This window comes from Littorina saxatilis, linkage group LG1 (assembly GCF_037325665.1).
Source record: "Littorina saxatilis isolate snail1 linkage group LG1, US_GU_Lsax_2.0, whole genome shotgun sequence".
NCBI lineage: Eukaryota > Metazoa > Mollusca > Gastropoda > Littorinimorpha > Littorinidae > Littorina > Littorina saxatilis.
The window spans coordinates 90,774,845-90,919,023 of NC_090245.1; the positions used below are offsets into that span (position 1 = coordinate 90,774,845).

Here is a 144,179-nt window from a genome sequence, read left to right on the forward strand (position 1 = left end):
ATTGTAAAAAAAAATTTGTTTTTATAAAACGATCCAAATTTACATTCATCTTATTTGTCATCATTTCTTAATTCCAAAAACATATAAATATGTTATATTTGGATTAAAAACAAGCTCTGAAAATTAAAAATATAAAAATTATGATCAAAATTAGATTTTCGAAATCAATTTAAAAACACTTTCATCTTATTCCTTGTCGGTTCCTGATTCCAAAAACATATAGATATGATATGTTTGGATTAAAAACACGCTCAGAAAGTTAAAACGAAGAGAGGTACAGTAAAGCGTGCTATGAAGCACAGCGCAACCGCTACCGCGCCAAACAGGCTCGTCACTTTCACTGCCTTTTGCACTAGCGGCGGACTACGTTCAGTTTCATTCTGTGAGTTCCACAGCTTGACTAAATGTAGTAATTTCGCCTAACGCAACTTGTTTTTCATTTGCCGAATGCTTGGGTATGCAGGTTGTTCAAGGTATGGGGTTAGAGTTGACGCTTGTTTTGAGGTTCGACATGTTTTGACGTATGACAGCGATAAACAGCATAATAATAGCTAATTACCATGAAGATCGAAAAGTTCATCATTTTGTTTGTAGCCGAGTTAGTAAACGAAATTTTGAAACCTTTGTTGTTTTTGTTTTTACATTCAGTCAAGTTTTGACTAATTTTTGTTAACGCGGACAGGAAATCGAGACGAGGGTGGTGGTGGTGGTGGTGGTGGTGGTGTGTGTGTGTGTGTGTGTCTGTAGTACGATTTCGAGAAAACTACTGGATCGATCTTCATGACACTTCACATGAGAGTTCCTGGGTATGCCATCTCCCGATTGTTCTCTTCATATTCGACGTTTTGTGAAAGTTGAGGCAGCACTGTCACGCCCTCATGTTTTTGATAAAACTGATTGAAATTTTAGTGAGGAAATCTTCAATGAAGCCCAGACTTTAGGATTGCATTTCAGCGTCAAAGCTTAATAATTGGTTGATCTTCTTCTTAAGCTTGGCGTTCGCATTTTCTGTGCTGGTTGATAGTGTCATCATTTGCGTAAGCGCGTGTACCCGTGGTTTGTTAGAATGCGCCGTGCGGCCCGGGTCCTCCGTCTTCAGCATTCGGGGTTTTCTGTCGGGATTACCTCACCCTTAGCTCATGGCCCGTACGTCATACCCTGAGAGCACAGGGGGGAGGATTTGCCGGGATCCCACCCGGAGCTAGGGTTTTAATGCGCCCTTAATCGCATTAGATGAGTCCCGTCAATGGACGATGGAGCATTTCAAAGGGGGTAGCAGTGCCGCCTGCTACTCCACTCCGCCCTGGTAAGAAACACCACCAGTTTGGTCCGCGGCCGCAAGCAAGTCAAGTCAAGTCAATATTTATTTAAAAAAAAACCTAGGGTTACATGAATAAAATAAATAAAAATTGCAATAAACACGACAAAAAAGATACATGTAATAATGAGACACAACACTTCTAATTAACCGAAAATAAATCATAACAAAATAATTGTAATCATACTTTTTTTTTTTTACAGGAATGTATATGTTTCTGTGTTTGTTTTTGTTTTAATAAAAAAAAAACGTGATCAAATAATCAGAACTCTTTCAAAATACTCGTAATAAAATATATTAAATGCAATAACTTTCGTTTCTTTGTTAATTCAAATAAATGTTTAAATTTGACTGCATTTGAATTTCTACGAAAATACAATGGTAACAACCTTTTCCTCACATTTTCAAAAAAATGACACTGAAATATATAGGGGAAAGTCGCTAAACCTGGAACAGTTAAGGAGAAACAGCCGTACCAGACAAAAAAAATGGATATTGCAAAGCGTTCTTTATATTGTCACATACTAGACTCTATCAGTAAATAAACGAACCACATAAAATAAAATAAAAGTCACGCAACTCATCAGACTGATCATAATAAAAATATCTGCATTTGTTCCAGGTTGGACGCATGGGTGTGTAAAGTGGAACACTGTGTTGTCAAACTCGGAACACATACAAACACACCCAGACTCTCTTTCTAGCTCTGTCTGTATCTCACACACACACATATACACCCACACACTCTCATTCACACACAAACAAGTACACTTTGCCACACACACAAGATAAATAAGTACGTCATAACATTTTGATTAAGCCAATTTATGTAAATGTCTTTATTTCAACATCATATTTTGATTTTTACCAAGGAAATAACAAATCGGATAACAATTTTAGCCTTAAATGTAAAACAAAAAGATAAATAAGGGCTAGGTCTAAAAAGGACTGAAAAACAAAACTTAGTTTTTTATTTTTTAAATAGGCAAAGAACCGATTTCGCAGACAATGTCCTTTGTCTTCTACTGTCAGCGCAGTCATCGTGTGATTACTGTGTGCACTTCTGGCACTATAACATATCATCAGGGGAGTTGGTGCCACACATGAAGCAGTACCATGAAATTTCGCAGCTTCATTTGTACCCCTCTTCTGTTGACAAACCTGCCTAATTGACTAAATGTAAAAATCATTACGCATAAAGTCTCAAAGCAAATAACTAAGAACAGATTTAAGAACTGATTTTGCAGACACACAAAAATTGCTAAGTACAGATTTCGAAGTCCTTTTGTCCGCTGCTGTCAGTGCAGTCCTCGTGTGCCCACTGTGTGCAACTCTGGCACTGTATCATGTTCTCAGGGGAGTTGGTGCCACACATGAAGCAGTACCAAGTGTTTTCCCCCGGGATAGAACGCATCGTCGAGAATGTTCTTCTTTTTTCCCTCTGATCAGAAGATATTCCCCTCTTGTTTCTCTGAGCAGAAGCTTTTGTAGCTTCATTCTTTCCTCTTTTCTGTTGACCTGCACGCCTTTTTGCAAGTGAAATCTCCAGCTTTTGCTTGTATAGGAGAAGATTGTTTTTTTCGTGATGATCTCTTCGACGAGCTTGTGGTTGTGCGTTGCAGGACATCAGTAGCAGGTAAGCTTACATTTGCTGCTGACACCAAGCAATCATAATGACCAGAATCTCCATGTACAGTGTACACAAGGAACTTAGTCGATAAATATCGACAGGGGGCGGACAAATGGTTTACATGTGAAATGTGTGTATATGGGTGTGGGTCTGAAACAAACAAACAAACAAACAAACCATGTGAACCCCCCCCCCCTCCCACCGCTCGCGGGCTGAACGACTGACGTCACATGTCGCTTCGGTCTTTTCCAGAAGAACACCGCGTGTACATAATACACAATTCGATCGCGTAGCACTGCCAATGAAAACCGTGCTGCTGTTTCTTGTGTGTAAAATCTGAAAGCAATATAAGTGAACGAACAATTGAAAACTGATATCACGTTACTAAACTCCCAAAAGTAATAAATTACTTCTGACTGCGGTACACAATACATTTTCAAAGCAATTTTTATTATTTTCAAGACATAAAAAATACAACGGAAGAAAAATGCAAGCAATAACAATTTTTTTAAAGTACAGACTAAATACTGAAGCTCTCTATTTCTCTTTAGTATGTTGGATTCAGGTGTACTTACTCACAGTTGCAGACAGATACAGATTCAAACACGTGTCGAGCGTAAAACAAAACTGAGTGAAACTAGAGAATAACATGAACCTGAAAACTTTTAAAATATTTGTACCCAGCACCAAATGAGATTATTGTAAAAAAAAAAATGTAATACAAAGTGTGTGTGTTCTACATAAGACAGGAGAATTTACATAGCAACAGAAAACATGCTTGTAAATCACTGAGCACCAATGTAGCTAACTTTGCCCGTCTCACACCTTGTTAATGTTAGTGTCACTGGTACGCAACCTGTTCTTCATGCTCTACTCTTTCCACCCGCGCTGCACTTTGTCCATCATTGACATTGTCCTCAGCTTGTGGTGAACTCGGATTAAAAAAAAAAAGCAGGACAGCATTTTCGAAAACATCTTCTCGCACTTTCAAAGAAATGTCAAATGCATAAACTGTGTCATAAAAAAGCACAGGCACTGTATCATTGGTTTGGCACTGTTGCAGAAAGTCCTTCTCATCAGCTTTCATTTTGGCAGAGCAAGCGACACCCACAGTCCGACGAAAAATGTCCTGCATGTCAAGGAACATTTGCACAATGTTGTCCTTGACAAATGTCAGTCCTCCTCGGTTAAGCACCGTTGTCACGTCAGTTGAAGAATCACAATCACTTTCTGACAGCTCACTGAACCTCAGTGCTTCTAAACAGCGCAGTTTCTCGTATCTGTATGCACCTTTCTTGAGGCCCCAAACTTTCTTTTTTAGTTTCTTCACCACACTCCCAGCAACATACCTGATCACATCCTTCCTCACACACTGGCACCGGTCGGTCATTCGCGTTGTCTTCCTGTTTGCACCCATAGGTTGCTTCGACCAGCCTTTCAAACATCCTGAGGCAAATGGAAGCTGATGCATGAGTCGACTTGGTGACCTCTGTAATGCTTGCATGGCTTGCATAGTACAATGAGTGAGCCTTTTCCTTGGCCGCGTTCCGGAACTTCCCTCGTAGACCAAGGCATGACTCAAACACCTGAAGTTTGTCCCGAAGAACAGCACCTGTCAAACAGACCACAAAGTCTTACACTTGAACACATACAATAGAACCACCTTTGTATTACCTCAAACAATCTGAGAAAGCGGGTCTTTAAAAGGAGGCAGTCTTAAAATGAAGGAAAATTTACAGAAGTTATGCACAGACAAACTGACAAAATAAGGTCTTAAAAGGGAGGGATTATCAAATTGGGGGGGGGGGGGGGAGGGGGGGTGGTCCACTGTATATATATATATACAATGATAGATTTTTATTAGTCCATATCTTGGGATAATTCCCTGCCTCGTATAACTTTAAAAGAAAGGCAAACACACACACCATTGTATTCAAAAAGAACACTTGCACATTGACAAGCTTCATATTGATTGATTGAAGTCTGGAATGTGTACGCGAATGATCAATAATAATTACACGTATGCCATACAGGGAGCACTGCTTACTATATGACAGCTTATTCTCAGCGTAACTGAATAACTTGAAATTTAAACTTGAAATTGTTTTACATTATAAGCAAAAGTGAAAACACTACTCCAACAAAATTGTATTCATTCATACAGTCACTGTGTTTCTCTAAACACTTACAGTCCAAGGTTTTAACATGGCTTCACAGATCAGCTGACAGGCATTCATTTTCTGCAATCTCACTGCACACCTCTTCCAAAAGTGGAACTGTCACCTGTTGACATTTAAAAACACATATAAATGTACACACAGTGACACAATAAAAAATCATGCGTAATGAGAATTATCCAAAAATATTATATGATGCACTGGTGTCAAATGTGTTATGGTATTTTATGTTATCACAGAATCTAAGTCTTGAAAAATACACATGTTCACACAAAAATATGGCAAATACCACATGAGACTGAAATATACACAAATCTGCAGTAACTTGACTGAGAAATCACAAGCGGGTGTAGTTGTAGGCATCACAATCACAAGACAAACAAATTCTGCCTTTATGTTTAATATTTTTTAACAATAAATGTTGCAAATGTAACGAATAACTTCTCACCTTTTGTGAAATAGTACTTTGAGCTTGATACACTTCTGACAAAAGTGGTGCTTGCTTCCTGAAACAAAATTATTCAATGATGAAAAGAACTGAATGTGGCAGTGTTCAAAGTGATATTCAAACTTGTATGTAACTATCAGTACCTATACTGTAAAACGAGAAGGCTATTGGCATGCTCGTCAATCAGTATGTGTCATTCAGTGTTTTGTGCTGTAACAATGAAATGCAATCAATGCAAGTTTGTGCAGTCTAGAAATAAATACAACAATAATTTCAATTGAAACCACAAACTAGTCAAATAAATTGTGTAAATAGTTGGACAAAGAGATGCTTATTAACCCAGGGAAATAACAGGATTTCTTAGCAAAACTTTCCCAACCCATTTACCTGATTCAGTCCGGCTTTTCTGCTTTTAACACTTAATTTCAGTTTCACTAGAATATATCACAACTACAAGAATAACAATGGAACAGGAATGAGATTTTGTTTTGTTTTTGTAAACTACATCAGGATTTAACTAGTTTGGAAGCTCTGCTTACATACAAAATACAGACAGTGACATTCAATCGTGGTGGCTGATCAGTGCACTGACTGAGACGGACGATTCGATTTGATCGCTTCACCACGCCTTTCCAACTATGTGCTCCCATACAGTTTTGGTAGATACATGCTTGTGCAAGTATGTTATTAGTATTACCAATATGAATCTTATTTTCCTTTCGATGGTCAGTTTTACTCACCTCTGTAACGGCAGTCACCTCTGCGAATGCTGTCGAAGAATCTAACCGAAAGTAAACATTCTGGGAATCTACGCGCATCGGCCTTGACGCAAGTTCAATACTGAGCCAATGAGCGCGGCGCGAGAATCTTCCCGCACCGTAGACCAGATCAGTAGGTGCTTGATTTTGGTATTTTGATTTTACGTAACATTAAACCTTTCTTGGGGTTCATGGTCATGGCAACAGCCATAATAATATTATATCATGTATAATATTACATTTCAGCATATTTGAATTGCATGTCATCATACCAAACTGTCATACATTTTTATTCCCACATCATTCTGATTGATCACAACCAAACCTACTATCAGTGGACACATCCAAATGTAAGCGCCTGTTCTTGACAACTTTTAATCGATCTAAAAATATCAACTTGCTGGGTCCTTCGCCGCCAACAGACACTGTTTGGCCTGTAGGTAAAATGTACAATGTATTTTCTGTTTTGTGCACAAAAGCTTTTTTCTTTTTTCTTTTTTTTTAACATAACAATGTTTAATGTCACTGTATGTTTAAAAGACCATGGTCATATTTGTAAAAAAAATGTTAAATTAGAAAATAAATAACATTTTGGTTCATGAATTTTCCTACACCTGTGCTGAAAATAAGAAATAAAAATGTCGGTATATAAGTCGCTCAAATATAGCTAGGTATGAATGGCTCGGTTTGAGTTTGTTGCAGTTGACCCTGCACATTGCGACCTATCATGTTTTTGCGATTTTGCCGTCACCCCTCCCATAGGGTGACGTATTTCACAACTTCCTGTGTTACACATGACCAATGATTTTGCCTTCACTCCTCCCATAGGGTGACGGATTTCACAACTTTCTACAGGTGAACAATGTTGCCTCCACCCCTCCCATAGGGTGACGGATGTCACAACTTCCTGTGTACACAAACTGATGACGTATTTCACAACAAAATGGCGCTGCCCATGGTCAACCTCGAAACTATCCGTATAGAATGGGGGCGTCCTCGCCCCCATAAAAACAACGATGGGGGTGACGTTGGCAAATTTATTTCAGCTTCAAAAATGCTATTGATTAGTTCTTGTTCTATCTCTGGTGTTAATGTAGAAGGTCTTCCTGTGAACTTTACTTCTTCTTTTGCAAATTTGTTCGTTTCCTTCTAAATGACTTTTAAGAGTTGTGAGAGTAACACCATGTGCTCTTGATGCGCAGCGCAAACCCATATCTCCGTTTTTCACTGCCGACAAAGCGCAGCCCATTTCTTCTGGTAACCACCGCCGTTCGGGTCTCATAATACTGTCAAACAAATCAATCAATCATTCAATAAAACTTATAGAAAGGAAAAACACAACAAAACCGAAAAGAGAATTGAATACGTAAATAAAAGAGCAGTGTTCTGTTTATTGTTTGATGAGGGTAAGATGGAACAGAATGCGGCAAAGCTGGAACAAAGAAACGGCAACAGTTTCGGACAAGAGTTCTTTAACATTCCAGCACAAACGCCATCGTACCCGAGTGACTTGTTAAATTTCAATTTCTTGATACCAATCTCTATCTCATCAGCCGAGATGGGCTCGTCTAGGTAGTCAATGCCGGGTGTGTCCTCGGTCACTTCAGAGTGGTCGCTAGCCGGGTTGCCTTCACCACCTAAAATGCACCTGAAGTGGTCCAACCATTCCCTACTACTTATGTTGAACATCCTGCAAAGTATGTACAAAGGAGTGAAGTCTTGTGTTTGCACCGACGATGGCCCATCGGAGTTTTTTCCGTTGTCCATGTGGAGTCCCACAAGGTTCTGTGCTTTCACCAACATTGTTTTCATTCCTGATTAATGAACTGGCACTTGAAATGTTTCAAAACGGTAAACATGGAATACAGTTAACACCTGACGTGATGCAGATTCTCATATTGCTGTTTGCCGACGATGTACTCTTGATATCCTATAGCGCAGCCGGGTTACAGAAACAGATTGATGTGTTAAAACAGTTTACGGATAAGTTTTCCATGACAGTCAACCTGGATAAGACAAAGGTAATCGTTTTTAAAAAGGAGGATTTTTGGCAGCAAATGAAGCCTGGAAGTACGGAAACGAGGACATAGAGGTTGTGAACAGTTACAAGTACTTGGGGCTAAATTTCACCACAAAATTGTCATTGACGCAAATGGTCAGCGATCTGGCCTCAAAGGCAAAGATAAGGACTGGCCAAATCCTAAGATGTTTGTGGAGGCTAGGCAACATCCCCTAACATGGACCACCTTCAACAAATCGAAGAAAATAAAAGCTAAAGCCTATTTTCATTAATTCATTAAGAAGCTTGCTGGAAATAACCCATAACTCGCCCTCGAGATTTAAAAAAAATATAACAAAGAGTTTTCTTTTCGTGGAAGTTGATAATTTCACTTAATTTCACTCTGTTTTTGATAAGCTTCCTTAGTTTCCTGGTGTGCTTCAAATAATGCTCTCATCAACCCGAAACAGCTAAATCTAAAGCATATTTGAATTAGTCTGACTTGCACACTAAGTTGTATCATGTTATTTTGAAGTATAGGGGGCTTTTTACAGTGATTCGTGAAGGCCGCTTCACTGGTCCATATTAGGCGCCCAGGCTCCTAATATGGACCCTTTGTAATTTTTTCTGTATTTAATTTTTGCTGAATATCTATCAAAGCTATTTTACTCTAATTAGGCCTAACGGTTAACCTAAGAGAGAAGGACTACCAAACACAAAATTAAACTTCTTCGCAAGAAAACAAGCAAGTTATCAGCATGAAACAAAAAGTGGTCCATATTAGGAGCCCTTCCCCTACAAAGGGGATACTGAACTCGCCAAAGTTTTGCTGGACACGTGAGTACATAGGCCTATTAGAAAATTAGATGTACTTGTAGCTTGTCAGCTGAAGCCTGTGGCCTTATTCTTGCGAATATGTGCTGTGAGAGATCGTATATTTCCGCCTGCGCAATTTCCGGAAACCATCCACTTTCACTTTGAGACTTTTCTGTTTACATTCGACACTATCAACACCACTTTGCAATACTGAAATAATTTGTTCTGTGTTCGAAAGCTACAGCCAATCGTTATTATATCCCCTTAGGTACAGTTTTATAACATTATTAGCACATGTAAACAATATGAATTAATTAATGAACGCTACGAATATGGCAGCCTTTAAATTATTATAAATTCGACTGTAGTCTTTTGTCAAAACATCGTTCAATATGATCGTAGATAAAAGTCATGTGTTTCTTTGTGTCAAATATATCATGCATTTCTTACTATGTCGCTGTAAAACCGTTTCCTAAAAATCCAATATGGCGGCTGTTTCCATAGCAACGGCAATCTGTGTCCATTAACATTCACAATTTTTTGTATTAATGTTCATAAGTCACTTCATTAACTACTCAGGAAACTAAGTTATTTAATGTATTCTCCAAGTTTAATTTTAGTGCCGCACATTGCCTTAAACTGGCAAACCAGGTGCTACCGCATACCACCGACGAGGCCCTTCCATACCCAGCCGAGGGTTCTAAAATGGCAGTCCACCAAATGAAAAAAAATAAATCAACCCTTTTACTAATTTCACTGATGTGATAAACTTCTTATCCTTAAACCAACTTTAGATGTCTGTATTTACGTGCACCTAGTGCTACCACTGCACAACCGATGAGGCCTTATCCCCCCCCCTCCCCCCCTCCATACACAGCCAAGGGTTCTAAAATGGCAGTCCACCAAATTTTAAAATTAAATCAACCCCTAAACCAACTTTAGATGTCTGTATTACGTGTACTTGATGCTTCACCAGGCTTTTACCCTTCATTGCTGCGATTGCGCCGGGTAAGGGCCAAACCCCATTGGCTGACGGTCGGGTTGCAGTTGGAGTGCCTGTGTGTGTCAGAGAATGTAATGTATAGAGGTTACAACACGAGTGTTTTTTTTTATATGGCTTGTATTTCAGTCAAGACCCAGCGGATGAATATCAAATTCATTTTAGATATTTGCCTATATATATATATCTGTGTGAGTGAATGTGTTCGGTGTGTCACTGTGGCATAACTCTTTAAAAAATGTAAATGTAACAAGACTTACGTGCTGTGTATATATCTGCTTTTATTCTCTCTCTCTCTGTACAAATCTAAATCATCTTGTTTAACCTTTGGTTTTAATAAGTGGCTCTAAAATTGTATCCCTTTTTATAAAGAATGTTTTTCGAAAATAAACGTATTCTTTTAAAATCCCATACCCCCAACGCTTTTGGATCGAGACACTGGGTACTAACCCAAACCAACAAAAATTATATTGCGTAGGAAAAGAACTGACACTTTTTAACAAACTTTAATCATCATCACTCTTACCCACCCCGTCATCCTCCCCTCGTCCTCACTGTTACCAGCCTTTTAGCGTATCATCAACTCATGTCCCTAAAAGGAAAATTTTCTGTGAGGACGTTAAGGACCCCTAGTTAGTTTGGCGACGCCTATAGCGCCACTAAAGAGGTCTGTCTTGCTTCTCTGACCATCCGCGGGCAATAAACCTGCAGTGAATGCTCCTTTCTACAAGCACACACACACATACACACACGCTCTCTCTCTCTTTCTCTCTCTCTCCGTCTCTCTCTTTCTCTCTCTGCTCTCACGCTGGAACAAAATAGATAAAACACTGTATCTATGACTGACGTAGGAATGCTTTAATCTTTAAAGACAACCCCTTTAGCAACAATTGTTCGATGCGGGAAAACCCCGACACAGTCCAACCTGGATGACACAGACGTTACGCCATGAAATGCACGAGTTTGACCTCGATTTGGCAGAACTGGTCCAGGGGCCCGGACAAGGGCTTACCTTTTATTATCTGGTAGAGGAAATTATGAAGACCTAATTAATACCAATCTGCCTACACTCTATTAGGTATACTTCAAGGGAACATATTTTCTTCTTCTAATATAAAAATGTGTGTAGCTTGCAAGATAAAACCGAAAAACCTCCCGCAGTGGGGCACTGCGGTTATGAAATTAAAGGCCCCTCCTGTTTTTGGAACCGCAGGAGCTTTCTAGTTTGCTGTTAGGTAGATTTTTGGTTCCTCTTTCCTGTCATGCTCTCTTTTTCTTCATGAATTCTTTTCTTTTTTCTGCCTTCTTGCTCATTCACCTGTATTTTTTCCAAAAATCTCTTCTCTTGCTGCTTGTCTCGCGATTCATGTATAGTTTAATCTGTTAGTGTTCTGATGTAAGTCCAGCAGTAGATAGGTTAAGCCTATTTTAACATACTGGAAACTGGTAATCTTCCAGTAGGTATTAATTTAGTTTTACTAAAGCCTGCTGGGACACAAGTAATGGGTTAGTGCATTTGTAAACAGGAATCGCTTGACAAGTGGCCCCCTTCATCCCCCCCTTCCTCGTCCTGATATGGCTCTGCGTAGTCGGCTGGACGTTAAGCAACAAATAAACAAACAAACAATAAACCGAAAAACCGGGTCTCAGGCTGATCGCAAACGAGCAATACCAGTGTGTGACTTTGTTCTTTGTCATTTTTCTGAGGATCAAGTCGTCTGTCTCACAAACCAATATACTTGCTTTCGAGACATAGACAATATACTAATAACCAATCTGATTCTACAATGGCCCCCTTACTCCTCTGTCCGCTTGTTTTGGTTCGTGAATAATCAAATCTGTAGTTCTTCTTTCTGTTCTTTCGTATGTCTTCTTCTTTTATCTGCTTTATTCGTATTCTGTGTCCCCGAGGAAGACCCAAAGGGTAAACCGAGAGAGATCGAGAGATACAGATACAAAGAGGCATGCAAATATACTGCATAATTTTCATGTAGATTTAGACATCACGAGACAATGGGGTGAGGGGTTGATGAGAGATACGAAAACAAATCAGACATAATAATTAAAATATGATCAGTTTTATTTTCCATTATAATGGAGTAAGCATACTAAAGTATTGTTTTCATCCAGCCTGCATCCGAGGTGAGAGAGAGAGAGAGAGAGAGAGAGAGAGAGAGAGAGAGAGAGAGAGAGAGAGAGAGTGTGTGTATGGGTGTGTATGTGTGTGTGTGTGTATGTGTGTGCGTGTGTGTGTGTGCGTGAGAGATAGACAGACAGACAGCCAGGGAGTTTTGTTTGAGCATTTGCAAAAGAGTTTGGGAAGCACAAAAGCAGATCTACGCTGACATATTGAAAGGGATTTTGAGCAACACAGGGATTGCAGCCAACACCGAAGCGTCTTTGCCTAAGCCTCGTAAAAGAAAAGTTTGTATTTATAACATACCCCAATAAACATGCCAGAACTGGGCCATTGCTGGCTTTTTGCTGGCAAGTTTGGTAAAGCTGGCCATAAAAAAAACCAACACTGGGCAGTGATGTTCCTAGGACTGGAGGGCAACAGGACAAAATGTCCTGAATCAAAAAACTAATAGGACATCATGTCCTGACTACAAAAAAAAACAATAGGACATTCAGATCAAGCGAACCAATCATGGCACCTAACCTTTTTAGATGACTCAGAATATATATGAATAAAGGCAAATAAAAAGTGAACAGTTCCAAATTTATTTTATTATTTTAAATGCAAGTGTTCAGTAGGGTTACTTTCACACACACAGACTCATGCTTCAGAATGTCATAAGTGATCTTTCACACACACACACACACACACACACACACACACACACACACACACACACACACTATGCTTCAGAATTAATGTCATACGTGATCATTTTCAGTGAGCTTGAACAGCTTTCTATCCTTCTTTAACTTCCATGGCGGGGTAAAAACGGTATGCAACTTGACTGTCCGTGTCGTCCTTTTTTTAACAAAGCCACTAAAAAGTGTCTGCCCTTTTCCCACGCAAACCTTTTTCTTCGGCGGCATCTTTGCAGAAATGTGGCGGCGGAAGTGTGTCGCTGTCAAAAGTAGCGAGAGTTGTGGCTCTTGTAATATTGTTCGGTCGAGAGTTGCGTCCCTTGTGTTATTGTTCGACCGAGAGTGAAAATTGAAGTTCAAGTAGGCCCCGATTCGAACTCGTTTTAACGGGGTTTGATACTTCAGTTTGTACAGATTCTTCTTGCAGTGACCGCTCTAGACGTAATACTATCGGACAATGACCGCTGACTTCGCGATCGGATCGGACATTTGACGGGACAGAGGTGTTTGCAATCGGTCATTTTACAACCTAAATCGGTCTATGACCGATGACCGACGCCTCGGAACATCACTGACTGGGCCAATTATGGTTTGCCAACAAAGGCCCAGTTATGGCTTGCCATCACTGGCCCATCTCTGGCATTCCAGTAATATTGTCGGCCAGTAAAATGCCTTAATTGGCCCACTGTTGGCACGCCATTGATGGCCCAGTGCTTGTTTGCCAGCATTGGGCCATAGGTGGCGATTTGCTGGCAATTATAGGTGGGTTTTTGCTGGCACGCCAGCAGTGGGCCAATGCTGGATTATTGCTGGCAAGAAGATCTGCGACAGCACAGCGGTATGACTTTCTCTCTTGGAGTGACGTAATGTACAAACAAATGTCGAAATATCTTGACGTCACTCGTGATGATGACGCATTGTCAACTAAATCCGGCCCGCGGTGGTTCTGCAGATGTCCGGTTATTTGTTTTGCATTCAACTTCAAGGAATTTCCAAAGCACCTTCTTCGATTTCAGTACGCGTCCGACCTCCTCCGGCTAGAAGCAAGCGTGGTGAGTTTCACAAACAGTTGTGTGAGCAGGTCGTCGCAACGGCGTTAGATCTAGTATCTTCTTGTTCTTTTCCTCCGTTGTCGGTCTTTTTTTCAACTTTCTTCTGCTGGACGTTTGAGTCAGTTCGCAAAATATAATAGACTTTAAGAAGTCGTCCTCTCTGTAAGAAAGAATCTGCACGCGCGCGCGTGTGTGTGTGTGTGTGTGTGTGTGTGTGTGTGTGTGTGTGTGTGTGTGTGTGCCCTCGCGCACGGTTGTGTGTGTGTGTGTGTGTGCGCCCGCGCGCGCGGTTGTGTGTGTGTGTGTGTGTGTGTGTGTGTGTGTGTGTGTGTGTGTGTGTGTGTGTGTGTGTGTGCCTTTTTCCTTTCTTTGTGTGATTGAGTTTGTTTTGTCTAGAGCTGTCAAAAGAAAAGCACCATAGGCATTACCATAAGCTTACTTGTAACCAAACAAATTGCATCTTGTGAATGTTGACATTGAGTATGTGTCTATTCACTCCAGGACAAAGATTTGTGCAAGTGTCTGACTGCCCAACTGGATAAGATGCAGCTCGCCTGGGTCTCAGTTCCTGAGAGAAACGCAAGAGAGCTGTCCGAGACAACGTAAGCTTCGCAGGTTAGATCAAAATACATATTCCTGTTGACCCCTTACTTCTGCTTGGCATTTTAGTCAGTTCAGAAAATATGATAGATTACAAGAAGTCGTCCTCTCTGTGAGAATGCCTCTGTGTGTGTATGTGTGTGTGTGTGTGTGTGTGTGTGTGTGTGTGTGTGTGTGTGTATGTGTGTGTGTGTGTGCGCGTGTGTGTGTGAGCGCGCGCGCGTGCGTGCGTGCGTGTGCTGCCGTTTGCTTGCATGCCTGCGTGTATGCTTGCGTTTGTTTGGTTGTGTGTGTGTGTGTGTGTGTGTGTGTGTGTGTGTGTGTGTGTGTGTGTGTGTGTGTGTGTGTGTGTGTGTGTGTGTGTGTGTGTGATATGGAATAATGAATTAAAACCAACAAAACTCGTTTGCTTTCATGTTTCAAGAGGTGAACGGCAGGAGGACTTGAGAGTTTCAATGGCTTACCGTAGGCTACGACGTCAGGACAAAGAAAAGAAGCGTTATCTCAACGTTGCGGATGCGAACAGAGAAATGACAGAATCAAGACAATCCTACGGAGGTTTACTGGGAAGTGAACAAGAAGTTAACATTCCTGCCTTTGGTCATCATGTCTCGAGTGTGAAATTTAGAACGCTGTACAAATAAAATAAAACAGTGAGCAACTGAAAACAAAGCGTACGTTTCAGTAATGTTTCGGTAATGAGTCGTTGCTGTTTGGAAGCTTTACATTTGTTTTGTTTTTAATCTATATTACTGTATTGTTGTTGTGCCCGCTATAACTGCGTTGATGACGATATTCTGTCAAAACCACTGCCTTTACTTGCCAGATAAGTTACACGACAAATGTGATTAGCATTTCAATTGCATTTTACTGATGAATTTGATAATTACGCATATGCATATTGCTAATGTACAGCTTGACAGCATTGCCCTTTGCTTTATTTGCGCACGTCTTGCCGCCAGCATGGGTTGAAAAGTCCATTGATGTGCTGTGTTTTGTTATTGTTATTACATTCACAGTAAAAAATGACAAAACAAAGCATATTTATAGACTTCTAACAACCATCTATGGGCTAACAAGACTGTGCAGATCGAGTACATGAATAGAGCCGTCATTCTATCCGAATCAGTGGTATTGGTATATTTCCTGCAACTTATTGGCATTTTGCTGGCAATGGTAAAGACAGAAATATGGCATTTTGCCGGGCCACAACTGGCCCGGTAATTTCAGCAGGTAAAGGGCCATTAACGGAAAATATATGGAAAAAAGTTTTTTTTATATGGAACTAAAAACCTGCAAAATGCTGGCAAAATGCTGGCGAAATGCTGGCAAAATGCTGGGTTTTTGATGGCAAGCCATCAATAAGCCATCAAATAAATGATGGGTTTTTGCTGGCAAAATTCTGGCAAAATGATGGCAAGCCATCAAAAAGCCATCAAATAAATGATGGGTTTTTGCTGGCAAAATTCTGGCAAAATGATGGCAAGCCATCAAAAAGCCATCAAATAAATGATGGGTTTTTGCTGGAAAATTGCTGGCAAATTGCTGGCAAAATGATGGCAAGCCATCAAAAAGCCAGCAAATAAATGATGGGTTTTTGCTGGCAAAGTGCTGGCTTGCCAGTGATGGCCCATCAATTTGCCAATGTGCATACGGGTAATATGCCAGCATTGGGCCATAAGTGGGCCTTTGATGGCAGTAGTTCTGGCAACTGGCATTGCCATCAAAACGCCAGCAATGGCCCAGTTCTGCCATGTTTATTGGGTACACTACATTCACTACAATGAAAATCAAACATTAAGAGGTTTAGCGTTTTTTTGCGCTATAGATTGAATACCAGATACTTTGATTGGTGCAAGTTTGAAACAAGGGAGACCCCAAGGGGAAAACGAGAGAGATCGAGAGATACAGATACAATGAGGCATGCAAATATACTGCATAATTGTCATGTAAATGTAGACATCACACGACAATGGGGTGAGGGATTGATGAGAAATACGAAAATAACTCAGACATAACAATGAAGATATGATCCGTTTTATTTTCCATTGTAATGGAGTAAGCATACAAAAGTATTGTCTTCATCCAGTCCGAGCGGGGAAATGGCTCAGCCGGTCGGTAGAGGCGCTGGTTTTAAAACCAGATGTCGCTATCAGCGTGGGTTCGATTCCCACGTTCGGCGAGGGATTTGTTTCCCATAGTAAACTCTGTGCAGACTCTACTCGGTGTTCGAACACCCCCATGTGCACGCATGCGCACGATAAAGAACCCAAGTTCACAGCAAAAGTGAAGCAGACCAACTTGCTGATGCTTTTTCGGATTTATATGACACATTACATATTCTAAGTGGAGAGATAAAGGAAGCACTGGTCGTTTCAAAGGCAAGTGCGTGAGGTTTACAACCTGTGTCAGCAGCTTTGGCCCACGATGTCACATGCACGCCGGTGTAATACCAAATTTGTACTCCACAAAAAATGGACTCCTGATGTGGTGAATACGCTGTGTAGTACATGTGTACTTTGAGGGTATTTCAAGCTAGTTTCAGATATTTTCCAACGAACGAAAATTGAGGGGCTTATTGTCCGTAAGGGCTTAAAATGTCTATATTGGACATAACATTTTATACGATGAAAACAAAAAAGAAAAAAAAAAGAAAAAAAGGGGCAGGCTGGTAAACGGGAAGATGACGGGGGTGGGTGAGATAAATGGTTAAAAGTTACAATTAAGACTTCGTAAAATAAGTGTCATGTATCACCATGTTTTTCATGAGTTTCTTGGGGTCCACATACGTATTTTGGGGGGAAGGAGTGCGATAACAGTTTTAAGCGCATTGCCATTGGCCAATCAACTGTTTCACATCAGTCATGTGACACCAGTACTTACTGACAATTGTAATTATGTCATTGTGGTTTCTGTCATTTTGAGCGATAATAGTCAATATCAGTGATAAATATTAACTTTTGTTGTTGTTGTTGTTCCAAACAATTTTATTCAAATAAATAACAACAATTAACAATATCTCATACAATGAATTAAATACAACTTATCGAGTACAACAAGCTAACTTTTTTAACGTTTTGTCCTTCGAACATTCACACAAAAATGCTTCTTATCTGTAACTGCCTATTAAAAATACTTTCCAACGGTAAAAACGAATTTGTTTTTTTTATATATACTAACGCACATCTTTCCGATTAAGATAATGTGGTTCAATTTATACATAGTTGCCTTTTTCACCATTACAAAATGCATACCAAATAAAACATCACTAACTTTTAAAACAATCTTAGTTTCTAAAGTACGAAAAATAAATTCTTCAATAAACTTCCAGAATTTGTATACAACCGGGCATTCAAAAAAGAAGTGTTCAATGAAATCAGTTACATCACAACAGTAATTACATTTATTAGTTTCCGTTACTTTCATTTTACACAGGAGATTGTTGGTCGGATAAATGTTGTGCATAAGTTTCCAGTGTAAAACTCTTAATCTAGTCTCTTGTGTTGACTGATAGGCAACTATCCAAGATCGTTCATCAATTTCTACATTAAACTTTCTCTTCCAAAATCCTCCGGAACATGGTACATCTGTTTTTATATTAATAATCTCTTTCCTATATTCTCTGGCACTTAACACATTTTTGCCGTTAAACAGTGGTAATTAGGTAATACAAACATCATCAGTCATATTTACAACATTTTTCCTCATAAATAATGGCACAGCAGCTTTTACAACATTATATTCAAGAATTCGGTTTGGCGAATATCCAATCAAATCACATATATCTTGATATGATAATATGTCTCCCGAAAGTACAATGTCAGTTTATACCAATACACCTCGTTGTATCCAACTTTCAAAAAATAAAACTGTGCCACTATACGTTATGCATGCATTATTCCATAATAAAGTCGGCCCGACTGTCCCACGATCGTAGTGGTTATTATCCAGCCAATATTTGTGATTTCACTAGGTCTAACCCTTTAAATCTTGCTCTGTTTACATTCGATAAGAAACATTCAAAATGCTTTCCAAAACGCAAATACATCATCTTTGGAGTGAAACTCCAATTATCATTTTCATTTGATGTAGTCAGTTGTGAAACCCATTGTAATAAAAAAGAAATTTGCATTTGCCTTATATCGATCATTTTTAAACCACCTTTTTCAATTTCAAAACATTAACGCTTCTTTTCACCTTTCAAAGGCCTTCCGATTACAATCTCTTTTTCGCCACAAAAATCTAAACAATAAAGTATTGACTTCATTCAAAACACAGTCAGGTATCACAAACGCTTGCATAATATACACAAATTTTGAAATTAAAAACGTTTTCACAATACATATTTTCCCTACAATGCTCAAATTTCGCTTCTCCCATGCACAAATCAATCGCTTAATATTCCTTATTCTTCCAGTCCAGTTATCTTCTACCAAAGAAGCACTCTTATCATTACAAAAATATACACCCAAAATCTTCAACTTTTTCTTCCAAACAAAATCATAAAATGTTTCATCACAATGTTTCCTACTACCCAACCACATCGCCTCAGACTTTCTCTTATGTATCCTTAAGCCTGAAAAGCTAGAAAAGTCATTCATTATTTCAAGTGCATAATACATATCAATCTCATCCTTCAAAAAAAGGGTGATATCGTCTGCATACAGAGCAATTTTAATAACGGTTGCAATATCAACATTATTCCATAACGAAATTCCTTTAATACGTCTACACTGTCTTATTTTTGATGCCAACAATTCAATGGCCAGTACAAAGGCCAAACATGAAAAAGGGCACCCTTGACGAATCCCGGCTTTCACATAAAAAAAATCAGACAACCATCCACAATACTGCACTGAGCTAACCGTGTCGTTCATTAACATAGTCACCCAATGAACAAATTCTGGCCCAAACCCGAATTTTTGAAAGGCTTTAATAATAAACTCTTTTGAAATACTATCGTACGCTTGAACACAGTCAATTGCGACCAGCAGACCAGGTTGATTTAACTCGTGTGACTGTTCGATTACATCATCAATTAACCTTAATATTGTAGATACTTTTCTGCCTTTAATATAACCGACTTGATCTTTCTGAACAATATCACCAATAACTCTTCCTAACCTTTTTGCCAAACACTTGGCTATCAGTTTATAATCGCTGTTTGTAAGGGAGATGGGTCTCCAGTTCTTTAATTCATTTTTAGGCAAATCCTTTCCCTTGTGTATTAGGGTAATGACAGCTTTGCGCTGCGTGGAAGACAATTTTCCATCGTCAAAACTTGCATTAAAAGACGCAATTAACAATGTTCTGATGCGGGTCCAAAACACTTTCCAAAATTCTACAGTAATACCATCAACCCCAGGGGCCGACCCAGATTTCATTTGTTTAAGTGCAGCGAGAGCTTCGTTTTCAGTTATTAACCCTTCACACTCATTTCTCTGAAAATCTTAAATCTGTAATGTTGTCACATCAGATAAAAACTGATCCACCTTCTCGTCCATGTTTTGAACGTTTACTTTTTTTCTGTACAAATCAGCATAGTAATTCTTTTGAGCGTTCAAGATTTCACGCTGGTCAGTTATCACTTCCCCAGATTCACACTGTATACATGTACTGTCCATTATCTTCGCATTTGCTCTGGCTTTTTCAGGTTGAGAAAATACTTTGTGTTCTTTTCTCCCTGTTCTACCCACTTCGCACGGGCGCGTACTTGGGCTGCGCGAGCTTTACACTGCTCAACTAATTCTATTTTTAACGCATTGCATTCCACAGTTATCTGGGTCATTCGCTAACCTTGCATCCAAATCATTTAATTCAGCATACAACAAAACAATACCGTTTCTTCTTTCAACGCTTTTCTTCTGCGCGTACTGCATTGCATAATCTCTTATTTCACATTTTAACAGCTCCCATACGGTTTGATAATCAGTATCGTTTATAAAATCATATGCGTGATTTTCAATCATTCTATTCATACCATCAATGAAATCTTTATCCTGGAGGAGAGAATTATTGAATTTCCAGTAACTCGGGCCTCTGTTAATCTCAGATAATTTGAGTTGCACAGAACAACATCTGTGGTCGGAAAAGGGAACAGACAATAAACAACATTCCGTAGTTCTATCAAAAAGTGTTGCACATGTAAATTTATACATAGTCAATTCTCCTAGCAATAAACGGATTCTTCTTTGACCAAGAAAATTCTTTAATACCAGGGTTAAATAATCTCCACACATCAAACAAATCACATGCGATAAACATTTCATTCAGTTGTGACACTGCTCTTTCAGCGTGCCTTTCTCCGCTCACTATGTCTAACTCATTATCAAGAACACAATTAAAATCACCACACAAAATGACGTTACTCAAACGGGAATCTTTAATAATTGACACAACCTTCTGATAAAAAACACATTTGGAGTTTACATCGTTTGGCGCATAAGCATTCAAAATCCACAAATCCTTTCCTTCACAAATTATATTTACCCCTTGGATTCTATCACAATGGGTCTCCATTACTTTATAATCAAAATTACATCCTTTTTTAAGCAAAATCGTTTGACCACCACTGTGTGATGTTCGTTCGGTAGAAATCATATCCCCTCCCCATTCCTTTTTCCACACATCAGCTACCTGTTTCGTGATATACGTTTCTTGCAAACATACTACATCAAACTTTTGTCTTCTTAAAAACTGGAACAGTTGTTTCCGTTTGTTTGGGGATCGAATCCCTCTAACGTTAAGTGAGAACACACTTAAATCGTCAGGCATGATCATCGTCTTAGAGACAGTATCAGTCCGTCACCGTGTTGTCATCAACAAACCACAGTGAAACCTACCCCATGCCAGGTGTAGTAGCGCAGTCACGTGCATCACGGACACCCGTGTCAGCCGATGATAAATAATGATAAAATCGTTTATTTAACGTCACTCTGTAAAAACATTGGCGACATTTGTCTTAGATTAAGAACACACACAGGCACGCACACAAACTTTCCCTTTATGTACAGTGGTTCACCACCCTCCCGCCCCCCGCACACTCTCGCTCATCTAATTAAAAATGGTGTTAAAGATACTTGGATATAAAATGGTATTTTTAAAAGTTCTGATAAAAATATATAGTATAGCTGTATGAGAAGCAATGGCGTCAGCCGCAGCAATGTCTCTTCATATCCAGGGACCAAGTGGGTGCGTGTGCATAAGTCCAGCGATACGTTTGGGACCTTGCCACCCAAGGTCTTTATTAAAACTTAAAAGATAGCTTAATTTTTCCTTTGAGGTATTTGGCAGAATATTTCTATTTGAGTTTATAAACTGAGTCAGGGGTTGAAAGTGGCATGAGTTCAAATCACACTCCAAAGTCAAATGAGCAATGGTGAGGTCGGATTGACAGGTGCATTTAAGCTCTAGAAATTGGTAATTCCCAGCTTCTGCCCTTAGGCGGTTAATCCTTTTTATTACACGTGGGCATGCATTATAGGTGTTCATCTGTTTTGATGGGGCTTCCCGAATGAGCCAGCCAGAGCTTATAGCCTTGTGCATATATTTGTTCCTCCATTCTCTCCAGAGAAGAGAGTCTGTAAGGCTACTGATCTCAGAAGCAGACAATGGCAGGTCTACCTCGGAGGCGCCTATGCCTTGGGCAGCTTCTTTAGCGGCTTTGTCCGCTTTCTCGTTGCCAGGCACGTTCACGTGTGCTGGACACCAGACCAGGTTAATCTCGCTTCCTTTTTTTATAATTTTATTTGCCAGCTCCTTTATGGCAATGACAAGATCATGTCTTTCTGATCTTTTGTTAGATCTTAATGCTTCAATGGCTGCTTTGGAGTCAGAGAATATAGCTATCTTTTGAGGAGGAGTGTTCTTGAGATTGAGATGAACAAGCGACATGCAGATGGCAAGGAGCTCAGCTGAGAAGATCGAGTTTCTGTTGCACAGTTTAAATTTCCCAGTCATGTCATTGCTGGGGATTACAAAAGCTGCGCCAGCTTTCTTGTCATCCAACACTGACCCGTCTGTGTAAACATGAACATGGCCTTTGTATACAATATCAATGTGCTCAAGGGCTTGTATCCTGAGAAATAACTGATCATCCTTTGTAGCTGTGCAATATTCTGTGTCAAAATTCATTTCTTTCATTGTCCATGAGGGATCACGAGATATGGGGTTTTGGGCCACATCATTTGGGTCGACACTGATTTCACTAAAGAGTGAAGCATTGAATTGAGCCAGTGAGGTGAAAGTAGTGCCAAAGTGGGCCTTTTTGTTTTGGACATGGTTGTAATGCGGTTGTAGCTCCTCTTTTGTTGAGTTTTGCACTGTGTTGGCTCGAACATTGTAATCTGCGCAGCACTTACGTCGCCACATGTCAAGAGGGAGGAATCCTGCTTGGTGGTATACAATGGCCTGCTTTGAATGCCTTGGGTGTCCAAGGGCAAGCCGAAGGGCACGACATTCCGCTGACTGTAGCTTATCAAGCCATTTTCGAGCCGACGAGAAGTAGGCCTCCTGTCCATATGATAGTCTTGATCTTATAAGAGCTCTAGTGATGTTTGTTAGAATAACTGGGCACTTTGCCCATGGTTGGGCAGCCAGTATTTTAAGAAGGTTGATGGTCTTATTTGCTTTGCTTAAAAGATACTTTAAGTGAGCAGTCCATAGTCCATTTGAGGTGAAAAGTACGCCCAGATATTTCACCTGCTGACTGGGTGAAACAACAGATTTATCTAGTGAGAACTGTATCTTTTCTCGATCTTCCAGTTTTCGGTTTGTAAAGACAACGAATACAGTTTTCTCGGCAGAGAGAGTGAAGCCATTCTCCCGCATATAATTCGCAATGTTATCTATAGCTGTTTGCCACTCTTTAGAGAATTTGTGTTCTGTTTTATAGGTTTTGTTTTGATACTCTTTGCATAGAGCAATATCATCCGCATAAAGCGTCAGTTCGGCTCCATGTGTTTTAATTGTCGATATGTCATGCAGCATAATGCTAAAAAGCAGTGGTGCTATTACTGAGCCCTGTGGCACTCCCATGTCAACTTTGCGAGTGGATGATTTGGCACCTTTATAATCAGTTTGAAAGGATCTGTTCAGTAGAAAGCTTTTTATGTATTGAAACATATTACCACTGATGCCTAATTGCTTCAATTTGAACAACAATCGTTGGTGCCATACAGTATCGTAGGCTTTTTTGATGTCAAAAAAGACAGCAAAGAGAGACTTCTTGCGTGAGAGAGCTTTCTTAATTTTGGAGGACAGTTTTACAATGTGATCCGAGACACCCCTGCCTCGACGGAAACCGGCTTGGCACAGGGTTATTACCTTTTTTCTTTCCATTTCATCTTCTAGTCTGGATTTTAGTATTCTTTCATAGATTTTGCTCAGGTGGGAGGTCAGAGATATAGGGCGCCAGTTGGAAGGGTCAGCTCTTGGTTTTCCAGGCTTTAAAATGGGGATCACAACAGCCTCTTTCCAAGCTGTGGGAATCAGGCCAGACTTCCAGCATGTTGAATAAAAATCCAGTAAAAGATTTAATCCTTGGTTTGGTAAATGTTGTATGACCTGATAGTTTATTGGATCAGAACCACAGGCGGATCGGACTTTTGTCACCGATGCTATAGCCGTTTTCAGTTCTTGAATGGATAAGGGAGCATTTATTTTTAAGGAAGGGTTGAGTTCTGGGTCGTTTAAGTCCTGTTTATCCTCCCACTTCTTACGGAAGAGTTCCTGCTCACATAACAGTTTATCTGTTTGGCTTGCTGCTGCAAAAATATCTGCAAACAGTAGTAGTAGAGACAAGTATGCCTGAGACCTTTTATTTTTTTGCGCAGCGCGCAACCGCGCAAGGGTAGGGACCAGCATAAGGTGATAGGTTAAGGTGCCTTTGTTTAAAGGCAGAGTAAGTCTCCCGTAAACCATCACAGATACGGTCAGGCTTTTACACACAGTACAAACACCCTTTCATTTAAACACTCACCAATTGAGAACATCCTAGGTGCCCTCCGTAAAGAGCGAACAATTTTCAAAGAATTTATTTTTGCGTGGTTTATCTTACCCCTGAGCCATCGTGAACCCGTGTGATCCAGTTTTCCTTTTTCACAATGCAGTCGTCAGTTAGTCATGAATGCGACTCGATGTGAGCTTATCTACAATAGCACGTTTTTTTATGCACGAAACAACGGCTGTGGTTCACAAGAACTCTAGCGATGGCTTTTGACTGTTGAGAGGAACGGCGATTTGCACTGATAAACCGTCTGCTACGACCCTTGCGTGACCCTGCTTCCGGGCTTTTCTTTTTTTTAAACTTTCACAACTTCGAATTGTTCTGATCTTGTCTTGATGAAAAACGAATTCTTTTATGATTAAAGAATGTTTGTGTAACAAGCTGTCAATTTATTATTTAGATTTTAAAAGTTAGGTCTAGCGCAAAAACGAGGCGCCGTTGTTGTTAACGAACAAGTCTACGAAAATAAATTCTTTGAAAATGTCTCACGCTCGACAGAAAGCAGCCAGGATGTTCCCGTTCGGTGAGCGTTCAAATGGAAGTATGCTTGTACTGTATTTAGACGCTCGGGGAGCTCTGTGATGGTTTACGGGAGGCTTACTGTGCCTTTAAGTAGTGATAAAGAGATATTGCGGATAAACGGTTTATTGCGTTTTATATTTTGTCATGTGATTTCATGTGCCTGTACCTGTTGCTCGGTACTAATGACCACCCCAGCTGGGGTAAGCACCAATAAAAAGCAGTAATTGCCCCCATTTTCTCTGCGCTTCGCGGAGCACTCTCTCTTTAATAGTGTTAATAACTAGCAGAGTAAGGCAATTAAACGGTACCGCTGCGCTTCGCGGAGGCCCCTCGCCGATAAACCACCAGAGGTGGTCAGTGGTTAGAGAAGTTTAATAGGACGTGCTTTGCCTACCGAGGGTTGATTAGGGTTTAATGCTTAGATTAGTGCTAGACAAATGGTGTGGGGTGTTTGATTGCCGGCAGCGGGGTTTACGTACAAGGTTTTGATAGGTACACCAGATAAGATAGGTATTATTTTGTTTTTGTTATTTATTTTCTTCGTTGTTTACTTTTTTTGTTTTGTTGTTGTTGCTAGACTATGTAAGAGGTAGGGTTATATGTGTGGTGGAAATAAAATATAAGCGCAAACACACACACACACACACACACACACACACACACACACACACCTCCGATCACACACACACATACACACACACACACACACACACACACACACACACACACACACACACACACACACACACACACACACACACATACGCACCTTTACACAAGTACTTCCAAACAAGAAGGTAAAAAGTCAGACGTAAAGAGTAACAAAACACATAAAACTGCTCACGGTAGCATTCAAGAATTATACAGACACATAGTTATTAACTTTTCAATATAATCATTTTATTATAAAAGTGACAACAGTCTTTTGAATATTAAAAACCAAAAAAATTAACATTTTGCATACACATACATTAAAACAAAAAGCCAAAACATGATTGTCAATGTTAATTTTTTTTGGTATTCAACACCGTCTTGTTTGTTTTACACTTGTCTACTTTAGATGTTTTTTAAAAAGCCAGGTCCTAGTTTGGTTGTTTGTCTTAAGGACTCACATAACTTGATGTGGGGTGACTTTTGTATTTTACAATGTTGGGTTATAGTAACCGAGGTCGTTGAAGGTAGACATACCAACCGGTTCCTGGTAGCAGTTTTCAAACAGATGGCTGCTCTCCGAGTGTTTGACAGGTGTGTGAGGTAGTTCGTCTGTTGCCAGTTGGTGTTTCTTCTTTTTATATTTAGTCAAGTTTTGACTAAATATTTTAACATCGAGGGGGAATCGAAACGAGGGTCGTGGTGTATGTGCGTGCGTGCGTGCGTGTGTGTGTGTGTGTGTGTGTGTGTGTGTGTGTGTGTGTGTAGAGCGATTCAGACTAAACTACTGGACCGATCTTTATGAAATTTGACATGAGAGTTCCTGGGTATGAAATCCCCGAACGTTTTTTTCTTTTTTTTGATAAATGTCTTTGATGACGTCATATCCGGCTTTTCGTGAAAGTTGAGGCGGCACTGTCACGCCCTCATTTTTCAACCAAATTGGTTGAAATTTTGGTCAAGTACTCTTCGACGAAGCCCGGGGTTCGGTATTGCATTTCAGCTTGGTGGCTTAAAAATTAATTGATGACTTTGGTCATTAAAAATCGGAAAATTGTAAAAAAAAATAAAAATTTATAAAACGATCCAAATTTACGTTTATCTTATTCTCCATCATTTGCTGATTCCAAAAACATATAAATATGTTATATTTGGATTAAAAACAAGCTCTGAAAATTAAATATATAAAAATTATTATCAAAATTAAATTGTCCAAATCAATTTAAAAACACTTTCATCTTATTCCTTGTCGGTTCCTGATTCCAAAAACATATAGATATGATATGTTTGGATTAAAAACACGCTCAGAAAGTTAAAACAAAGAGAGGTACAGAAAAGCGTGCTATCCTTCTTAGCGCAACTACTACCCCGCTCTTCTTGTCAATTTCACTGCCTTTGCCATGAGCGGTGGCCTGACGATGCTACGAGTAAAATGGCATTGCGTTTCATTCTGTGAGTTCGACAGCTACTTGACTAAATATTGTATTTTCGCCTTACGCGACTTGTTTGTTCTGGGTTCTTCTGACACGTCTGCTTCTCTAGCTACAACTTCTGTTTGTGTTTTAAGTCGCTTCAACAGCCTTTCTCGGACTTTGATCAGGTGAGTAAATTCTTTACTGTCCAAGGCCACCCCTCTTTGACTTGGTCGCGCACGTCTGTTTTTATTGTTTGTTTGTTTGTTTGTTTATTTGTTGCTTAACGTCCAGCCGACTACGCAGAGCCATATCAGGACGAGGAAGGGGGGGGATGAAGGGGGCCACTTGTCAAGCGATTCCTGTTTACAAATGCACTAACCCATTACTTGTGTCCCAGCAGGCTTTAGTAAAACTAAATTAATACCTACTGGAAGATTACCAGTTTCCAGTATGTTAAAATAGGCTTAACCTATCTACTGCTGGACTTACATCAGAACACTAACAGATTAAACTATACATGAATCGCGAGACAAGCGGCAAGAGAAGAGATTTTTGGAAAAAATACAGGTGAATGAGCAAGAAGGCAGAAAAAAGAAAAGAATTCATGAAGAAAAAGAGAGCATGACAGGAAAGAGGAACCAAAAATCTACCTAACAGCAAACTAGAAAGCTCCTGTGGTTCCAAAAACAGGAGGGGCTTTTAATTTCATAACCGCAGTGCCCCACTGCGGGAGTCTGTTTTTATATTTAGTCAAGTTTTGACTAAATATTTTAACGTAGAGGGGGGAATCGAGACGAGGGTCGTGGTGTATGTGTGTGTGTGTGTGTCTGTCTGTCTGTCTGTCTGTGTGTGTGTGTGTGTAGAGCGATTCAGACCAAACTACTGGACCGATCTTTATGAAATTTTACATGAGAGTTCCTGGGTATGAAATCCCCATACGTTTTTTTCATTTTTTTGATAAATGTATTTGATGACGTCATATCCGGCTTTTCGTGAAAGTTGAGGCGGCACTGTCACGCTCTCATTTTTCAACCAAATTGGTTGAAATTTTGGTCAAGTAATCTTCGACAAAGCCCAGACTTCGGTATTGCATTTCAGCTTGGTGGCTTAAAAATTAATTAATGACTTTGGTCATTAAAAATCTGAAAATTGTAAAAAACAAAATAAATTATAAAACGATCCAAATTTACGTTCATCTTATTCTCCATCATTTTCTGATTCCAAAAACATATAAATATGTTATATTTGGATTAAAAACAAGCTCTGAAAATTAAATATATAAAAATTATTATCAAAATTAAATTGTCCAAATCAATTTAAAAACACTTTCATCTTATTCCTTGTCGGTTCCTGATTCCAAAAACATATAGATATGATATGTTTGGATTAAAAACACGCTCAGAAAGTTAAAACAAAGAGAGGTACAGAAAAGCATGCTATCCTTCTTAGCGCAACTACTACCCCGCTCTTCTTGTCAATTTCACTGCCTTAATTGCCAAGAGCGGTGGACTGACGATGCTACGAGTATACGGTCTTGCTGAAAAATAGCATTGCGTTCAGTTTCATTCTGTGAGTTCGACAGCTACTTGACTAAATGTTGTATTTTCGCCTTACGCGACTTGTTTTCTGTTTCCTTGGGTGATGTAGTGTCTGATGTGAATTTTCACAAGTTTTCGACCCAAAGGAAACATATCAGGTTCGGGTAGCGGTGAACTAAACAGAGGCTCTTCCTCGTCAACCATCTCTTTTGTCGTTCTCAGCAACATCAACAACAAAAGTGAAAAACAACTTTTACTTCTAGGAGACTGTCTTTATAGACTGTAGTGTAGAGTAGGCGGTGTTGTCTTGTGACTCGATCAGGGTATTTAGTAAAAAAAATTAAAAAAATTAGTCAACACCACCTTCCCAATAAACATGCCAGAACTGGGCCACTGCTGGCTTTTTGCTGGCAAGTTTGGTAAAGCTGGCCATAAAAAAACCAACACTGGGCCAATTATGGTTTGCCAACAAAGGCCCAGTTATGGCTTGCCATCACTGGCCCATCTCTGGCATTCCAGTAATATTGTCGGCCAGTAAAATGCCTTAATTGGCCCACTGTTGGCACGCCATTGGTGGCCCAGTGCTTGTTTGCCAGCATTGGGCCATAGGTGGCGATTTGCTGGCAATTATAGGTGGGTTTTTGCTGGCACGCCAGCAGTGGGCCAATGCTGGATAATTGCTGGCAAGAAGATCTGCGACAGCACAGCGGTATGACTTTCTCACTTGGAGTGACGTAATGTACAAACAAATGTCGAAATATCTTGACGTCACTCGTGATGATGACGCATTGTCAACTAAATCCGGCCCGCGGTGGTTCTGCAGATGTCCGGTTATTTGTTTGGCATTCAACTTCAAGGAATTTCCAAAGCACCTTCTTCGATTTCAGTACGCGTCCGATCTCCTCCGGCTAGAAGCAAGCGTGGTGAGTTTCACAAACAGTTGTGTGAGCAGGTCGTCGCAACGGCGTTAGATCTAGTATCTTCTTGTTCTTTTCCTCCGTTGTCGGTCTTTTTTTCAACTTTCTTCTGCTGGACGTTTGAGTCAGTTCGCAAAATATAATAGACTTTAAGAAGTCGTCCTCTCTGTAAGAAAGAATCTGCGCGCGCACGCGCGCGTGTGTGTGTGTGTGTGTGTGTGTGTGTGTGTGTGTGTGTGTGTGTGCGCCCGCGCGCGCGGTTGTGTGTGTGTGTGTGTGTGTGTGCGCCCGCGCGCGCGGTTGTGTGTGTGTGTGTGTGTGTGTGTGTGTGTGTGTGTGTGTGTGTGTGCCTTTTTCCTTTCTTTGTGTGATTGAGTTTGTTTTGTCTCTGTCAAAAGAAAAGCACCATAGGCATTACCATAAGCTTACTTGTAACCAAACAAATTGCATCTTGTGAATGTTGACATTGAGTATGTGTCTATTCACTCCAGGACAAAGATTTGTGCAAGTGTCTGACTGCCCAACTGGATAAGATGCAGCTCGCCTGGGTCTCAGTTCCTGAGAGAAACGCAAGAGAGCTGTCCGAGACAACGTAAGCTTCGCAGGTTAGATCTTCTTCTTCTTCTGCGTTCGACGGTTGTGTCTAGGGTCGTAGTTCCGCTGCTGTCGTGAACTGGAACGTCGCTTTCAGGTCTTCTGACGTTCCCCAGAGCTTGGTCTCCAGTGTAGCTCCTTCTGGCCAGATCTGGTTCCGCAGCAGAGTGAAGTTTGTGCATGTATTCAATACATGTTCTACTGTCTGGTCGGCCGCCCCACAATCGCACAATGCCGACTCTGCTACGCCGATCCTTTTCAGGTGCGCTTTAAAGCCGCAGTGCCCTGTACGCAGCCGGAAGATGGCAGTCTGCTCTGCACGGCTGAGGCGGTGGATAGGGTCTTGGTCTGGCTTGTAGCCTCCGTTTCTTTCTTTGAATGCTGTCTTCCAGCGATGCTTGATGAGGGTTTTGGTCTCTCGGAAGGACAGGCTGGTTTCTGGTTGTTCCTGTCTTCCTGCATCTTTGGCCAGACCATCCGCCTTCTCATTTCCAGCGATGCCGCAGTGCGCTGGAATCCACTGCAGAACTACGGAGGCTTTCTGGGACAAGTCGTTCAGGGACTTCTTCAGCTCTTCCACGAGGTGTTCTGCAGGGGCTGTGAGGACTTGTAGTGCGGACAGGCAGTCAGAGAGGAAGACAACCTTGGGTGGGGTTTCCTCAAGAGAGGTGAGGAAGTCTGCAGCTGTATGGAGGGCAACAACTTCTGCTTTGAAGTTGGAGCAGAGAACACCGCATGGTGTGGTCAGTGTCTCTGGGGGTCTTCCTGGAATTTGAATGAAGACGCCACTTCCTCCGTTCTTGGTTGCGCACTCTGCCGAACCATCTGTATAAGCGTGGGTCCACTTGCTGGCTGGGTACCTCCTGTGTATTTCTTCCAGGGCAAGGGAGCGGAGGGCTGCATCACTCTGTTGCTGTTTTCCAGAGATGCCAGGAATGGACATCCTTACATGGAATCTCTGACTCTGGGGAGACCACGGCTTTGGATTGAGCCTCTCGCACTGGTCAGGGCTGGGTTGAAGGATGTCAGCATTCTCCCTCTGCTGTGCTTTCAGCTGATGGTTGGGGCTCTGGCGCTTCAAGCGGTTCTTGGTGAGAGCTTGGAACTTGTTGTGGAGCGGATGGCTCTCGAGTCTCTTGTGCTTCTCTCCTTGTATCAGAAGCTTTGCCTGTCGTCTGTCTTCCAACGGTTCGATGTTGGCCACCTTCTGCATCTCAGAGATGGGAGTGGTTTTCATCGCTCCAAGGACAGTCCTCAAGCCGAGGTTTTGGACTCGGTCCAGTCGTGCCTTGTTGGTCCTGGCTGCTGTGTTCCAGGAGCTTGATGCATACTCCAACACAGGCCTCACCGCCCCAGTGTACACTGTCTTCAGGATTTGGGAGTTGGCGCCCCATGTTGTTCCTGAGAGCTTTCTCATGATTGCGAGTCGTCGTATGCCTCTCGCCTCGATCTCCTCAAGGTGTGGTTTCCAGGTGAGGCGGGAGTCCAGCTTGACGCCGAGAAAGGTAGGCGTTTCGACCTGTGGTAGAGCCGACTCTCCCAACTTGAGGTTGACCTTTTCTTTGGATGTGGACAGGGAGAAGATGGTCGCAACGGACTTGACTCTGTTGAGCTGTAGTCCCCAGTCTTCGGTCCACTGGTGGATGCGCTTCACACCGTCCTGGATTCGGTGAGCGGCTGAGGTGGTGTGTTCAGCGCTGCTCCAGATGGCTAGATCGTCTGCGTGAAGCGTGTTGGAGACATGGCGAGGGATGGCGCTGGTGATGTCATTTATGTAGATGAGGAAGAGCGTGGGTGAAATTACTCCGCCTTGAGGCACACCTTCCCTCATCTTGACGCTCACACTGTGGTAGCCATCCAGGACAACTCTTGCCGACCTTTCGTGAAGGAAGGATTTGACCCATGTGTACATCCTCCCTGTGACGCCGCTCTGGCGCACTTTCAGGAGCAGGGCTTCCCTCCACACTCTGTCGAAGGCTTTCGAGAGATCGAAGAAGACGCCGACCACTTTGTGCTTCTGCTGAAACGCATCTTCTATGTCTTGCGCCAGGAGCGTCAGCTGGTCCTCGGTGTTTCTTTGGCCTCTGTAGCCTGTCTGAGTGGCGCCAAGGATGTTGTTGGACTCCAGATGCCATATGAGTCTGCGGTTCAGGATCCTCTCCATCAGCTTTCCTAGGCAGCTAAGTAGGCTGATGGGTCTGTAGCTTGCTGGGCTCTTTCGGTCTTTTCCTTTCTTGAGGATTGGAATGACGTGTGCCCTTTTCCATGATGAAGGAACTGCACCAGATCTCCAAGAGTGGTTGAAGAGTTTCAGCAGGGCGTGCTTGGCGTTGTTTCCAAAGTGCTTTATCATGTCGTTGCTGATGCCGTCTGGACCCGGAGCTTTCTTGCATTTCAAGGCTCTGATGGCTTCCTCGAGCTCATCCATACGGAGTGCAGAAGACATGCAACTGTTGGCCTTGTCGTGAATGAGAGTCTGTTGAAGCTGCTCTCGTACTGCTCTGGTTCGTTCTCTGGGCAAAGTTACTGTGCTGTCTTGTTGGTACATCCTGGCAAGGGTGTTGGCTGCTATTTTGCCCGTCTGAAACTCTCCGTTGGCTTCTAAGACTGTCTGTCTCTTCTCTGGTCGGTCGTTGTTCAGAGTTTTGGTGAGCTGCCACAGTTTGAAGGTGTCTTTATCCATGCTAAGGGACTGTGTTTTCTCATGCCAGCTGTTTCTGAGTTGCTGTAGTTTCACCTTGGTGAATTCGGCTTTGGCTTTGTTGTGGGCTGTCACAAGTTCATCAGTTGGGTTTTCCTCCATGGCTTCTCTGGCTGTGCAGACAGCATCATGAAGTTGTTGAAGATGGTCATTCCATCCAGGCTTGTAGTCGCGGCGTCGTCCCCTAGGTATGGTCTTTTTTGCTGCTTTCAGGACAGCTGCTGTGAAGTGTTCCGCTTGGTCGTTCAGGTTTTCGTCTTGGAGATCTAGTTTCCTGCAGTTCTCATCCAGTTTTCGTTCAAAATCGTTCCATCTGGCTTTCTTATAGTTCCAGCTTGGTTTCAGTTTCTGCCTGGTGGTTCTCACTTGTTCTTGAAGTTGGATGATGACTGGTTTGTGGTCGCTTCCTCCGAGCTGCTGGTTCACCTCTCGCTGTGCGATGCTGGCAATATCGTCTGTAGCGATGGCCAAGTCTGGGGTGCTAGTGGTGCGCCAGGACCTGGAGTAGTAGGTGGGAGGGTCATCCGGTCTATTCAGGAGGATCAGGTTGTTTTCAAACATCCAGTCTTCAAGGTCTTCACCCTTCCTGTCCAGTTCAGCATAGCCCCAACTAGGAGAGTGGCTGTTAAAATCTCCTGCAATGAGCCAATGTTCGGAGGCAGGCTGAAGATGCTGAAGATGCAGAGGTTTGGTCGGAGGGGAGTAGAGGTTGAAAAAGGTCATTGCTTTGTCCTCGGTGAAAACTTTGATCCCCAGGAGTTCCGAGGAGTCATCGTTCGACCTGTAGACTTCAGCTGCTGGGATGGTGTTTTTAACAAGCGTAAGAACGCCGCCTTTGGGTCCACCGGCTCTGTCCAAACGGAAGCTTTCATACCCTCTCATTGTGAAGCGGTGGTTCTCAGAGAATCTGCGCGCGCACGCGCGCGTGTGTGTGTGTGTGTGTGTGTGTGTGTGTGTGTGTGTGTGTGCGCCCGCGCGCGCGGTTGTGTGTGTGTGTGTGTGTGCGCCCGCGCGCGCGGTTGTGTGTGTGTGTGTGTGTGTGTGTGTGTGTGTGTGTGTGCCTTTTTCCTTTCTTTGTGTGATTGAGTTTGTTTTGTCTCTGTCAAAAGAAAAGCACCATAGGCATTACCATAAGCTTACTTGTAACCAAACAAATTGCATCTTGTGAATGTTGACATTGAGTATGTGTCTATTCACTCCAGGACAAAGATTTGTGCAAGTGTCTGACTGCCCAACTGGATAAGATGCAGCTCGCCTGGGTCTCAGTTCCTGAGAGAAACGCAAGAGAGCTGTCCGAGACAACGTAAGCTTCGCAGGTTAGATCAAAATACATATTCCTGTTGACCCCTTACTTCTGCTTGGCATTTTAGTCAGTTCAGAAAATATGATAGATTACAAGAAGTCGTCCTCTCTGTGAGAATGCCTCTGTGTGTGTATGTGTGTGTGTGTGTGTGTGTGTGTGTGTGTGTGTGTGTGTGTGTGCGCGTGTGTGTGTGCGCGTGTGTGTGTGTGAGCGCGCGCGCGTGCGTGCGTGCGTGTGCTGTTTGCTTGCATGCCTGCGTGTATGCTTGCGTTTGTTTGGTTGTTTGGTTGTGTGTGTGTGTGTGTGTGTGTGTGTGTGTGTGTGTGTGTGTGTGTGTGTGTGTGTGTGTACCCCCGTTTCCACAGGTTTGGTTGCCTAAATCACCATAAGGCAACCATCCACACGTGGATGGCAACCTAAACTCTGGATGACAACCTAATTGTGTGGATGGTCGCTTCATTTAACACCGTTAAATTGACTTTTTTGACGGAAAGAATGTCATAACAATGTTCAAAATGACATTCTTTCCGTCCTCTATAGGCGACGAAATAGGTCAAATTTTGTGCATTTTTTAGTGCAAAATTCTTCGATGCCGGAGCGAGTACTGCACCCAGTGCTGTTGTAGTGCAAGTGCACTAGAAAGGCACTACACCCAGTGCCGCCTCTTAGGTAACCATCCACACTTTAGGTATGTGTGTGTGTGTGTGTGTGTGTGTGTGTGTGTGATATGGAATAATGAATTAAAACCAACAAAACTCGTTTGCTTTCATGTTTCAAGAGGTGAACGGCAGGAGGACTTGAGAGTTTCAATGGCTTACCGTAGGCTACGACGTCAGGACAAAGAAAAGAAGCGTTATCTCAACGTTGCGGATGCGAACAGAGAAATGACAGAATCAAGACAATCCTACGGAGGTTTACTGGGAAGTGAACAAGAAGTTAACATTCCTGCCTTTGGTCATCATGTCTCGAGTGTGAAATTTAGAACGCTGTACAAATAAAATAAAACAGTGAGCAACTGAAAACAAAGCGTACGTTTCAGTAATGTTTCGGTAATGAGTCGTTGCTGTTTGGAAGCTTTACATTTGTTTTGTTTTTAATCTATATTACTGTATTGTTGTTGTGCCCGCTATAACTGCGTTGATGACGATATTCTGTCAAAACCACTGCCTTTACTTGCCAGATAAGTTACACGACAAATGTGATTAGCATTTCAATTGCATTTTACTGATGAATTTGATAATTACGCATATGCATATTGCTAATGTACAGCTTGACAGCATTGCCCTTTGCTTTATTTGCGCACGTCTTGCCGCCAGCATGGGTTGAAAAGTCCATTGATGTGCTGTGTTTTGTTATTGTTATTACATTCACAGTAAAAAATGACAAAACAAAGCATATTTATAGACTTCTAACAACCATCTATGGGCTAACAAGACTGTGCAGATCGAGTACATGAATAGAGCCGTCATTCTATCCGAATCAGTGGTATTGGTATATTTCCTGCAACTTATTGGCATTTTGCTGGCAATGGTAAAGACAGAAATATGGCATTTTGCCGGGCCACAACTGGCCCGGTAATTTCAGCAGGTAAAGGGCCATTAACGGAAAATATATGGAAAAAAGTTTTTTTTTATATGGAACTAAAAACCTGCAAAATGCTGGCAAAATGCTGGCGAAATGCTGGCAAAATGCTGGGTTTTTGATGGCAAGCCATCAATAAGCCATCAAATAAATGATGGGTTTTTGCTGGCAAAATGATGGCAAAATGATGGCAAGCCATCAAAAAGCCATCAAATAAATGATGGGTTTTTGCTGGCAAAATTCTGGCAAAATGATGGCAAGCCATCAAAAAGCCATCAAATAAATGATGGGTTTTTGCTGGCAAATTGCTGGCAAATTGCTGGAAAAATGATGGCAAGCCATCAAAAAGCCAGCAAATAAATGATGGGTTTTTGCTGGCAAAGTGCTGGCTTGCCAGTGATGGCCCATCAATTTGCCAATGTGCATACGGGTAATATGCCAGCATTGGGCCATAGGTGGGCCTTTGATGGCAGTAGTTCTGGCAACTGGCATTGCCATCAAAACGCCAGCAGTGGCCCAGTTCTGGCATGTTTATTGGGTTTATACATAACCTCCTTACACTATGACAGCAGTTACTATTTGTACAACAACAGGTTTAGACTTGCATTAACGCGTCTCTGAAAAAGTGCTATGAGCTTACGAGCATTTACAGTAGGGTTTTTGGGGGTTAAAAATAGAAATGCTGTGACGGAGCCTTGTACCTTGACTCTTTTTGATGCTGCAATACATTGCAATCAAATCACAAGTAGAACTTAACATCCCTTGTAATACCTGTTCGTTGGTTTTATAACTACAACAATGACGCAACATCAAAAAAACCTTCAATGTCTTTGTGATTCGGTTTTAAAACAAAACTATCAAAATATTCAATATTCCCCAGACCATCATAATACACACCAACCCAATGAGACCCAACCTTATGCGCTGGGTCTGTGTTTATGACGTAAGACGAGGGGTGGAGTAAATTTATCAAAATAAGGCATTTGAGAAAGTTAAAAGAAAAGTGATGTGTCAAGAGTTTCCTGATGGGGGTTTAAAAATGATTGATGTCACTGATATGCAGTCCTCTTGTTTGTTGTCCTGGGCGGCAAATTTATTGAACGAAAAGCAGGAAAGTTGGAAACAAATACCGATACATATGTTCTCGAAGCTTGGTGAAAGGTTGTGTTGCTTCCAATCTAACACCACGGTAAAAAATTTAAAGGATTGGGATTAATTAAAAATGTATTTTGGAAACAAGTTTTAATTTGTTGGTTGAAAAATAAGGACATGATTCAGAGAGCAGTAGGTGGGGACATGTTATTAAGAGATACGTGTTTATGGAACAGCAAGGATATAATCTATTGCGGCCAAACCCTGTTTTTTAGCGACTGGATTAAAGCAGGCGTTTGTCGAATAAAGGATGTATATGTTGGTAATGAGATTGTGCCCTTTAATATTATGCAGCAGAAGGTTGGATGTAAGCCCACAAGATTCTTTGAATATAGGGTGATTTGTACAGCAGTTAAAGCAGCAACACTACGCTCTGCAAATGGAAATGTATGTGGATTCAACGATTTAAAGAACCTGAGTAAGCCTTGTCAATTTCGCAAATTAATTATAAAGGAAAAATATGTGGAGCCGGTTGTAGTTAAATTTTGGGAACATAAATTTGATTTCAGGCCGGGAAAAGAGCAATGGTTAATGGTAAACAAAGTAACCACTGAAACAAGATTGCGAATGTTGCATTGGAAAATATTGCACAATATTTACCCCACAAATATTTTATTGTATAAAATAGGCATTTCCGTGAGTAATTGCTGTACTCACTGTGAGAACGAAATTGATTATATTGAACATTTTTTTTACTTTTGCCCGAAAATTATGTCCATTTGGAAATGCGTTGAGGATAAAGTGAATTGTAAATATAATATGATTATTAAAATTACCGTAAAGGAAGTTTTTTTGGGCGTATTTGAAAATTCACAAAGTTCCAAGGCACTAATAAGTTATGTGAATTATTTGATTGTGATAGCCAAAATGTGTGTTGGTATTTATAGATATGGCTCCCCTCTGGATATTGTATGCATTTTTGAGAGGGAATTGTTATATAGAAAAGTTGCTTAAAATACATTTAGATATAGTAATGTTAATGTTATAGTAAAAACATTACTAAAAAAAAAAAATAAAAAAAATAAAAAAAAATTAATGAAGAAGGATGCTCCCCGCCAACAACAACAACAACAACAACAAAAAAAAAGCAAAAAAGAAAGGGTTGAAGCAGCCTGCATGCAACTGAGATTTAAAAAAAAAAAAAAAAAAAAAAAAAAAAAAAAAACCTATCAAAATATTCAATATTCCCCAGACCATCATAATACACACCAACCCAATGAGACCCAACCTTATGCGCTGGGTCTGTGTTTATGACGTAAGACGAGGGGTGGAGTAAATTTATCTCAGAAGGAAGTTGGTCTCTGGTGTAAACACCCATAAACGGCCGTCTTACCACGGGGTGTCTTAACAGTAGGCGAGAGATCTCTAACCCATTCATGATTGAAAATCAGTGATAACCTGCCTACTCCGAGCAATTTCTAGCAACGAGTCCATTTCTGTATACACAATAACGTGAACAGGTTCTGCCAGGGGTACACTAAACTTTAGTTCCAGACGCAAACCCCCATAGCGCACCAACTCAAGCTGATCTCCATCCAACATTAGCGAGATTTAAGAAACAGCACGTTTCGTTTTGCAGCTCGTTTCGTTTGGTGAATGAGTCACCCCGCGAAACGGAACGTGTAACGAGACGGCATAGGCCGCAGACAAGATTTAGATGTAATTCACGTTTCGTTTCGGAATGAAAGGCCGGGCATGGCAGGATATGATCCGCTGACTGGGCATGGCATAATTTCAACTCCACGAGTCAATAAAGGATTGACATACTCGCATTGCACGCACAAGAGCTTCACATTTTTCAATTCATGCACCTGATCACATACGAAGCCAGAATAAAAATTCGATGCGATGACCTACTTCTGCTTCGCCATTTGCTTTCTCACCATGAAGTTGGATAAATGTACCAGGATCAGCACCCTTCAAAATATTTCAGTTCACAACAGTTGTCTACCTCCAATGAACACATTCTCAGCGCTGAAAGACTGTGAAAGGGTTGATGAATCTAGCAATGCATAAAATGGCCAACAAATAAAACTGTTAGTGTGCAAAAATACTCACAAAAGTTGACGAAATATTGTTCGTTTTTTGGGGGTGGAAAACGTGACTGCGTTTTGACGTTCCACGTTCCGTTTCAGTTGACCTTCACCTTTCCAGCGAGAGACCCCCGAAATAATGACGTTTACCACAACTTCAAAACGAAACGTCCCAACGTTTCGTTTCTTAAATCTCCGTATTGACGGTGACAAGTCGAATACATACAGCGTACAGCCTCCGAGGTAGTCTTTGTCACACACACACATGCATCACACACGTGCGCAGCCAGTCAACCACCGACTCAATAAGAATCTTACACAATAAAGTTCCACAAACACGAATTGTAGTATAAGAGGAAATATTATTGTTCACTTATAAACATATTTATCACACACACGCACACACACACACGTTTAAGTTAATGACCTGCTGGAGTAAATGGCTTATTTATCGAGCTAGGTAATAAGGGTAATACTCAAGTAACCAACTGAGTCCAGCAGTAGATAGAAATCCCGACGATGTAGACGTAGACGATAGAATGACGGTAGTAGGACGACACTGAGTTAAAGGTGAAGCAGAAGACTGCGCAGACGTAGATGTAGATGTGAGTGAAATGTCATCTTCCGGTTAAAGTTGACACCAGAACTTGATTGTTTCAGCCTTCAGGTTAACAACAGGACGACCGCATCTCGGCCGCATGTACAAGACAAATCATTATGCCCTTCCCCAGTCCGGTCTCTGAAACCGAACCTACAGCTGCTGTAGCTGGATTCGCTGCTTGGAACGCAAGCCTTCTCCGAATGAAGTATTATTCCCCAGTTTCTAAATTCATATATCAAATAAACACAGTTCACAAACATCATAACGTAAATTACGAAAAGCACGAGAAAAACCATATAGCGCACCACCAGGCAGTAACGCCCAAACACCAAACACAGGCGCTTTCTGTCGGTCTTTTCCATACAACAGGCGCTTGTGACAGTCTTCATAGACAATTCTGTTACCGACGTCACCAACACCCACCCCTGTTCCTATGGTCAAACTAAAGAAACTTCTCACATAATGTCTGTTTTCAAAGTCTAGTGTTAGTGGTTTTGCAGGGACTTGTTTTTCCATCAACATAGGGGCAGAGAAAATGCAAGTTGTGGGTTTTAAAGTTGAATGGATTTTTTTTGTTTTGTTTTTTGTTGTAGCTACCGTTAAACGCAGCGCTCTCTACTAGTCCTACTACAACGCGTGTTGGTGGCTGCCTGAGAAACAAATTGTCTAAAACAGCACTAAGGTTTTCACGCGGATCCCGTAAGATTTCATAACTACTCTTTTTAGAGGGTATTTGGCTGTGGACCTCTCCAGGGCTTTTGCGTGAACAAGACTTACAGCTGGATTTAGTTTTGCTTTTCTGACAAACAAAGAGGCGTGTGTAACCACCGTTAGGTAAGCAGGGTTAATCCGTGGCTCATCACATTAAAACTGTTTTTGTTGTTGTTGGTAGAATGAGTCGAAGTTTTACATCTACACCATTAAGCAAAAAACGACCCTGGTTCATAACAGACACATGTAGTCGACCCATCATACCAGAGTTTTGATTAAAAGACACTTCCACCTGAGAAAAAAGAGAATACACCCACAGCTTTACTGGAGCCACGTCGATGTCGGTGGGTAGTGGGACACCGTTACCTTGAGTCACTTTAGCTCGAATATGCAAAAAATGTCTTTGTCAAATCTAGATATTCACTTCCCCCCCACCACTTATGTTAAATTCAATAGGGGCCGATGCGGCAGGCGATGCGAGAGGAATAAAATCTTTATGTAAATCCAACATAACCTTTTCCACCAAAGTGACCAGGTCCTGTGATGGGTTGTTGGGTGACATCTGTTTTCAAAAATTCTTATCAACTCGGGGCTCATCCACAGCGAGATATTTTTGAGTAAATTAACACTTACTTTTTTCTTTTTTTGTGCTACTTTTGGTGTAATAAAACCTTACATAGTGAGTAAGACTTACAGCAACCAAGAGCTGGTTTAGTGAGTTTATAAAAAAAGCAGTGAATCATACAGGCAACCAAAAAACACACCACAAGCAAGAGAAGCTCTTGGTATCAGTAGTTGGCTCTTCTAAGACGTTAGTATCAACAGTCGTAGCTTCACCAGACAAGGCAGCCTCACACATAACTACTCTGAATACTGTCTAAGGCTATCAGCTGAGATCCATGTGTCAAATGACGTTGGGTACCCAAACAAAAGTACTAAATACTCTCTTTTTTCTCCCTTATCAAGTCGTTCTTTTTAGTACTTTGTCAATACGATACATTTTTTTTCTCGCCTATTTTTTGTATGTCTTCTTTGTAAAAAAAAAACTACCTTGTAGTTCTTCTGCGTGAGCGTCTTTCAGCTTATAGATCACTGGAGTTGTTTTCAACACACTGCTAACTGTAAATAAATCTTCTGGCCACGTAGGTAAATAACCTTTTTTTAAAGAGTCGCCGTGTTTTACTTAGTCTCACACGATCACCAAACTGTAACCTACCTTTGGGTGTTTTCTTTTGGGGTTGTTCGTACAAAACTTGCCAAACTTCTTCGTTGTTTCTTTGTTAGCGAGGCAAACTTTAACAGGTGCTGTTTTTATACTTCTGTGAAACGAATGGTTATACTTTTTATTATTGATGGCATCGTTCTCCGTCGTAAAAAAAACCCAACTGTATACCCTTGTTTTAAAAAAAAACAACGCTGAAAAAACTAAACAGGAGCGATGTTGTTGTTAGCTTTTAAAAGTATTATGGATTTAGGACACAAAACCTTTTAAAGTGCAAACTGACAAGGGAACAGAGTTTTTGAACACCCCTGTACCAACATTGCCAAGCACACGGATGTAGCTTTCACAGACAAGAAAAGGACACACAAAAAACAACTTCTAAATGACTCTTTGTTTTTGAAAAGTTGACCCTGCTGACAGAGAAACTGTTTGAAGTGGAAATGATCAAACCCACCCTCAACTAGAAGCTCCCTCCAACCCCTTCTCATGTAACTGACTGGTGTTGTTTTGTTTTTTCTTTTTGTAAATAATCATGACCTATCATTCAAGAACCAAGTCCCTAATGTGGTTTTGACAGAGATGTCATAACGGTCCCAAACCCGTGTAAACACAGAGGGAGGAATTGGAAACAAAGGTAAGGCTCGACCAAGATTTCAAAAAAACCCCGTGATACTAAAAAAAGGAAACCGGGTTGAAGATGTCATATTTCTATTTATTTTGTATGAACAACTCGAATAATGGTTCATGTAACCTCCAAACAAAGTGGACAACCTTCGACATATCAAAACCTTGACATTGTTTTTTTTTCTTTAAAACAAAATATGTATCAGATGAATTAAAATATAAAAAACTTTTGTCAGTGTCATTTTTTTGTCTTCAGCACCTTTATCTTAGCTGATGTGGTTTTTTCATGGTCATATAAAGAAACTGATTTGAAGACAGTATCAAGAAGGTCCGACGTAGACTGTTACCGTTCTAAATCAACACCCTCGGTCTACAACAACTTAGACCTTCTTTTTGTGTGTCTGCAGATTGGTTTTTTTCGTCTACCAGTAGAACAAGCTGCGAATGTTGCGGTTCCACTTTAACTTGGTAGACAAGTTTTTGTCTCAGGACGATTACCAACTTTGTGAAATGGACACGGCCTCCCTGTACATGGTTCTCTCTACCCCATCCTTTGAAGAAGCTATCAAACCAGACTTAAAAAAAAGACTTCTACCAAGAGTGGTCCAAATGGTTTCCTTCACAAGTCTGTGAGGACATTTACACACACACACACACACACACACACACACACACACATTCACACACACTTTCTCTGCGCTTCGCGGAACCCTCTCTCTTTTACGGTGGCAATAACTATCAGAGTAAGGCAATTAAACGGTACCTCTGCGCTTCGCGGAGCCCCCCTCTCCAATAAACCACCAGAGGTGGTCAGTGGGTAGAGAAGTTTAATAGGATGTGGTTTCCCTATCGAGGGTTGCTTAGGGTTTAATGCTTAGATTAGTACTAGACAAATGGTGTGGGGTGGGGGTGGAAGTTAGCTCGACTGATGAGAGGGCTGGGAGCTGATGTACAAATATAAAAGCTGTATCAACTAGACTCAGATAGCTACCCCACAACCATTTTGCTAAACATAAGAAAAAAACATGGATGTTTGGACCTGTCGTCTGGTACAACAGTTGTTCGATTTGTGCAAGAACTTTGCAAAAACTGAGTGTCCTGTCCTTCTACTGTCTGCCCCTGGTACACGAGCTGCCCTTGATCATTCCATTTGATGTCAGAACTGTCCTTGGTTATATCCAAAAGCAACTGAGCCTTCTTCTTTAAGGTTTTCGGGACACTCTCCAACACTCGTTTTTCTACCCTAGATAGGTCCTGAGCTTTCTGGACCTCATTTAGTTCTGTCAAAGGTTGTTTTGTGGGTTGTGATATCTCCACTCTTCCAAGAGGTTTGTTTTTATATTCTTCAACACGCTTAAGAAACCGCCACAAGACTTGTTGGTAGGAGTCTGCTTTTTCATGTTTGTCCACATCCTTATCGTCTAAAATACCTCGCATCACTTGATCCATGTCCTTCAAACTTTGTGATGTTGCATCAGGTACTGGAGGTCCACCTGCAGAGTCCCGCAAAGAAGCCAACACACGTGGCTCAATCAAAAGCATCTTTTTTGTATGTTCCATCGCATCAGAGACCCAGGGTCCCGAGCAAGCCAGACACAATTCCTAGCACAGGGTTCAAAAGAGCCTGAAGAAATCCGCCTTTCTGTAGGATTTGTTTTCGATGTTTGACAGATGTTTGTTTTTTGGCTAAGACCCGTAGGTTCTGTTTGTGTCGAGACAACCGTTTCTTCTGTGCGGGCGTCAGCTGCACATGGCCTTTTAAGATGTTTAGGGAGCACTCGCACAACGCATGGATCAAATCTGGAGAAGCTCCTTTCAATACGGCCTTCATCACGGCAGGCTTAGCCCCACACAGCATCCGTAACATGGGTACATTTCTCTTCAGGCGTGCAGACATAGTTATTTTTGAAGGTACACCACGGGGTGCTCTGGCGGGAAAAGTTTTGTCCTCAGACGAAGATGATCGGGTGTCTCTTGTCGCAAGTCAAACAGCAAATAACCGTGAGGCATAGAAGTCGCATCTTTAAATGCCTCTTGGACATACTTTAGCTTCCCAGGGTACATCTGCTTGGCCAGATGGGTGATCTGTGAAGCATCTCGTGGGTTTTTAAACACCACCAGGTAGTGACTGTTCAAACTGATCGTCCTCTGCTCTTTGTTTTTTCCAAACAGGTTCTGTACAATATACATTACACTCAGATTCCGATGATGACTTTCTTTGGTGAATAGTTGTGTGACCTTGTCGTTGGTCTCACTCATCAAATCATCAAGGATGACCAGTCGCCTTTTGGTCCCTGTCCACTGTTCCACGTCGGGTAAACCCTCCACAAACGTCACATGTCTCATCTCATTGTAACCAGACTGCCACGCTCCATAACACCAAATCAATTCCTCTGGAGGGGGTGTCATCATATCTTGTAAGTGCTTCAAATATTGTTTGACAAAATGAGTCTTCCCACTCCCTGTGGGACCGGCAATCACACAGGTAAAAGGATGTTTCCACCTTGGATCCATTTTCACATACTAAACTAAGATCCTAGTCTTATCTTTATTTATTAATTCAAAAAAAAAAAAAAAAACACACACACACACATCTACCTTAAGTTTTATATTCAAAACTAACTAGTTATGTTAGTCTTTTTTTCTACCATCCAAAACACACACACACACACACACACACACACACACACAAACACACACACACACACACACACACACACACACACACACACACACACACACACACTCATTCACACACACACTTCTCTGCGCTTCGCGGAGCACTCTCTCTTTAATAGGGTTAATAACTATCAGGTGTCAGGATAAGGTAATAAAAATGGTACCGCTGCGCTTCGCGGAGGGTCCTTTCCGGTAAACCTCCAGAGGGGGGGTCATTGGGTGCTTACGCCTGAGTATTGCACCACAGAGACGCAAGACCTAAACATGTTAGAACTTGTTGATTGGTCAGCACTAAAAATAGAAACGCGTAGTTAGAATACGGCGGTGACGCGGGCAAAGAGGGGTATAAATAAGCTTCTTCTGGGGCTAAGTCTTGAGTGTCTCTTCGACTTTACAAGTGGGTGGTGGTGAACAAAAACAACTATGGCGACCAGCAGCATCAGCAGTGACGCTAAACGCCACAACCGGCCTCAACAGATTTGGTAAGTTGCTTTTGTTTTTATAGCTTGTAAAGATAAAAAAAATAAAGGTAGCGTGTTACTTTTTTCTCAGACATAGCTTTTTAGAAAAATAAATGTTTTTATGTAAGATGTTTTTTGATATTGTTTTTGTAGCTCAGACATAGTTCTTTTTTTTATTACAGCGTAACCAATGCTCGCACTGTGGACAGGTTTTTACACAGACAAAAAACCTCAAAGCTCACATCAAAGAAGTCCATACCAAAGCCAGACCTTTTCTCTGTGCTATGTGTGGCAAGTCGTTCAGCAGAAAATACGACCTTGCTCGGCATGAAAAAACCAAAAACTGTCAAGATGCCGCGAGTCGGACACCACCACCACCAGTGCCAACAGTCGCTGGGTCCAAAAGAAAAAGTTCGCCTTCACAGGAAGCCCCTTCCCCCCAAAAAGGGTTAAACATTCGAAGTCTAGAAAAAGAAAAAATCAAAAAGTTACCTTCTGAAGAAAGACAAATGTACGAAAAGCATTGGAATTCTGTTAAAACTCATAAGCGGCCTGGTAAGCTTCAGTCAACCTATACCATTATCTGGAACCCTTGTTCTGATTTCCCTGACTGGGACGAGTCGCTTCTTGATCTGTTCCATGAACAAAACAAACGCTTCAAAATCAATTTTTCTCACTCTTTTCTTCTCAAAAACAAAGAGTCGGGTGACTTGTCTTTCTTTCATGCCTCAGTCAATAACCACTCTGTCTTACAACGGCCGCGTCTGATCAACTCAAAACAGGACTTTCTTTCTTTTCTCGGTGAAATCAGTGACCATGACATTCTAGAACAAGTTAGACTCGAACGCCCAAACTCTCGGTATTCTGTTCACAGCATCATGTCTTCCAGTTTCTATGTCACGCCTTTGTCTGACTTTCCTATCGGATGTGCCTGTGGTAGTCTACCTGACTACATCACAAACACACCGTTCTTGCACAAGTTGCAAAAAGACGCGAATAATCATTTTCCTTATACTGACGGTCTGTGTCTCTTTCGCTGTTTTGCTTTGTACAAAGGAGCCTCGCGTCATTCTTTACAAAAACCCACAAAAACCTTGTTCAAACAGTGGGCCGGACATTCCCCCCCTGTCCACTTTCCGGGGGTCACTTTGTTTCAACTTGAGTCGATTGAATCTGAGTTTAAGGTGAACATAGATGTGTTTGAGTTTGATGAGAGCCAAACACCTGTCTGTCTCGTTCCTCTGCGTCGTAGCGCTTACAAACATACTGGCGTTATGCGTCTCTTGCGTTACAAAGACCATTTCATGTACATTTTAGACATTGATAAACTCGGTCATGCGTTGGCTTGTTCCAAATGCGGAAAACTCTGGTCGTCTTTGTTTAAAATGAATCGACATGAGCAGACTTGTCAGGGTGAGGGTTCAAAGGAAACGTTCAAAGGCGGGGTTTACTCACCACCCCAAAACATTTTTCAACAGCTACAAAACCACGGTGTTCAGGTAGCTACAGATTTTGTTTTTCCCTACAGAGCGACTTTTGATTTTGAGGTGTTTTTTGACACAGATAACCTGCCACAGAGAAAATCAGTTGAGTCAAACTGTACACAGTATACAGCAAAACATATTCCTCTTTCTGTTTCTGTATGCAGTAATGTTCCCCATTTCACAGAACCAACCTGTTTTGTGAGTAAAGGTGACTCTCAAGAACTAGTGGATAGCATGGTTAACTACCTAGAACGTATCTCCGAGACCGCCTGCGCTCTTCTTTGTGAAGAATTTAAAGATGTGTTTGATCAGTTGACTGAGATCGAAGAGACACAACAACAAGAGGCAGATAGCCTCAACATCCCCGTAGAAAGACTCAGACAGTATATGAGTATTTACAAGAACTACCTGTCGTAGGTTTCAATTCTTCTCGCTACGATCTGAATGTGATCAAACCTTTTCTCATTGAAAAGTTTGTCAAAGACAAAACAGCCCATAACGATCTTCCAAAAGACGAAAGTCAAACAGACCCTGTTTTTGAACCAGATGGTTTTGATACCGTGGGTGAAGAAGAAGAAGAGGAAGAAGAAAAAGAAGAAGAAGAAGAAGTCAAAGAAGTCAAAACAGAGGGAAAAAAGAAGGCCCCTAAAAGACCCCCTTTCAAGTTTGTTGTTAAACGTAAAAATCAGTATATGTGTCTTTGTACAGATAAACTTCGGTTTCTCGACATCAACAATTTTCTTGCGCCAGGTTTTAGTTATTCCAAGTACCTCAAGGCGTTCGGTGTCGAAGAGGAAAAGGGTTTTTTCTGCTATGAACACGTCACTAGTCTAAGTACACTAGATGAAAGAGAACTCCCACCCCATGCAGCTTTTTTTAGTAAGCTCAAAAACTCAAATATTTCTGATACAGAGTACGCTTTTTGTCAGCGTGTGTGGACTGAAAACAAAATGACGACTTTGAAGGATTTTTCGGTGTGGTACAACAACCTAGACACAGGGCCGTTTCTGGTTGCTTTGCAGCATCAGATTAGTATGTACGCTAGTCTGCGAGTTGATTTGCTGAAAGACGGTATTTCTGTCCCCGGTGTGACACTGAAATATCTGTTTGACACGTTGTCTTCAGATACCTACTTTTCACTTTTTAACGAAAAACAAAAAGACGTTCACGCACTTTTGCGAAAGAACATTGTCGGGGGTCCGTCTATTGTCTTTCACAGATACCACGAAAAAGACAAAACATACATTCGTGGTAATCCAGACAAACCGGTACAGTCTGTTCAGGGATTTGATGCAAATGCGCTGTATTTAGCTGCACTCATGCAAGACATGCCCACAGAGCACCCTGTCATTCGTAGAAAAGAAAACGCTTTTAAAGCGGAAAAAACAGATCCCTACGGTCAGCTAGCTCGGGAATGGTTGGAGTGGGTCATGACATCAAAACAGATCCATCTCCAACATAAGTTTAACGCGAAAGAGAAGGCCCTTGGTCGAAAAAAGATTAGGGTTGATGGTTGGGATGCCGCAAATCAAATTTGCTATCAGTTTCACGGATGTTTGTTCCACGGGCATGACTGTTCTGTGACCGCCGGTAAAACGACTAACCCTGTCACCGGAAAAACACTAGTTGAACTCAGAGAACATACAAACAACATTACCAAATACTTGCGTGAGGATGTGGGTGTGACTGTCGTCGAAAAATGGGAGTGTGAATGGCACGCAGACAAAAAACAAAACACCCACATTCAGACTTTTCTACAAGGTCGTTTTCCGACACTTAAACCCTTCCGACATCCTTCTACCATCACAGATCAAACTGTCTTAGACGCGGTGCAAAACAAAACTTTGTTCGGCTGGTGCAGTGTGATATTTATGTACCTGATCATCTAAAAAACATTTCAGTGAAATGCAGCCTATTTTCAAAAATGAGTCTGTCAGCCGAGAACAGATCGGGGTTTTTATGAAAGACTACGCTGAAAAACACAAGCTCTTATCCCAACCACGCCGTACACTTGTAGGGAGTTACCACGGTGAACAAATTCTGCTAGCTACACCCCTCTTGTTTTGGTACGTGCAGCACGGGTTGGTTGTTGAAAACATCACGCTGATCGTAGAGTATCAACCCAAAACCTGTTTCCGTCAGTTTGGTGACAGCGTTTCAAACGCAAGACGAGCAGGAGACCAAGACCCGTCAAAAGCTATCTTAGCTGAAACTTTCAAACTGCTCGGTAACTCAGCCTACGGGAAAACCTTAACTAACGTGGCCAACCATCGTGATATTCATTACGTTTTGTCTGATGAGGCCTCAAAACTGATCAACAATGGTCGTTTTCAAAAACTAACAGAAGTAACAGAAGTTGTCACTGAAGTAGAGATGGCTAAAAAAAAAATCAACTGGTCACTCCCCTCTCAGATTGGTTACTTTGTTTACCAGTACGCTAAACTACGCATGTTGGAGTTTCATTTTGATTTTCTAGATAAGTTTGTGTCCAGAGCCGACTACCAGCTTTTGGAAATGGATACAGATTCTCTATACATGGCGCTTAGCGCTTCAATGTTAGAAGAGGTGGTTCGTCCTGAACTGCGAGAGCAGTTTTACCAAGTGTATAACCAATGGTTCCCTGCACAAGCCTGTGACCAACACGAGGCAGCCTTCCAAAACACCCGTTTAGCTAACGCCCCATGGGACGCGACTCTCTGTCAGGCCTGTACAGCGCGTGTCCAGTACGATAAACGAACACCCGGTCTCTTTAAAACCGAATACCAAGGAAAGGCGTTCATTGGTTTGTGTTCTAAAACCTACTTTTGTGAGGGGGACAGTGGGAACAAATTTAGTTCAAAAGGTTTAAACAAAAACCAAAACAAACTGACAAAAGAGTCTTACCAACAGGTGCTTCTAACGCAAGAAAGTGGTGGCGGTACAAACACTGGTTTCAAGACAGACGGAAAGTCTATGTTCACCTATTCCCAAACCAGAAAGTCACTCTCGTTTTTCTACATCAAGCGTGTGATCGCCTCTGATGGGGTTTCAACCCTGCCTACACCCGTCTAACGGGTCTCTTTCTTTCTTGACTGTGATACCGCCGCCTGTGATATGGTTAACATTCCAATGCCAAACAACTTTGTCGTTTTTGTAAATAAATTTGATAAGACATGTTTTGCTTCTGTAAATAAGGCTCGTATTGTTTAACCCCCAAAACCCCGAATGTGGCTTTGACATATCCTGTCAAAACGGTCCCAAGCCCGTGAAAACACAGAGGGAGGGTCAATTACTGTCAGTACTCCAGCCGCGATAAGCATCCAACTGTAATAAGCACCAATTAAAAAAGACGTGGGAGTAGTAACCCTGTCATTACCCCAGCTGGGGTGGTCATTAGTACCGAGCAACAGGTACAGGCACATGAAATCACATGACAAAATATAAAACGCAATAAACCGTTTATACGCAATATCTCTTTATCACTACTTAAACACAGGCACCTTAACCTATCACCTTATGCTGGTCCCTACCCTTGCGCGTCTGCGCGCTGCGCAAATAAAAAAGGTCTCAGGCATACTTGATTATACTACTAACAGTTCTGCTTTTTCAGGAAGGCTTTCATATTTTTTTCCTTCGTGCATAAGAGGACGTTCAGCCTGCTTGTGTCTGCATTTGAATTTCCTTATTTTGGTCCAAATTTTTCCAGCATCTCTGTAATCGCTCACTTTGCTGGACATGTTTTCAAAATTTTCTTTTTTTGCTTTGTCTATAATTTTGTCACATTGTTCTTCAGTTGATTTCATATTGTTGTGGTTTTGTGCAGACCTGAAGCGATCATACTTCTCTTTTGCAGTTCTTTTTAACCTGATGGCTGTTCTGCATTCTTCTGTCCACCATGGGCTCTGATCAGTTCTACTGGGTCCGATAAAAGGTTTTGTTTTGGGGATTGACAATTCCATTGCATTCAGCAGGTTTGATCTTAGCTGTTTATATTTGTTGTCGATACTTTCTTGGGACTCTGGATTGCCATCCAAGAGGGTATGTGCATCGGCAGACTTAGTGACAGCGTCCTTGAAAACTGCCCAGTCCGCCTTTTTATAATTGTATTTTAAGGCTTTTGGACCTGGCTCTGTGTGTGGTGATTTCCCAATAATGGATATCATGATTGGTAAGTGGTAGCTTTTTAATTTATCTGACACAACGCACCAGTCCGTTGTTAATCCGAGAGTGGGACTAACCAAGGTTATGTCAATGGCGGAGGGGTGTTGGTTTGAGATATCGGGTATTCTGGTTGCTGATCCGTCATTTAGTAAGTACACATTTGATTGCGTTATATTGGTGGCAAGGCTCTTTCCCACGGCACATGTCTGATCGGGGAAGTTGGCATCCCACAGGGGGTTTCGGCCATTAACATCTCCTCCGATCACCCAGGTGCGTCTTCCGTCGAGCTCTGGGAGCCAGCTGAAAATCGGGCCTTTGGTAATGTTTCTGTTATATATGTTTAATAAGAAGATGGATGGGCCATCATTCAGCTGAAGTTCAACTAGGTTTGAATGTATTTTTGTGTCGGCCGGAACAGGGGTTGGGTGAACATTGTACTTCAGATTGTCTCTGACATAGGTTACTGTGTACTTGATAGTTTGTGCTCCGCTCGTATCATCAACCTGACGGGTGGGTAAAAGAAACCAGATATGAAGGGGAGTTTTCCCGCATGACAGAGTGGGGACTGTATCAATAATACATTGAACATGTTGTTTTGGTTAAGATAATTAATAAGGTACGGTAGAGCAGTGTTAAGGGAACGACAGTTCCACTGCAGTATATTTATTCTTGAATCCATTTCAATCACAGAAGACCTAAAGTCTGTTGTGACGGTTTGATCTGCCCCTCAACTCTCTATGTCATTGTGTTGTCAAGGGGTTGAGACTGTTACAGATCTGCCTCCCTGAATGCCGAGAAGAGCGCATTGAGTGGTAAGTATCTTATTTAAGGCTGGTGGAGTTGGATTTTTCTTTGGCTTAAATATTTCAGTATATAGCCCTGTCAGAAGTGTCAGAACATTTTCGGGGCTTTCATTCGTTTTTGCTTCAATAAGTGCAGCTAGGATGCCAGTGACGAATTTGAACATGTCAGCCAGTGTCAACTTGGGGAGCTTTGGCCCACGATGTCACATGCACGCCGGTGTAATACCAAATTTGTACTCCACAAAAAATGGACTCCTGATGTGGTGAATACGCTGTGTAGTACATGTGTACTTTGACGGTATTTCAAGCTAGTTTTAGATATTTTCCAACGAACGAAAATTAAGGGGCTTATTGTCCGCCAGGGCTTAAAATGCCTATATTGGACATAAAATTTTATACGATGAAAAAAAAAAGAAAAAAAGGGCAGGCTGGTAAACGGGAAGATGACGGGGGTGGGTGAGATAAATGGTTAAAAGTTACAATTAAGACTTCGTAAAATAAGTGTCATGTATCACCATGTTTTTCATGAGTTTCTTGGGGTCCACATACGTATTTTGGGGGAGGGAGTGCGATAACAGTTTTAAGCGCATTGCCATTAGCCAATCAACAGTTTCACATCAGTCATGTGACACCAGTATTTACTGACAATTGTAATTATGTCATTGTGGTTTCTGTCATTTTGAGCGATAATAGTCAATATCAGTGCTAAATATTAACTTTCACATTGATAACAGTAATTATTACTGTTGGCGCTAATATGACGTAAAGGTCATTGCAAAGTGAGGGTAAGAAATTCTTCGTAATAAGGGGAATAATTTGTTGTAAGGGGAATAATAATTTCCTGCAATATGTGTAAGGGAGGTAACATTTTCGTACGAAATGTTTACTCGGGAGTACACCTGTCATGACTGGTTGGTCCGGTGTCAGAATAATGTGACTAGGTGAGACATGAAGCCTGTGCTGCGACTTCTGTCTTGTGTGTGGCGCACGTTAAAGCAGCACTGCCCTGATATCACCCTTCGTGGTGGACTGGGCGTTAAGCAAACAAACAAACAAACACCTGTCATCATGGGGACTAATTTCCTCGTGTTAGGGGGGAGTAATGTTTTCGTGAATAGGGAGTACAATTTTCCTACGAAAATTTTACTCGGAGTACACCAGTCGTGGGGAGTAATTTTCTCGTGTTATGGGGGAGTACATTTTTTTGTAAGGGGAGTAAAACTTTCGAACGAAATTTTTACTCGGGAGTAATTTTCTCGTGCTACACCGGGTTTATCATCGCCTGTCAGAAAAAAAGTACAATCATAATAGAGATCTATGCTATAAATGCGTATGCAACTTCAGAAAAAAATGTCATTACCACCCTACACGCGTGCCTACTTTACATAAAATCTACACACGAGCCCTTGAGTGTAGATTATAATAACAAATAAAACTGGGATTGAGCCGACAGAAGGATCATATAGTGGCGGTACATTTCAGCAAGGAACGGACCCATTGAGAGAGGAACTACAATGAGTCGTGTGAGGTTCAAGAGGCTGTTGGCGATAGTGCTTGTCATCTGTGTTGGCGGCCTGGCAATGACAGTCTGGAACGCTGCCTTGTTCACCGAAAACAGTTGTATGAATGGTCTGGTGAGTACAGACAAGATACTGTTGGAGGGGGTTGGTGCTTTGGATGGGGGTTGGGGTGGATGGGATGGGACAGAATGGGATGAGTTGTGATTCTTCTTACACTTCAAAATATCTACATCAGGCCAAACTTCATCTTCAGGGAAAAGTGGATCTGCGTTGGTTGATGCTCTGTTACAGCCAAAGTTTTAGAGCATTACAACCCCCCCCCCCCCCCCCCCCAATCACAAAAAAACACGCCCAAAGAGGTACACAGTTTGATTTGTGTGTTGGAATAACGACATCAGTTTAGTTACTATAGGAGTTCCTTAAATGGCGTTTTTCTGTGTACGCCGCGTTTACTTTTTCTTTTTTCTTCTTTTTCGACCCTGAAAGCAGCGGAACGTGCTTCCATACATACAGACCGGTTCCATCATTTACATTATTTTGATCAGTATAAGCATAGTTACGCATCATTTTTGATCCAACCATTGCGGCTACGTATCACTTAAAGTAGAGTTTATTTCCCTTAGACTTCATATCCATGAGAAAATTCGCCAGAAAACGTCTCCAAAATTGAGACGTGGACAGTTATGTCCCAAATGGTTTAGCTTCAACTGACTAAAATCACCATAATCTGGCACTGGTGTATAGCTGTTTTAACAAAATCTGTGAGTGTTCCATATTTGTCTCTTGTCCATATATGTTGCTTAGTCATCCGCTTACTCAGAGCGACGACAGTCCAAGCTAAGAAGGCCTCTTAAAAACAGTTTAAAGATGCCATGAATCCGACAGATATGTGAACACAAAGATGTTGTATTACAGGTAACAGGTTGTGTCCCAGAGAAACTCCAGCGAGCAGCAGCATACGAGTTCACTTCTGGACCCCAAATGAAAGTGCACAAGAAATCTGTCAGGAAGGTATCGAATGCCATACACATTGACACACATGTATTCATTTATACGCAGCAATGCACTCCAAACGTCATTACGCCTGTACCACGGGGGATAACCTGTCAAAGGCCGAACAGAAGCCGAAGGCCGCTCATGACACGTGTGAAGGCAAGTTTTGTCTGTTTTCTAGGTATTGTTTGATTTATGTCGGGATTTAAGGTAAGCTACTGATTCAGCGATGACTAAATTTGTTTCTCGATGCATAAAAAGTCAGGGAGCGATTGATATTTGCCCGTAAATAGCTTCAAAGCTGAAAATGTCGGCGATCGAGCACCGGAAATGGCTGTTCGATGGGTTTTGCAAGTAGAAATGTGCTTTATTTCACCAAATCAGCTCGTATTTGATATGGGTACGGGATTCTAGAGGACGAAGGAGTCATAAGAGGTGCAAAGAAGTGCTATTTGGGAGTAGAATAAATCTTCCGAGACAGTAGACAAGAGAAGGTCATATTTGAGAGATGCGCGTAGGCCGATCTTTCCGACAAGCGAATGATACAGCAGATTAATCATTCTATTCGTTTTGATCAGAAACATAGTCTTTAGTTTTTATGAATGAGTTTTTTTAATTAAAACCGAATCACGAGAACTCTCTCGCTTAGCCTAATGGCTGTTCGATGGGTTTCGCAAGTAGAAATGTGCTTTATTTCACCAAATCAGCTCGTATTTGACATCGGTTTGGTATATATATATATATATTCTAATCCTACCGCGAACTGGATAGCAGACGCGGCAAGTGTGAACGAAATTTCAGAAAAGCGTACATCTGTACAGTGCAGCAAAACGGTTCTGTGCATCATTGTCAATGTAAATAGTGATCAACTTAGAAGCACACGTACCCTGTTGCCCTTAGATAACGGCACACCAACTAAGCCAAATAGCTGTCTCTCGTATACACCCACACACACACGCACGCACGCACGCACGCACATACACACCCATACATACACACCCACACACACTCATTCTAATTGGTTTGGAGCATCTGTTTATACAGATGCAGTCTGAAGACGAACAAATGGTTCTTGTGGCAGAGGAGGTGGAGGAAGAAGAAGATGGACCTGTGCCAGGTCCATCCGGATCCGCTGCTCCGGCCATAATCATGCCACCATTGTGGCAAATCGTTTGCCTATGGCAAAAATCTGTACTAAGACTCACAGGTATATTACAATTGCTTGTCTTAACATGTGCTTGTATAAGACATCATGCAATGAAATGAGTAATTTTACTTTTGGTGCTACTATGCTGCCATACATCACTTTGGAGAGTTTCCTCTTTAGTCGGCTGGCCGGCAAAGTTACCAGCGGCAGAGTCCGCGGCTGCCCTCTCACCCTTTCTTTCAAGGCGTACAATTCCTTGCCGTGGCACACCCCTCCCCCTCCCCGGTGAGTAGACATGGAGGGCAGGGAGGCAACCGTTAATAGCCACCCCCCCCCACCCCCACCCCCTCCCCAAACCCGGGCAGAGACACAGAGTGCAAAACGACGCTTCCAGGCAACATCTTGACTAAATGTAAAAACTACGGCCGATGCATCCCCGCGATCGAATCAGACATCAAATGGCACCGCCATCAGCTGCCCTTGCGCTAACTTACCCCCCCCCCCCCCCACTCCCCCCGGGTACCATGTGTTATCAACAGTTTTCTATTATTTCAACGAGTGAGAGAAGACTTGCCAACAGGCCAAAAAGAAACTATGAGAGAGAGATAACTTTATTTTACAATGATAAAGATCTAAGGGTAAGCGAGAGATTGTTTTAATTATAAAACTCATTCATAAACAAGTCGCGTAAGGCGAAAATACAATATTTAGTCAAGTAGCTGCCATTTTTCAGCAAGACCGTATACTCGTAGCATCGTCAGTCCACCGCTCATGGCAAAGGCAGTGAAATTGACAAGAAGAGCGGGGTAGTAGTTGCGCTAAGAAGGATAGCAGGCTTTTCTGTACCTCTCTTTGTTTTAACTTTCTGAGCGTGTTTTTAATCCAAACATATCATATCTATATGTTTTTGGAATCAGGAACCGACAAGGAATAAGATGAAAGTGTTTTTAAATTGATTTGGAAAATTTAATATTGATAATAATTTTTATATATTTAATTTTCAGAGCTTGTTTTTAATCCCAATATAACATATTTATATGTTTTTGGAATCAGCAAATGATGGAGAATAAGATAAACGTAAATTTGGATCGTTTTATAAATGTTTATTTTTTTTTACAATTTTCCGATTTTTAATGACCAAAGTCATTAATTAATTTTTAAGCCACCAAGCTGAAATGCAATACCGAACCCCGGGCTTCGTCGAAGAATACTTGACCAAAATTTCAACCAATTTGGTTGAAAAATGAGGGCGTGACAGTGCCGCCTCAACTTTCACGAAAAGCCGGATATGACGTCATCAAAGACATTTATCAAAAAAATGAAAAAAACGTTCGGGGATTTCATACCCAGGAACTCTCATGTCAAATTTCATAAAGATCGGTCCAGTAGTTTAGTCTGAATCGCTCTACACACACACACACACACACACACGCACGCACACACACACGCACGCACGCACATACACCACGACCCTCGTTTCGATTCCCCCTCGATGTTAAAATATTTAGTCAAAACTTGACTAAATATAAAAACTAGAGACTAGGTTTCTGGTCAAAACGAATGATTAATCTGCTGTATCATTCGCTTGTCGGAAAGATCGGCCTACGCGCATCTCTCAAATATGACCTTCTCTTGTCTACTGTCTCGGAAGATTTATTCTACTCCCAAATAGCACTTCTTTGCACCTCTTATGACTCCTTCGTCCTCTAGAATCCCGTACCCATACCAAATACGAGCTGATTTGGTGAAATAAAGCACATTTCTACTTGCAAAACCCATCGAACAGCCATTTCCGGTGCTCGATCGCCGACATTTTCAGCTTTGAAGGCTATTTACGGGCAAATATCAATCGCTCCCTGACTTTTTATGCATCGAGAAACAAATTTAGTCATCGCTGAATCAGTAGCTTACCTTAAATCCCGACATAAATCAAACAATACCTAGAAAACAGACAAAACTTGCCTTCACACGTGTCATGAGCGGCCTTCGGCTTCTGTTCGGCCTTTGACCGGTTATCCCCCGTGCTGTACGCAATTGCTTTTGGGGACCAGTGCAGATACCTCCTTGAATCAAGGCTGCTAAGCATTCTGACGATATTTTCTCAGATAAAAAAAGCATTGCCACTTGTTTTTACATTTAGTCAAGTTTTGACTAAATGTTTTAACGTAGAGGGGGGAATCGAGACGAGGGTTGTGGTGTATGTGTGTGTGTCTGTCTGTGTGTGTGTAGAGCGATTCAGACCAAACTACTGGACCGATCTTTTTGAAATTTGACATGAGAGTTTCTGGGAATGATATCCCCGGACGTTGTTTTTCTTTTTTTCGATAAATACCTTTGATGACGTCATATCCGGCTTTTTGTAAAAGTTGAGGCGGCACTGTCACACCCTCATTTTTCAATCAAATTGATTGAAATTTTGGCCAAGCAATCTTCGACAAAGGTCGGACTTCGGTATTGCATTTCAGCTTGGTGGCTTAAAAATTAATTAATGACTTTGGTCATTAAAAATCTGAAAATTGTAAAAAAAATAAAATTATTATAAAACGATCCAAATTTACGTTCATCTTATTCTTCATCATTCCCTGATTCCAAAAACATATAAATATGTTATATTTGGATTAAAAAAAAGCTCTGAAAATTAAAAATATAAAAATTATGATCAAAATTGTTTTTTTGAAATCAATTTAAAACCACTTTCATCTTATTCCTTGTCGGTTCCTGATTCCAAAAACATATAGATATGATATGTTTGGATACAAAACACGCTCACAAAGTTAAAACGAAAAGAGGTACAGTAAAGCGTGCAATGAAGCACAGCGCAACCGCTACCACGCCAAACAGGCTCGTCACTTTCACTGCCTTTTGCACTAGCGGCGAACTACGTTCAGTTTCATTTTGTGAGTTCCACAGCTTGACTAAATGTAGTTATTTCGCCTTACGCCACTTGTTTTGTTCTACCTGTGCACACACTTTTCAAGGTGTAAAGATCAACATTCACTTTTCCCCCTCTCACTTCTTCGAAACATCCCATCTCAGTGACTGCCAGTGCAGTTCCAAAAACAAGTCGCGTAAGGCGAAAATACAACATTTAGTCAAGTAGCTGTCGAACTCACAGAATGAAACTGAACGCAATGCCATTTTTCAGCAAGACCGTATACTCGTAGCATCGTCAGTCCACCGCTCATGGCAAAGGCAGTGAAATTGACAAGAAGAGCGGGGTAGTAGTTGCGCTAAGAAGGATAGCACGCTTTTCTGTACCTCTCTTTACACCCCCGGTATAGGGGTGTGTATAGGTTTCACTCGATGTGTTTGTGTGTTTGTGGCGGTGTTTGTGTTCGCAAGTAGATCTCAAGAATGAACGGACCGATCGTCACCAAACTTGGTGAACAGGTTCTATACATTCCTGAGACGGTCCTTACAAAAATTGGGACCAGTCAAACACACGGTTAGGGAGTTATTGGTGGATTAAAATTATATGACTTATAGACGGACACCCCCGTTGGTCAAAGGGAAATAACCATTCTCACTGCCACCAACTGAGAAGGTTATTTCCCTTGACGAGGGTGTTTTTCCTATCAGAGGAATTTCTTGTTGTTTTAACTTTCTGAGCGTGTTTTTAATCCAAACATATCATATCTATATGTTTTTGGAATCAGGAACCGACAAGGAATAAGATGAAAGTGTTTTTAAATTGATTTGGATAATCTAATTTTTATAATAATGTTTATATATTTAATTTTCAGAGCTTGTTTTTAATCCAAATATAACATATTTATATGTTTTTGGAATCAGAAAATGATGGAGAATAAGATGAACGTAAATTTGGATCGGTTTATAAATTGTTATTTTTTTTTACAATTTTCAGATTTTTAATGACCAAAGTCATTAATTAATTTTTAAGCCACCACGCTGAAATGCAATACCGAAGTCCGGACTTCGTCGAAGATTACTTGACCAAATTTTCAACCAATTTGGTTGAAAAATGAGGGCGTGACAGTGCCGCCTCAACTTTCACGAAAAGCCGGATATGACGTCATCAAAGACATTTATCAAAAAAATGAAAAACACGTCTGGGGATTTCATACCCAGGAACTCTCATGTCAAATTTCATAAAGATCGGTCCAGTAGTTTAGTCTGAATCGCTCTACACACACACACAGACACACACACAGACACACACACACACACACACGCACGCACGCACGCACATACACCACGACCCTCGTCTCGATTCCCCCCTCTACGTTAAAACATTTAGTCAAAACTTGACTAAATGTAATTAACCATGATCGTTTTCAGTTCTTTGCTGTGTGTAGGTGTTGCGTGTGGAGGTGTTCCCTTCATGGACGACGTCAGACCCAAAGGACACGGTCTTCACCCGTCGTGTCTACCTCTACTCCGCCTTCGTCGCTCTGCACAGGGCGCCGTCTACCGGCAGTTACGTAGACATCGTCGCTTTCCAGGAAGGAAGACAACTCCTTGGCTTGAAGTGCTGCGCAAAGATTCCTGGCCAGGCACCCTCCCTAGGGGGAGAAGCTGTGATCGACTTCCCGGCCATGAGCCTAAAACATGACCCCGCCTCCAAAGACCTCAGTGTCTTCGCATTGGTTTTCCGCTGCCAATTCCCGCTCACCGCGTCGCAGCTGGGCGCAGGTCACGTGACTCTTTCTCCTACGTCATGTCCGGAAGATGAGCGTGTCTATTTGCCTGTGGGTCTGCCAGTAAAGAAACCGGGGGAATTGGCTCTCTGTGGTAAGGTGGCCTACGGTCACGAACTGGATCCTCGTAAACTGGTGGAGTGGTTTGAGATGCAACGGCTTCTTGGAGTGGACAAGATTCTCATTTATGACTTGAACAACAACAAAACTGTTCGCAAGATATTCGGCCACTACCGAGAGACTGGCCTTCTTGATCCTCTTCCATATAAGTTGCCAGGTGCGTATCTTACATAATGGCCCACCTTTCTGTTTAGTCTGGGAGTATTTCCTCCTGTATATATGCTCTTTTGACTGAGCACAATGCGCTTTTCCTTGCAAAGTACAGGGCTACTTGCTTCTCTGTCGAAAGAACTGTGTGATTCTGCCTATTCTGTTGACTGGTCTCGTCCCATAGTGATACGTACCGAACCGGCCCTCAGAGTCTGGTGACGGTACCCTTATGTACTGACTGGCATGTTGTTTGTTGTTGTCGTTGTTGGGATACTGTGTTTTATGCTGACTAGTAGGTGTTTTGGGGATATAGCATTATCTGTTGACTGGTAGGCCTGGTTGTTTTGTTGTGTTTGTCTTGCTGTGATACAATCTTGCTTATAACTAGTCAGGTCTGCACGTAGCTCTTCCGTTTCTGCCGACTTGAAAGTCTGGTCACCATGTAACCGTGGTCTATGTGCTGACTAGCAGCTCAGGTCAACAATGACTCGGTGTGATGTGTTGACTGGAAAGTGTAGTCTCCTTGTTACTTGGCCTGATATGGTGACTGGAAAGTTTAGTCTCCTTATTACTTGGCCTGATATGGTGACTGGAAAGCGTTGTGTTCCAGTTACTCGGCCTGATATGGTGACTGGAAAGTTTAGTCTCCTTATTACTTGGCCTGATGCCTGCCAAACGGTTGTGTGACGTGTCTAGTGTGTTGGCGAAGTGTCTTGTGCTTGTCACTTCTCGCTTTCAGCCCTCACCGCTGGCTAGCACCGTCTGTCCTTTTTAGGACAATGCGAAAAGAGAGCAGAATGCGTCAGTCTCTCCTGCCAGTACAATAACCTCTCCACAACAAGCCCTATGTAGTGCCTCCATCGCGGCGACAGGCGTAAACTGGGTACCGCAAGGCCCCAGGCTAGACTACAAGGACTCGGAGGAGGTTGGCCCCTAGACGTGCGGCATGCGGGCCCACCGGTGTGTGGAAACGCCCAGGTGCCCACGAACCAACCTCCAGCTATGGGTCAAATAGCCGGGCAGGATAGGCTCGTCAACCCTGGCAGGCAGCTATCCTAAGAGAAGACCACTCTGAATTCAAAACGAGGGTAGAGGAGGCTCATCATCCATGGAAGGAAACTTGTCTAGGAGAAGGAAAACTCCGAAATGAAACCCACGCAGTCCCTCGAAGACGGAACGGCACTGGCCTTTTTTAGGCGGGGAGCAGACCGGGTGCCTACGCTATCCTCGACAAATGGTTGTGTCATCAACGAATCAACGTGATGGTGTCGTCTTCATGGATCGCAGCCAGGTGAAGACGGTGCCGGGCCCTCAGCCTCAAAGGGGCCCACCCAATGCGACTGGCGACTCCCACCCATCTGACCGTCGTACGAAGAAGAAGAAGACTTGGCCTGATATGGTGACTGGAAAGCGTTGTGTTCACGTTACTCGGCCTGATATGGTGACTGGAAAGTGTAGTCTCCTTATTACTTGGCCTGATATGGTGACTGGAAAGTTTAGTCTCCTTATTACTTGGCCTGATATGGTGACTGGAAAGCGTTGTGTTCCAGTTACTCGGCCTGATATGGTGACTGGATCGGAAAGTTTAGTCTTCTTATTACTTGGCCTGATATGGTGACTGGAAAGCGTTGTGTTCCAGTTACTCGGCATGATATGGTGACTGGAAAGTTTAGTCTCCTTATTACTTGGCCTGATATGGTGACTGGAAAGTTTAGTCTCCTTATTACTCGGCCTGATATGGTGACTGGAAAGTGTAGTCTCCTTATTACTTGGCCTGATATGGTGATTGGAAAGTGTAGTCTCCTTATTACTTGGCCTGATATGGTGACTGGAAAGTTTAGTCTCCTTATTACTCGGCCTGATATGGTGACTGGAAAGTGTAGTCTCCTTATTACTTGGCCTGATATGGTGATTGGAAAATGTAGTCTCCTTATTACTTGGCCTGATATGGTGACTTGAAAGTTTAGTTTTCTTTGTACTTGGCCTGATATGGTGACTGGAAAGCGTTGTGTTCCATTTACTCGGCCTGATATGGTGACTGGAAAGTGTAGTCTTCCCGTTACTCGGCCTGATATTGTGACTGGAAAGTGTAGTCTCCTTATTACTTGGCCTGATACGGTGACTGGAAAGTTTAGTCTCCTTATTACTCGGCCTGATATGGTGACTGGAAAGTGTAGTCTCCTTATTACTTGGCCTGATATGGTGATGGGAAAGTGTAGTCTCCTTATTACTTGGCCTGATATGGTGACTGGAAAGTTTAGTCTCCTTATTACTCGGCCTGATATGGTGACTGGAAAGTGTAGTCTCCTTATTACTTGGCCTGATATGGTGATTGGAAAATGTAGTCTCCTTATTACTTGGCCTGATATGGTGACTGGAAAGTTTAGTTTTCTTTTTACTTGGCCTGATATGGTGACTGGAAAGCGTTGTGTTCCAGTTACTCGGCCTGATATGGTGACTGGAAAGTGTAGTCTTCCCGTTACTCGGCCTGATATTGTGACTGGAAAGTGTAGTCTTCCCGTTACTCGGTCTGATATGGTGACTGGAAAGTGTAGTCTTCCCGTTACTCGGTCTGATATGGTGACTGGAAAGTGTAGTCTTCCCGTTACTCGGTCTGATATGGTGACTGGAAAGCGTTGTGTTCCAGTTACCCGGCCTGATATGGTGACTGGAAAGTGTAGTCTTCCCGTTACTCGGTCTGATATGGTGACTGGAAAGTGTAGTCTTCCCGTTACTCGGTCTGATATGGTGACTGGAAAGTGTAGTCTTCCCGTTACTCGGTCTGATATGGTGACTGGAAAGTGAAGTCTCCTTGTTACTCGGCCTGATATGGTGACTGGAAAGTGTAGTCTTCCCGTTACTCGGCCTGATATGGTGACTGGAAAGTGTAGTCTTCCCGTTACTCGGCCTGATATGGTGACTGGAAAGTGTAGTCTTCCCGTTACTCGGCCTGATATGGTGACTGGAAAGTGTAGTCTTCCCGTTACTCGGCCTGATATGGTGACTGGAAAGTGTAGTCTTCCCGTTACTCGGCCTAATATGGTGACTGGAAAGTTTAGTCTCCTTGTTACTCGGCCTGATATGGTGACTGAAAAGCGTAGTCTGTGTTGATTGGGACACGGCCACGAAAGTGATGTGGTAACATCCAACAGCTAAATACGATGTAGAGATCTAGGTTCGTCTGTGAACAAAAAACGTCACGTTGAAGTTACCTTAGATGCTTTCAAGCTAGAGCTTTGAAAGTTTTAAGGGTTTATGACCTCCTGACATGACCTTAGTCTGGTTGACCCTCAACCCTCAACAAATGTCAGGAGTCACATGGGGTCGTGTTCCTTCATAACATTATAAGATGTTTGATGGGTTGTTGACAGACCAGCTTTTTTGTCGTCCGAGGGGGAGCATATCGTCTTTTGTTTCATATTTATTGACTAAGGCCGAAGGCCGCGGTCAATAAATATGAAACGAAAGTCGATATGCCCCCCGAGGACCGACAAAAAAAGCTGGTCTGACAACAAACCACCAAACATCGTTTTTGTCATCATTTTGGTAGTGAGAAAATAAGATAACAATCAACACAGGGAGCCATGCTTTGAAACACAGGTTCCGTGCTGCTAACCACACGAGTTCCCTTGCGGATAACCACTGGCAATCAAAGCTGGCGTGTGAAAGCAACTTTCTGTATTTTTGAGTTCATAAAATGTTTGGATGACTATGTCAGGTTTGAGGATGCACAGTTCTGTTTGTTGATCTCGGTATTCCACTCCCTCGGCTTTCAGTTGTGAGTATTAAGCTTAGTAATCGAATGTGGAAGCTACGTTGGGTCAAAGATCACAGAAGATTTGCGTCGTGCAGCGAAGGAAAGAATCGCGATCTTGTTTCCGACTCAGTACCTCTTTCTTTTTCATTAGATCTGTCAATCTGCTTGCTCGGCTTTGTGAGATGTTTGCATATCTTGTTGCTATTTTCCTTGCTTTTATCATTATTTCTTATTTGTGCTTCGTTTATCGATACAACGTCTTGTGCACGGGTCAAAATGTGTGTGTCAGGGGTCAATTGGTTTGATCTGAACTTGACGTTCGTGTTTCTCACACAAAGATACACGCACTCCATGACTTTGTAAGAAGACATAACATATCGGTAGGTTTCATTTGTTTGTGATGAATTTATTGAAGTAGTTTTGTTTTTTTGTGTACTTTTGCTAGTTTGCCAGTTGGTTTTTGGAACTTTGCAAAGCAGTGTCGTGTCGTCTGTTTAGGTCTGGGGAAACGCCAATGAAAAGAGCCGAAGAATCCTCGAGCGTTTCTATTGGGTTTGCCTTTGATTATCCATGTAATAGGGCTTCCTGCAACTATGGTAACCGGGGATTTATTCCCCGGGGAACATGAGATTTATTTCCCAGGTGCTTGTGAATGAAAACTCGTGAAAATGATGACAATGACAATTGATCACATTTTCCCCGTATGTCTAGCAAACCCTCGTCAAAGTTTGATGTCGCAGTGGGGTCGATTTTGGGGTCATAAAACAGAACCGTATCCATTTCCTAAACGTTTAAAATTAAAACTTTGAAATTTAACACACTTCTAGGATTTGATGATCTTTCAACGTGACCAAAGTATACTTGACCTTCGCCAAATGTCAAGGTCACGGGTCATGTTCTGGTAAAAAAAAATGTTGAGGTTTCTTAAAGCTGTAGCTTTGAAGCTATGTACACTTCTATAGTTTGATAACCACCAGGGACGACCCAAGTCTGGTTGACCCTCAAGAGTAATACCTAATATACTGGACTCGCAACGAAATATACAAACAAATGACCCTTGTCAAATTTCAAGGTGACATTGAGGTAAAGTTTTCCACAAAACAAATGAAATATTATCATTTTATGAAACTTTTTTTTAAGAACACGAAAGTCTGGTTGACCTGCCTCAAGTTTCTTCAGTTTGATTTTTGAAACTTCTAGCGCAGTTGTATGGTTTGGGTCCTGGTCAAATTACCAGGTCACAAACAAGGTGAAATTCGAGTGGAAAAGGATACAATTGTCTCTTTCTTCAACTCTATTGAGCTAGAGCAGCATAATTATATACTGTTTCTGTTGATATTTGGAACTTCAAGCGGTTTTAGGGTTTGAGGACTCTGGTGTATCCTGGTAATATTTCCGGGTCACAGTACAGGGTCAAGTTCGGATGAAAAAGTAAAAATATGTCATTGACGACTGACAGATCCACACAGACCATGTTCCAGTACTATCTCCCCTCCCTCTCTCTCTCTTTTTACATTTAGTCAAGTTTTGACTAAATGTTTTAACATAGAGGGGGAATCGAAACGAGGCGTCGTGGTGTATGTGTGTGTGGTGTGTGTGTAGAGCGATTCAGAGTAAACTACTGGACCGATCTTTATGAAATTTTACATGAGAGTTCCTGGGCATGATATCCCCAGATGCTTTCTTCATTTTTTCGATAAATGTCTTTGATGACGTCATATCCGCCTTTTTGTAAAAGTTGAGGCGGCACTGTCACGCCCTCATTTTTTAATAAAATTGATTGAAATTTTGGCCAAGCAATCTTCGACAAAGGCCGGACTTTGGTGTTGCATTTCACCTTAGAGGCTTAAAAATTAATTGATAATTTTGGTCATTAAAAATCTGAAAATTGTAATTAAAATTATGTTTTTATAAAACGATCCAAAAACAATTCCATCTTATTTGTCATTATTTGCCGATTCCAAAAACATATAAATATGTTATATTCGGATTAAAACAAGCTTTGAAAATTAAAATATAAAAATTATGATTAAAATTTAATTTCCGAAATCGATTTAAAAACAATTTCATTTTATTCCTTGTCGGTTCCTGATTTCAAAAACATATCGATATGATATGTTTGGATTAAAAACACGCTCAGAACAAGCGGTGGACAGATGATGGTACGAGTATACGGTCTTGCGGAAAAAATGCAGTGCGTTCAGTTTCATTCTGTGAGTTCGACTGAGCTTGACTAAATGTTGTATTTTCGCCTTACGCGACTTGTTCTCTCTTGCTCTCTCTCTCTCTTTTTCTCTCTCTTTTCCTCTCTCTTTCTCTCTCTTTTTCTCTTTCGCTCTCGTCTCTCCCCATTACCCTCGTAAATAAAGAATTTGTCAAAAAGAATTTGTCATTGTCACTGTCATTGTCTCCCCCCATCTCTCTCTCTCTCTCTCTCTCTCTCTCTCTCTCTCTCTCTCTCTCTCTCTCTCTCTCTCTCTCTCTCATTTTCATTGTTAAAGGGATATAGCTGACCGAAAATTATGCCTAAACACCCCCAGAGGAATTCAGTTTGGGTTGGGGGTCGTTATCATTATTATTCCACCATACAACAGGACTACGTGTTGGAGCGCTCAGTTGTTCATATTTGAAACAGCTCGTTTTAAGTGCAATTCCTCGCTTTCGACGTAATTATATTTGTAATTTTGATTCGAAATCACAAGCAATCGAGTTTACATTGATGGGATTCCAGCTCCGATCTCACTCTCTCACTCTCTCTCTCACTCTCTCTCTCTCTCTCTCTCTCTCTCTCTCTCTCTCTCTCTCACCCTCTCTCTCTCTCTTTCTCTCTCTCTCTCACCCTCTCTGTCTCTGTCTCTCTCTTTCTCTCTCTCTCTCTCTCTCTCTCTCTCTCTCTCTCTCTCTCTCTCTCTCTCTTTATTTATTTTTTATGTCCGTCTGTCTTTATGTGTTGTATAAAGGACAGGTTGGAAGAATAGGCTTTGCCTAAAACCTTTATCCTTTTGTAATAAAGTTCTGAGTCTGAGTCTGAGAGTCTCTCTCTCTCTGTCTCACCCTCTCTGTCTCTGTCTCTCTCTCACCCTCTCTGTCTCTCTCTCTCTGTCCTCACTTTCTCTCTCACCCTCTCTCTCTCTCACCCTCTCTTTCTCTGTCTCTCTCTGTCACCCTCTCTGTCTCTCTCTGTCCTCTCTTTCTCTCTCTCTCTCTCTCACCCTCTCTCTCTCTCACCCTCTCTTTCTCTGTCTCTCTCTGTCACCCTCTCTGTCTCTGTCTCTCTCTCACCCTCTCTGTCTCTCTCTCTGTCCTCTCTTTCTCTCTCTCTCTCTCACCCTCTCTCTCTCTCTCTCACCCTCTCTTTCTCTGTCTCTCTCTGTCTCACCCTCTCTGTCTCTGTCTCTGTCTCACCCTCTCTGTCTCTGTCTCTCTCTCACCCTCTCTGTTTCTGTCTCTGTCTCACCCTCTCTGTCTCTGTCTCTGTCACCCTCTCTGTCTCTGTCTCTCTCACCCCCTCTGTCTCTGTCTCTCTCTCACCCTCTCTGTCTCTGTCTCACCCTCTCTGTCTCTCTCTGTCTCTGTCACCCTCTCTGTCTCTCTCTCTCTGTCACCCTCTCTGTCTCTGTCTCTCTCTCTCTGTCACCCTCTCTGTCTCTGTCTCACCCTCTCTGTCTCTGTCTCACCCTCTCTGTCTCTCTCTCACCCTCTCTGGCTCTGTCTCTCTCTCACCCTCTCTGTCTCTGTCTCTCTCTCTCACCCTCTCTGTCTCTGTCTCACCCTCTCTGTCTCTCTCTCTCACCCTCTCTGTCTCTCTCACCCTCTCTCTGTCTCTGTCCTCTCTTTCTCTGTCTCTCTCTCACCCTCTCTCTCTCTCTCTCACCCTCTCTGTCTCTGTCTCTCTGTCTCTCTCCTTGTTTAAAAGGAAGGTGATAAGTGTGAATGAATGGTTAATCACGTTTTTGTTTATAGGCAGGAATTGGGGTCGGGTCATGACTTCGAAGAACTGCTTTAACGATCGAGTCTTGTCGATATGGGATTGTCGGCTACGCCTGGCTGGTTATGATTACGTCATGGGCATTGACATGGATGAAGTCATTCTGCCCAGGAAAGCACTGAGCTTAAAACCCTTCTTCAACGTAAGTCCATAGAACGCTTCCAGTCCCTTGTTTTTGTACACAGATTTCTGCTCCTTTTCTCTCTCTCTCTTCCTGCTTCTTCAAAGGTAGCTAATAACAACCTGTGGATCCAGTCAAGAATAAGCCTGTGGATCCAGTCAAGAACACAGAAAGCAAAAGTAGCCAACGTTTTGCTTCTGGTCAGCTCAGACACAAGGTTAAACACTTTTCTTCCTTTCGTTGTTTTCTTTCTGATCTTAATCATTATTGAAACGTTTTACACTTGGTAGCAAACAACGTCAACATGATAAAAATACTGTATCGGTGTTGATGGGCTCATCGTATTGGTGCATCGCATTGAAAGGCTAACTCCGCCTCCTGTAAACCATCAGCTTTTGGCAACAGACACCGCCAGGCGTTTACATACAGTACACACATCCTTTTGTTTAAACACTTACCACTAGAGAACACCCTAGGTTCCCTCCATAGCGCGCTAGCATTTTGCAAAGAATTAATTTCGCGTGGACGTATAGGTGCAGATCGGACGCCTGGTTATGGCGCTGGACCTGACTATTAAAATGTAAATACAAATTGACAGTTTGTGAGACGAACGTTGTTTTTCACACCGGCGATAGAATTCTTTTATCATCAAGACAAAGTCAGTATAGTTCGAAGTTTTGAAAGTTTGAAAGTAGGGAGCCCGGATGTGTGTCAAGCGAGGTGGGTCAGTGACTGAGTTAACTGGCGCGTGTAAGATCCAGCTCTTTTCATTTGATGACAGTTAAGTAAGGTACCAAAAATGATATAAGTTTGCCATTTTAAAGATGCTGGTCGACTGAGATTTTGAAAATGTAATACCGTTTGTTGCTGTGCTAGGTTAGATCACAGGAGCATGTATCAAAGCGCCGGTCGATTATAATTTACTCCTTCGTCCTTACTGTATCCTTACAACTACTATTAGTGACAAGTAGTAGTAAGGATACAGTAAAGATGAAGGAGTAAATAATAATCGACCGGGGCTTTGATACAAGCTCCTGTGGGTTGTGGGGTAGATTGAGCATTGCGCGCATACAAACGTACTCCCGCGACAGGGCTCCATTTCCCAAGCAGACGGACTTTCCGCATATCGCAACAGTTTCTTTTTGAGGACGCCACCAGTTCGGTTTGTATCACTATCAGTAATTTGTTGTATTTTAGATTTCAGAAGTACACAATTGCAGATAGAGTCTCCTTTAAATTGCAAATGATTCAACTGATCATGTATGAAACAAGTGTTGACCCTAAACGGCCTAATTATTTAAAGCCACCCTCCGCCTCCCGTAAACCATTTGTTTGTGATCACATCCCCGAGCTTTTACATACAGTACACACATACTTCCATTCGAACGCTTGCCGCTTGAGAATATTCTGGCTGCTTTCCGTTGAGAGTGAGAAATTTTTCAAACAATTTATTTCGTGCCGACAGTACCATGTGAATCGGACGCCTCGTTATAGTGCTGGACCTAACTTTGAAAATCTAAATAATAAATTGACAGTTTTGTGAGACAAACATTGTTAAAACACGAACGAATTCTTTTATCATCGAGACAAAGTCAGTTCTGTTCGAAGTGTTAAAGGTTTGAAAGTAGGGAGCCCGGATGTATGTCAAGCGAGGTGGATGCGTGTAAATTGCAGCTCTTTTCAGTTGATGACAGGGAAGTAGGCTATTGAAATCGATACAACTTTCCCCTTTTTAAGATGCTTGTCGACTGAGATTTCAAACATTTTATACTGGTTGTTGCTGTGCCTGTGTGAACTGAGTATTGCGAGCATACAAACGTACTTCCGCAACAGGTTATAACATCAAAGTAGCTGCATCTTACCATTGCGAAAGCAGACGAATGTTCCGCAAACCGCTACAGTTTCTTTGAGTAACTTTGTTTAGTGTCACTTTCAATCATTTGTTATATTTTAGATTCAGAGGTGCACAATTAGATGCTTTTGTAGATATAGAGTAGTACTGAAAGCGCAAACTACTCAATTGATCATGTATGAAAAATTGGGTCACACGGGGCCCCGATGGCTCCGGGGTTAAATAAACCATGAGAACTGGTGTGTGGTTTACTCGCGCTAAATAGCAAATCAAAAGATCGGTGAGTGTCATTTAATGTTGTTGAATGCTATTTTGAGTGTGTCCCATAAGGTTAGTACTGTATTGCTGTTTTAGTGAAAGATGTGATCGTTCTGTGAACCTCATGTGAGGCGGAGTGGGGCTTTAAGCGAGTGATAATTGAATTCTTGAAATAAACAGTTAATACAACAAGGTTTTGGCATAGCAAAGGTTTGGGGATAACAAGAAGTTTTGGGGATAACACAGAAGCTCCAGAAAAAAAGAATCACTCTCTGATCTTCTTTTTTTCTACACTCATAGACTGCAACTACCACGTGCACTCGTTTTTGTGTTTTGCGTGTGTGTGTGTGTGTGTGTGTGTGTGTGTGTGTGTGTGTGTGTGTGTGTGTGTGTTTGTGCGTGCGTGTGTGTGTGTGTGTGTGTGTGTGTTTGTTTGAAAGCGAGTGGGCTTTTACGTGTATGGCTGCTTTTCCCCGTTTTGGGGAGGATTTTCCTGATCCACAATGTAAATCTAATGCCCTTCTCCAGGAACAATTTTCAAAGCATGGCCAGACAGCATCCCTATTCTTCAACGTCCAGTTTTTCGTGGAGGAGTGGGGCCCAGTGAATTCCACAGCGCCCCTCATTTTCCTTCAGTATCTCAACAGCACCAGCCCGCGCAGGGAACGCTACAAATATGTCTACATACCATCCAGGACTCATCAGCTACAGACACATACAGTTTTCAGCTATCCTGGACACAGTGGGTGAGCACAAATGCACATATATATATATATATGTGTGTGTGTGTGTGTGTGTGTGTGTGTGTGTGTGTGTGTTTGTGTGTGTGTGTGTGTGCGCGCAGTGTGTGTGTGTGTGTGCGGTGTGTCACTGTGTGTGTGTGTGCGCGCGCGGTGTATGTGTGTGTGTGTGCGCGCGCGCGGTGTGTGTGTGTGTGTGCGGTGTGTGTGTGTGTGTGTGCGCGCGCGCGGTGTGTGTGTGTGCGCGCGCGCGGTGTGTGTGTGTGTGTGTGTGTGTGTGTGTGAAAATTGCTCGCTCTTTACGGAGGGCACCTAGGATGTTCCCGTTTGGTGGGCGTTAAAATGGAAGGGTACTGTGTGTAAAGTCCTGACAGTATCTGTGATGGTTTACGGGAGGCTTACTGTGCCTTTAATACTCAATGGGCGCTTTTGTATTTTGAATTATTTAGACCAAACAAGGTCAAAGGCATTGTTCGTACCATATGGTTTAGCGAATGTAGAAAAACTGAACAGATTATTTTTGCTTACACCTCTAAATTATTGTGCACAGTTTCTGTAAATCCCGTACTTTCTGAGCTGAATTCCCAGGAACGTGGGTTGTGTTTATCAGGGCTTGCTTTCCTCTGTTCACTGTGCAGGATGATCTTTCTGGATCCCAATTTGGCCACCATCTTTCACTTCAGAAAGTGTCCTCGGGAGTGGAAGTCGTGCAACCCGCCACGCATCACTGACAACAACATGCTGAGGTTCCAGGATGAGCTCGTACCCAGGGTGCAGGCGGCCATGAAACGGGTGGAACTGTAAACTGCCGAACCTCTACTAACGCCGTGCAGTTTTCACCGTTCTGCAAAAGATGATGGCCTGGGCCCATATTCTTGACAAGTCTGTACTTTTGTGTCCGACAAAGTCGAAATGTCAGGTAACTACTGCCCGGTAAAATGTTTATACCGCTCGGTAATTCTTTATTTTACACCGGTATTCATGTCAGTCTGGTAGAAGGTCGGTCGCAACCTGTGTTGGTTATTTTTAGAATAGGAGATTCCCATGCTTTCTTTCTCTGCGCGTGCGTTGCGGACATTTCCGCGGGCGTGTCAATTTTCAAGTCAATTTCGTAAACATGCCAACAACATTAACTACGACAAGTCGCGTAAGGCGAAAATACAATATTTAGTCAAGTAGCTGTCGAACTCACAGAATGAAACTGAACGCAATGCCATTTTTTCAGCAAGACCGTATACTCGTAGCATCGTCAGTCCACCGCTCATGGCAAAGGCAGTGAAATTGACAAGAAGAGCGGGGTAGTAGTTGCGCTAAGAAGGATAGCACGCTTTTCTGTACCTCTCTTTGTTTTAACTTTCTGAGCGTGTTTTTAATCCAAACATATCATATCTATATGTTTTTGGAATCAGGAACCGACAAGGAATAAGATGAAAGTGTTTTGAAATTGATTTGGACAATTTAATTTTGATAATAATTTTTATATATTTAATTTTCAGAGCTTGTTTTTAATCCGAATATAACATATTTATATGTTTTTGGAATCAGCAAATGATGGAAAATAAGATAAACGTAAATTTGGATCGTTTTATAAATTTTTATTTTTTTTTTACAATTTTCCGATTTTTAATGACCAAAGTCATTAGTTAATTTTTAAGCCACCAAGCTGAAATGCAATACCGAACCCCGGGCTTCGTCGAAGATTACTTGACCAAAATTTCAACCAATTTGGTTGAAAAATGAGGGCGTGACAGTGCCGCCTCAACTTTCACGAAAAGCCGGATATGACGTCATCAGAGACATTTATCAAAAAAATGAAAAAAACGTTCGGGGATTTCATACCCAGGAACTCTCATGTCAAATTTCATAAAGATCGGTCCAGTAGTTTAGTCTGAATCGCTCTACACACACACACACACACACACGCACGCACGCACGCACACACATACGCACATACACCACGACCCTCGTTTCGATTCCCCCTCGATGTTAAAATATTTAGTCAAAACTTGACTAAATGTAACAAGTCGCGTAAGGCGAAAATACAATATTTAGTCAAGTAGCTGTCGAACTGACAGAATGAAACTGAACGCAATGCAACGCAGCAAGACCGTATACTCGTGGTCCACCGCTCACGGCATTGGCAGTGAAATTGACAAGAAGAGCGGGGTAGTGGTTACGCTATGCTGCATAGCACGCTTTTCTGTACCTCTCTTCGTTTTAACTTTCTGAGCGTGTTTTTAATCCAAACATATCATATCTATATATTTTTGGAATCAGGAACCGACAAGGAATAAGATGAAATAGTTTTTAAATTGATTTCGAAAAAAAAATTTTGATAATAATTTTTATATATTTAATTTTCAGAGCTTGTTTTTAATCCGAATATAACATATTTATATGTTTTTGGAATCAGCAAATGATGGAGAATAAGATAAACGTAAATTTGGATCGTTTTATAAATTTTTATTTTTTTTTACAATTTTCAGATTTTTAATGACCAAAGTCATTAATTAATTTTTAAGCCACCAAGCTGAAATGCAATACCGAACCCCGGGCTTCGTCGAAGAGTACTTGACCAAAATTTCAACCAATTTGGTTGAAAAATGAGGGCGTGACAGTGCCGCCTCAACTTTCACGAAAAGCCGGATATGACGTCATCAAAGACATTTATCAAAAAAATGAAAAAAAAGTTCGGGGATTTCATACCCAGGAACTCTCATGTCAAATTTCATAAAGATCGGTTTAGTAGTTTAGTCTGAATCGCTCTACACACACACACACAAGCACACACACACGCACACACACACACACACACACACACACACACACACACGCACATACACCACGACCCTCGTTTCGATTCCCCCTCGATGTTAAAATATTTAGTCAAAACTTGACTAAATATAAAAAGACAAGCCAACAAAAAAGCCAACAAACAAACAATCATGATAACACAGCATAATAGAAGGAAATAATGTTACGTTGAAGAGAAAGGCCACAAAATAAAGACCCTTGGAGTCAACGTTCACGAAATAAGGTCAGTGGGGGGAAAAACGTGGCCACACAATGTACCTTCATCTTCAATTGGGAACCTAGCATTATATTTGTTAAATTCCAGAACCATAATTCAATTTTGATATTCCTAGCAACGTGCTCTTTTACACATGAAGAAAAATAAAGAAAAAGAAAAACATTTGACTATGGGTAAATTTTTGTAGGGCAGATCGTGATTTGAACTGGACTCAATGACTTGTCAGGCAAACGCCATAACCTTTCGGCCACGGTAACAGCTGATGGTGAAGCGACACTGAAATGGATTAAAGAAGACGCTAGCACGCTTTCGCCACAAAGCCGGTATGATCGATCATCGGTTGAAATCTTTTGTGAGCAATATCTGCTATTTGTACTCAATGCACAATTGCTTAAATGATACAAATGTGTGACCATGAGGGACATAAACTTACGAACAATATTTGGACAGGATTTATTCAGAAGTGGCTGTTTGAATAACGTATGTGTGACAGGGGAGGCTACCGCTCCTTTCACAACGGACTCTGCACCCGGGTTGTTGGCCTTTAAAGTCAACACCTGTGGTTTGTAGAGTTCTGTTTGTGATGGGGTCTGGTGGTTTCCGATTCTCATGCCACTTTCAACCCCTGACTCAGTTTATAAACTCAAATAGAAATATTCTGCCAAATACCTCAAAGGAAAAATTAAGCTATCTTTTAAGTTTTAATAAAGACCTTGGGTGGCAAGGTCCCAAACTTATCGCTGGACTTATGCACACGCACCCACTTGGTCCCTGGATATGAAGAGACGTTGCTGCGGCTGACGCCATTGCTTCTCATACAGCTACTATATATTTTTATCAGAACTTTTAAAAATACCATTTTATATCCAAGTATCTCTTAACACCATTTTTAATTAGATGAGCGAGAGTGTGCGGGGGGCGGGAGGGTGGTGAACCACTGTACATAAAGGGAAAGTTTGTGTGCGTGCCTGTGTGTGTTCTTAATCTAAGACAAATGTCGCCAATGTTTTTACAGAGTGACGTTAAATAAACGATTTTATCATCATCATTGTCTGTATGTTCATGGAAACCTTCGGGTTTGCATAACAGTTTTTATAGGGCTAAGAAATTAGCCCTAACATTTTCAATCCTGTTTGATTGCACTTCGCCTCCCGAGGTGATCGTAGTGTTACAGCACTCGGTTACATCTGGCGCTTGCGAGCAGCGATGGGACTCGGCATGATATGTTCAGGTAATGGCATAATATGACCACTGAACATTTTCGTGCTGTTCCCATTCTGCGAACTTGGGATGGGCAGTGGTCCCCCGGTTCGGAACTTCGGGACGAGGTTCATTCAAACGGGGGCGATTGTGACAGGGGAGGCTACCGCTCCTTTCACAGCAGACTCTGCACCCGAGTTGTAGGCCTTTAAGTCAACACCGGTGGATTGTGGAGTTCTGTTTGTAAATGGGGTCTGGTGGTTTCCGATTGTCTGTATGTTCATGGAAACCTTCGGGTTTGCATAACAGTTTTTATAGGGCTAAGAAATTAGCCCTAACATTTTCAATCCTGTTTGATTGCACTTCGCCTCCCGAGGTGATCGTAGTGTTACGGCACTCGGTTACATCAGGTTGCCAGTTTACAATCTAACAAGTCGCGTAAGGCGAAAATACAACATTTAGTCAAGTAGCTGTCGAACTCACAGAATGAAACTGAACGCAACGCAACGCAGCAAGACCGTATACTCGTAGCATCGTCACTCCACCGCCCGTGGCAAAGGCAGTGCCAGTGGAATTGACAAGAAGAGCGGGGTATTCGTTGCGCTGAGAAGGATAGCACGCTTTTTACATTTAGTCAAGTTATGACTAAATGTTTTAACATCGAGGGGGGAATCGAGACGAGGGTCGTGGTGTGTGTGTGTGTGTGTGTGCGTGCGTGTAGAGCGATTCAGACCAAACTACTGGACCGATCTTTATGAAATTTGACATGAGAGTTCCTGGGTATGATATCCCCATACATTTTTTTCATTTTTTTTATAAATGTCTTTGATGACGTCATATCCGGCTTTTCGTGAAAGTTGAGGCGGCACTGTCACGCCCTCATTTTTTAACCAAATTGATTGAAATTTTGGTCAAGTAATGTTCGACGAAGCCCGGACTTTGGTATTGCATTTCAGCTTGGTGGCTTAAAATTTAATTAATGACTTTGGTCATTAAAAATCTGAAAATTGTAAAAAAAAAATTGTTTTTTATAAAACTATCCAAATTTACGTTCATCTTATTCTCCATCATTTGCTGATTCCAAAAACATATACTGTTATATTTGGATTAAAAACAAGCTCTGAAAATTAAATATATAAAAATTATTATCAATTTTTTTTTCCAAATCAATTTAAAAACACTTTCATCTTATTCCTTGTCGGTTCCTGATTCCAAAAACATAAAGATATATGTTTGGATTCAAAACACGCTCAGAAAGTTAAAACGAAGAGAGGTACAGAAAAGCGTGCTATCCTTCTCAGCGCAACTACTACCCCGCTCTTCTTGTCAATTTCACTGCCTTCGCCATGAGCGGTGGACTGACGATGCTACGGTCTTGCTGAAACATTGCATTGCGTTCAGTTTCATTCTGTGAGTTCGACAGCTACTTGACTAAATGTTGTATTTTCGCCTTACGCGACTTGTCTGTACATACCTCTCTTCGTTTTAACTTTCTGAGCGTGTTTTTAATCCAAACATATCATATCTATATGTTTTTGGAATCAGGAACCGACAAGGAATAAGATGAAAGTGTTTTTAAATTGATTTCGAAAATTTAATTTTGATCATAATTTTTATATATTTAATTTTCAGAGCTTGTTTTTAATCCAAATATAACATATTTATATGTTTTTGGAATCAGAAAATGATGGGGAATACGATGAACGTAAATTTGGATCGTTTTATAACAAAAAAAAATTTTTTACAATTTTCCGATTTTTAATGACCAAAGTCATTAATTAATTTTTAAGCCACCAAGCTGAAATGCAATACCGAAATCCGGGCTTCGTCGAAGATTACTTGACCAAAATTTCAACCAATTTGGTTGAAAAATGAGGGCGTGACAGTGCCGCCTCAACTTTCACGAAAAGCCGGATATGACGTCATCAAAGACATTTATAAAAAAAAAAATGAAAAAACGTCTGAGGATATCATACCCAGGAACTCTCATGTCAAATTTCATAAAGATCGGTCCAGTAGTTTAGTCTGAATCGCTCTGCACACACACAGACAGACACACATACACCACGACCCTCGTCTCGATTCCCCCCTCTATGTTAAAACATTTAGTCAAAACTTGACTAAATGTAATGACACAAACAGTTTGGTGGAGTTACCTGTCAGGTTGCGACTTTACAGGAGGGGTATCGGTCCTCTTACTTTACCGGTTGGTAAGCCCTTATCGGGGTGTCATAAATCCCAGTTAGCGGACTGAAGGGATTTTAGAGTCCAGCAAATGAGTTACAGACCTGTCAAGAATATGGGCCCTGGTCATGCGTTTTTGATGCTTAGTCAATTTTTGACCAACCCATATATGCCCACATTTTATTTGTTCACAAATGATGTTTTAAATTATTGGATTTTGTGTCATATGAACATAATATCTGGCAGTATTTGTGGAATAAGAATAGAACATTTTAATTTTGAGCACAAAATGTTAGCGTACCTTTTTAGGGACTGTGGGATCAAGTGGGTAGGGGTTTTTCACTTAGTCACAGAACAAAGACACAAGCATGCTTTCTTAGAGTTCTTATTCTCTTGTTACAAAGTTAACTGTGATTGCAAAAGTAAATGAGATTTAATGTAATTTGTGACATGAAGACACATAAACAAAGCTTGCTGCCCCCTCCCCCTCTTGACACACACACACACACACACACACACACACACACACACACACACACATACACACACATACACACACAACCTCCACCTTCCTCTCCAACAAGCTAACTACTGTAATAAACAAACTCTGAATAATGACAAACAATTCACTCAAATGAATTAAACTGTTCATAAATAAAAATGTGTTGCGATTTTTAAGAAAACATTTTTTTTGTAAAAGTATTTTGTGTGTGTGCACATAACGATAAAAAGATGTAACCCAGACGCATATTTTATTTTAATATACTTTTAATGTCTTCTTTATTTTGAAGAGTTGTACTGATCTCAGTAATATTCTTTCCAAGCCCAAATGTGAAGATGCATGCGAACGCAAACAAGCCTTAACATGGGGGAACACCACCTCCAAACCTTTTCAAAACGCGGGCAACATCATATGTGTCTAGTGTATGTCGAACAAGTGAACACACTTATTCTGCAAATTCGACGCTGCATTCCGTGCATCTGCTGTACAATATCTTCTCACAATAGATGCGTCTCATTTGACTTTTTTTTTGTTCCTCAGTACTACAGCGTCAGTCCTTTCCCCAATTATCTCCCTTGGCCCTTTGTTACTGTTGTGTCGCCCTTGTGCGTAGATGCTGCGTTTTGGTATTGCATTTCTGCACTGAGGCTTGAAAATTAATTGATGTGAAAATTGTAATTAAAATATTTTTTTTATAAAACGATCCAAAAACAATCTCATCTTATTCTTCATCATTGTCTGATTCCAAAAACATATAAATATGTTATATTTGAATTAAAAACAAGCTCAGAAATGTAAAAATATGAAAATTATGATTGGAAATCAAATTTCCAAAATCGATTTAAAAACATGTTCATCTTATTCCATGTGGGTTCCTGATTCCAAAAACATATAGATATGATATGTTTGGAGTAAAAACAAGCTCAGAAAAATAACAAGAATACAGATACAGAAAAGCGTGCTATCCTACTCAGCGCAACCACTACCGCGCTATTCTGGCTAGTCAATTTCACTGCCTTTGCCACGAGCGGTGGACTGACGATGCTACGATCGAGTATATGGTCTTGGTGAAAAAATGCAGTGCGTTCTGTTTCATTCTGTGAGTTCGACAGCTTGACTAAATGTTGTATTTTCGCCTTACGCGACTTGTTTTATTGAGGGGTCGAGGACGACCCCTCTTTCTTCAATGGGGTGAGAGCCGTGAACATGTGTCGTTGTTTGCCGTTCTCATGAGATCAGTTAGCTTTGTTTTGTTTCGTTTTTCCCTCCTAATTTGTGCATTTTCACAACAGGCTTTTTTGTTTCATCTGTCATACATGGTGTCAATTGGAAAAAAACAACAACAAAAAAACAGAAGTAACTGATCTCGTGAGAACGGCAGTGCACTCGAGAAGGTTTGGAAAAAAATCACGACAGTGTCTCTTTCAGCCCGTAAGGGGCCCCACAACATGTGGCAGACTGACCAATCCACCAAAGCGATTCGTTCCCAAGTCCGGCCTTCGTCAAAGATTGCTTGACCACAAACCTTTTCAGTGCCTCAGCAGGCAAAGTGTAGCAGACGACATGCGGATGGACTGAGTTATCATGACTTGCAGCCATATAGTTTGACCGTTTCTGGAATCTACAAATGCATATTGTTTGTGTTAGAATGTGTAATCAAACACAATACAGAATAAAGTTATTCGACATTGAGTCATGTACTCTGTGTCATAACAAGAAGACTACCCCCCCCCCCCCACCCCCACCCCTTTCAAGTGTCCTTCCGTTCGCTTTTTTTTTTTTTTTTACATTTAGTCAAGTTTTGACTACATGTTTTAACATAGAGGGGGAATCGAGACGAGGGTCGTGGTGTATGTGTGTGTGTGTGTGTGTGTGTGTGTGTGTGTGTGTGTGTGTGTGTGTGTGTGTGTGTGTGTGTGTGTGTCTGTGTGTCTGTGGGTGTGTGTGTGTAGAGCGATTCAGACTAAACTACTGGACCGATCTTTATAAAATTTTACATGAGAGTTCCTGGGTATGAAATCCCCAGACTTTCTTTTTCATTTTTTCGATAAATGTCTTTTATGACGTCATATCCGGATTTTTGTAAAAGTTGAGGCGGCACTGTCACACCTTCATTTTTCAATCAAATTGATTGAAATTTTGGCCAAGCAATCTTCGACAAAGACCGGACTTCGGTATTGCATTTCAGCATGGAGGCTTAAAAATTAATTAATGACTTTAGTCATTAAATATCTGAAAATTGTAATTAAAAATTTTTTTTATAAAACGATCCAAAATTACTTTTATTTTATTCTTCATCATGTTTTGATTCCAAAAACATATAAATATTTTATATTCGGATTAAAAACAAGCTATGAAAATTAAAAATATAAAAACAATTTCATCTTATTCCTTGTCGGTTCCTGATTCCAAAAACATACAGATATGATATGTTTGTATTAAAAACACGCTAAGAAAGTTAAAACGAAGAGAGGTACAGTAAAGCGTGCTATGCAGCACAGCGCAACCGCTACCGCGCTGAACCGGCTCGTCACTTTCACTGTCTTTTGCACTAGCGGCGGACTACGGTCATTGTGAAACAATGCAGTGCGTTCAGTTTCATTCTGTAAGTTCCACAGCTTGACTAAATGTAGTAATTTCGCCTTACGCGACTTGTTTTATCGTCTGCCGATGCGAGGTCGGCCGCTAGGGCCGCGTGACCCCAGCAATTGCATACACTGCTCCGACACACTTAATCAGTCACAGGAGGTTGCGTCGATCGGTAGATGTAACCTATTTCTAGGTGCATGTTTCACAATCTTCTGTTTCGCCTGAAGTCAGTGGTACTGGCAACAGTAGAAAGTGTAAACAACACAGCAAACGAAGATTTGCAACCCGGCATTAGTCGAGAACATTCTCACTTTTCTCTGCAGCCGATACGCAAAGTAAATCGAATCAAGTCGAAAGCAGCCAATCTCTCTCTTGAAATAGTGATATTCCAAATGAACCATGCATTATTTTTTTTCATCTGGATCAAGTAGCAAATAGTTGTGAAGTTAAAACGAATGAAGATCTGCGAGGACAGCTTCCACACTTCCCCTCTGCATAACTATAACTATGAAGTTGCTGTCAGACAAAGGCCATCTTTCCATTGCCACTCCTGTCACAGATTTTTGTTTGAAAAACAGTGTTACTCATGGAAAAGCAAATATAGTATGGATACATTCAGGCAAAGTTTGGGACTTGACAAAAATGCTGTCTCGTGTCTAACATGCCATTCACACCTGTCAAAAGGGGCAATGCATGCAAGTTTTCATAGAAATAACACTTGATCCTTTTCCAGAGGTACTCAAATGTCTCACATTTTCTGACAAGTTGCAAATTTCAGATTTGTCCTGACTGCCAGGTGGTCAGTTTTGTGAGCGTGGCAGTGTTTTGCATTTACCTGTGAATGTGTCGGATATTCTTAACCAACTTCCTCTGCATCAAACTGAAACCGAACGCGTATCTATCTGTTATGAAACTGGACATACCTGTGTTATTTCCAAACATAAAGTTTCACCTGATAACATCTTATTCGCTTTAAAGTGGTTGAAAGTCAATAATCCAATCTACGCAGACTTGGACTTGCACAACGCTGGATCAAAGCTAAGCAAGTCACATGGTGATAGTGTTTGTTGGGATTTTGAACAAAACTTTAAAGAAACACAACATGAAGTTATGGTTCCTGCTGATAACTCTGCATCTCAGTCAAGCCTTGAACGAGTTACACACACTTCACCTATGTTGTATGTCCAGAGTTCTAAACATAGCCCTGTGAATATAATTCCGAGAGGAAATGGCATTTTCATGGCTTTTTGGTGAGGGCAGAAATGCCGGGATTCAGTGACATGCAAGAGACAGAAAAATATGGCTTTCCAATGTACGTGTACTTGCGAAACATACTTTACAATGTAGACTCTCGGTAAAAGATATGATATAGGCCCCTATTTGCTTCAGTCAGCAGAAGCATATGACAAGTTACTTCTCAGACAAGATGCATCAATCTACATGAAAATCCGATCTCCATTTGCAACTGAAGACAAAGTAGAATTTTGTGCAAAGGATACTAATAATATTAATACCACTTCATCTTTGCATGACAGTTCTTACCATTCTGATTCATCATCGCTCCACGCTATCGCTCCACGCTATCGCTTTAAGTCCCTCTGACCGGACGCTACAGGCCTTCGCGAATCTATCAAAAAAAGAATACAGAGTTATCTCCCATATGTTGTTCGCTAGCAGTGTTCGCGAGACGAAAATGATTGCAGATTGGCCGACTTCGACAGTTGTCTCCGTTCTGTTCTTCACAGTTATGATAAAGACATCGTTCTAAAGTCAAAACAAGAGGCGAAGCCTTCAAGGCTCACGTAAGAAATCGACAAACAGTAACACACACACACACACACACACACACACACACACACACACACACACACACACACACACACACACACACACACACACACACACAGAGAAAGAGCATAGGTGAAACTGTGCAAGAAAGCGAGACACTAGATCTAGATCTGTCTGTCTGCATGTAGCCTACTTACAGGGACACGACTGCCAACTAGTCTCGGCCCGCTCAAAATAATAATGACCGAGACTTTCAGTACTTCCTTCGCGTGACGTCTAACCCTCTTACGTCATAATGTGACGTCAATGTAATGTGACGTCAATGTAATGTGACGTCTTCAAATGTTAGAGTTTCTACCACAGACATACACACGCACGCACGCACGCACATACGCACATACGCACGCACAGACAGACAAAGTTACGATCGCATAGGCTACACTTACGTGAGCCAACAAGTCGAAATTGTGGGACTGCTGCCGGAAGGAGACCGTAATGTATGATTGCATCACTGTCAAAAAATCGTCTGCTCCAGCGACCGCCGAAACCAAACGGTGAATTATCACGTGACACTGTTGCCATATTTAGAGTTGTTTGCACAGTAAATACAGCCGCGAAAAAAAGCTCGCTTGAAACTGTCTAAAATAAAAATTCCTCTGTAATTTAGAAATTACAAAACACCATGAAAAATCATTATCGACGATCGCGAATCTGCTTATATCAATAACACATTACAAAAAGCTCTAAATATGTACAAAAATCGGTTTCCTTGCCAGACAAGGAAACTCAAGACATCCTGTCAGGGAGAGAATGAGCCGAACTCATTTTGACCTGAGGTCAGGATGAGCTCTTACATGTTCATGAAGAACATTCGAGGGACAACTGCTTACTTTCACATGTAGCCGAACATCACTGCTTCTTTTATTATAACACGGCTTCGACCCCTGTTGATTTTAATCAACCACATTTCTTGTTATATGATTGTATCGTAGATGCAAGGAGTGTATGGATGTATGATTGTTTCCACACCAGGACAAATACTAATGGGTTTTATGCTATATGGCGGATTAGATTATTCTTGTTCTTGTTCTTGTTCTTCTTGACTTTGTGGTGTGAAGATCTTGTAGCGGTCTGTGTGTTTATTCAAGTGATATGTTAGCCATTTGGATCGTAGTGACGTCATAGCGTCAGCTTCGTTGTTGCCGTGAGGCGAGTTTTCCCCCGCGAGCAGCGTGTTCTTTGTTACGTGCGCGTCAGATGCTGTGTGACGTCTGAGATATAGCGTAGCTCCCCCTGTGGTTGTAGAGTTATCGGTTATTGTCCCGCTTCGTTGCTTGCAGGCGTGACTTGTGTCCTCAGCGATCTACGTATTGTGCAGTGAATTAGTCCTGTCTCCGCATCGACCCCCCCCCCCCCCCCTCTTCTCTCTCTTTTCTTGGTAGTTCAGGGTTACTGCTGAATGTTTGTTATGCTTATGATGCCTTGTTATGCATGGTGGGTTTACACTTTATTATGTCATGTACTTATACTGTTTCTTTTCTTTTCATGTGTCAACAGACACTGCCTTTTCATCTGGTGTACGTTAAAATAAAAGACATGTTACTTCAACCCCTGTCTTGGCGTCTCTATTGAATGCTTCCTGACCTGTGCACCCCCTTCCACTCCACCCTCTGCACACAAGCACTGAAACTAACTGGATGTGTATTGTGTACAGGGCCTACGAGGCATAAACTTCATTTGAAAGTTGTAATGATCCGCTAACTAGAAAGCGATTTACCAAAAGAATACAAGTCCATGTACCAGAGTGTCCCCCCCCCCCCTCCTCCCCTTACAAAAACAACAAAACAAACAGAAAAAAAAATCGACAATAAAAAAATAACCACAAACACACACACACCAAGTAGCAACAAGTAAGCAGAACACGAGGAACAACTGCGACTCGTTTTTCATTTGCCGAATGCTTGGATATGCAGGTGGTTCAAGGTATGTGGTTAGAGTTGACGCTTGTTTTGAGGTTCGACATGTTTTGACGTATGGCAGCGATAAACAGCATAATAATAGCTAATTACCATGAAGATCGAAAAGTTCATCATTTTGTTTGTAGCCGAGTTAGTAAACGAAATTTTGAAACCTTTGTTGTTTTTGTTTTTACATTTATATAAGCTAGTCGAGTTTTGACTATTTTTTTTTTTAACCCAGACAGGAAATCGAGACGAGGGTGGTGGTGGTGTGTATGTGTGTGTGTGTAGTACGATTTCGAGAAAACTACTGGATCGATCTTCATGAAACTTCACATGAGAGTTCCTGGGTATGACATCCACAGATTGTTCTCTTCATATTCGACGTTTTGTGAAAGTTGAGGCAGCACTGTCACGCCTTCATTTTGTTTTTATAAAACTAATTGAAATTTTGGTAAGGAAATCTTCAATGAAGCCCAGACTTTAGGATTGCATTTGAGGGTCAAAGCTTAGTAATTAGTTAATGAGTTTGGTCATTAAAAATATTAAAATTCGAAATAAAATTAACATTTTAGCAATCGATCCAAATATGATTTAATCTTTTTCTTTATGCTTTCCTGATTTCAAAAACATATAGATATGTTATATTTGTATCAAAAACAAACCTTAGAAAGTTCAAACGAAAACAAAAAGGCGCGCTATACTGACTTGTCGCTTTTTGCACGGTAATAAAGACTGAAGTGTATTTTTAGAGTTATGAACAATTCTGAATGATGCTAGATAATTATGGCTTTCCCGATCTTGCGTTCATGAAAGAACCCATTGACATTGTTATAAAACCACTTGAACATTGTTGTAAAAAAAAGATAGAATATTCAATAAAAACAAGAGGCGAAGCCATCAAGGCTCACGTAAGAAATCGACAAACAGTAACACAAACTCAATCACTCCGTCACACACACACACACACACACACACACACACACACACACACACACACACACACACACACACACATACACATACACACACACACACACACACAGAGAGAGAAAGAGAATAGGTGAAACTGTGCAAGAAAGCGAGACACTAGATCTAGATCTGTCTGTCTGCAGTGTACATGTACACTAGTTTCGGCCCGCTCAAAAAAATAATAATGACCGAGACTTTCAGTACTTCCTTCGCGTGACGTCTAACCCTCTTACGTCATAATGTGACGTCAATGTAATGTGACGTCTTCAAATGTTAGAGTTTCTACCACAGACATACACACGCACAAACACACACACGCACACACACACACACACACGCACGCACAGACAGACAAAGTTACGATCGCATAGGCTGCGTACACTTACGTGAGCCAAAAAAAGGCCACGATTCTTCAAACTTAGGTCAGTTTTTAACACCAAATACGACGCAAAAGACACCTTCAAATTGGGTATCTGCATAAGGTGAAAGCGTTATATTTTGTCTCCTTGCTTTCGTACTTCCGATTTTCCGCGATCTTTTCTTAGCTTGGTCATGCTGAGTTGATTGAAAAGCATTGCTCACATGGCTCAGAAAACACACAACATTACCAGAATACGAAACCATGTTACGTATCTGAGGTACGCGATTCAAATAACAAAGCGGGTAATGTTGAACTTTAGAGTGTTAAATTCATAGCACATAATTCACAGGCATTTAAGCCTCCAAATTTGCAGAACCTGCACTAGTTAGCACAACAAGCCATTTTAGATCCCTTTGAAGTCACGGAATGAACTGTACGAATACATGCGTCAAAGAAGGAATTATCCGTGTAAGCCGACAGGGGAGGTAACTCTGTCGTGAAAGTGATGTCCCTTGGTTGTCAACGTATGCATTTTCGCGTCATTTTCGTCGATCAAACAACCAAATTAATTGATTATGCTTAAGTTTGGAGATCAATCCGTCAATTAATTTCACGACAAATGTTCTTTGGCTTGATTAAAGGGACTTGTGTCAAAAATAAGTAAAGAATGCCAATAGATTAGTTCAACATTACCACAAAGCGTTATTATTTACACTAAGGTCGAGTCAAAAAAGAAGAATCAACTGATACAGTGATACTGAAAGCGAACGAACCTCGCTGTTCCGATGGCTCTTCGCCGGGAACTACAACGAACAAGAAAATGATATTAATTACTGACTCCAAGTGAATCCGAGAGAGACTTGGCAACACAACGGATCGAAAGATTCTCCAACATTACTGGCGGCGAAGATTTTCTTCGCACAGACCCAAATACCAGCACATATTTTGTTTGTTCCCAAACACGGAGCACAGGCGGTAGGTACCATTCACTGCATCAACACAATCATAATAAAAACTGTTATTATGATAATGTTGTTGCAGTGGACGATACCTACCGCCTGTGCACGGAGATGAAAAACCAAAACAAGTGAAGAGTAACCTCCCTTCCACGAACAGTGCGCACTGATCTCAACTGCAGTCTCCCTCCACTGCAAGCTGTACGGAGGAAAGGAAGACCTGGAGAAGACGGCATCATTCGTCTAGCTGTCCGTGCTCACAGTATAACTAGTGTGATCGACAAGAAGAAGAAGAACAGCAGCACGATGATCGACATACAACACCATAACAATTACAGAATAACCTCCCTTGTGTAGTAAATTTACATCACAACCTTCAGTTAATTCAGCGACTCCCATTTACAACCATGATTGTGTCATGTAGACAAACAGCATGCAAACATTCAGTCATAATTCACCCATCAATAGCAGACAACAGCCACGGTGCAGAACTCAAGAAGTCTGCAGCAAACACAACCATTTCCCTTTTTAATAAGGCCCAATGTCCAACTACATCATCAACATCAATATATTTCCCACAAAAGCAAACTCCACAGCTACAGTCACCAACACACATAGTGAAATTATTCCACAAACAATCCCCCTATCCCCCAAAAGGAAATTCACTCTTTCATAACTAGCCTACATTGTAAACATACACTTGCACAAAAAGGAAGATGTTAAAGTTCACACTGCCTGACAGGATTCACATGCAGTGGCCGAGTAAGAACACAAATTGCTGACAGTGACATTGTTAAAAGGTTGGTCTCATTTTCTCTTTAGAGAAGTTCCCTGTATTTAAACAGAAAAAACACCTGTCAAAAATCCAATGATAACAATTAATGTGATCAGTGATTTGAATTCAACAAAAGCAGCTTTCTGTTTTTCAGTAGACTTTGGGATTATACTTCAAAACTTGTTTTGAAAAAAACTGCAATAATTCTATGCAATGAAAATAACAAAGCTTGATACTTTTGCATACTGGGAGCGAGAAACATACAACAAATAAGCCTCATACTCAACTCAGGCATTACCAAGAACCTAAATACAGCATTTTGAGGGATTAAATTCTAAACATTCATTTAGCAGGGCCGGACCTGAGGGGGTTTCTTGGTTCCGCCCCCCCCCCTCCCCCTTGCCGCTTGATGTACCTCGAAATGTAAAATTTTCTCAAAGAAAGCCCCCCTGAACCCCCCTCCCCCCACAGGCAGGTGTCACGCTTGTACCCCACAAGGGGCCTCGACGGCTCATCGACCCCTACCTCACTTTTGGAACCCTCTCCCTCTACTATACTTGATCCGGCCCTGTCTCGGTTATTCTGTTGTGTTGCTGTCTTTTTTGTAGAGAGAGAACCTGAGTGATAAAAACAGGCTTTGCGCCTTTTGTTGTGTTGAATGGGGAGGTAAGCAAACGTTTGTTTTTATCTTCCAGAAATGAATGTCTTGCAGAACTGTCCTTACTTTTTTTTCGCGGTGCTTTTGTTTGTGCCAGACCATCTGATGCATATTGAAACATACCATCATACCGATTCTGAGATTCTTTGGGATGTGTCACTCACAGCGACCAGTTCAGTCTGCTGGGCTGGGCTGGGTTTTGCTGTTGGAAGACCTGTTTTTCGTAATTGTTGTTTTGTGTTCACATTTCCATACCACCCAAGCGCGTTGTTGCTTTTGTACTAAAATGTATCCCCAATTGTAATATTCATTTGTGTTGAAGTGTGCAAAATGCTGAATTTTTGCAACAATAGTGTTCAAAAGTTATTACAAATTTAATAAAACTTTTTTGAAAAGTTCCAGTTCGTCTAAAAAAACTCATCAAAACGCCATTATATTATACACGCGTATTCTTAATTGAGTTATCAATACTCATGTAAATTTTTAAAAAAAAAAAGCAATACAATGAGCCATTACAAAACAACAGGGGTTCTACCCACATAGTCCACGAGAAATGACGCCAAAACAGGCCTTTTACAGCTTCTGTCGAGGCTGACACCTGTCTTCTTCAAAATGGCAAAACACCACTGCTAGGCACAACAGCTGAACCAAATAAATGTGTATGGGCAGAAAATGAGTTGTTCTTCAATTTGAGATCAAAAACGGGGTGTTTGATTTTTTTGTATTTTAAGTGTCTGCAAATTTGATTTTGCGAATTTGATTTTGGGGGGTGTCCAAGGTCTCCGGTACACCGCATAAACACTAATGAATGAAAAATGAAACTCTTTATTTTCATACGGTAGGGGAACGAATTACCTTTCTGGCAGTATACTTGGTTTTAATATAACTGGCCGCATCACAAAGATCTACAGCTAAATGTATGTGTGTAGTTTTTTTTATGATGAGTAGTGTAGAATTGAAAAGAGTTTAGTTTTGGAACCAATCACTTCTTTCTTAATATCGTCTGTGTGTATTTTATTTTTTTCCTTTTATTATCAAAAGGTGTTCTTCAAAAGAATGACTTTTCCCCCGGCCCCGGCTGTTCTTCCTTTTCATAAGCACTATGATTAAGTGAATAGGCAAATGGCTAGATTATAAACGGTGTTCGAACTCGAAATACACATCAAACGGCGTGCAAAAAACACACGGGGTTGACTAAATCAATAACTCTTACTGTCTTGCTCAGCCAGAAAAACGAAAAATCAATAGATCCCCCTAACATTAAACTATTAATGTAATGAGGTGACAGATGGTGGGAACAGCCCTTTTTAAAGATGCAGTGCAGGTCACAGCATTAGTGAGTAACGATTTGTATTTATGTCGCAAATTACGATATAAACAGTCAAAAGCTTTGCACAACTATCTATATATATATACGGCTTGTGTATGTGTGTGTGTGTGTGTGTTCGCGATGCACGGCCAAAGTTCTCGATGGATCTGCTTCAAATATGGTGGGCATATTCAGGTAGACCCCGGACACAACCTGGTCGATGAGAATTTTCAACACGTGCTCTCAGCGCGCAGCGCTGAACCGATTTTGGTTTTTCTGTTCATCTTCCCAGATCCATTCCCAGTAACTCTTCCTTATCTTCTCCAGTGTTTTGCGTTTATCTCCCTTCCTTCGTGTGGCGTCAATCCATATTCCCGTTACTATTTTTAGAAGGTCACTGTCCACAACGCTTTCATCCCGGCGAAGCCGGATATTCCCGTTACTATTTTTAGAAGGTCACTGTCCACAACGCTTTCATCCCGGCGAAGCCGGGTATTCCTCTACTTCGCCGGGCACCCGGCAAAGCCGGGTATTCGGCTCTACTTCTTCCCGGCGAAGCCGGTACCCGGCGAAGCGGGTAATCATCTAGTCACACATATGACTACACATACCTTTAGAGTTGCCAACGAAAGAACGATTTGTCAATTCCAGTTCACGTGCAGGACCTCATGTGAACCTGATCGAGGACCACGCTTTCCTGCCCGGAGAATAACACAAATCAATTCGTAAAACCTTTACAGTTTTTGTCTCCTTGCATGAAAGTCAATGAAACTTACTACTTTTTCAAACGGATAGCTGCCTGAGACATGACTGAAAGCCCTAGGGGCTCCGTGTACCTGGACGTGACAAGCTCAGTCATTTTCAGGTGAGTACAGAACAGTTTGCCTTTGTGGCTCCTGCTGGTATCGATCGCTTGGGGCTTGGGTTTTCGTATATGGTTTCCAACATTTTTGTTCAGAAGCTTGTATTTGTTGAATAAATCGCTTTTTGGGAAGCGGAACATTACCTGTTAAAATGAAGTAATTTTTCGTGAAGGCATATTAATTAGGTCTTCGTAAAGACTACAACGTGTCAAAACAAACTTCCCAAACTGTAGGGTAACCATCATGAAATTCAGCGGACACCTGTCGTTGGCACGTGTAAAATATGCGTTGGAAAGGAATTAACGGTTGATAAAAAAATGTTAGAGCTGGCTGTTAGGCGGCCTTGCCGAGGAGTATTACAGTGCTGTTTGTTATTAGTTATTATTAACAGCTAATGTGTTTTTGGCGTAGCAATAGGGTCCGATATCTAGACTCGAACAAGTATAATGCGACTTGTCTTCGACTCATAAATATAGGAAACACAATACCGTTTATATGGCTATTTTGACCTGATTGAATATTTATTGAATATTCTGTGTTAAAAACATGTTTTTATCAGCGAAAACTACCCGCGTTGTCCATGTTGGATATTGAAGACGACGTTTCAGTGCGCACAGCCCTTGCGTATTTACCGAGGGAAATCACCGAACATTGAAAACTCCACGGATCTGTATCACGGAGAAGACACGAGATAACCGGACGCTTCGCAATACGTCAATTTGCCAGGTTTCATAGGACGTCATGTAGCATGCTTGCATAGGTAACATTCTGTTTGTTTTTCGAAAGTCTTACTTCTGCTGCGGATAGTAATTTCGCGAATGGTAAATCTCTGGATCAAGAGAGAACTAGGATTGTTTCAGAAGAAAGTCAACGACTAAATGTTTTAGATTGGAAACTTCATTTCAATATTGCATACGATGGACGTTGTTTAAGGACAGAAGAGTTTGGTGATTCAATGCAAAACACTGGAAAGACCGTCTGCTAGACTGCAGCTACTAGAGTTTTGCAATGTGTGTTGCCTGTCCAAGAATTGGATTTTACTCGAACAAATACGGTAAAAAAAAAAAAGGAAATTATTTCGTCTATCGTTTTTGCTTTAAGGTCAACTTGCGTACCTGCATGCCTTTCACACAAAATGATCACGACATACCTTCAAAACTTAGTAGCGCTTTAGTGGTTCATTATTTCTTCCACAATTTTAATTGAACACAGGATGTGTCACGTGTTTCCCCAGATGTAGTAGAGCATTGTACATGTACATTTTGTTTTTAAGAGAAAATTACCGTTATTATGTCGAACGCAAGATATCACGAACATTTCAGGTCGTTTTCAAAAATGCTCTTCAAAAGTTTTGCAGACTTTGGTGTATTACTTGAAAGACAACAGCATGATTCGCCGTTATCGGGTGACGTGTCGACGTCAATAGCGAGGTTTAGTAAGTAGCCGAGATTGAAAAATTGATGCCAGTACCACGACACATCTTACGTTCGACACCTCAAAATTCGGTCATCGGAAATAGAAAAAAAAAATCGGTATAATTTAAGATTTGCCGTTTAGCCCCGGCTGTTAAACGAATGGACGTGTAAGGCGTCCAATCAAATTAAATGCAAGGCACTTGTGTTTCTTGTTATTTTGCTGTGGCATGTTAAACACATGAGGTATCACGATGTCCGTTTTTAAATGACCGGTTTTGGCGTTGGATAACTTCAAAAACCTTCAAGTTACACAAACGAAATTATGTCCACTATATTCATGCACACACATACCGATTTGCAGCAAACATTAGTTTTTCGAAACATTTTTATTTGAACAACAAGGTCGTCTTCTGTTCTATGAGTACCTTTTGGTACCAAGTCAAATAGGGCTGTGCGAGACTATCCAATCACAACCCCAGATTTCCCCCACTTGTCTATCAGAATGGCAATATTGGATGTCTAGCAATGAACGGTCTGACGTTTTGCATAGCAGAAAATGTTTTAATTGAAGGAGACGTCATAACATTAATTTCTAAGAATGTATGACGTCATACACTTACTTGTTATAAAACCTGGAGGAATTCTTGGAAGAGACCACGTTTTCCATGACTTGCGGACAACAAATTGAAGAAAAAGATGATGATTATGTACAAGCAGCTTTAGGATACTGCAGGAGAGACCTAATTCTGTGTATTATCTGATACATGTTGTAACAAAATAAAGCCAAAGGAAGTTATTTAAGATGATAAATCTTTCTGAATCATGTTCATTGACAACAACAACACCGAACAAAGAAGTCGTTTGAAGCGATATCAAAACATGAAGTCAATCTGTCGGCCTGAAACTAAAGGCTCAACACTGAAAATCAGTGATCACCGAGACTTCACGTACTAAGGCTTGGCTAGCCGAAACCCTAAATACCGAGACTACACGTGGGTCGTTCTCTGGAAAAGGTGGCCATGCATATATATGCGTAAAATGGAAGTGAAAATAAAAAGTTTTCTCAGCCATCAAAATTCTATCGAATATCAAAGAACAGCATCTTCGGGATTTATATCTGTAAAAAATAAGATAATCAAAGACCAACTGTGACCTGCACGATGTTTTATGACGTCACTTGATAGTATCGAGGTTGTCGCATGGATGACCGAACGATCACTATTTCCACACTTGAAAACACCAGAATTCACAATACTTACCACGCTAACTTCGTGTAATTGTCAAACTTTACCCGCCGATACACTAAAATGCATTACACCAGCCATTTACTTACAGGGCCCGTTGTAATCCCACCTAGAACCGTTGGTCGCAAAAAGCGAGGGAACATTCTAACACTCTCAGGTCTAATCTAAGACAAAAGTTGTGTGCAATGAAAAGGACAAAAGATATAACAGATTGAGTTCTGCAGGAACTGTCCTCAGATGCATAAAATGTATGAATCAGGAGAGGCACATGATTGAGAAGTGTTAAGTTAGCAGGCCGGCCGGCCGGGGATGGCTGATCTTATTAAATGCCTCTGTCCGTCTGACCATTACGCTTTTGTTCGCCAAAAACTCTAGTGTTTAGTCGACGATTTGCCTGAAACTGGGCATGAATATGCCACACCTATCGCATAAACTTAGAGGATATTATATCCAGCCAATCGATTAGCAACCGCCGAAGTTATGCGCGATTATGCGCTCACGCGTGCTTTCCATCGCTAATAGCTCGGGTGTTTCGGCACTGATTAGCCTCACTTTGACGTCACCTTGGAAATATATATATATATATAACAAAGCCACGTGCCATAACTCCAGACGAATCGCGTAGTAACCCCATGAGTAATAATTAGAAGAAAGCGCGCTTTACCGCATGATCGCTGAAGAGCTGCCGGTCATTTTTAACTGACTAACAGAAGTGGCACAGTGATTAGAGCCCTTGCCTCCAAAGCTTGCGTACGAGCCTCCAACTCGAGGGTTATATTTTGTGTACAATATTTTGTACATTTTGTATATTTTCTGCATTCTATGTGAGTGTAATGTATTTGTTAGCTGTTGGTGGTGCTGTTTTTTTAATTTTTGTTAGGCCAAAAAAAAAAATAGGTCTGTTTACGGTAACCCGACCGACCCTAGTTTTTTCGCGCGACCCTAGACTTTTTTTTGGCATTTGGGGAAAAAAAAAAAAAAAAAAAAAAAATCTTGTTTTTTTTGGCAAAATAACGTAAAAATATGGTTTTTTGGAGAAAAAACAATTAAAAAAAATAAAAATCCCGACCTACCGACCCTATTTAGTATTTTTTTGGCCTAAGTTACCGTAAACAGACCTATTTTTTTTTTTGCCTTATATAAACAAAATTGTATTCCTACTTTATGACACTCGTTTAACAATTATTTCAAAGAAAAAAAGAACCTCAAATGAAAAAAAATCTTTTTGAGAGCAATGCTTCAGCTTAAAAAAAATAACAACAAAAAACCTCAACACCTGTGAATGCATGTCGGAGCTTTAGTACTGTGCTTGTGTGTGCGCACGTGTGTGTGTCAAGCTACACGTGCATATCTCCCTAAATGCACACACACACCAGGGGCGGATCAGTTCATTTTATGGGGGGGGGGGGGGGGGTTTCCAAAAGTATATTGTGAAGATATGGGTGTGAAGGCGCGAAGCGCCGAGCCGACGGCGCAAAGCGCCTGGCTTTCTTGGGGAGTCCGGGGGCATGCCCCCCCGGAACATTTTGAAAAAAAGGATGCAAGATGGTGCAATCTGGTGCATTCTGAGGATGATCATTACCAGTTTTAGGCAGCAGATTTTGTCACTGATTAATACCCAAAAAAACCACATTTTTTTTTGGCTGGTGGGGGAGGGGGTTCCGGAAACCCCAGAACCCCCCCCCCCCCTCGTCCGCCCCTGCACACACACACGAACACGCACGCACGCACACAAACACACACGAGCACACACGCACTTCCTCACACACCCACACCCACACACACAACGGTGTGTACGGTCAAGCTTTAATAAGTTTTCCATGTAAGCGCTAATACAGACACCGACGCATGCATACGTTCACAGACAAAAAAAAACGCACGCACGTGTGTATAGATCTACCAGAGATTTGATGAGTTGTTTGACCAAATGTCGCCCAAACTTCTCGTGAGCTCTTTATTTTGCTTTGTCGATCAATAATTCTGCTCCCTTAAACGTTGTTTTTAGCACAAGCGTAAGTCTGTCAATAAACTTAATGACAAAAATAGACATTTTGGGTCAAATACTTTCATTGTTCAGATACACATCGACGGTAAAGATTCCAATACACTAGCTACGGTCGAAGACGGATTTTATGCTGAAATCGTAAGCGAACTTTTCTTGATAAGATAACACGAAACAGGACAACTATATAAACTTACATTCACTTTGAAAAAGTACCATAGCAAAGCGTTCTGAAGACTCACACTGCAACAGACAAAAGAACATAATTTGATAAATAATAACCTAAAATAGTAAAAAGGTTCCTGCAATGTACTGATCCTGATCCTGATCCTGATCCTGAACATCGCTGTCGTTCCAGGGCATTTCTGGAAGACGTTACGCAGAAGAACACGTAATTCGACTAAACGCGTCAACAGGGAGATCTAAATTTGACGTCACAAAATAGTTTCCAGTACTTGCGGGTTGTGAGAAACTCAAAGGACTAGGTGAGGAGAAAAATCCGCTTTTTACACATCGCTATCGTTACATTTTGGCGGACATCGAGCCTGGTCGTGTTGTTAAAAACCATGTCTCTGCCTGAATTCAAAGTTATTGCTGTTTTTCTGAGTAAACCTGTTATATTCCGAAAGCCTCTGAACACAAAGAGTCGTGGACTATCTTAAAATTGAATCAATTACACGTACGTGTAGGCCTTATGTGCATCGCATTGGTATAAATAAAATATGATGACGAACGGAATCCGGCTTGATAACACAGGAGGGCTTGGCGAAGCAAACCGCTCGCTGGTTAAAATTCATTTAATTATTTGGCAATCATTACAGGTGTTTCTAAGTTACAGAACAGCGAATGTCCCTTGAACTTTGTGAGGTCCAAATCGTCAGAAAACGTTCCAAAATGGCGCTTTCGGTGTTCTATCTTTAATCAATTCTTTAATGAATAATTGATGAGTTTGGTAATTAACAATCTCAAAATTCTAATTAAAAAGTTCATAGAAATCGAATAAATAATGATTCAATCTAATTCTTTATATTTTCCTGATGCCTAAAACATATAGATATGTTCTTCTTAGATTTAGAAATTCGCGCCTTCCCGTGACCGCTACTGCGCTACTGCATTTCAAGCAATCACGTTTTCCACGTGAACATGTCAGCCTTTCAGTCAGGGTCGCGGGGTATCGACAAAGCATTATCTTTGTGAAATGCAGTGCCTTCAGTATCATTCTGTGAGTTTGCCAGATTGACTAATTCTATTAAAGGCACAGTCAGCCTCCCGTAAACCATCACAGACACTGTCAGGCTTTTACACACAGTACAAACACCTTTTCATTTAAACACTCACCGCTTGAGAACATCCTAGGTGCCCTCCGTAAAGAGCGAGCAATTTTCAAAGAATTTATTTTTGCGTGGTGTATCTTACCCCTGAGCCATCGTGAACCCGTGTGATCCAGTTTCCTTTTTTTCACAATGTAGTCGTCAGTTTGTGATTTCAATGCGACTCGATGTAAGCTTATCTGCAATAGCACGTTATTGTGTACCTCTGAATCTAAAACGCAACAAACGGCTGCGAGTCACAGGAACTAGAGCGGTGGGGGTTGACGGTTCAGAGGAACTGGCGCTATGCAGAACCTACGAGAAAGACGTTTTGCGTGACGCGTTTCCGGGCTTTTCTTTTTTCAAACTTTCAAAACTTCGAATTGTACTGATCTTGTCTTGATGAAAAAAGAATTCTTTTATGATTTAAGAATGTTTGTTATTTAGATTTTAAAAAGTTAGGTCTAGCGCCAAAACGAGGCGCCCGACTGAACAATCCGGCTAGCCATTGATCAAAAATTAATTATTTGCAAATTGCTCGCTCTTTACGTAGGGCGCCTGGGATGTTCTCAAGCGGTGAGTGTTTAAACGAAAGGGTGTTTGTACTGTGTGTAAAAGCCTGACAGTATCTGTGGTGGTTTACAGGAGGCTTAGTGTGCCTTTAGTGTCGCTTCACGCGACTTGTTTCTCTTTGTCATTTTGATCAGGAGACAGCGAAGCTTAAAAGTTAAAGGGACAGAAGTACCATAGACTACATGATAGAGGTTGTTCGTTCCAGGGACCAATCCGACTGAAGAGCCATACAGTTGGTACGTTCCAGGGATTGAGCCAACAGAAGGATCATAGTGGTGGTACATTTCAGCGAGGAACGGACCCATTGAGAGAGGAACGGACCCATTGAGAGAGGAACGACCCATTGAGAGAGGAACGGACCCATTGAGAGAGGAACGACCCATTGAGAGAGGAACGGACCCATTGAGAGAGGAACTATAATGACACTTGTGACGTTCAAGAGGCTGTTGGCGATAGTGCTTGTCATCTGTGTTGGCGGCCTGGCACTTTCAGTATGGAACCCTGCCTTGTTCACAGGAAACAGTTATATCAACTATCTGATAGGTGAAAACAAGGTACTGTTTACCGGGGGTTAGTGCGTGTGGTTGGAGGGGGGGGGGGGGGGGGGGAGTTTAAGGGAGTTGGGTGAAGCGGAGAAGTCGGGATGGGTTGGGATTCTTCTTTCCTTGCAACAGGTCCACACCAGCCGAAACTTATTTAATTACTGGAAACCACAGGAGCTTGTATCTAACTTTTCTAGGCGAAAATTTTTACTCCACGAAAAACTTACTCCGGAGTAAAAATTTCGTACGAAATTCTTACTCCGAGTACACCTTTCGTACGAGAAAAGAACTCCCCAAGGTACGAACAAATTACTCCCTCCACGAAATTTTGACTCCCCAAATTTTTACTTCCTGTGAAAATCTCGTACGCGAAAATGGGATGCGGGCGAAAGGATAATGCCAATATGTGATCTCGCTTAAACAAATGTCGCGCTACCCTCCCTCCACCCCTTCCACCACCAAGACTAACAGGGGACCGGGGAGTAAAAGTTGCGTACACCTGGGGTGCGCGTTGCATAGAGCGGACGTTCTGTTCGCGAAGAGACAAAAAGTGTTCATGTTGTAAGCAACGCTATGTTCGGGGCGAACTGTTCGCAGCGAACTCAATTCTACCCTCTCTACCCACTTTCAAGTAAATGGACCCATCTCTTCGCTGACGGCCGAGTCCATGCATGCATATTAGGGGCGATCATGCGAACAGTCGCTTTGTACTTGGAACAGCCCTCCCTACCCGCACTGACCAAAGTAGACGAGTCCAATCGCTTACAGCTCAGTCCATGAGTACATTTTAGGGGTGACGCTATGCATTGGGCCTCAGGATATCTGTGTGTGTGTGTGTTTGAGTTTCGTACCCCACGTGGAGAAGCAGGGCCTTTCCTTTTTACATTTAGTCAAGTTTTGACTAAATGTTTTAACATAGAGGGGGGAATCGAGACGAGGGTCGTGGTGTATGTGTGTCTGTCTGTCTGTCTGTCTGTCTGTCTGTCTGTCTGTCTGTCTGTGTGTGTGTGTGTGTAGAGCGATTCAGACTAAACTACTGGACCGATCTTTATGAAATTTGACATGAGAGTTCCTGGGTATGATATCCCCGAACGTTTTTTTTCTTTTTTTCGATAAATACCTTTGATGACGTCATATCCGGCTTTTTGTAAAAGTTGAGGCGGCACTGTCACACCCTCATTTTTCAATCAAATTGATTGAAAATTTGGCAAAGCAATCTTCGACGAAGCCCGGGGTTTGGTATTGCATTTCAGCTTGGTGGCTTAAAAACTAATGAGTGAGTTTGGTCATTAAAAATCGGAAACTTGTAATTAAAATTATTTTTTATTAAACGATCCAAAAACAATTTCATCTTATTCATCGTCATTTTCTGATTCCAAAAACATATACATATGTTATATTTGGATTAAAAACAAGCTCTGAAAATTAAAAATATAAAAATTATGATCAAAATTAAATTTCCGAAATCGTTTTAGAAACAATTTCATCTTATTCCTTGTCGGTTCCTGATTCCAAAAACATATAGATATGATATGTTTGGATTAAAAACACGCTCAGAAAGTTAAAACGAAGAGAGGTACAGTATAGCGTGCTATGAAGCACAGCGCAATCGCTACCGCGCCAAACAGGCTCGTCACTTTCACTGCCTTTTGCACTAGCGGCGGACTACGTTCAGTTTCATTTTGTGAGTTCCACAGCTTGACTAAATGTAGTAATTTCGCCTTACGCGACTTGTTTTTCTTTGTGTATATATACTATAATTCAATACAATTAAGGTATCTCCAAACATTATTTATCAGAAAATGTTCGTAAATTAGTTTATTTTACAAGCTGAAATTGCTGTACGAAAAGAACTGAATGCGAAAACAAACAAAAGGTCAAGGTCATGACCGGGAGTGTTTAGTGTTTGCATTCTCTCCCTTGAAGTTGTTGAAAAAAAGTTTTCCGTCCTAAGTTTTCTGTTCTGTCTCAACAAAAACTTTCTCTTTCCATTTCTCTTACTGCATGATTAAACTTTTTTTTATCTGTAAGTTATACAACACAACACAACTTGGTATATACGAAACTGGGTAATCAGTGTGTTGAAACCCCAACAGCCAGTATCCACTGCCAGTATCAAAACCCACTGCCAGTATCAAAAGTTTCTGCTACAGCAACCGCAGCAGGACCAGGTCCGCCAGACAGAATGTCGCATATGGCACCAGCAGCAGCGCGTGAAAAAACTTCCAAAATGTCTCTGGTTTCAATATTATCGTTCCTTCCTGCTCCCTCGGCCATTTTGAATTCCTTCGTGACGCGAAAATTCTCCGTAGTTTCGAATATGTTTTTACTTTTCTCTTTGAAATGAAACGATTAAAGGAAGAGAAATGGAAAGACAGGCATGTTGTTGGGACATAAACAGAACAGAGAACATAAGGGGAAAAAAATGTGTTTCAACAACTTCAAGCAAGAAAAGGCAAACACTAAACACACCCGGCAGGGAAAAACCTTAATTGACCTTGACCTTTGACTGTGTTTGAGATCAGTTATTTTCGTACAGCAATTTCGGCTTGTAAAATAAACAAAATAATATCCAAACAACAGCTATTTTAAGATAAGAGTGTGTGGAGAGACCTTGTATTCAATTATAGTAATCACTGAAAGACATAAAACTTAGTTCAGAAGCGAATCCTAGAAACCCCTAAATAATGGAAAATGTGTTGGCTAAACAATTCATTGTTTACGTAAATAATTCATTGTTTACGTAAATAATGATTTATTTAGCAACATTGCTGATTGTTTATAAACAATGTAATATAAGTCTAAATAATATATTGTGTACGTAAACAATATATTATTTAGACGTATTTTACATTGTTTGTAAACAATCAGCAATGTTGCTAAATAAATCATCATTTACGTAAACAATGAATTATTTACGTAAACAATGAATTGTTTAGGTAAATAATGAATGGTTTACGTAAACAAAAAATTATTTAGAATTGTTTTACATTGTTTATAACCAATTACTTATTTAGCACATGAGCTTCTAAATAATGATTATTTAGCTAAAGCTGGTGAAAAAAACATGAAAAAGTATCCAAATAATTATTTGACAAATGGAATGCCATATGAAAGATGCCCTCAACCCAACAAATAGATTGTCCTCCTTGTTAACACTACAATGTTTTGTTACAGGTAACAGGTTCTGCGCCAGAGGGGCTCCAGCGCGCAGCAGCATACAATGTCACTTTTTTTACTGCTGAAAAGGAGGCATCAAACACCACACGTAATGAAACGCAGGTATTTATTTAACACACAGCAATGGACTCCAAACACCATCATGTTTATAATGCTGCCTTAAAAAAGGTTTGTATCGGTTACCACTCAGTGCAGAGACCTCCATAAATGGAGGCTGCTAATCATTCTTACGATTTCAATGGACTCAAAACTTCCCTGTGCAGACTCAGTGACGGTATCCATGTTCCACCCCCGTGGCATCACTGTAGAACGAAAAAGACCTCGGTCATTCTGCCTTAAGTGTAGGTGGCGGATTACACCTAAACACGCACACACCTGGGTAGCGCGACTCTGTTGCTGCTAGCTTTCCACTAGGAGGAAACGACCCGAATGTCCCAGCGATGGAATAATCAAGTAATGAAATTGGACATGAAAATAAAATTAGGACGATCTTTTCTTTGAAAAAAAATTGCATGCCACTAACACTTGGTAATTTCTCCTAAATGTGCACAAGGTTTTCAGGAGTATATGAACTTTTCCCATCACTTGACTTTTTTTAGTGACTGCCAATGCAGTTCAATAAAACACACACACTCACATACAACAACAACAAAACACACACACACACACACACTCGCACACACACACACACACTGACACACACACTCACTCACTCACTCACTCACTCACTCACTCACTCACTCACTCACTCACACACACACACACACACACACACACACACACACACACACACGCGCGCGCGCGATCGTTTTAAGTTCTTTGTTGTGTGTAGGTGTTGTGTGTGGAGGTGTTCCCTTCATGGACGACGTCAGACCCAAAGGACACGGTCTTCACCCGTCGTGTCTACCTCTACTCCGCCTTCGTCGCTCTGCACAGGGCGCCGTCTACCGGCAGTTACGTAGACATCGTCGCTTTCCAAGAAGGGAATCAACTGCTTGGTCTGAAGTGCTGCGCAAAGATTCCTGGCCAGGCACCTTCCCTAGGGGGTGAAGCTGCGATCGACTTCCCAGCCATGAGCCTAAAAGATGACCCCGCCTCGAAAGACCTCAGTGTCTTCGGATTGGTTTTCCGCTGCCAATTCCCGCTCACCGCGACGCAGCTTGGCGCCGGTCACGTTACTCTTTCTCCTACGTCATGTCCGGAAGATGAGCGTGTCTATTTGCCTGTGGGTCTGCCAGTAAAGAAACCCGGGGAATTGGCTCTCTGTGGTAAGGTGGCCTACGGTCACGAACTGGATCCTCGTAGACTGGTAGAGTGGTTTGAGATGCAACGGCTTCTGGGAGTGGACAAGATTATCATTTATGACTTGAACAACACCGAAACAGTCCGCAAGATTTTCAGTCACTACCGAGAGACTGGCCTTCTTGATCCTCTTCCATATAAGTTGCCAGGTGCGTATCTTACATAATGGCCGATGTGTGTGTGTGTGTGTGTGTGTGTGTGTGTGTGTGTGTGTGTGTGTGTGTGTGTGTGTGTGTATTTGATGATTATGCTGACTGGCAGGTCTATTTTCTGTTTACACACCACTATCTGCAGAATGGTAGACCTGATGTTTGTGTGTTTTTGTTGTTGTTGTTGCTGTTGTACTACCTGATTAATGACTGGTCTGGTCTCCAAACGGCACTGTAGTTTCTGCTGACTCAAAAGGCTGTTCATGTACCTTCTGTGCTCTTTGTGCTGTCTAGCAGCTCAGACCACCAAGTTACTCGGCATGATGTGCTGCTTGGAAACTTTAGCCTACTATAGTGACTCGGCCATTTTATATATGTGTTGACTAAAACGTTTATAGTCTCCTAGTTACTCGGCCTGGTGGGGTGACTGGAAGTCTATAGTCTCCTAGTTACTCGGCCTGGTGGGCTGACTGGAAGTCTATAGTCTCCTAGTTACTCGGCCTGGTGGGGTGACTGGAAGTCTATAGTCTCCTAGTTACTCGGCCTGGTGGGCTGACTGGAAAGACTATAGTTACTCGGCCTAATGGGCTGACTGGAAGTCTATAGTCTCCTAGTTACTCGGCCTGGTGGGCTGACTGGAAGTCTATAGTCTCCTAGTTACTCGGCCTAATGGGCTGACTGGAAGTCTATAGTCTCCTAGTTACTCGGCCTGGTGGGCTGACTGGAAGTCTATAGTCTCCTAGTTACTCGGCCTGGTGGGCTGACTGGAAGTCTATAGTCTCCTAGTTACTCGGCCTAATGGGCTGACTGGAAGTCTATAGTCTCCTAGTTACTCGGCCTGGTGGGCTGACTGGAAGTCTATAGTCTCCTAGTTACTCGGCCTGGTGGGCTGACTGGAAGTCTATAGTCTCCTAGTTACTCGGCCTAATGGGCTGACTGGAAGTCTATAGTATCCTAGTTACTCGGTCTGATGGGCTGACTGGAAGTCTATAGTCTCCTAGTTACTCGGTCTGATGGGCTGACTGGAAGTCTATAGTCTCCTAGTTACTCGGTCTGATGGGCTGACTGGAAGTCTATTGTCTCCTAGTTACTCGGTCTGGTGGGCTGACTGGAAGTCTATAGTCTCCTAGTTACTCGGTCTGGTGGGCTGACTGTAAGTCCATAGTCTCCTAGTTACTCGGCCTGGTGGGCTGACTGGAAGTCTATAGTCTCCCAGTTACTCGGTCTGATGGGCTGACTGGAAGTCTATAGTCTCCTAGTTACTCGGTCTGGTGGGCTGACTGTGGGCTGACTGGAAGTCTATAGTCTCCTAGTTACTCGGTCTGATGGGCTGACTGGAAGTCTATAGTCTCCTAGTTACTCGGTCTGATGGGCTGACTGGAAGTCTATAGTCTCCTAGTTACTCGGTCTGATGGGCTGACTGGAAGTCTATAGTCTCCTTGTTACTCGGTCTGATGGGCTGACTGGAAGTCTATAGTCTCCTAGTTACTCGGTCTGATGGGCTGACTGGAGGTCTATAGTCTTCTAGTTACTCGGTCTGGTAGGCTGACTGGAAGTCTATAGTCTCCTAGTTACTCGGCCTAATGGGCTGACTGGAAGTCTATAGTCTCCTAGTTACTCGGTCTGATGGGCTGACTGGAAGTCTATAGTCTCCTAGTTACTCGGTCTGGTGGGCTGACTGGAAGTCTATAGTCTCCTAGTTACTCGGTCTGATGGGCTGACTGGAAGTCTATAGTCTCCTAGTTACTCGGCCTGGTGGGCTGACTGGAAGTCTATAGTCTCCTAGTTACTCGGTCTGGTAGGCTGACTGGAAGTCTATAGTCTCCTAGTTACTCGGTCTGGTGGGCTGACTGGAAGTCTATAGTCTCCTAGTTACTCGGTCTGATGGGCTGACTGGAAGTCTATAGTCTCCTAGTTACTCGGTCTGATGTGCTGACTGGAAGTCTATAGTCTCCTAGTTACTCGGTCTGATGGGCTGACTGGAAGTCTATAGTCTCCTAGTTACTCGGTCTGATGGGCTGACTGGAAGTCTATAGTCTCCTAGTTACTCGGTCTGGTGGGCTGACTGGAAGTCTATAGTCTCCTAGTTACTCGGTCTGATGGGCTGACTGGAGGTCTATAGTCTCCTAGTTACTCGGTCTGGTGGGCTGACTGGAAGTCTATAGTCTCCTAGTTACTCGGCCTGGTGGGCTGACTGGAAGTCTATAGTCTCCTAGTTACTCGGTCTGATGGGCTGACTGGAAGTCTATAGTCTCCTAGTTACTCGGTCTGGTGGGCTGACTGGAAAGTGTTGTCTCCTAGGCCTGTTTGTATTTGAGGTAATTGGACCTTGTGTGCTGACGGGTAAGTCTGGTTTTTCTTGTAACTCTGCCTGATGTTTTGTCTTGAAAGTCTACTCTCCTATCTAGATTCCCAGTCATTCGGCCTGGTGTGTTGTCTAGAAAGTCTACTCTCCTATCTAGATTTCCAGTAATTCGGCCTGGTGTGTTGTCTTGAAAGTCTACTCTCCTATCTAGATTCCCAGTAATTCAGACTGATGTTTTGTCTTGAAAGTCTACTCTCCTATCTAGATTCCAAGTAATTCGGACTTATGTACTGTCTGTAAAGTCTAGGCTCCTATCTAGATTCCCAGTAATTCGGACTGATGTGCTGTCTGTAAAGTCTACTATCCTATCTAGATTCCCAGTAATTCGGACTGATGTGCTGTCTGTAAAGTCTAGGCTCCTGGTAACGCAGATGTATTGACTCGTAAGTTTAGTCACCTGGTTGCTTGGCCTGGTGTTTTGACTTGCATGTATAATCTGCTTTTTGTTTACTGAAAAGTCTAGACTCCTAGTTATACTTTGCCTGATGGGCTAAAAGCTCAGGTCTCCCATTTACTTGGCTTTGTACTTAGAGTGGAAAGCCTGGTCTCCGAGAACTGAGCTGATGTGTGGACTGGTTAGTTCAGGATCCTTTTTAGTTGGGACGTGTGTTGGCTGGTAAGCCTAGTCTCCTATTGTTTCTAGCACTGATATGTTGACCAGAGAGTCTTGTCTCTTGCTGACTCTGCCTTATTTGCTGGCTAATAGTTACGGTGAGCTCTTTGTCTCACAGCGTTAACTTAGCTAAGGTCTACACATTGACGACCAAACAGGACTCTCGAAACAACGTGTTGACAATTTGAACACAGACCTAATTCCGGCTTGACTGTTCAGGCAGGAACTGGGGTCGGGTTCTGGCTCCTTTGAACATCCGCAATCACGATGAATCCTTGCCGATATGGGACTGTCGGCTACGCCTGGCTGGTTATGATTACGTCATGGGCATCGACATGGATGAAGTCATTCTGCCCCGGATCGCAACGCGCTTAAAACCCTTCTTCAACGTAAGTCCATAGGACGCTACCATTCCCTTTTCTCTTCATGGATATTTACTCTCTCTCTCTCTCTCTCTCTCTCTCTCTCTCTCTCTCTCTCTCTCTCTCTCTCTCTCTCTCTCTCTCTCTCTCTCTCTCTCTCTCTCTCTCTCTCTCTTCTTCGACGTCCACAATCGTAAATAATGTTGTTTATCTTATCTCTGACGCCCTCTTTCTCCTGTTAGTGTAATCCAGCCCAGAATATGATTATTCACTGTGTGGAAACGCCAGCTTACATTGGAGACAATTTGACAGGAAAACTTTGCCTTTCCTGGAAGTAGTTATATGCGAAATGTTCTATTTTTTATTTGGAATTACAATCAAAACTCGGTTTTTATTGTTTGAAGTCATGAGGAAGCTCTCTGACGGCTTGTAGATCCAGTCAAGGACACAGGAAGCACACATGCAGGACGGAAGTTAAGGATCTAAAGCGGTAAAAGTTGCCTACGTCCTGCGATGGTTTAGCTCAGACAATGGGTTAGACACTGAATTGCTGCTTTCTTTCTGATCTCAATCATGATTGAAAAGTGTTACTTAAACAACATTTGTTACACGATTTTATTATGTTGAAACTGATATGAACGTTTTCATGCGCTCAAATTGTTGCATCCTTTTTTTTATCAAGTCAGTTTTAGTGCTGGCTTGAGGATGTGCTTACACCGGTTTTGAACAGGCCAAGAAGGTGAAAATTGAATACATGGAATCAAAGCCACTTCATACTACAAGGTTCGGGAACCACATTGAAGCTCCAGAATAAAATAATCACTCCCTGTTCTTCTTCTTCCTTCTGCGCTCATGGGCTGCAACTCCCACGTTCACTCGTTGTTGTTTTTCGTTTGTTTTTGTGTGTGGAACGAATGGGCTTTAATTTGTAAGGCTGCCCCCCCCCCTCTCTCTCGGCATTTAGGCAGTCGTTCTTAGGAGGACTCCACGATCAAGAATGTTTATTTAATGCCCTTCTCCAGGAACAGTTTCAAAAGCATGGCCAGACAGCATCCCTATTCTTCGACGTCCAGTTTTTCGTGGAGGAGTGGGGCCCAGTGAATTCCACAGCGCCCCTCATTTTCCTTCAGTATCTCAACAGCACCAGCCCGCGCAGGGAATGCTACAAATATGTCTACATACCATCCAGGACTCATCAGCTACAGACGCATCAAGTTTACAGCTACCCTGGACACAGTGGGTGAGCACAAATCCACTTAGCGAATGAAGAAAAAACTGAACAAGTTATTTGTGCTTACAACTCTGAATTCCTGTGCACAGTTTCTGTAAATCCCGTACTTTCTGAGTTGAATTCCCAGGTACGTGAGTACTCGGCCCCTGTGCATTTAGAAGTTTGAAATGTCTAAAGTAAGAAGGATAGTATGAATCTGTGGTGATTTTGTGTGCATGTTACCAAGCATCCTTTGATATTATTCATGAAATCACAAATAACCTGGACCATTTAGCCCTTCACGTACAGATCTCAGCCCTAGAAACATGGCAGTGCTTATCAGGGCTTGCTTTTTGCTGTTCAATGTGCAGGATGATCTTTCTGGATACCAATTTGGCCACCATCTTTCACTACAGAAAGTGTCCTCAGGGGTGGAAGTCGTGCAACCCGCCACGCATCACTGACAACAACATGCTGAGGTTCCATGATGAGTTCGTACCCAGGGCGCTGGCGGCACTGAAAAGCGTTGGACTGTGATCAACCTTACCTTGTCCTAACGCCGTGCAGCCGGGCTCAGCTTCCACCATTTTGCCGAAAACGATGTCCGTCTTATGCCTTTTTACATTTACAGAGTCAAGATTTGACCGTGCTTAATGTATTCCAGTAGTCGGGGCTTTGAGAGGGAAGTGTTGGGATGTGTGTGTGTGTGTGTGTGTGTGTGTGTGTGTGGTATGTGTTATGTGTGAGTGTGTGTGTGTGTGTGTGTGTGTGTGTGTGTGTGTGTGTGTGTGTGTGAAGCAATTCCCAGAAAACTACTGAACCGATGATTGAAATTTCACTTGTGAATTCATCTTGATAATGGCCCCAAACATGAAAACAAAATTTAAATATATCATCTGATGACGTCTTATCCGTCTGTGAAAAAAAATTGAGGCCGCACTGTGGTAAGCGCATTTTGTTGTTGAAATTAAACATTTTTGTTAAAACAATCCTTGACCTGGTCCGAAATATGGTGTTACATTTCAGCTTGAAAACTTCAACATTTATTAACTTATGTGTTCATCTAAATTCTGATTGAAAGTGAAATTGAAATAACAGATTCAATCATTCTCTGAATCCCAAAATCTTTAGTTGTGTTATGTTTACTCTGAAAATGTGCTGAAAATTTAAGATGGTAGGTTTTTGCAAAGAATGAAAATGAACCTTTGTTTTCGACCGTTCTGTTTTACATGCTGAAAAGTACGTGTTGTGTAGAACTTGTAAATTAATTGTTTTCTTATTTGTTTAAAACGTAGAAGTTATTGTATTGAAATAATGTATTACCACTCGTACGTAATGTTGTAAAGCACAGATAGCACGAAATTATTCTGTGGTGCGCAATCAAAGCCTTAGGCCAACAAAAAAAAATTGTCTGTTTCTGGTAACATGGCTAAAAAAAATAGGGTCGGTAGGTCGGGATTTTTTTATTTTTTTTTTTATTATTTTTTTTTTTAACCCAAATGTAGACCAATAAAACTAACTTTAAAAATCGCGCAAAGAGACTGGATTCACTATACATAGAGACAAGACACTCAACACATTTACAAATCGTCAGCGGACTTTCGTTTTCACACGTTTTTGTTGTTCATTTTCTCACCCTGTCCTTTACCACCAAAAAATAAATAAAAATTTTTGAGTTTGGAAAAAAAAAGTTTAGGGTCGGCGCCGAAATTTAGGGTCGGTCGGGTGACCAGAAACAGACAATTTTTTTTTTTTGGCCTTAAAGATACTGAACTTGTCAAATCCATGTGCACGGAGCCCCTGGGGCTTTTAGTCATACCTCAGGCAGCTATGTATACCTATACCAAGTTTCATTGACTTGCACCCAAAGAGTCAAGAACTGCAATTTTTTTACGAATTAATTTCGTACTCGGACCCGGCTGGTCTTGGCCTATTTTTGTGTCTAAATTTAGATCAGGTAGATCACCACATCATGCACAAAAAGACACGTCACTAGCAAACTATGTCAGACGTCATCATGAGTTTGTGTAAAACAAAATGGAGGCCGGAATCACTCAGTTGAATCGAACTCCGACCAAACACCACGTAATAACTAGGTTAATTTATGCACTCGCGTGAACAAGAAACTGTCGAGCTTCACTGACAGATGTCGTCGTTGGGTAGTTTTGGTTTGGGTTTGTTTTACTACCATAGGAGGATTTTTGAACTGTAAATGCACTCAGCTGCAACAAAAACGCAAAACGAAGGCTGTGAGCTGCACTGTGCCTTTAAGTAGTAGTTGTAGTAGAAGTAGTTATCAATTAGCTTGCAAGTATTTTGGATTTATTTGTTTGTTTGTTTGCTGAAATTCTTCCTCGATTAAAAATAACAAACCCAAAACAATGGTCTTGTAAAGTAACCATGCAGCTGCGGTATTTTTCCCATCAGGAGGTCAATCTACGAGTGTGTGTGTCTTGAAGCAGAAAATGTTCTTTATCATAAAAATGGGTTTTCTTGGATGTGTGTGTGTGTGTGTGTGTGTGTGTGTGTGTGTGTGTGTGTGTGTGTGTGTGTGTGTGTGTGTGTGTGTGTGTGTGTGTGTGTGTGTGTGTGTGTGTGTGTGTAATATTGTATGTATTTGCGATTGTATGCGCGCGCGCATCCGTGTGTGTGTGTGATCTCTCTTATCACACACACACACACACACACACACACACACACACACACACACACACACACACACACACACATGAACACACAGACGCACATCCATGCGCACAACGAACACGCACACACAAACCAGGGGCGGATCAGTTAGTTTGTAAGGTGCACTGAGTGCACGGCTGACCCGGCGTCAGAGTCTGAACTACCACGGCCACGGTGCACGTGCAGTTCGTATTTCTTTTTCAGAAAACTGTTACAAAATTAATACAAATAACAATTACAACTTTAAAATAAAAAGTGGTCAAATAATGTGACTTATATTTGAATGCTCTCTCCTTCAAAAAGGATGACGCAGAATGAGAAAAGAAATGACACAGAAAGACACAATTTACGGAGAGACTGAGAAAAAACCGTAAATGAGAGAGAGAGAGAGAGAGAGAGAGAGAGAGAGAGAGAGAGAGAGAGAGCACGCATACATTTAAAGTGCGTCTAAACCCTCCAAACAAAGTTTTGAGTGTGTGAATAGGGTTTCCAGTTATGCAGTTTCTTTGCTTTTGTCCGGAATAATAATAATAATCATATAATAATATATGAGCATTTATATAGCGCAACATCATAACTTTACAGTTATGCTCTTTGCGCTTGACACATTTAAAATTAAAACACAGTTATACAAATAAAACAACATGATATGCACCAATTCCTTTTTGTCTATAAAATTACCTCGTCGGTCAAGGCATATCAAAAACATGATAAAACAAGTCGCGTAAGGCGAAATTACTACATTTAGTCAAGCTGTGGAACTCACAGAATGAAACTGAACGCACTTGTGCAAAACGGAGTGAAACTGACGAGCCTGTTTAGCGCGGTACTGGTTTCGCTGTGCTGCATAGCACGCTTTTCTGTACCTCTCTTCGTTTTAACTTTGTGAGCGTGTTTTTAATCCAAACATATCATATATATATGTTTTTGGAATCAGGAACCGACAAGCAATAAGATGAAATTGTTTTTAAATCGATTTCGGAAATTTAATTTTGATCATAATTTTTATATCTTTAATTTTCAGAGCTTGTTTTTAATCCAAATATAACATATTTATATGTTTTTGGAATCAGAAAATGATGAAAAATAAGATGAACGTAAATTTGGATCGTTTTTAAAAAAAATTATTTTAATTACAATTTTCAGATTTTTAATGACCTAAGTCATTATATAATTTTTAAGCCTCCAAGCTGAAATGCAATACCAAAGTGCGGGCTTCGTCGAAGATTGCTTGGCCAAAATTTCAATTAATTTTATTGAAAAATGAGGGTGTGACAGTGCCGCCTCAACTTTTACAAAATTCCGGATATGACGTCATCAAAGACATTTAAAAAAATAAAACGAAAAAAACGTCTGGGGATATCATATCCAGGAACTCTCATGAAAAATGTCATAAAGATCGGTCCAGTAGTTTACTCTAAATCGCTCTGCACACACACACACACCGGCACACACACACACACACACACACACACACACACTCATACACCACGACCCTCGTCTCGATTCCCCCTTCTATGTTAAAACATTTAGTCAAAACTTGACTAAATGTAAAAAGACAAAAATAATTGGGATTTTAACTCAATACGTGACAGACACCAAAAAAGGTGGGCCACGTCGGAAAACCCGGCCGGAGAACCCCGGCCGGGGGTAAACTCCATCTGTTTAATGCAGAATTAACGTAGCGGCAGAATGGCTGTTGCTGACTTGAACGAATAAAATTATGCGGCTTATCAAAGAATAAACTTAGCATCATTTCATGTATCAAAGACTGATCCTCAAAACATGACATCAGGAAATAAGATACAAGGAAACAAAACAAAAACAATAACAAACTTCCTTCGAGGTAGGAAAAACACCCGGCCGTTGGTCAAAGGGAAATAACCATTCTCACTGCACCCATTCTCACTGCCACCAACTGAGAAGGTTATTTCCCTTTGACCATGAATATGTTTCTCTATAAGTCCTTGTAGAATCTTAATCCACCAATAACTCCCTAACCGTGTGTTTGACTGGTCCCAATTTTTGTAAGGACCGTCTCAGGAATGTATAGAACCTGTTCACCAAGTTTGGTGACGATCGGTCCGTTCATTCTTGAGATCTATATGCGAACACAAACACACAAACACACAAACAAACAAACAAACACATCGACCGAAATCTATACACACCCCTATACCGGGGGTGTAATAACAAACTTCTTTATAAAGTGAACTTGAGAGCAATTGATACTGGCTGGACCGTGACAGTCAGTCAGGCCTGCCAGTGACCCAAGAACAAGCTCCCAGGGCGGCAATTTGGCAGCCCACTCTTCGAGTCACTGATCGACTGGCACCGGGTAGCCTAGTAAATGTACCGTGTACTGTAGTAAACTGCAGTAAATGTATCATGTACTATAGTACGTACTATAGTATACTATAGTAGGCTTATTTTTTAACCCCAACTGACTGACACTGACACAATGGAGTGCAATACAACACACACACACACGCACACCGGCACACACACACACACACACACCGTGACTGCACACCGACACACACACACACAACACACACACAAAAACCGTGGCACCGTGGCGGCACTGACACACACACACACACACAGTGACACTGACACACACACATACTGACACACACACATACTGACACACACACACACACACTGCTGACACACACTGACACACACCTAAACACTGTCACACAGTGAGTGCACGGCTGACCCGGCGTCAGAGTCTGAACTACCACGGCCAATGTACACAACGGCAACGCAATGAGCACGCACACATACGCACATGCCGCGTATTTTGATGTATACTATTTTTGTGTAATATATTGCTGTTCAGTCGGGGCGAGATGCCACAGTCACGGTCAGTGTAACAATCTCATCAGTTTTGGGCCCATCTTTTGCATACCCTAGACTGAAATGTTGCTTCTCGTTCAAATTAAAACGGTACACGTCTTTGAGGGATAAAAGCATGTCAGTTTATTGCAAGTGAATGAAATTCGTGTCGAAATTCGACCATAAATTATGCGAAAACTGGGCCCAGGCAAAAACTGAGATTTTTTACAAAGAAAGACAACCACTAAAAATGGCCTTCTTGTTTTCTTAGAGTCGCTTCCCTTTGTCTATGTGCACATGTGCTTCCGGTTCGGAAACAAACGTGGTGCTACGACTGCAAGTTGAAAGGGATGGGTATTCCAGACGATATGGAAGATCAGTGTCTTTCAAAGAAGCGACCGATCGCAGAAGATGCAGATCAAGAGAAAAAGGCAAAGAAAAAGGTAGCCGAACCAGTGGCATGTGCCATGTCGTCAGGTTTTTTGCGTGTTGTGACTGCCAGTAAATACAGCACCCTATACTCACGTGACATGTATCTCTCAGACTCAGGCTCAGTCTCTCTCACTCTCAGTCTCACTTCTCTCTCTCTCTCGAGTCATTGGTCGGAATGATGAGCTTTAGATCGCAGTCTTGCAAAAATACATGATTAAAATGACAAAATGAATGCTGAAAGTGAAATGTTTTAGATGAATTCTAGTATGATGAGTGGGTGGGGGGTCCTTATTGTTATTTGTGTACTGTAAGGCCAAAAAAAAAAAATTGTCTGTTTAGGGTAACATGACCAAAAAAAGTAGGGTCGGTAGGTAGGTAAAGGTTTTTTTTTTTTTTTTTTTTTTTTTTTTGGTTGTGTGTGTAAATGCTATGTTGGTTGAACATTCACTTCTTATATTTGATGAATACATGTTTCAAAACTAACGTATAAATAAAACAGAGAGAAAGGGAGAGAAAGAAACGCCAAATGTCTCTTTTTAGCATTTTTACCTCTTTTTTTTTCTTTTTTTTTTTGAAATCAAAAAAAAGTTTTTGGGTCGGCGCCAAATCGATAGGGTCGGTCGGGTTACCCTAAACAGACAATTTTTTTTTTTTGGCCTAATGTAAGGTTTCCGTTCCACTTCCAGTAGATTTGTTTTGTAGTGGCTTAATTTTGCCCACAAGTAAATGGTTTGTGAAAATATAATTTATTTTATGCCAGTGTAAAAAAAATATAACCTTTCTTTGTGCAACAAAACAAATCTGAAGACAATCAATCAATCAATCAATGAGTCTTATATCGCGCATATTCCGTGGGTACAGTTCTAGGCGCTCTGCAGTGATGCCGTGTGAGATGAAATTTTATACGGCCAGTAGATTGCAGCCATTTCGGCGCATATTTACCTTTCACGGCCTATTATTCCAAGTCACACGGGTATAGGTAGACAATTATTAACTGTGCCTAAGACAGAGAGACTGGGTGAAACTCGTCGAAGACAAAGTATGGGTGGCTATTACAATATTAGTATTACTATTACCATGCATAATTAGAAGGCGACTCTTTGATACAAATCCTATAAGCCTGAGTGCATGTTGCCGCCAATGTGAAATGTCGAGCCTTTACTCTTGTCTGGCAGTGGCATCATCCCCCCCCCCCCCCTTCCCAGTCCCCCCCCCCCCCCCCGACACACACACACAAACCACGATAACATGATACAGTGGCAATTACATTCCCAGATGACACCATATTGCGTCTTTGGACAAAATAATATCCGGACCGCCTAAGCCTGCTTGGTGCTTCTTGCCTTCAACTTTGTACCATTAGAATTTGGCTGAGGGGGACAAATGTCCCACTGTCCTTTTCTCCCAGGCTGAACCGACTGACTGACTATTAGGGTTTAACGTCCTTTTACTCTTAGACCAGTTGGCCTATATTGGGACAAGTATTGATAATACGCTGAATATATGGTGTGATACTTTGACTCGAACAAGCCCGCTGTGGCTGTCTTCTTCGACACACCAGCATTGCCATTGAGTTTGTCTCGTCAAAGGTTCGAAGTACGATCATGATAATCACTAATCAGAGACGAGAGATGATGCATGTGTGGCTTCGTGTTTTCCAAGCCGTGAGACCTTCGCTGTGTACTTGGGATCTTTTTCGTGTGCATGTGTGCACACGGTGGTGTTCGGACACCAAAGAGAGTCTACACAAAGTTGACTCTGAGAAATAAATTGCTATCTGAATGTGTATTGATTATAAGTTCAAGAACGTGTCCATAAGCAATCTGCTTGTTAACGTTCTCAATGTTGTTATTGTTTGAAACGTGTGTATGAGAATTTGAATAAACACGCTTAAACCAAATAAATCTCTCGCTGAACGTGGGTATCGAACCCACGCTGATAGCCACCAACTGGCTACAAAGCCAGCGCGCTACCAACTGAGCTACGTCATCGCCCCAGGCTGAACCCTGCTTATGAACACCTTACAAGGCATCTCCTAGACTTATTGTTGGAGTTTACATACACACAGAGCAGGAATGTTGTTAGGCATGGGACATCGGTCAAAGTCCGATTAACTGTCGCAAATGTCCGATTCACAGGTCAGGTGTCGGTCAGATGTCCTATTGCACTTCATAGAAGGCGGACAGAGTCCGATGAAATTTTGCTTTCTGTTGAACTCGAAGCAGCATTCATTTTAGATCTAGGCCTTGCCAGAATTTTGCAGCTGGGTACTCAATAGTCAATAGCACAAAACTATTGATGACTCTTTTCTTATTTGGAAAAATGTGTACTGTAATTTGTGTAAACCACAAGAATAGTTCCAAAGTTACTGGTTCCTTTTGAAAATTAGCAAATGGACCAGGAACTCACTTTAAATAAGTTACTTGTATATAATTTGTTAATTAATGGCTCATGAATTCATTGGTGACATATTTTTTTCTCCCATCAAGGGAGGTAACTGTGTAATTTTCCTGTTATGAGGTCGGACATTTGTCCCATTCACAAACATTGTTAAAGCTGTGGTCTATTTATGACTTTCCGGGGCTACGAGGTTGAAAAATAGGGACACAATCATGTACAGAATTCTGTACAGCAAGCGCTACCTGAAACTCCACCTATACGGTGTGTATGACCTTGAGAGCTTCAGTCAACGCTTGAATTTTGCAGGGATAACATCCGGTTTGCTCTCTCAAGACTGATCATATTTTATCTTCAAGAGAGATCAAGGGGAAAAAATAAACGCCCCGGCGAAGATTTGAACTCTCGACCTCGAGACTTCGTGTCTCATGTCCTAACCACTAGGCTACTGCGCCAATTGAGAAAAAGCAGGAAAAACATTGATATGAATTCATGTTATGTTATTCTTGAAGCAGCATGATTTATATCTCTATCCGCCCGTTGTTCAGAAGTGAATACATGTATAACCATTTCTTAGATGTCTGGTTTCAACTGCACAGAGCTTTGGAGAGATTCAATTACTGTTCTTGTCATTTTCTTGCATGTTGTAAATAGAGATATCGCAGCTATTTGCATGGCGCGAATGTCATGTAGCATGACGATGTAATGTACTACGATTCCGTAAAACATGTTTACAAATAAAGGCAAATATTAATGTCAAGTTTTACGTTTTTGCAACGCATGAATGGTAATTGAAGCGTAGAATGATATAAAATTATCAATTTTTTATCTTTGACAACACTGGTGAAGTGGCCTAGCGGTTCAAACATCGGACCCGACATTTCGAGGCCCCGAGGCCTTGAGTTCGAATCCCTGCCAAGTCGTTTATTTTTTCTGCTCGATCCTTCTTGACAAATATGCTCAGCTCTGCGAGAGCAAACCGGATGTTACCACTGCAAAATTCAAGCGTTGACTGAAGCTCTCAAGGTCATACATGCCGTATAGGTGGGGTTTCGGGTAGTGTTTGCTGTACAGAAATCTGTACATGATTTTGTCCCAATTTTTCAACCTCCTAGCCCCGGAAAGTCATAAATACACCACAGCTTTAATGTTAGCAACATCCCTGACAGAGTAAGAAATCTTAAATGTTGGCGTGTATTGATGACTGCAATTATGCAAAGTTTACTTACTCATTGCCCATTTGATGAGCGCTTAATTAGCACAACAGTTACTGAGTTAGACATCCTCTGTATGTGAACAACTGTATCACACAGTCTTTGGGTGTGTGTCACTTGTGAGAGTGAGATTTTAAAGAGATGGAACAGTAACTAGGATTAGGAACCATTTGTCAGAGATAATGTCAACATGAAATTAAGTGACCAAGTTTTGCTCTAAAGTTTTGCTGTGTTTTTATGCAGAAATCGACCAAGGGTGATCCTGAGATGGAAATGGATCGTGCAGTATTGGCTGGTGATATCCCAAGCCTTTTCAACATGCAGGTAAATCTCATGCCACCTACTTCATGCAAGACATCAGCAGCAATCTGGTATTGATGAGATAGAGATCTTCAGATAGTTTGAAGTTGAAGCATAATCTGTGTGCTTACTAGTGTTTCTAATATAATTATTCGTTTTGCTTCATGTTGGTGAAATACTGAGGCCTACTGTTAAATTCAGTGTAACACGCTACGTTAATTGTATCAGAAATTGCAACGCTGTTTATGCCAAGCCTCCCGCAGTGGGGCACTGCGGTTATGAAATTAAAGGCCCCTCCTGTTTTTGGAACCGCTGGAGCTTTCTAGTTTGCTGTTAGGTAGATTTTTGGTTCCTCTTTCCTGTCATGCTCTCTTTTTCTTCATGAATTCTTTTCTTTTTTCTGCCTTCTTGCTCATTCACCTGTATTTTTTCCAAAAATCTCTTCTCTTGCCGCTTGTCTCGCGATTCATGTATAGTTTAATCTGTTAGTGTTCTGATGTAAGTCCAGCAGTAGATAGGTTAAGCCTATTTTAACATACTGGAAACTGGTAATCTTCCAGTAGGTATTAATTTAGTTTTACTAAAGCCTGCTGGGACACAAGTAATGGGTTAGTGCATTTGTAAACAGGAATCGCTTGACAAGTGGCCCCCTTCATCCCCCCTTCCTCGTCCTGATATGGCTCTAAGTAGTCGGCTGGACGTTAAGCAACAAATAAACAAACAAACAAACAAATATGCCAAGCCAAAAATCACTATGCTCAAACAAACAGTTACAAGCATGCCTAAGTGTCCCTCTTTTGAGTCCTGGTGATCATTTTTGCGTCTCAGTCTGTGGTCTCAGTCAGAATATCTGGCAGAAAAAGTGTTGTCCATACTGAAAAGCGCTGCTGCTGACCATCTCTCCATTGAGCACTTGTTTCTGCTGTTGTTTCCTGATCTTACAAAAGTCATTGAAAATGTGTACTAATTATTATTTGACTTTGATATAACCTAAATGTGTATGTGCTCTTTAATTTCAAACAATTTTAAATTTTAACACTATTAACACTATTAATTTGCTACGCTTAAACTTCCAAGTTGTTACACTGGAGGCTTTATATGGGCTGGCAGCTCTGTGACTGTTAGTGTTACAGACTGCCAACCTGGTGGGACTTAAAATCCAGGACTTGTACTTTGCATCATGTACTCCAGGTACAGCATGCAACGCTGGAAGGAAAAGTTAAAATTAAAAGATCTACGAGGAAAAATGTGTAGTATTTTCATGAAGGAAATGCTATTGCAAAAACAACAACGAATTACTCACTGCAGGGTAATTTTAGCATCCTGCGAAAGTGCTGTGCACTCTGCACGATTTCAGCATGGAATTCATTGTGTCTATAGGTTTGTTTATGTGAAGCTTGATGAATGCCCTAATTGATGCTGAATGCTTTCTGCAGATAGAAGAGCTGCTGAAAGAGACAAGGATGAAAAGAAAGCGAGCAGAGAAACTGGCGGAAACAGTGGAGATGCTCAAAGATCTCCTGCTGAACATGTCTTCTGGCAAGGAACACAAGGTAAACATCAAATCTCCTTATTTGACTCTGAACCTGAAAGGTGTTCTTGTTTGAAACACCTCGTTAGCCTCTCAATACATGTTAGAATTTAGCTGATTGGATTGTGGTTTCTTGTCTCCCCCTCCAGAAACACATTAAAGAATGGTGAAATATATAATATATATATCATATAGATGATTTAGCTGTGGGCCCTATAGATTCCTAGAACTTTATAGGCTTTGGAAGTCCTTAGTGATTAGCTGTTTGACTCATATTGACAAAGTAGGGTTAGATGAGTTCAGTCTACTAGTACTATGCTACATTTGTGGATGTTATTGCCCATGTTTCAGAAAAAAGGTGCGTTGTATTCATAATGAGAAACTTAGGATGTTTGAGTCTCTCCACATGTTGCCAAGTACGTGCTACTAAAGTTTCAAAGAGAACAGCTGTTGACAAAGACAAGACAGTTTCTATTTCATCTTTCTGGTATCAATCACTTTTTAAAAAAATTCTTTTTTGTTTTGTTTCACAGATTCACATGCAGAAATGGCTGAAAGACATTCAGCTGCCAGTTGTTCAGGAACCTAGGACCACAAAAGGCTGTTTCCAGTTTCATGCCCCCACCCGTGTTTTTCTGGGTGGTAGCACGCCCCTCAACACATGTGTGCAACCCAGCAAGGCAGCTGATCTCTTCATGGAAATGCCTAAGGTCAGAGGAGAAAGTGTTTTAAGATGTTGGAGGTTTTGCTTAAGTGTTTCTCCGCTGAATAATTTGATGTACACTGTATTGACATAATTGCTAATGCAGTCAAACCTGCCTGACAACCACCTCTCCACAACAGCCATCTACCCGTACAACCTCTCCAAAAGATTACCGACAAGTCTCATTCCTGTTTAATTCACCTTTCAATAGCAACCACCTGGCTATAACCACTACTTTTGGTGGGTCCCTTGGTTGATTTTTATTCACAGGTTCCACTGTACAAGCATGATGTTCTAGTCTTTGCAATGATTTTGGATGACATAATTGACAGTAAGCAATATTTTAGAAAGTGTAGTAGTCACATTATTTGAAGACTTTTTCAGGGTTTTTGGTGTGAGAATCCTTGTATAAACTATAATATATATTGATACAGATTTGTGTGTGGGTTTTAAAATGGAGGTAAATTTACAGAGGTTAGGAACAGAAAGTATGGAAAACAATTAATGTCTTCATAGGGAGTAATTCCTAAGAGAAAAAGGCGTGTTAATTAGAAGTATGAGCCTTTCTTCCATGAATTGTTCATTAATCTTGTAACATTTGTCCATTCATTCCCAGGTGTGTTTTCAAAGTAAAGACTGCTTCAACCACCGTTACACCCGTAAACGTGCGCTGTACTTGGCAGCAGTGGCCTTGAAATTGTCTAAAGCCAAGGTTATGGAAGATGCAAAGTTTACATACCACCTGGGCAACCCTTACAGACCAATACTAGTGCTGAGCGTTCCAGGTAAGACATGTCGCCATTTCCACCCTTTATTGCAAGAAAAAGTTGAACGTTAAGGGTACATAAGACTTTAAAGTGTTTGCACAACGGAATTGTTTGAACAACATACATGAAAATGTATGGCATAATTAAAACATGATGATAATGTTATTGTTAAATAACTTCTAAAATTCTGTTTTATATGACCATCATTTCCAATTCCATACTATTTTTATTTCATTTTACATTATGCTTGCAGCTCAAGACATTCCAATATATATATATATAATACAGGGATGTCGTTGGGTGTCGGACATCGGTCATAGTCCGATTAACTACCGCCAGTGTCCGATTCATATAGTCAGGTGTCAGTCATTTGTCCTATCATACATTAACTGATCCAGTTCATCGGTAAATGATAGAGAGAACAGTTGCTGGCAGACGATGATTTTGTTTGTTCGTTCATGGGCTGAAACTCCCACTGCTTTTACGTGTAGGACCGTTTTTACCCCGCCATTTAGGCAGCCATACGCCGCTTTCGGAGGAAGCATGCTGGGTATTTTGGTGTTTCTATAAACCACCGGACTCTGACATGGATTACAGGATCTTTTTCGTGCGCACTTGGTCTTGTGCTTGCGTGTACACACGGGGGTGTTCGAACACCGAGGAGAGTCTGCACACAAAGTTGACTCTGCTAGCAGACGATGATGTGTATGACCTCAATGTCGGTCACGTAAAATGTCTTATTGAAATTCATGAAACCGGTCAAAGGTCCAACTCTTGTTGATGAGGTCAGGACAATTGTCCCATTCACGAAAACTAGTAGCAAGATCCCTGTATTATAATATGAAATATTTTTTAAGTGGTTTTAACTTTTCAGCTTGTTTTAGACAGATCTTAATTTTTAAGGGAACTGCTGCTTCAATTGAATGTTTCTAATTTATTAATGAACTAACAGGATGTATAGCTGTCGTGTATGGACAGTTGCAGGCAAAGGCAAACCTTTGACAATACATCTGCACGCTGTACTTGAGGAGGGGGTCTTCAAACCGTCACGTTTTCACATCACAAAGAACAACGTGCGTCCTCACTGGTTCTGTGGTGAAGAGAGGGATGATCCAGATGCTGGGAACGGTGTGTAACTGTTTAAAGAAATAATGTTAGGTGCAGGTCTCTGTGTGTGTGTGTGTGTGTGTGTGTGCCTGCATGTACAGTGCGTGCAAGCATGCACTCATATACATGCATTACTTTAACTTTAAGCTTCTTTGTCAGTAGATTATGTACAGGGGAGTAGGCAGGTTTGGGTCTTCTGTAAAGAAGATGACTAGTAAGAGGATACACACATGCTTTTTTCCCCCTCCTTTTTATGCCTGTAAGGTGATTTTTTATGTCTTTATGAACAGGGTGGAGGGTTTGGAGGATGGCTTTTCTTTTTTGTCCGTCTGTTTGTGTGTAGATGAGTATGAATGCATGTATTGTTTGTTGTGGGAAATATTTCTTGAGACTTGCACAGATCAGTTTGATAACATTGTAAAGGGGAAACTTTGACATTATTTATTATCCAAAAATCTGATTTTATTTCTGCTGAGCCATATAACTCGCATTGTATTTCAAATGATTCCAAGAGGAATGAGATCACATAAGTAGCCTCCTCCCTCACACCATCACTTGCAAGGTAAGCACATCCTACAAATAAGTGAACAAACAACACATGAGGTAAACATACACAAGTATATTTATGGAAGTAAGGGAAGTGACCTCCCTTGGACACCAAATAAACATGGCGGAACACTTGCATTCCTGCGACTTTGACACATTCAAACTTCTCAAATTCCCATGATATGTCGATCTCGGGACGAGTTTAAAGATTTCGTCATAAGCGTGAGTAAATTACAGACATTATGCATGCTTGGGAATCCAAAAAGTGCTCGTTATAAGCATAAATTCGTTACAAAGAATTTGTTTCAAGCATTTTTTTTAAGCATGAAGAAAGAGGTATTCAGTTGGGAACTTAAAACTAATACGTTATAAGTCAAAATTCGTAACTAGCGTGTTCATTTCAGGTGGGTTCGACTAATTTTATAATTATGATGTAAATTGTCCATATGATGCAGGGTGTGTAAAAGAAAATGTTCCATTTGTGTGTAATATTTTAATGGACAATAAAGTAGAGTGGGAACAAGGGACTGCAGGTGAGAAGAACGAGATAACAATGAAAATGTACTCGAGACAGTGACAAAAGGTCAGGTGTCATGTCTACTGTCCCGAATGACACACGATTGCTGACATTTCACCATTGCCAAAAGAATAAACATATAAGAAATAGGTAGAACATGAATGTGAAAACTGACTTTGATTGTTGATCAGTATGTTCTATACCACTAACAAATAATCTACTTACGCATAGCTGTTTGGCAAATGTATGTTGCATGGGACACACTGACATGAAAGTGGAAGATGTTTTCCCTCTAGAGAAACTACATATCAAGTTACAATTTTTGTGCTCTTCCATTCCAGTTGGCAATCAATTGTTAACGCATGTTATTAGCAAAAAATAGAACGAAAACAGATTAGATAGAATGAAAAATGTACTGGTGATGTCATTTGGGACATACTGACATGAAAACGTCACCTTTTGTCATTGTCTCACTCACTCACCAAAAGACGAACACAAAGGACCGGTCCTTAGTCGTGTTTTTATTGTTCGTGTTTTGGTGAGTACATTTTCATTGTTATCTCGTTCTTGGACAATAAAGTGTTGTTATCCCAGCGAAGCTGGAGGTATCCCCCGAACGCATTTTCATACCGATAATACATGATAAAGAAGGATTCTTTGTGCCCGGCTACGGGCTACAGTTGAAGATGGAAGTTCACCAAAAATTGGGACCATACAAACAAAAATACGGTGGGTGCAATAGGCGCCCCCATTTTTTGAGCTAACGCCACCCAAGGCCGCTTTGGACGGGTAGAAATTCTGTAGTTTCCAAGACTTGGTGTGTGTGGTTGTTCAAGACTATGGATAAAGCTCGCGTAAGAAGATTACGTCACGGTCAAAAGTCTTTGACGTCAATTAATGCATCATGACGTCATGCCTCCCTGTAGTCTTTTTCTCTCGCGGTGTGTGTGTGTGTGTTCATTTTGTGCACATGTGTTAGTGTTAGTGTGTATGTGTGTGTGTGTGTGTGTGTGTGTGTGTGTGTGTGTGTGTGTGTGTGTGTAAGAAAGACTGAGAGAGGGGGTGTGTGTGTGTGTTTGAGAGAGAGAGAGAGAGAGGTTTGTCTTTCGCTGGGGTATGCAGTGCCTTGGTGTTGCACATCTACTTAATTGTTATCGTTTAAATTTCAGAGGATGCTAACAGCCTTCCCTCCACACCGGTGTACAACACCAGCATCCTGCAAGACGTGTGTTACGACGCCAATGCCGAGTTCCTGTCACAACAGCTGCAGGACGCGCCTTCTGTCCGGGACGCTATCGCTTTACTCAAAATCTGGCTGCACCAGCGAGAATTGGATGTGGTGAGCTCTTCATTTCCTGTGTGTGTGTGTGCATGTTTCTTTCTGTCTGTCTGTCTGTTTGTGTTTTCTGGGGAGATTGGTTGTCAGCAGAATGCGGCCCCTTTTATTTATTTATCATTATTTATTTTCTCTAAATCATTTAAAGTCGGGGTAACCCGCCGGAACATGCCCGTAATGGTTTAACCGTGGGGCGTTCAACAACATTTACCATCTGCAGAATGGGGTGTTTGTGTGATGTTAAAATTGCTACCGGTAATCAGATGTAAACTTTGTTTCAGCTAGTATATCAACAAAACATGTCCCTAATACTGTAGTAATAGATGATTTTTGAAAATAACTCTGTCAAGATTTTCAACGGTCTGGAGACCTCGGACAAGCTTTTCACAACTTCTGGAGCATGTTCCCCGCTTCTGATCGGCTTTATCCTGCATTAAATTACATATTCTTACCGCAATTCTCATAAATGCATTGACCTCAATCTCACATGCTAGATGTCGAAACACTACTCAAATTACCTGCCCTTGAAAGGGTGGTAACCAAGCTAAAAACAGATGCCATAGCCGCTGCTATGCCCTGAACCCACTTGGTTACCCATAACCCACCGCGCACCACGTGAGCGCCGGCATCCGGAATAATCATTCTCGACTTTCGACGACACACGTAAAACGTGCGGAATTTGACTGCTCACTTGGCTTTCCCTAGCCCTCGTCTTTGTGATGATTTGGGCTACCGGAGAGGATAGCCTTGGAACATAACAATTCCGTTTTTTCACGGCTTTTCGGCCAGGTTTCTTTGGATCAGAAACCTGGTCAATCTCCTCTGGTATTTAATTCCCTCCTCTCGGGAGGACTCTCGCTCCGGGCGATTTGGATTTTCTAACTGTCTGGTTAGAGCTTTAAAATCCTTTCTAGCTTGTGCTAAGCAATTCGAACTAAGAGCCAAAAGCTCATGTTCTTATCTCTTTACACTTTAGGTGAAAGAGACTTCTCTGAATTGACTTTCACAAGAGGTGTTACTACTTTCATAGGACAGTCCTATGAGTGGTGGCCTATTAAACAAAATGGGGGGGGGGGGGGGGGGGCATTCAGTCCTCCTGCTTTCCTTTACAGGGGTTCAGGAGTCCAGAGCTGGGGGGGGTTCTTTTCTCTCTGTGTGGCATTCCAGTCGCTTAGGCGAAGTTTTGCCTTTTTCTCTTGGGAGGTCGAAGGACGTGTCCATTAAATTTGACCTCTTGGACATCTCCTGCTACATGTATTAACTTGTCGAGGCCTTTTCTTTGCCCTCGTTAGTTTCGGCAGGACAGGTTCTTTCAGGGACATAATTAAGTCCCTCCTCCTTTAGGAGCAATCTGCATTTATGAGAATTGCGGTAAGAATATGTAATTTAATCGAAAATTTCAATAATAAATTTTCATTTGATAAATATACTTACCCAATTCTCATAGTTAATACCCTCCCATCCATCCCCGCTACTTAATTTCCTACGGGATTTTGAGAAGTCTCGAATGATTATTCCGGATGCCGGCGCTCACGTGGTGCGCGGTGGGTTATGGGTAACCAAGTGGGTTCAGGGCATAGCAACGGCTATGGCGTCTGTTTTTAGCTTGGTTACCACCCTTTCAAGGGCAGGTAATTTGAGTAGTGTTTCGACATCTAGCATGTGAGATTGAGGTCAATGCATTTATGAGAAGTGGGTAAGTACATTAATCAAATGAAAATTTATTATTGAAATTTTCGAATTTGGACAAACAGCTAACTCTGATGTGTTTATTATACAGCGCACACACACTATAGTACCCTTTTCTTTCAATAATCAACGTTCACGAGTTCATCGAAGTTTACAATTTGTTGCGGAAATGATCGTGTTTTGATCGAGGTCATGTGGGTTTGGCTTGATGTCACGTGAGTTTAGGAAAACACACGTGCTTGGCGAACACTTCCAGTGATCAGAAAGCCCGATGATTATATTTTCTAAAGAAAATGGTATCATATTCAGGGCACACTGCGTAACATACACATCATAGTTAGTTGTTAGTCCTGATCGCATGATAAAGGCGATAAAAAGCGTGGAACATGCTCCGGATGTTGTGATAAGCTTGGCTGAGACAAAGGGGTTCTTACTCTACCAGACTCTTTAAAATCCTGCCACTCATTTTCATCAAAATGTGTTTCTTTTGTGATTTCATTATTTGTTGGCGTTTTTTGTCGATGAGATCCAGCATTTGTTTTGCTGTTTTATTTCTTATACTCCCCGATATGTTTTGCAAAGTTCATGTTACATGTATTTGCATATTAGCTTTGCACCGGTTTTACATCTGTTTCTTCTTGAGTGTCGCTTCTATCTGATGGTGTCATGGTTGGCGTTGATGCGTGGTACCATGGTTTGTTAGAGTGCGCCGTGCAGCCCAGTACCTCCGTCTTCAGCACTCGAGGTTTCTGTCGGGGTTACCCCACCCTTAGCTCATGGCCCGTACGTCCTACCCTGAGAGCACAGGGGGGAGGATTTGCCGGGATCCCACCCGGAGCTAGGGTTTTAATGCGCCCATAATCGCATTAGATGAGTCCCGTCGAAGGGCGATGGAGCATTTCAAAGAGAGTAGCAGTGCCGCCTGCTACCCCACTCCACCCTGGTAGGAAACACCGCCAGGTTGGTCCGCGGCCGCAAGCGGCTGGTCTTCATATCTGAAGTCCGTTCCCCTATCCGCCACCCGGGGACGCGCTGGGTTGGGGGTGGTCGCCCCACTGAAAATCCCACACTGGGTTAAAGAAGTTCAGCCTGTCCCAGTTGCATCTGTTTGAACTGATGACTGGTAGGTTGCATTTTATAATGTCTGTGTTTTTGCAGGGCTATGGGTGTTTCAGTGGCTTCCTGATGTCCATGCTTGTTGGTCATTTGCTGAGTACCGGTGTGGTGATCAGGTCCATGAACAGCTATCAGATCTTCAGGAACACTCTGCTCCACCTCAGTAAGTCAGCGTCCTTGCCAACGTCTCTTTTTCAAAGTAGCAACTATGATGCCTTGAAGGAAAATATCTTTTGTTTTTTGTTATTAAATATATATACCAGGGATGGCCAAATCGTCTGGCCGATCGCCAGGGGCGAGTAAAAAATCCGCCGGGCTAGTAAAAACCGCCTGGCAACTCGCCCGGCTGGCTGTACATTTACCTCCATTCTCAGATTGTCTGTTGATAACCACTGTACATTTACCTCCATTCTCAGATTGTCTGTTGATGACCACTGTACATTTACCTCCATTCTCAGATTGTCTGTTGATAACCACTGTACATTTACCTCCATTCTCAGATTGTCTGTTGATAACCACTGTACATTTACCTCCATTCTCAGATTGTCTGTTGATAACCACTGTACATTTACCTCCATTCTCAGATTGTCTGTTGATGACCACTGTACATTTACCTCCATTCTCTGAGATTCTTTGGGATCTTGATTAAAAAGAGGGGGTTCCACTGTTTTTCATAAAAGTGCATTTTCTCACGGTTCTGTCAGGCAAATCATGCTGGTTGGAACAGCCAGTGACACTGTGTCCGGAGGTGGGGGAGGGAAACCGACCGACACTGGTCCAGTTTCTACAGGAGTTTGATGTGGTATTTGTGGACGTCACTGGGTACTTGAACCTGTGCCTGGGCATGACCAAGTCTGTCTACAACAGGGTGGGTAGAATTTTTTCTCTCGTGCGTGTGTGTGCGTGTGTGTGTGTGTGTGTGTGTGTGTGTGTGTGTGTGTGTGTGTGTGTGTGTGTGTGTGTGTGTGTGTGTGTGTGTGTGTGAGCAAATTAGAGTCTGCAGACTGCTTTTGATCCTACATTTTCAAGAATTAGGTGTGTATGTTTGTGTATGTGGGTTCATGCAATCAGTTTGCAATCAACTTACCTAACTGAGTTGTATTAAACTAGACATGCGTTTACTGATTTACGTGCATATGCTATCAGTATAATATAATAATATAATAATAAAGTGTATTTATATTGCGCCTATCCCTTACAAAAAACAAAAATATTTGGCTCTAAGCGCATTACAACATGTGAAGGACTTGGTACAATCAAGTCTGACAAGTACAACAGCACAATATACAGTCGGTCTCTTAGGTAAAAGCAGCTTCGACAGTTAAACACTTCTACTAAAAGATCCTCTAACAATTTACAAACATAGTTAAAGAACATCGAGTTAATAGGAATTAAAAAAAAAAAAGGTTCTTATAATAAAACTATCTAGCGAACGACGAAGAAGAAGAAGAATAAAACTATCAATGTCAATGTATAACAAGTCATTCAACGTAAATGGCCAAAGAACAACAATAAAACAATGGTGATAAAACAGTTATACTCAATGGCTAATAACGAGGCAGAGTTAAATAGTATCGACACAAGATTAAAACAAAACATATTTCTGGAGACGAATTAACAACAATAAAGCAATGGTGATAAAACAGTTTTACTCAATGGCTAATAGCGAGGCAGAATTAAATAGTATCGACACAAGATTTAAACTAAACATATTCCTGGAGACGCATTTAATAATTATACATGTATCAAATAATCAATGTACAAAATACAGCCCTCGCAAGCAACCCGCCCCCAGCCGGCCCACAGCGCGCTACGATGGCAAGCGACCCCTCTCCTTAATGTGGCAAATACTGAACAGTGCACACAACCAATTACTCGCATATACTCGTGTCGCTCACTCGCACACACACACAAACACACACACGGACAACATCGAATCACTCGCACAGGCTAGGGGTTGAAGTATTCCCGGAAGAGGTGTGTTTTTAGAGAGGACTTGAAGGAAGGGAGAGAGGTAGAAAGGCGGACAGACATGGGCAGAGAGTTCCAAATAGAGGGAGCTGTGTAGGTAAAGGCGCGCTTGCCGAAAGCGTTCAGTTTGACGCGTGGGACAACAAGGTGCCCTGCGTCAGCGGATCTGAGGTTGCGTGTGGGGACGTGTGGCTTTAAGAGCGAAGACAGGTAAGAAGGGGCAGAGTCTTGAAGGCTACGGTAACACAGGGTAGCTATTTTATATGTAATGCGTGCTTTGATTGGTAGCCAGTGAAGGGTCATGAGGAGAGGGGTGACATGGTCGCGCTTGCGCTTGCGCAGCACAAGACGTGCTGCATTGTTCATGATGCGCTGTAGGCGGTCTAGCTTGGCGTCTGGGAGGCCGGCTAGGAGCGAGTTGCAGTAATCCAGTCTCGACAAAATAAAAGCCGAAACCAGTGTCTTGGTTGCGTCGAGGGAAAGAAGGTGTCTGATTTGGCTAATCCTCCGCATTTCAAGAAAGGCGGTTCTGCAGAGTGAGTTGATGTGGGCGTCCATTGACAGGTTACTGTCAAGGTGGACACCCAGGTTTTTTACTTTGGTGCTGAATGTGACTGTGGTATCAGAAAGGGTAAGACTGGATGTTTCTGAAAGAAGCTTTAACTTTGATTGTTTGCCAACTGGCATGATCTCTGTCTTATCATCATTCATCTTGAGCTTGTTGACTGTCATCCACTGTTTGATGGAATCGCTGCATGATTCTATTGACTGCACTAACTCTGTAAACTGTTTGGTGTGTGCGGATTTTTGTAGTTGAGTGTCGTCTGCGAACATGTGGTACAGGACATTGTGGTGCTTTATGACTTTGCTTAACGGCTGCATGTACATAGTGAATAACACTGGGCCTAACACAGATCCTTGTGGGACACCATACTTTAATATGGTGTCCTCGGAGTGCTTATTCTGGATCACAACAGCCTGAGTGCGTCCAGTCAGGTAGGAGCAGAACCACCCCAGAGCCGTGCCTGTTATGCCGAATGTGGTGTTCAACCTTGCCAGCAGTATATCGTGGTCAAGGGTGTCGAACGCTGCGGATAGGTCCAACAGGGCCAGAAGCGAAACAGAGCCGCTGTCACAAGCAGTGAGAAGATCATTCGCTACCTTAAGTAGGGCTGTTTCAGTGCTGTGATCTGCGCGGTAGGCGGACTGTAATGGTTCAACCATACCTGTCTTCGCGAGATGCTCTGACAATTGGGCCAAAACAACTTTTTCAAGGACTTTCGAAACAAAAGGCAAATTGGAGACAGGGCGGTAGTTCTTGAAAGTGTTGATGTCAAGGTTAGCTTTTTTCAGGAGGGGAGTGACTACTGCATGCTTAAAAGAAGGGGGTACTTGACCGGATGTGAGGGATTGATTTATGATGTCAGTAATGACAGGGAGTAATTCCTCTAGACACTCATTTAATAGCTCTGAAGGAATTGGGTCGAGAATACAGGATTTGGGTGGAGCTTTTTCAATGATCTTCTTCACTTGTTCTTTAGTGACAGGAGAAAAATCGGTGAGGTGGGCGCCGTGAAATGGCGCATGCTCTGGATGCCCAGGAGCAGCATCAAGCTCGACTCGGATCTTCTCGATTTTTTCGGCAAAAAAGTCCCCAAACTTATCTGGAAGGTCATCAAGAGGGACGGAGTTTGGTAGCTTTTTATTTTGAACTTTACCGAGGAGCTGCCCTGTGATCAGAAAGAGTTCTTTGCTGGAGGTGCTGTTCTCGATTTTCTGAGAAATAAACTGGTGTCTGTTCTTATCCACCATCTCTTTGACGGCCTCTCGGTGAAAAGTAAAGATTTGCCTGTGGACCGTGAGAGCCGATTTCCTCCACTCTCTCTCAGCACGACGCCGATCTTGCTTGGCTGTGGAGACCTCCGGCGTAAGCCAAGGTGCCGAGGGTCTGTCGGTGACTGTGCGTGTGGTGAGAGGGGCGTGCTTGTCCAGAATCCGGCGCAGGTCGCTGTTGTAGCTGGACACGAGGTCATGTCTGTCTAACTGGAGTGCTCTGACGTCATCCTTCAGTGCTGCCATGTCGATCCGCTTCATGTTGCGCGAGGTGACGACTCGTCTGGCAGGGCCTGGCTTCTGAAGGTCGAAGCTGAAAGAAATGACGAAGTGGTCGGAGATCAGCATGTCCTGCACAATCAGGTCTGAGACGCCGACGTCCCCGCCGACCACCACCCAGTCAAGGGTGTGTCCACGACGATGCGTCGGCCTGTCTACCAGCTGGGACAAGTTGAGAGTGGGGAGCAGTGTTTTCAGCGTGTTAGCGTTCAAGTCCGACTGTGAATCATAATGAAGGTTGATGTCTCCGACAACTACAAGATTACAGTGCAAATTGGCGTATTCGTCTAAAAGCTCTGTGAACTCAGCCAAAAACTGCGGAGTAGATAGTTTGTTCTTTTTATTGGGGGGAGGGCGGTATACACAAAGAAATGTGAGGTCTTGATTGCAATGACGGATTTTAGTCTTGCACAGTTCAAACGAAAGAAAATCAAACCGTTCAAGCGAAATGTCTACGCAGTCGCGCAATGAAGTGCGATAGAGCACGGCCAGACCACCACCCGCGCCAGTCAGACGTGGGCAGGAGTGGAGGTTGAAGCCCGGGGGAGTCATCGCTTGCATCAGGGGCTCGTCGCCGACCTCTCTAAACCAAGTCTCTGTTATGAAGACTAAGTCCGCTTGGCTATCGTGTATCAGGTCCGCTAGCTCGGTCGTTTTGTTGCGGCACGACTGGGCGTTCAGGTAGCACACCTTGAAGTGTTTGGAATCATCCCCCTGCTTTGTGGGGAGTGTGCGTTTGATACTAACTAGATTTGATCTGTTAATACATTTTTGGCTATGTGCCACGGCTCGTGTGCCTGTGGATGCGATAGTTTCTATTTTCATTGTCTTTGGAACGTGTGTGATGTCAGGTTGGTTTATCTGAATCATGTTGGATAGGTTACGCTTAGATTGTCTTTGATACTGGATAATGGATGACTGTCTCTCTGTTTTGGGGAGACTAGATCATTGTGAACAGAATGATGGTATAAAATAATAAGCTACCTTTCATATTTGTCATGCTGACTGACAGGCTTTCAAATAAGTCTTAAGCAGGTTTCTTATTTCTTGTTTTCAAGACCTAAAATTTAAAAAAAAATCATCAGTTTTTAACAAGTCGTGTAAGGCAAAATTACTACATTTAGTCAAGCTGTGGAACTCACAGAATGAAACTGAACGCACTACATTTTTTCACAAAATTTTGTGCAAAACGCAGTGAAACTGACGAGCCTGTTTAGCGCGGTAGTGGTTTCGCTGTGCTGCATAGCACGTTTTTCTGTACCTCTCTTCGTTATAACTTTCTGAGCGTGTTTTTAATCCAAACATATCATATCTATATGTTTTTGGAATCAGGAACCGACAAGGAATAAGGTGAAATTCTTTTTAAATCGATTTCGGAAATTTAATTTTGATCATAATTTTTATATTTTAATTTACAGAGCTTGTGTTTAATCCGAATATAACATATTTATATGTTTTTGGAATCAGGAAATGATGAAGAATAAGATGAACGTAATTTTGGATCGTTTTATATAAAAAAAAAATTTAATTACAATTTTCAGATTTTTAATGACCAAAGTCATTAATTAATTTTTAAGCCACCAAGCTGAAATGCAATACCAAAGTCCGGCCTTTGTCGAAGATTGCTTTACAAAAATGTCAATCAATTTGATTGAAAAATGAGGGTGTGACAGTGCCGCCTCAACTTTTACAAAAAGCCGGATATGACGTCATCAAAGACATTTATCAAAAAAAGGAAAAAAATATCCGGGGATATCATACCCAGGAACTCTCATGTCAAATTTCATAAAGATCGGTCCAGTAGTTTGGCCTGAATCGCTCTACACACACACACGCACAGACAGACACACACACACACACACATACACCACGACCCTCGTTTCGATTCCCCCTCTATGTTAAAACATTTAGTCAAAACTTGACTAAATGTAAAAAGGAGGGATTCTTTAAATTGACAAATTTACTGAGGTTCTGGACAGAGAATCTGGAGAGAAAAAAAAACATAGTCAGAAAAGGGGGGGGTTCCTAGTTAACGTATTATTTTGCAGAATTGTTCATACAGCCGTTTTCAATCTGAATGGGGATTGTTGCTCTGTGTGTAGGTTTGCCACGAAGCAAGTCTTGCCATTGGATGTCTGATGGGGGACGCAGCACAACATTTTGATCACCTGTTCATGGTGCCCTGTTGCTTCCAGTTCAAGTTTGACTACACTTTTACGTGAGTGTTTGTTTGTTCGTTCATGGGCTGAAACTCCCACGGCTTTTATGTGTATGACCGTTTTTACCCCGCCATTTAGGCAGCCATACGCCGCTTTCGGAGGAAGCATGCTGGGTATTTTCGTGTTTCTATAACCCACCGAACTCTGACATGGATTACAGGATCTTTTTCGTTGCGCACTTGGTCTTGTGCTTGCGTGTACACACGGGGGTGTTCGGACACCGAGGAGAGTCTGCACACAAAGTTGATTCTGAGAAATAAATCTCTCGCCGAACGTGGGGACGAACTCAGGCTGACAGCGGCCAACTGGATACAAATCCAGCGCGCTACCGACTGAGCTACATCCCCGCCCCTTTTACGGGAGTGAATGCAGCTCCGTCTTCTTGCGATCTGTACACTCGGATCTGTTGTTGTTGCTTGGTGTTTCCGCCTCTGGTATTCTGGGTTCTTCTGCTGGTTACAGTCAGAAATGTTACTGCTGTTGACCTGTGTAGTTTTGATTTCTTATGTTCTTAACAATCAGAACTTTTGTTGTTATTGTGAATTATGGCCCTAGTATTTTGATTTCTTCTGCCTTTTACATTCAGATCTGTTGTTTTTGTTTTAATTTATGGCCTCTGTATTTTGAGCTCTATTGCTCTTTAATATTCAAAACTGTTTGTTGTTGTGTTGAATTAATGTATGTCACACGCTTTCCTTCTTTGCCACTACTAAAGCAAACGTGTGCAAGATTGTATGTTACGCGCTTTGGAGCATGTGCAAGAACGGATTCAAACTCGAAATCGTCCCCCCAAAATGCACACACGACTTTTATTTCTCCTGCTGTTATCGTTTCTTCTCTTTACAAATTCTTCAACGCTCAGAATACTGAAAACGGCATCCCAGACGACAGTACTGTTTCCATACGCGAATTTAGCTGCCCTTGGAAAGTGGCTCGCTCAGGAGGCCTGTTAGTCTGACACTATAAGGACAGAGTTGTGAACATAGATGACAAAGATCCCGGAAAGAACAAACATTTCGCGGATGCAGACACAGAAAGACGTCATGAAGATTGCGATGCTTCAAAAGATACAGACTGTGACGATGACTGTGACGTCATTCACATATTCCGAGACGTCATTTATAGTTGTTCGGTCACTTTCGTCAAAAAGTAGATCTCTCCACAATGGCTGCTCCTGTGTTTAGGTTTATCAAGCGTGAGTACGCAAAACGTGTTTGTTCTCTCCTCTGTTGAAGCTGTGAGACATAATCGCCATTACGAGCTAGTCGTGTGACAGAGAGTTTTCTTGCACACTCGACTGCTGCTGTTTCACTCCGGCTAAAGCCGTCGTGAAACATCTACAGTCTCGTGTGCAAGAAAACTCTCTGTCACACGACTAGCTCGTAATAGCGGGTACTGCTTGTTAACCAAGAGACAAATACATTGATTGAGAAGGGAATAATATACTTTTGGAGACTTTTCTCATGAACTGTTCAAAGTGACGGCAGTATTAGCATACTCAAGATATAGCTCTGTGGAAGTGATGTTACCTTTAAAAAAAAAAAAGAGTGAACCTTTTGAGAGCCATTCAGTGTGACAATCAACTGCTCACACGAGGCTAAATCTGGACATTGCGGTAATATCTAAGTGTGGTGTGTAGACTATCCTCCAATCTAGATAATTGCGGTAATATACAAGTGTGGTGTGTAGACTATCCTCCAATCTAGATAATTGCCGTAATATACAAGTGTGGTGTGTAGACTATCCTCCAATCTAGATAATTGCCGTAATATACAAGTGTGGTGTGTAGACTATCCTCCAATCTAGATAATTGCCGTAATATACAAGTGTGGTGTGTAGATTATCCTCCCCTTTTCCTTCTCTCTTTTTGCTTGTCTCAGTTTCACTCGGGGCCTGTCCATGTTCTTTTTGTCCCTTCAGCACACAGTTTTTGTGTGTGTGAAGTCACCTGCAGTAAACGGCTCCAGGATACTTCTTTTCAGATGACAGATAAACAACCTATGTGTTAAGACAATACATTTTGTTACTTTTCGTTTTCAGGATTTCTCTCACACCAGAAAGCCTGAACAAGATGGTTGAAAACTTCCAGCTGTCAGACAGATCTCTGGATCATAGCGGTGATTTGGTTACCACAGTGTTGCCAAGCATTCTGGAGGTCTTGGAGAAGGGTCTGGGCGATCGAGTGATTCTCATACAGCCTCAACCACAACCATCCCCTGTGGTACGTTCTGTGAAATTCAGGGGGATTTTGTTTGAGTTGAAAGATTTAGGGATTTACAAGAATTGTTTGCAGGTGGTGTGTGTGGGTGTGGGTGTGTGTGTGTGTGGTGTGGGTGTGGGTGTGTGATGTTGTTGCTAGAAAAGGATGCGGGATGTGTGCAAACAGTTTTTTTTTTTTTACACAGGTCTTGCTTGTTGCTTATATTAATTGTAAAGCTGCAAATTTAGTATTAGTTATCGTTAGATTTGACCGTGATATCAACATTTATCAGTCTGAATGCCGAGAAAGCTGAAATCTCGGCTCCCGCCTCGACCTGATATGATTTCAGCTTTCTCGACATTCAGACTGATAAATGTTGATATCAGGGTCAAATCTAACGATAACGATTTTATCGCATTCGATTTCGGAACAGTAGGAACCATTAACCCGTGTCTCAAGAAGTCGGACAAACGCAAGGGAGGCTACTGCCATGTAGGAAATGTTGGATTTGTCTTTTTCTGCTTTCGCACTGAACTTCGTTGCTCTTACTTTTATTTTTCAGTAACAGTTTCTTTTTCTCAGACAAAAATAACGCATTTAAAATGCAAACAGAACAAAAATATACGGTCTAAACAGATCACAAGCAAAGGCTAACAAGTTCAGTGGAGTTTGAAGGAACAGCGAAGTACGAAAGTCCCAGTTACTTCATCAGTCCGGCGTAGACTTTTTGACTGTGCGATTTGGCTATTCTGAACGATGGCAGGAACTGAAATGCGCCAGGCTGTATCAGTGAAGTCCTCTGGCTCATTTTCTGTGTCCAAGAAAGCTTCCAGGTATTTGTCGGCGTCGATGGACTGCATAATAATGTTGTCGAAGCACAGTCCAACTGAGTGCAGACGACAAAATGGCGTCCTCCGAAGGCGCTGTAACTGTGTGAAACTGAAAGATGCCTAGGGTTGATGTTGTATGGCTACGACTAAGAAAGGTGAAGAATGGTTCATGCAGGTGCGAACTGTTTAAATTGTCTGCTTATGTTCTGCCTGTTTGTGAGTGATGTGCGCTGAGATTTCACAGTTTTCTGAGTACTGATATTTTCAAGGTCAGCCTTGTTTATGGCTGTTCCAACCACCTCAGTCGGTAAGATTGTAACATTCTTTTCTACTGCTTCTCTGTTAAAAGCTGGGTGGGAGAAGTTGTTTTTTTCGTCATTGCACAGCTTAATCTTTCTGATGCAGTTACTTTCCTTTTATAAATTTGTGATTTTAAAAGAAGGGAGACATTTGTTTCCTTCAGGTGAGATTTTTTTCTTCAAAACTAAACTTCATAAACTACTTCCTGCACGATATCAGATTCACTAGGCACTTCCTGCACGATATCAATTGATACACAGTTCCTAGTTGACCAATGGCAGCAGCTGCTTTTGTCATGTGATCAGTAAAAATGCGATAAGAGCTGATAGCAACGAAGGTTTGTTCGTCTTGCGCATAAATAAGGAACGGGAGTTCAGTGTGGAGGAAGGGAGGAGAAGGATCAAGCTTTGATGTGTCTCTGTGTGTCTTGATGTGACTCTGTGTGTCTTGATGTGACTGTGTGTGTCTTGATGTGACTGTGTGTGTCTTGATGTGACTGTGTGTGTCTTGATGTGACTGTGTGTGTCTTTATGTGACTGTGTGTGTCTTGATGTGACTGTGTGTCTTGATGTGACTGTGTGTGTCTTGATGTGACTCTGTGTGTCTTGATGTGACTGTGTGTGTCTTGATGTGACTCTGTGTGTCTTGATGTGACTGTGTGTGTCTTGATGTGACTGTGTGTCTTGATGTGACTGTGTGTGTCTTTATGTGACTGTGTGTGTCTTGATGTGACTGTGTGTCTTGATGTGACTCTGTGTGTCTTGATGTGACTCTGTGTGTCTTGATGTGACTGTGTGTGTCTTTATGTGACTCTGTGTGTCTTGATGTGACTGTGTGTGTCTTGATGTGACTGTGTGTGTCTTTATGTGACTCTGTGTGTCTTGATGTGACTGTGTGTGTCTTTATGTGACTGTGTGTCTTGATGTGACTCTGTGTGTCTTGATGTGACTCTGTGTGTCTTGATGTGACTGTGTGTGTCTTGATGTGACTGTGTGTGTCTTGATGTGACTGTGTGTGTCTTTATGTGACTGTGTGTCTTGATGTGACTGTGTGTGTCTTTATGTGACTGTGTGTGTCTTGATGTGACTGTGTGTGTCTTGATGTGACTGTGTGTGTCTTGATGTGACTGTGTGTGTCTTGATGTGACTCTGTGTGTCTTGATGTGACTGTGTGTGTCTTGATCAGTTGATGTGACTGTGTGTCTTGATGTGACTCTGTGTGTCTTGATGTGACTCTGTGTCTTGATGTGACTCTGTGTGTCTTGATGTGACTCTGTGTGTCTTGATGTGACTCTGTGTGTCTTGATGTGACTCTGTGTGTCTTTATGTGACTGTGTGTGTCTTTATGTGACTGTGTGTCTTGATGTGACTCTGTGTGTCTTGATGTGACTCTGTGTGTCTTGATGTGACTGCGTATTTGTGTTTCGTTTTAAATTTAAAGAATACATTTTATGGTGGTATTATTCACAACATGCTCAAGATTGGGTCAACATTATCAACCCCCGTTTTTTACTCTCTCTCTCTCTGTACAGTGGCCATTGACAGAAGACCCACCTACACAGGTCAGCGACTGCTCTTTGACCTTTGGCCTCCTGACTCACAAGAGTAATTCTCTGCGCCTCCTGGACCGGGGTCCCCCTGCTAATGCACCGGAGGTGAGAACAGGTGTAAACTACATGTTGATGTATAGCACAGGAGGTCTTGCCATCTAAAAATGAAGAAATTATTTGTCTCAAACTTCAGTATCAGAAAAATAAACGTTTTGAGAACAAGACTATTTGCCTCAAAGCTTTGAAACCAGAGAAATCACAAACATTTTTAGTAAACTAAAGTAAATTGTGGTGTTCTACATTTATTTTCTTATCATTAAGTCAGGATTGATATGTTTTCAATGTTAAAATGTGTTTTTGTTCATAGTTGATATGTAAAGTGTTGAGAGCACAGAACTCGATGGTTTGCTGTCATTATTGTTACAATTTTTTTTATTATTATCATTATTAGTAGTAGTTGTAGTAGTTCTATTATTAGTCGTTAAATAGTTGCTCCTCACCAATAGGATTTATTCTTGCATCAGTACTTTTGATAGAAAAAGGATGCATGAAAGCTTTTATCTTTGAGCACTGTGAATGGAATGGTACAGACTGGTACCTGCAATAAGAGAACACGTTTGGAACCAACCAAACCTGTCCCTACACTGCAGGTGTCCTCTAATGACAGGTATGTTTTGGTAAATTTAAGGCACTAAGGAACAACAGAAAGTGTCATCTGGCAGTGCATGCCCTGTCTTCAGAAATCCCCCATTTAGCAAGTACCACTGTACTGTGCTAGCTGTTTCAGTGTGTGCAGTTGAAACTTTTCTGCCTCATGAAAACTCAAGACACAGATAGAGAATGCCCCTAAAAGGGATTATCAGAATAACACCATTTGTCTCTTTGACAGGCAGCAGACTTCAGGCAGTTCTGGGGAGAGAAATCTGAGCTTCGTCGATTCAAGGATGGCGGCATTTCAGAAGCAGTGGTCTGGGCGTTTTCCTCAGGGCTCAACCAGAAAAGGAGCGTCTGCAGCAAAATTGTGACACATGTGCTAACCAGGTGGGCTTGCTAATCTGGAATAACGATAAGTCAGCAGAGCAGGATAGTGAAAAGAAAAGGGGGGGGGGGGGGGGGGAGGGGGGGGGGAGGGGGGGGGAGGGGGATCTAGAACAAGATGAAACAATGGAGATGTGTTAAACATTTGAATACATTTTTTTGTTCAAAGCTGAACTTTAGACTTATTTAGAGTTAACAAGAAAACAGCACTTGGTTGAGATTTGTCTCCAGATTCTTAGCGTATGTGACTTTTCCCAGAACTATTCATGGTGGTGTATGCAGTAGTCCATGCTGGAAGAAATGTATATTTTGAAATGATTTTGCTGTGTGTGATTGACCTGTTCTCTTTTTCAGACACGCAGGTATAAGCTCTGAAGAGATACATACAGTTGGCCGACAGCTGGAAAACATTTTGTACGTCCCTCGCCGAATCGTCAGAGAGACTTCTGACATCAGCAGTAGCAGCAACAGTAACAGTAAAGACAAGAAGAAAGAGGGAAGCAGCGGAGCAGGCTACGGGACAGGGGAAGAACATATTTACCACATTCGTCAGGTGCTGGAAGATCTGGGCAAGGCACTGAGAAAGCTGCCAGACCTGGCGCTGAGGATTAACGCTGTGACTGGCGTCGATGCTGCCTTTAGGTTTTCTGAGGTGGGTGTGAATAAAAAAAAACCAACATGAATGGTAGGTAATTAGAACGCTTATTATTGACAAAACAAAACGTTACATTTACCTGTATTTATCAATATTATTTTATCAATAATAAACGTTCCAATTACCTACCATTTTTGTTTTTCCATTCTGAATTTGGAACGTTGGCAGTCGATCTGTTTTTGGATGTTTGAGGTGTGTGTGGTTTTCAGTGCTTATGAGGATGTGTGTACTGTTGGCAGTGTTGCGTGTACAGTCACACCTGTCAATAGCGACCATCCAAGGGACCAAGCAAAAGTGGGGGTTGTAGACAGGTTGTTGCTATGTATAGAAGAAAAAGTTGTCGAGGATCCTTTTAGGGTGGTTGTTGTGGGTAGACAGGCGCTGTGGCGGGGTGGTAAGATGTCGGCCTCTTAATCGGAAGGTCGAGGGTTCGAATCCCGGTCGCTGCCGCCTGGTGGGTTAAGAGTGGAGATTTTTCCGATCTCCCAGGTCAACTTATGTGCAGACCTGCTAGTGGCTTATCCCCCTTCGTGTGTACACGCAAGCACAAGACCAAGTGCGCACGGAAAAGATCCTGTAATCCATGTCCGAGTTCGGTGGCTTATAGAAACACGAAAATACCCAGCATGCTTCCTCCGAAAGCGGCGTATGGCTGCCTAAATGGCGGGGTAAAAACGGTCATACACGTAAAATTCCACTTGTGCAAAAACATGAGTGTACGTGGGAGTTTCAGCCCACGAACGCAGAAGAAGAATAAGGTTGTTGTGTGTGGGTGATTGTTATTGACAGGTGGTCGCCAGGGCAAGTTGAACTGTCCTGCATCTGATTCATTTCTTAAATATTCATGTCAGAACTTGTATCCTAAGAGGAAAATGTTTTGGTCTCCACGAATGTTAAGTGTCAGTTGTGGGAAGAGTGAGGAAGAGAAATGTAACCACATATTATAATAATATTACGGAGGAGAAAACTCCAGACAAACACTCAGGAAAAAATCATATAAACCATATATGCCAAAACGAGCGAAGCCCTGCAACACTCGACCCACAAAATGTATGGTCTGATAATTTGGTGACAATAAGACCGGAGACTATGGTCTTTTTGTTGTTGCTTGCATGTGTATAACATACAGCTTAGTTACCTTTATACACATCATTTGTAACATCTACAGCATAGTGGCAAGTGCTTCAGAGCAGGAGAATGTCATTGCAAGAAAAAGTTTAACATTAACAAGGTTGTATTTGGCTTTTGGCCCATAGGGCTTTTTAAGCTAACATAATGCACAGCCACATCACACACACACACAGAGTGATAGTTTGTTGTTACTAGGAGGTTGTGGTAGCTAGATGTCTTGGGTGATTACGATGTTCTTATCTGGGCACAGGTATTCCCAGCACTCCCTGCAGTGGAGAAGCTGACATCAGAAAACCTACTGAAAGAAAAAAATCGCCCACTTCCGCTCTACACGCCAGCCATGACAGGTGAGGGATTATTTTCATTTCTTTTTTGTTTTCTGCCCTTCTGACTTTCTTATAATCTGTCCTTCTTTCTTTGTTGATTTCACTCTTTCTCTCATCCAGTTTGTCTGTCTGCCTGTGTGCTTGCATGCCTGCCTACCTGTGTTGTCTGTCTCCTTATTATGCACAAAAAATTGTTTTCTGTTTGCAGTAATCTGCTCGCTGGAGGGCAGCGGCCACTGGCCAGAAGACATTGACAGGATCAGAGACCTCAAGACGTTGTATCTCGTTGACCTCGGCGACAAGTTGTCTGACCTTGGCCTGAAGGTCAACGTCCAGGAGACACATGTGGACGTTCTAAAGGTAAAGCGCTGTGCAGTGTCAACTTCTGTGCAGATCACTGCTGTACAGTGGAGCTCATGTCGAGGGAAATCAGTTCTTAAGAAGGGAGGAAGTCTTCAAATTGGGGTTGATTAACATATATTATGAATCAATAATTTGAGAAAGCAGTGTCTTAAAACTAATAAAAGTGAGGGAGTAGTAAAAAAAATTTTTTTTTTGGGGGGGGGGGTTGTCTTTTGTATGGATTGCTTGCACTGTTTTGACATTATGATGCTTTTGAGTAAGAAGGGCCATTTCAGGTAACATCGTTCAACACCAAATATGAAAACAGTATTTATAATGCAGGCATTGTAAAAATCTATGATAACACTTTGCTAGTTTTGTCCAGTGTCACTTTTGTCTACTTAAATTTTCTTCCATTTTAAGACTTTTTTGTCTGTGTTTCAGGATAAAATTTAAAAAATATTGTATACCTTGTTTGTTCACCTTAATTTAAAATAGGTTTTTGAGCTGAAAATCTGTGATGGTGCCCATTTCCATTTTGAGGAAATGCTCCCAGAATATTAGCCTTTTCTTGTCTGTGTCAGGATGGCTACGTGTTTCGCCTCAAGCTGGGTGTCAGTCGTGAGGTGGGAGTCTTGCGCATGGTTCGCTCCCCTGAAGGGATGCTCAAGATGGAGGACACACCAGAGTCTCTGGCAGTGGAGGCTGAAATCACCATGCTGCCTGAAATGACAACAACGCTGCAGGGGTGAGCGCTTAGCGTTTGCTATGTGATGCTCAAAATATATACTGTAGATTTATTTGCATTGTGGATCAACATTATTTTACACCTGGAAGAATGTGCGCTGTTGAGCAAAGTTTGTGTTGCGTATGTACCGTGACCCATCAGCCACAGGTTGGCTGTCGATCAGAGCAACCATTTTGTACAAAGATCTCTCTGCAGATTCAAACTGTTCTCTAAAGCAGCCATGCTACAACTAATGCAAACTTGTATGCCATGATTCACATTTTCCAAACCTTACCCCTTGGTGGCTTGAAATCAATTGTGCACTGTTCATTTTTTTTTCTCGGAAGATAACACATTTTTTTTCTCGGCAGATAACACTTTTTTTTTTTTTAATCTCCCACAATTCCGAGACGAAGATCACGTGAGAGCGAACGTGGGAAATTGTCATTGACCGTGTAGTTTGTGTCAGGTGCAGACGTGCAGTGCTCTTTCCTTCTTCTGTCCTTTTGAGCCTTTACCCTTCAGTAACTACCATGCAAAAATACAGAGGGATAGCCTACATTGTGGTCGATAAAACCACAATTACACTTCATTTACTAAGGTAAGCTCATCATAATTTTGTAAGTATGCCGGTTAGTGAAAGTTGAAATGTTTTTGTTATGCTGAATTTCCTCTATCTTTTTGCTTTTTTACATATCGCAGGGTCCAGCAGAATCACCCATCATTCTGCGCCACGGTGCGACTGGCTAAGAGATGGCTGTCAGCACAGTTGTTACTGGGTCACATTCCTGACTTGGTGGTGGAGAGAAGTGTGGTGCACCTCTTTCAGAACCCTCTGCCTTTCACTGCTCCTGTGTAAGTCTGTCTCAGTTACTCACAGTGACTTTAGTCAAAGGGCTCTCATCCTGCCTACCATCCGCTGCTAGCACAATGAAGGGATTTTTGTCAGTGACAGAGACTTGTACCCCCCGCACAACAAAACCACCGATAAGTAAGGTGTGTCTACCTTCTTTGGTAGCAGGGTACACACGCCATAGGCCACCGATGCGTTGGGCACCCTCTATAGAGTTATGACCGCTGGCTCTTTCTGCAGCCGCACACAGTTCAGCTGTCGAAAACTCCTTAGTTTCAAAGGCAGGCAGGTTATTGTTTTTGATGAACACCGGCAGCGTTGAGTTAGTCGTACTGTCCGACATGATTATTACAGGAGGGAAGACATAAACAGAAAAAGAAAAAAAACCAAGAGAGAAAGAAAAAAACAATGGCTAGAAAGGGCGGAATATAGCACAAACTCTAATAAAAAGACAGAACAAGCTCACAAAAGCATAATGAAAAAGACTTAGCAATGTAGTAGTATCTTCCAGATGATAGTCGAATGGACATCCTATGCTTTGTCTGTTTGAAGTTCCTCATCCAGTTAAAACTGCCTTGGCAACCGCCTCTCGATAACGACAACCTTAAAGGATCCCTGATCAGATTTTTTTTTTTTTTTAATATATAATACACCTTTCAATTGCGACCACTTGTTTATGATAGGGATATTTGGTTAGTTCCTTGGGGGGGGGTTATTATTGACAGGTCTGACTGTAGCTCTTTGTTGATATGTTGATATTTTTGGCTCACGTAAGTGTAGCCTATGCGATCGTAACTTTGTCTGTCTGTGCGTGCGTGCGTGTGTGCGTATGTGCATGCGTGCGTGTGTATGTCTGTGGTAGAAACTCCAACATTTGAAGACGTCACATTACATTGACAACATTTGAAGACGTCACATTACATTGACGTCACATTATGACGTAAGAGGGTTTGACGTCACGCGAAGGAAGTACTGAAAGTCTCGGTCATTATTATTTTGAGCAGGCCGAGACTAGTTGGCAGTCGTGTCCCTGTAAGTAGGCAACATGCAGACAGACAGATCTAGATCTAGTGTCTCGCTTTCTTGCACAGTTTCACCTATGCTCTTTCTGTGTGTGTGTGTGTGTGTGTGTGTGTGTGTGTGTGTGTGTGTGTGTGTGTGTGTGTGTTACTGTTTGTCGATTTCTTACGTGAGCCTTGATGGCTTCGCCTCTTGTTTGGTTGTAAATTGATGGGTGCTGTTTCAGTGAAAATTTGTGTTGTTTTAAAGAACAGATCCAATTGCCATGAGTTAGGTATTACCCTTGGATTTTGTGGAGACATCTCCTCAAAACACAGAGTATGTGAGTAGAAATAAAGATCAAAGCGCGTATTTACTGAAGAATGACTTTTAAAAATGTACAATCTTGTTTTTCAGGTCGCCACTTGTGGGTTTTCTCAGGTTTCTCAAGCTCGTCTCAGGAAATGATTACAAAGGTAATGATCTGTCAGTGGCCTTGTTTCACAGGCAATAGGTTCCCTACTGCGTTGTTTGTTTGAAGTAGGCTATTCTTCTTCATTTCCATGAAAAGCCTGTTCTATTTTGAAGCGTTTCTGTGTGTATGACGATGATGTCCTAAAATCCGTACACTTCGTTGACGATACAAGAAAATGGACATTAGAAATAGACATTGAGTAATTGTTTTGATATGAGAGACTCCAGTCGATCAGGATCATTCTTTTACATGTAACAATTTGTTAATGTAGCATGGTAGGTGCTCTTGAGATTACAGTACCGCTAAGTCTTAGAGAGCATACTTGCAACATGATCAGAACGTGACACTGAAAGAGAAATTTCTATCTAAAATTATTTTTATTTGACATACTTACTGTGTGTCTTTCAGACTTAAATTTGGGTTCCACGATGGGATATATTTGGAATAAGGACAGATGTAGGAAAGTGGGTCAGGTTTAGCATACACGAGACAGTCGGTTAGTGTGTTGATAAAACAAAATTAGATAGAAATGATCTCTTGCCTTGTTCAGGGGAAAAGTGTTTATTGTGTTGACAGTGGAGAGCTTCCTCGACAAGGTGACAGCACCGCCTCTCCCTGTGATCATGAACCGGCTCAAAGCTGTGGCCGCCCAGACTCTCACAGTGCTACAGTCTCAGCCTGACACACAGTGGAAGGTTGGTCGTCTTGTTCCCTTCATTCATCAGGTGGTGGTTATTGTTGACTCCCCCCGGTTTAAGACACCTCCCCTTTTGGTAGGGGAGTAGTGCCGTATACTGT

At 41.8% G+C, this 144,179-nt stretch overlaps 3 protein-coding genes and 1 long non-coding RNA gene across 6 annotated transcripts in view; 3 read left to right on the forward strand and 1 right to left on the reverse strand.

Moving 5' to 3' along the window:
* Window positions 1–4,128: 4,128 nt before the first annotated feature.
* LOC138958583 (uncharacterized) lies at window positions 4,129–6,649 on the reverse strand. Its single transcript, XR_011453448.1, has 3 exons — window positions 5,574–6,649; window positions 5,138–5,231; window positions 4,129–4,560 (listed from the first exon to the last, which is right to left on the reverse strand). It is a non-coding gene; the product is annotated as an uncharacterized lncRNA (long non-coding RNA).
* A 47,688-nt stretch (window positions 6,650–54,337) lies between these two features.
* Window positions 54,338–72,121, forward strand: LOC138950905 (uncharacterized). The gene is made up of 6 exons (XM_070322609.1): window positions 54,338–54,428; window positions 55,351–55,439; window positions 59,733–60,351; window positions 68,065–68,231; window positions 70,849–71,066; window positions 71,699–72,121. The coding sequence occupies exons 1-6, from the start codon at window positions 54,338–54,340 to the stop codon at window positions 71,862–71,864; spliced, it is 1,350 nt and encodes a 449-aa protein (XP_070178710.1). The 3' UTR covers window positions 71,865–72,121.
* Window positions 72,122–89,980: 17,859 nt separating this feature from the next.
* Window positions 89,981–107,858, forward strand: LOC138983813 (uncharacterized). 2 transcript variants are annotated; one of them, XM_070357143.1, is made up of 7 exons: window positions 89,981–90,208; window positions 96,956–97,304; window positions 100,470–100,574; window positions 101,305–101,923; window positions 105,121–105,290; window positions 106,286–106,503; window positions 106,845–107,858. In XM_070357143.1, exons 2-7 carry the CDS (start codon window positions 97,170–97,172, stop codon window positions 107,008–107,010), a joined length of 1,413 nt encoding a protein of 470 aa, XP_070213244.1. In that variant the 5' UTR covers window positions 89,981–90,208; window positions 96,956–97,169; the 3' UTR covers window positions 107,011–107,858. The 2 variants fall into 2 exon arrangements, with proteins under 2 accessions (XP_070213244.1, XP_070213254.1); XM_070357153.1 differs by lacking the exon at window positions 89,981–90,208 and adding an exon at window positions 90,607–90,966.
* Window positions 107,859–112,300: 4,442 nt separating this feature from the next.
* The window catches only part of LOC138983826 (nucleolar protein 6-like), a 34,754-nt gene continuing 2,875 nt past the window's right edge, over window positions 112,301–144,179 (forward strand). Inside the window, exons 1-20 of one of the 2 annotated variants that reach the window (XM_070357162.1) lie at window positions 112,301–112,442; window positions 116,286–116,366; window positions 117,779–117,895; window positions 118,407–118,583; window positions 119,193–119,361; window positions 120,322–120,471; window positions 122,683–122,852; window positions 125,697–125,817; window positions 126,359–126,522; window positions 131,840–131,955; window positions 133,997–134,177; window positions 136,818–136,940; window positions 137,725–137,876; window positions 138,228–138,525; window positions 139,910–140,006; window positions 140,194–140,345; window positions 140,912–141,075; window positions 141,757–141,909; window positions 143,324–143,382; window positions 143,958–144,076. In XM_070357162.1, the coding sequence (XP_070213263.1) occupies window positions 112,350–112,442; window positions 116,286–116,366; window positions 117,779–117,895; window positions 118,407–118,583; window positions 119,193–119,361; window positions 120,322–120,471; window positions 122,683–122,852; window positions 125,697–125,817; window positions 126,359–126,522; window positions 131,840–131,955; window positions 133,997–134,177; window positions 136,818–136,940; window positions 137,725–137,876; window positions 138,228–138,525; window positions 139,910–140,006; window positions 140,194–140,345; window positions 140,912–141,075; window positions 141,757–141,909; window positions 143,324–143,382; window positions 143,958–144,076 (2,856 nt within the window). In that variant the 5' untranslated portion in view covers window positions 112,301–112,349. The remainder of the gene's footprint in view (window positions 112,443–116,285; window positions 116,367–117,778; window positions 117,896–118,406; window positions 118,584–119,192; window positions 119,362–120,321; window positions 120,472–122,682; window positions 122,853–125,696; window positions 125,818–126,358; window positions 126,523–131,839; window positions 131,956–133,996; window positions 134,178–136,817; window positions 136,941–137,724; window positions 137,877–138,227; window positions 138,526–139,909; window positions 140,007–140,193; window positions 140,346–140,911; window positions 141,076–141,756; window positions 141,910–143,323; window positions 143,383–143,957; window positions 144,077–144,179) is intronic. The other variant, XM_070357170.1, reaches the window with a different exon arrangement.

Bases quoted from the DNA above. Each gene is read 5' to 3' on its own strand.
- LOC138950905 (XM_070322609.1), top strand. From the start codon at position 54,338: ATGCACTCCAAACGTCATTACGCCTGTACCACGGGGGATAACCTGTCA. The intron at 54,429-55,350 runs GCAAGTTTTGTC...TTCTTGTGGCAG, and splicing joins CGCTCATGACACGTGTGAAG to AGGAGGTGGAGGAAGAAGAA. The intron at 55,440-59,732 runs GTTTGCCTATGG...TGCTGTGTGTAG, and splicing joins TGCCACCATTGTGGCAAATC to GTGTTGCGTGTGGAGGTGTT.
- LOC138983813 (XM_070357143.1), top strand. From the start codon at position 97,170: ATGACACTTGTGACGTTCAAGAGGCTGTTGGCGATAGTGCTTGTCATC. The intron at 97,305-100,469 runs GTACTGTTTACC...GTTTTGTTACAG, and splicing joins ATCTGATAGGTGAAAACAAG to GTAACAGGTTCTGCGCCAGA. The intron at 106,504-106,844 runs GTGAGCACAAAT...TTCAATGTGCAG, and splicing joins AGCTACCCTGGACACAGTGG to GATGATCTTTCTGGATACCA.